The following is a 112,302-nucleotide window of genomic DNA, read 5'->3' as shown; positions in this document are numbered from 1 at the left end:
TTAAGAGTGCTTCCATAAATTTCACTACTACTGATGTAAGGCTCACTGGTCGATGGTTGCTTACCTCTTCCTTTCTTCCACTTTTGTGCAGTGGGACTACATTCGCTGTTTTCCTGTGCTCTGGGATTACTCCAGTAGCTAGTGACTGGTTGATTAATTCTGTTATTGGTTTTACCAGCTCCACTTTAAGCTCTTTTAGTATCCTTGGATGTATCCCATCTGGCCCCATTGATTTATCCACTTTCAGTTTTGACAGTTCTCTGGGGACTTACATTGTCCCTCTCAAGAAGACTTCCACTCTATGGGGTAGGGAGGCCAATCCCGGGATCGGGATCGGCGGGATCCCGGGATTTTGGCCTAAAAAAGGCGGGATTTAAATCCCGGGATTGAGCCTTCCAATCCCGGGAATGCGGGATTAGTGCCCGATAGCCACACTGCTGTCTGCCGGTATTTTACTGATAGGAACAGTGTGCTGTAGCGGCATCATGGCGGTGGCCGGGCTGCGCAGCGTGACCCCTGACATCACGTCACGCTGCACAGCCCGGCTGCCGTCATACCGCTATAGCACACTGTTCTGTACTAGGTTGCCTGGCCACACACCTGCCCGCTGAGCAGCTCATCCTCCCTGGCCGCCCGCTGTGCAGCTCGTCCTACCTGGCCGTCCGCTGTGCAGCTCGTCCTCCCTGGCTGCCCGCTGTGCAGCTCATCCTCCCTGGCCGCCCGCTGTGCAGCTCGTCCTACCTGGCCGCCCGCTGTGCAGCTCGTCCTACCTGGCCGCCCGCTGTGCAGCTCGTCCTACCTGGCCACCCGCTTGCTGGAGATGTTCCTGCTACTGCCTGTCACCACCTCCATGTAAGTGACAGTGCAGTGCAGGCAGGGAGATAGTGGTTTGGGATTATTCTGCCTTTAATTGATTTACGGTGTGGGCAGTTTGGGGGGGATGGGGACAGCTGTGTTTTTTTTTGTATCAGGGAGGCCAATCCCGGGATCCCGGGAATCCCGGGATTGAGCATTTTTCAATCCCGAATCCCGGGATTGAAAAAATGCCCCGGGATTGGCATCCCTACTATGGGGGGAGATTTACTAAGAATACGATATATCATATTCGTATTCTTAATACGAATGAATATGAATGCATACGGCTTTTTCAGCCGTATGCAAATTCCTGTTCCGGAAGGTAATATACAAAGCAGTCAGATACGACTGCTTTGTAAACCTCCGATGGCGTATTCATTTGTATTAGCGGCCATATATATGGCCGCTAATACGAATTCATATGGCCATTCTGCACGGATCAGGCAGATCCGTGCAGGCTGTGCTGTGTAAAAAAAAAAAGTCCAAGCATGCAGAGAATTAAAGGGCACGCTGGCCCTTGTAGTTCAACGGTATTAAAAATAGTCAAATAAACACACACTGACACACACAAGAAAAATAAAACTTTATTTCATCCAAAGCCCACACATACTGATACTTACCTATCTTGAGCCCGTAAGGTAGGTCCCTGGGTCCGGTGTCCTGGGGGTCCGGTGTCCTGGGGTGCTGGTCTGGTGTCCTGGGGTTCTGGTCCGGGGGTCCGGTGTCCGACGCAATCCATAGGGGAACCAGAGGAAGTAAACTTACAACTGTCCGGCGAAGATCACGTCCTCTTCAATTCCTGCAGTAGCCTGCCTAAAATCTAACATCTTTGTTTTTGTGTGCGATGAGTCGGTTTCTGTCTTTATTTTGATCCATACTGCTTGATAGTCACTGTATTATTTATTTATTTACAGTTTCTTATATAGCGCAGCAGATTCCGTTGCGCTTTACAATAGTAGACAGTGATAAAACAAATTGGGTAACAACAGACAGACTTGGAGGTAGGAGAGCCCTGCTGCAAGTTTACAATCTATAGGAATATAGGAGGGAAAGAGGCACCAGTAATAGCATAGCAGTCCCACCAAGTTACAAGTCCAGAAGGGAAGAAAATAATACATAAGTGCCTCAGAGGGTTATGCGTGTAGAACTTAAATATGATAGGCTTGCCTGAAGAGGTGAGTTTTCCGGGAACACTTGAAAGTTTGGAGGCTAGCGGAGTTCTTATTGTGCATGGAAGGGCATTCCATAGGATAGGAGCAGCCTGATGAAAGTCCTGTAATAGTGAATGGGAGCTAGTGTTCCGTGCAGAAGAGATACGCAGATCTTGTGCAAAGCGGAGTATCACTGTATCCTAGGTTTTCACCCACATTTACATCAGATATTCTGTCACCAGAACTTAGACATAGAATTTGATGGCAGGTGAGACATTCTTGGACCTTCTTCATTTTTTCCATACTTACAGTATTCTCAAAACTAATTCTTATTTTATTGTAATTATTATTATTATTATTTTTATTATTATTATTTGGTCTATTCCAGGCATGATTAAACTGTATTATCATCTGCCACAATTCATGGGAGGCTATTCAACTTGTCAGCTACTTTTTTTTTGCTGAAACAACTTTTCCTCAAATTTGCCTCTTAATCCATTTCCTTACAGTTTCCTGTCATGTCCTAGGACTAAGAATGTTTCCGTCATTTACCTTGACTGTTTGATTTGCCCCTTTTTTTGTGTGCCGTGTCTAAGGTATTACCTTCTGGAGATATGGGCAACGGATCTTAACATGGCACTCTGTACGGCTCTGTATCAATGACCTTTACTGTGGTAGATACAGTACATTAAAAAGAGAATCCCATTGGATCCTTCCTTTTCCATCTCAGAAGTTCCCATCATAGTGTCGTAAAATAAAAAATAAATGGCTGTGGTTGTGGAGAAACTATGGGGCTTGAGAAACAGAAGGGCTATGGCTGGAGAGATAGAATGGTGGATTACTTGTGAGATTGAAGGTGGGTTTACTGATAGGACTGGATGATAAGGAACAACCATTGAGGAAGAATAATTTCATTGTCAAGGCATAATAGGCCTGGCTAGGGGTTGAGACGAGAAACAAAGAGGGTCTGTACAGACAGAAGGGGACTGGCTGGGATTGGAGATACGCCATAGGGCTGGAGAGACAGAAGGGTGATGGGAGAAATGTAAGGAGCAGCCAAAACAGAAGGAGAAGGGTAGCGTCATGTAGGCCTCTAACATTAGGCAGCTGCTTAGGGGCAGGATCGGGAGCGGGCATCATCGAGTCTGCCCACCACAAAATCAGGGAATCAGACAAGACATTAAACAGACGTGGAAGACGGAAAAGGACTGGTTGGGAAAAGGGAAGCGACGCAGGGCTTTAGAACCAGAAGGGAATTGGCTAAGGTTAGGGAGAAATCACAAGGCTGGAGAGACAGAAGAAACAGCCAGGTATGAGGAAAGGAGTGGGTGGCAGAGGAAGAAAGAGGGGGTTGGGGGGGGGGGGGGGGGGTAGGGGCTGGAGAGACAGAAGGAGTGCTGGCAGAAGCTGGCTGACAATGGATGAATGGATGGCTGGGGAGACAGAAGGCGCTAATTGTATATTCTCCCTGTACTTGCGTGGGTTTCCTCCGGGTACTCCAGGTTTGTTCCAAAAATATACTGGTAGGCTAATTGGCTCCCAACAAAATTAACCCTAGAGTGTCTGTCTGTGTGTGTGCATATGTGTGGTAGGGGATATAGATTATAAGCTCCACTGGGGCAGGGACTGGTGTGAATGTTCAAATATTCTCTGTAAAGCGATGCGGAATCTGTGTGAGCTATATAAGAAACTGTAAATTAATTCATTACAATCACTTATTTATTTTAGTCCATTCTCGTCCTCAAATTGTCTGTTAAGGTCCTAATTTATGTTTGTGTATTTGTAATAAACAATAAAGACGGATGATCGGTCTCCGGTCGTTGCTGATGATGATCATTAAGTTCTTACCACTCTTCTCCCAATTCACTAACATGGGGATTCTATTGAAGATGGGTTGTTGACCGTAGCACGATAATAGATACAATCTGATTGGTGGTTGCCATTGGCAACAACCCATCTTCAGTGGAACTCCCATCTCAGTAAATGTAGCCCAACGTCACTCACATTGTCATTTGAGGGTTATGCCGTGTGTTCGGGTATTGTGGTGCCGTTTATTGTCCCCAGCTTCTGTTCTTTAGTGTTTTATTAATGGTTTAATAGTTTCAAATGAGAGGATTTTATTAGCTCCTGAAATCATCCCGGAGAGATTGTGCGTTCATTGAAGAACTAAGGTTACACAGAGAGGAGGACCACTTGTTGCATTTCCCTCTCTGGTTCAGATTTGTTGAATCAAAAAGACTCCTCTACCGCACTGTATGTATACAAATGAGGAAAGAACAAACAATGTTGCAAAATCTTATAACAGTGTATGGAATGTCTGTGACTGAGAACGGGAGCTCGATACAAGAAGGTCTCGTTTCTGCTGCTCATAAATCTGCTTGTGTGGATTGTTAACACTTTTACAGCTTTATTCTACTGAGACTCACATCATTGGTAATGCTGGAATAATCGTTTGTTGAAAATCATGCGACCTTTCCCATCGTGTGCAGCCGCCTCCTGCTGCTGAGGAAGCAGGTCCTGTTCCCAACAGCTTCCCTACGTGTGATAATACCTCCAGTACGACTCGAGTTGTCACTCTCACAGACCCAATGTCATATAGTTACCATCTGATGGGCACACACGCATCATTAGACACGTTTACGCTTGCTATGCAATCAGTGCACGCACAGTATAGAGGATGAGTCCTTGTGTAGAATATTTGCAGCAGGTGGAGTCGTCGGCCTGAAAGCGCTCTATTGTCCCTATTGTAGCGGTTTCACAATGAGCAAGTTGTGAGGCTGGACTCCTCCCTCAAAAACCAAAGGTCTTCGTCCAGGTCCGCCCTAAGATTATAAAAAGAAGACTGCACCGCAGTAACGTACGTCGTCATACAAAAGGTTTCCAGTTTCACTTAGAGCGGAGGAGACGAAGCTAGAATGTCCGGCAGAGGCAAAGGTGGTAAGGGGCTCGGGAAAGGAGGCGCCAAGCGCCACAGGAAGGTGCTGAGAGATAACATCCAGGGCATCACCAAGCCTGCCATCCGCCGCCTTGCCCGACGAGGAGGCGTGAAGCGCATCTCCGGACTCATCTACGAGGAGACCCGCGGGGTGCTGAAGGTCTTCCTGGAGAACGTGATCAGGGACGCCGTCACCTACACCGAGCACGCCAAGAGGAAGACCGTGACCGCTATGGACGTGGTCTATGCTCTGAAACGCCAGGGGCGCACTCTCTATGGGTTCGGGGGCTAAACGCTGAGGCGCCTCTGATCCTCTCACCCACATAAAGGTCCTTTTCAGGGCCACCCACCTATTCCTCGTGAGAGCTATATAACATTGAGCTAGCATTACTGCCGCTCGTGGCGGTCCCCTGACTATACGTCGGCGGAAGTAAACGAAGATGAACTTACAAAGAAGTATCATTTCTTTAGGTTACATGTTGCATGCATGTAATTTGTAACAACTCGCACAGGCTGAGAAGATTGTTCTAAATCTGTAACAATGATACGTGCTGCAGCCTAGACTGTAATCCTTTGTTTCTGAGATGCCTCCAAAATATGGTGGACAAGAACTTGTCTTAATCTAATGAATACAAGTTATTATTTTAACAAAATAGACTGCAAGAGACAAATTCTTAAAAATGAACCGGGCTTTCATACAGTTCCGTCTTTGAAGACGCTGAAACCTCGGTGTCCTGGCAGTTGATCTACACTACTTTGTGAAAGTCAATAAAAGAATTAAAAAAAAAGACCCATCACATCACATGGCCTCAGGACTGAGATGAACATGTTCATTCGCATTTGGCCCCAGGGACGTAGATTTGACACTGTGCTCTCCATGATTATAACGTACAGCATGATCATTATGACACTACAATACTAAAGACCCGATCAAAGTGAAAAAAAAAAAAATACATGATATAACTATAGATTGAGTCCCGTTGGACTCCATAAGAGCGCTCTATAAAGAACATTATTATTATAAGGTTCTGCGGCGCCTGTCATTCTAAATTATACATATCTACAGTATCTTTAATAGCTGCAGACTTGGAAGTTAAAAATGCAATGGTAAACGTGATGTAACTATATGAATAGGAGATGTAGGAGCAGAAACATATAAACACCGTATCCCGGATCCTTTTAAATTCTTAACGTGCAGAATGTAAAGCAACGTATATGAAGTGGATGGATGACTACAGTAGCTGTCACAAATCCCAGCAAACACTGGTAAACATGATGCATTTATGCTAATGTGCTTGAATTCTATACACCGGCTTCGTATGCCGATTATTTTATCCCAGGATCTGAAACAATCGGCCATGGCTAGAAAAGGCGGGGTTTTTTTGAATGCTTCAAACGGTTGTATTAAACCAATCGATAGAGGAGGCATGCCCACACTGTCCAATCAGCGTGCAACACTGTGTATAAATAGAATAGCAAGGGGGCGACGTTTCTAATACAGTCGGTACTGTAGCTGCACGCATTTTCTTTTGTGATCATGGCCAGGACCAAGCAGACAGCGCGTAAATCCACCGGCGGGAAAGCTCCCCGCAAGCAGTTGGCCACTAAAGCCGCCAGGAAAAGCGCCCCAGCTACCGGCGGCGTGAAAAAGCCTCACCGCTACCGACCAGGGACCGTCGCCCTCCGCGAGATCCGCCGCTACCAGAAATCCACCGAGCTGCTGATCCGCAAGCTGCCCTTCCAGCGCCTGGTGCGTGAGATTGCCCAGGACTTTAAGACCGACCTGCGCTTCCAGAGCTCTGCCGTCATGGCCCTGCAAGAGGCCAGCGAGGCTTACCTGGTGGGGCTCTTCGAGGACACCAACCTGTGCGCTATCCACGCCAAGAGGGTGACCATCATGCCCAAAGACATCCAGCTGGCCCGCAGGATCCGAGGGGAGAGGGCATAGAGATATTCGGCACTCCTATACACGCAACACCACAAAGGCTCTTTTCAGAGCCACCAAATCTTTCTGAACGAGCTGAAGCGTAAAGCACATTGGTGTTTGAGTGGAATGATGTCAATTCATTTAACGGGGGGACAGACACCCGGGCTCCAAATTGGTACCCACAGCGCATATTCCGCTCCTACCTGGCTTTCACCCTGCTTCTGAACCACCTCCATATGTAATCCCCACCCAATATGTAAAGTCACGCTGGTTTGGCCTATGGAGGATGTTGAAATGTACATATAATGTGTTGTTAAAATGTTGTCCCCATGGGGGAAATTGCAGGACTGAACTTATGTGCGAATTGAGCAGTGGGAACCGTGTCCCCGAGATGCTGACTGTGAAACACAGACCAATAAAGCTGGAAGTCTCGCGTCCAGCGCGAGCCTCCTGTCAGCCCCAGAAAGACCGCAGATAAATAAAGTTATACCGCTCGTGCAGTGAGCGGGGAAAGCAGGGAGCGCGTGCCGCGAGATATATAAGAAGCAGCCGTTGGGGGCCGTGGCGCAGTTCCCTGGAGGCTGTAACGGAGTGAGGAGAGCTACGCAGCGGAGTGCTGAAAGACGTTATACTTACCGGCAGCTCCGGTGACGACGGCAGGGGTCCCTCTTCCCTCAGCGGTGATCCGCGCTGACAGACGGCGGCGGTGATAGTGATCCGAGCGGCCGTGGCAGCAGACGCTGAGACGCGTCACGGAGAAGGAGGACGACGCCATTGCTGGGCGTGATTGGAGGCGGCACCTGAAGGCGGAGAACGGGCATCTGTGAGGCCTACCCAGCGTATGGGGGGAGTGGTGAGTAGAAACTCAGCCCTATCCAACACACTAGCACTGCCCACAGACCAGCCCCCTGGCTAAGTATACAACCCAGCTACTGCTTCCACAGGCTGTATAACGCCATAGGCACTCTGATTAGCAGCTAGAAAGACAGTTATAGCCTGGGTTCTGCACACCCCAGCCAGATCTGAGCAGCACCTGGCTAATAGGTGATAACCTGCATATTGAGACAGTAAAGGCAGGAATACCAGTCAGGAGTAAAGGAAGTATAACATCGCCTGAATATCCACCCGTGTCTAACATAAGGCTAAACCCGGCTTAGTGGGGAGCCAGGGGACGCCTAGAAGAGAGAAATAGTCCGGATCAGATACTATTTACAGTTTAGGGAACGGGCTAAACCCGGCTTAGCTTGGAGCCAGGGGACGCCCAGAAGAAACAGATATAACTAAATATCAGGAGAGTGGTGCCGCAGGAAGATAAAGTATTAATACGGCAGGGAGCCCAGATACTTATAACGTAGGAATCGCTCTCAGCCAGCATTCAGTAAAGCGCAGCTAGACACCCTGACAGTGTATTTTATCACTTACAACGTAACCCCCTACTACCAGGGAGATTTATCAATCATCCACTCCACCCAAGTAAAGTGAACGTGAACTAAGACACTCATTGGTTGCAGCAAAGTAAAACACATTTCCATAGTCAGCGTCAAGTGAGAGAGGGAGGTACCTTAACAGATACAGTGTTGCTAAAGACTGGGAAAAAGTATTAGCAAACGTTGTTACATGAAATGACTCTAGTTCAAACTCAATACTGATTAATTGTATCCTACTCACCATTGACTGTACTGTAGATCCTCAGAAAAGGTTCTTGGAAACTGTGCGAGACTGTGATCACAGGGTAGAATTCTGTAAGGGGAGAAAAGCGCTTTAGTTAGATAATTAGATAATAAGAAGTGAGTTAAAGTATTATTGCGCAATAATAAGGTGGCAATGGAGGTACCATACATATCTGATGTTCACGGTAAATGAAATGCATGATCCAAATTAATTGCATTATCTGCTCATAGGCATACCAGTTATTGCCACCTAACATTTGTGATAATTACATTTATTGGTTTCAGTATATACGGTAAGGTGTTGTGTTAGTTTAACTGAAGAAACCTGGATCGAAGGAGATTCCCAGAGAACAAATGCATGTTCCAGTCTAATAAATCAAACGATCTCTGGTGTGTTGTATTGGTTATTTGCTGTAAAAGCCTGTGTTTCTTGTTTTGAGATATTGTAATAAACTATTTTAAACCTTCTTGTGATACTCTGTGAGAAAAAAACATCACCTGTAAAAGAAAGAAAGAAAACTTACCTCTGGAACCTTCTGAGTCGACATCAAGTAAGAAATTAAACCCGTTTGTACCTGAAGTTTACATTTGGCGTCACACGAACAGGATCCGACCGGGAAAATGGCGGACGAAGAAACAAAGAGAGAAAAGGCAGCAGGAAGCCAAGGACAGCAGGAACCACCGGTGGTAGCTAGCTCCTCATCAGATCCTATACCTGGCCCAGTCGGGGCTGGCCCTCTGGCGGACCCTGCGCTTGGTCAAGGGGGTGCCACGGGTGGAAGTACAGTTACCATGCCATACTACTTTGGAACCCCTTGGTTACCCACCTATTCCGGAGAAAGTCCAAGAAAGGAGACTGCTACATTCACGGATTTTAGGAACAAGATGAGATCCATACTTAAAATTTACACACTGACAACACAACAACATGTAGAGATTGTGATGGGACAACTGAAAGGGGAGGCTTTACGGGAAGTGTTGTCTTGGCCAGAAACCGAGAAAGAAACCGCGGAGCACGTGTTTAAAAGGTTATCTACCACGTTCGAGATCACGCCCTTATCTGAACTTAAGTCCAGGTTCTACGCGAGAAGACAAAAGCCCACGGAGAGCTTACGAGATTTCGCCTTAGGTGTACTAGAGGCCTACCAGGATATTAATGCCGTCAGTAGCACAGAGATCGTAGACGTGGACAACACGCTGATCAGCCGCCTCATTGAAGGAGTTCATTGTGGCAATATCAAATCTCAGTTGAAACTGTTACGACTGCAGAAGGTGGGAGTCTCCTTCTTAGATTTCAAGGAAGAGGCCATCAAGTTGATTGGAACAATACCAAAAGCAGACTTGTCCTTCCCCGAACTCCCTGGCTACCAGGAAAGGGTTGCAGGCGAGGAGAGCGCGCACCTAGAGTCGTCTGGGCGTGCCCGAAGGATGCCCCCAGCTGCTCAGTATGGGCAAGTCCCCGCCCCTGATCTACGAGGACAGCTGGAAGAATTATCCTCTGAGATGGCCCACATGAGAAGGGATATGCAGAGACTGGCCAATAAAGGGTCCTCAGGGAGAACTGAGGGTAATTGGCGCTCCGGGCCCAGACGACCCCGAAATGACTGGCAGGGAAATGGCCAAGGAAGACGAGCTTCTGACCAGTTCGACTCGCAGGGCAGACCGATCTGTCGGAGATGTGGCCGGGCGGGACACGTCGAAAGGGTTTGCAGGGAAGAGGAGATGAAGGCCTCAGGGGTGGTGCACGAGAGCCACAGCCCGTGGGCGGCACCGATCGTGATTGTAAAAAAGAAAGATGGAAATCTGCGTTTTTGTATAGATTATCGTAAACTTAATCAAATAACACACAAAGACGCTTACCCGTTGCCGCGTATCGAAGAGTCGCTTACCGCCTTGAAAGCCGCCACATACTTTTCCACACTCGATCTCACGTCTGGATACTGGCAGATCCAGATGGCTGAGGAGGACAGAGAAAAAACGGCATTCACCACGCCCATGGGACTCTATGAGTTCGATCGCATGCCCTTTGGGTTATGCAATGCCCCCGGAACATTCCAAAGAGCAATGGAACATTGTCTAGGCTACAGAAACTTTGATATGGTATTACTTTATCTGGATGATATCATAATCTTTTCTGAAACATATCATGAACATTTAGCCCACCTAGACGAAGTTTTCAAACGCCTGGCCGAGTACGGATTGAAAGTCAAACCTGCTAAATGCCATCTGTTAAAAGAAAGTGTCAAATATTTGGGGCATGTCGTTAGTGCCGCTGGCGTGGTTCCTGACCCAGAAAAGATTGAAGCTATCAAAAATTGGCCCGTGCCTACCAATGTAAGGGAGGTACGAAGCTTCCTCGGATTTGTGGGGTATTACCGCCGATTCGTACAAAACTTTGCCCAGGTGGTAAACCCCATTCATGAACTGTTACGTGGAATCGACAAAAAACATACCAGTAAACATCTGGCCATTCAGTGGACCGAGCGGCAACAGAAGGCGTTTGAAGCATTAAAGGAGCTCATGACCAACACGCCCGTGTTGGCATATCCAGACTTTAATCAGCCCTTTATCCTGTACACGGATGCAAGCTATTTGGGGTTAGGAGCGGTTTTGTCTCAGCGACAACATGGCCAGGAGCGCATCATTGCCTGTGCCAGCCGAAGCCTAAAAAAAAACAGAAAGAAACGACGCTAATTACAGCGCCTTCAAACTAGAGTTACTGGCATTGGTGTGGGCCGTGACGGAGAAATTTAAGAACTATTTGTTTTCCACCCCATTCGTGGCATATACTGATAATAATCCCGTCGCTCACCTTTCCACCGCACAATTGGGAGCGTTAGAGCAACGGTGGTACTCCAGATTGGCCAACTATAACTTCACCATTAAGTATCGGAGTGGGAAAAGTAACAGCAATGCCGATGCCCTATCCCGGATGCCTAATGAGAAAAGCCTGGAGGAAAATGAGGCGGATGCATGGGAGGATCTAGAGATGCCCGCCTTCTATGCCCTACTCGCCTGCAAACATGAGCCCCGGTCTCGGCCCCAACTGGTCTGCACTAGCAATGAGATCACTCTCGATGATACCGCTGCAGAAGCTAAATGGGAACAGATACAGCGAGACAGCTCCGTGTTCCAGGAGTTACAAAACTTGTTATCCTCTAGGCGAGGTTGGAATAAGGAGGAACGTCAACAAGCTGAGCCTGAGCTGATCCAGTTGTGGAGACAGCGGGATAAAATTCACTTTCGGAGAGGCCTGTTAATCCGATCCACTGTTCATCCTAAGACTCACTTGCCCGTCACACAGATTCTTATCCCTTGCCGGCAACGAGATGTTGTTCTTCGTGCCTACCACGATTGTTCTGGACATTTCAGTACTGACAAGATGGAAGCCATTATTCGCCAGCGGTTCTATTGGGTGGGCATGAAGCGAGACATAGAGGAGTGGTGTCAGCGATGTTCCGCCTGTGCGATAAAGAAGCACCCGTCCAAGACACAAAAGGCCCCTTTGCACTCCATTCTCAGCCATCAGCCCTTGGAGCTCATCTCCATTGACCACGTGAAACTTGAGCCCAGTTCCAGTGGATACCAATATGCGATTACCATCATCGACCACTTCTCGAAATATGCCGTGGCCTTACCCGTTAGGAACCTATCTGCCAGCACCACGGCCGAAATTGTATGGAGAGCGTTTGTGCGACCCTATGGGTACCCCAAAAGGATCCTAACAGATCAGGGACCAGCATTTGAATCCAAACTCTTTCAGGAGCTATGCCGGCTATATGGATGTACAAAACTACGCACTACAGCCTACCACCCGCAGGGAAATGGGACCTGCGAGAGAATGAATCGCTCTCTCATTAACATCTTAAGGACAATACCTGAGCCCGAAAGAAAGAATTGGCCCGTCCTGCTACCCGAAATCACATTTATCTACAACAACACGGAGCACAGCACCACCGGTTTCACTCCGTATTATTTGCTTTTCGGAAGAGAGGGGAGGTTACCCGCAGATCTCGAACTAAATGTCCCTTCTGAGTTTAGTCCAGAGAGACTGCCCCCCAGTGACTGGGTACAAGAACATCGGAAGAGGTTACAGGCCGCATACGACCTCGTGGAGCAGTCGACTAAACGATCTCAACATCGGCAGACCCAAGGTTATAACGAAACTGCTAAAGCCGAACCGCTACACGTGGGAGATTTGGTCTGGAAAAGAGATAATCGGCGTCATAGCAAGTTGGATCCCTTCTGGGAGGAAACCCCGTACCGGGTGATAGACACTTTAAAAAGCGACATCGATGTCTACCAGGTGCTCAAAGAAGGTGCCACTGCGGCTACCAACGTTCATCGAAATCAACTCAAGAAATGTTATCAATCCGAAACTGATGAGAGCAAAGTCCAGCAGACAAATGAAAGCCCGAATTCGACAAAGGAAATGGATGACCAGCGATTCTTTCAGGAAATGCTGCAGATGTTCTGGCCCATCTACGGAAGCCGGGTTGTCAATTCCCCTGATGTTAACCCAAACCCTGTAATTGAAATTGCTCATGTACACCCCAGTAGGGAAATTGTTGATCCCCTGGGTGAGTCCGCTGTCCTGTCCTCCGGACCCGAGGTGGATCAAATAGAGGGCGCGGGGGACCGGACAGCCGGCGAGCCTGTCGGGTTGAGAGGGTCCACCAGGACCACGAGAGGGGTTCCACCCCGTCGATACGATGACTAACTGCATAATCTTATAGGCACCTATTGTGCATTCAGCAATAGTATGCATTGTTAAAATATGTGCTGGAGGACCAGCAAGTTTCAGCGGGGGAGTATGTAATCCCCACCCAATATGTAAAGTCACGCTGGTTTGGCCTATGGAGGATGTTGAAATGTACATATAATGTGTTGTTAAAATGTTGTCCCCATGGGGGAAATTGCAGGACTGAACTTATGTGCGAATTGAGCAGTGGGAACCGTGTCCCCGAGATGCTGACTGTGAAACACAGACCAATAAAGCTGGAAGTCTCGCGTCCAGCGCGAGCCTCCTGTCAGCCCCAGAAAGACCGCAGATAAATAAAGTTATACCGCTCGTGCAGTGAGCGGGGAAAGCAGGGAGCGCGTGCCGCGAGATATATAAGAAGCAGCCGTTGGGGGCCGTGGCGCAGTTCCCTGGAGGCTGTAACGGAGTGAGGAGAGCTACGCAGCGGAGTGCTGAAAGACGTTATACTTACCGGCAGCTCCGGTGACGACGGCAGGGGTCCCTCTTCCCTCAGCGGTGATCCGCGCTGACAGACGGCGGCGGTGATAGTGATCCGAGCGGCCGTGGCAGCAGACGCTGAGACGCGTCACGGAGAAGGAGGACGACGCCATTGCTGGGCGTGATTGGAGGCGGCACCTGAAGGCGGAGAACGGGCATCTGTGAGGCCTACCCAGCGTATGGGGGGAGTGGTGAGTAGAAACTCAGCCCTATCCAACACACTAGCACTGCCCACAGACCAGCCCCCTGGCTAAGTATACAACCCAGCTACTGCTTCCACAGGCTGTATAACGCCATAGGCACTCTGATTAGCAGCTAGAAAGACAGTTATAGCCTGGGTTCTGCACACCCCAGCCAGATCTGAGCAGCACCTGGCTAATAGGTGATAACCTGCATATTGAGACAGTAAAGGCAGGAATACCAGTCAGGAGTAAAGGAAGTATAACATCGCCTGAATATCCACCCGTGTCTAACATAAGGCTAAACCCGGCTTAGTGGGGAGCCAGGGGACGCCTAGAAGAGAGAAATAGTCCGGATCAGATACTATTTACAGCTTAGGGAACGGGCTAAACCCGGCTTAGCTTGGAGCCAGGGGACGCCCAGAAGAAACAGATATAACTAAATATCAGGAGAGTGGTGCCGCAGGAAGATAAAGTATTAATACGGCAGGGAGCCCAGATACTTATAACGTAGGAATCGCTCTCAGCCAGCATTCAGTAAAGCGCAGCTAGACACCCTGACAGTGTATTTTATCACTTACAACGTAACCCCCTACTACCAGGGAGATTTATCAATCATCCACTCCACCCAAGTAAAGTGAACGTGAACTAAGACACTCATTGGTTGCAGCAAAGTAAAACACATTTCCATAGTCAGCGTCAAGTGAGAGAGGGAGGTACCTTAACAGATACAGTGTTGCTAAAGACTGGGAAAAAGTATTAGCAAACGTTGTTACATGAAATGACTCTAGTTCAAACTCAATACTGATTAATTGTATCCTACTCACCATTGACTGTACTGTAGATCCTCAGAAAAGGTTCTTGGAAACTGTGCGAGACTGTGATCACAGGGTAGAATTCTGTAAGGGGAGAAAAGCGCTTTAGTTAGATAATTAGATAATAAGAAGTGAGTTAAAGTATTATTGCGCAATAATAAGGTGGCAATGGAGGTACCATACATATCTGATGTTCACGGTAAATGAAATGCATGATCCAAATTAATTGCATTATCTGCTCATAGGCATACCAGTTATTGCCACCTAACATTTGTGATAATTACATTTATTGGTTTCAGTATATACGGTAAGGTGTTGTGTTAGTTTAACTGAAGAAACCTGGATCGAAGGAGATTCCCAGAGAACAAATGCATGTTCCAGTCTAATAAATCAAACGATCTCTGGTGTGTTGTATTGGTTATTTGCTGTAAAAGCCTGTGTTTCTTGTTTTGAGATATTGTAATAAACTATTTTAAACCTTCTTGTGATACTCTGTGAGAAAAAAACATCACCTGTAAAAGAAAGAAAGAAAACTTACCTCTGGAACCTTCTGAGTCGACATCAAGTAAGAAATTAAACCCGTTTGTACCTGAAGTTTACACATATGCTTTGCTACTCCTAGTCTTCGCTACGAAAGGTTAGACTAGTAGATCACACGTGTGTAAGAGGTGCATTTCGAGAAGTTTAAAATGGCATTTTCTAGGGAAGTAAAAGCACGTGCGGCTTCCCGGTCCTCCTCACACAGGGGGGGGCTCTTAACCAGGCACGAAATGTTACTATACGGGCTGAAGCATAAGCTACAAATAAGTGATTTTTGCTTCCTGGAACCTTGTTCTTAACGCCTCGGTTCCTTCCTTTGTTCCCCGCTCCTGCCAGTATGAAGGGCAGATCTCATCTGATTGTGATAGGCAGATGCACAAGCTCCGTCGATGCAGGGAACGGTCAATCACTACCGGCCTTCACCATAAACATGATTAGAGAAGGGACGAGGTTTCCTTACATGGATCAAGCTCTCCTGCCCTTCGACTGTTTCCAGAGCTAGCCTCTCCTGTCCCAACAGATTCATGGGGCAGGTAAGCCGGGGCATTTACACCCTCCCTTCCTCCCTCCCTCACAAAGGTCCCGGGTACCACTTCAACCTTTCCCGCTAAATCGGGCTAAGGACTGACATTTAGCCAGTTTATAGAGATGAATCAGCACTTCACAGTCGGGGTGGGTGGCTCTGAAAAGAGCCTTTGGGTCAATAACGGGTAAAACATCTGACGGTCACATCACTTGCTCTTGGCTGGCTTGTGGCTCTCGGTCTTCTTGGGCAGCAGCATGGCCTGGATATTGGGCAGTACACCTCCCTGGGCGATGGTCACTCCACCCAGCAACTTGTTGAGCTCTTCGTCGTTGCGCACAGCCAGCTGCAGGTGGCGGGGGATGATGCGGGTCTTCTTGTTGTCGCGGGCAGCGTTACCGGCGAGCTCCAGAATCTCAGCCGTCAGATATTCCAGCACCGCGGCCAGATAGACGGGAGCACCGGCTCCCACACGCTCCGCATAATTTCCCTTTCTCAGCAGACGGTGAACGCGACCAACCGGGAACTGTAGACCGGCACGAGATGAGCGAGTCTTGGCCTTTGCCCGGGTCTTGCCGCCTTGTTTGCCTCTTCCTGACATGCTAAAATGTTCAATGGGCGCGTTTCTTCAAATTGGAAATTGTACTGCGTGCAGACAATGCGCTCTCGATATCGTCCTCCTCTTAAATATACACTCAGGAGGGTCCAGTTCTTGCTGTGTGATTGGTCTGTGCAGGAACCTGATCTGCATTGGTTACTGTGTAACTGGACCAATCTGCAAATGGCGGGCGGGGTTTCGCCGACATCACTCGTAGCCAATAGTGTTACCAGCAGCGAGGACGCCTCGTTTGCATAAGCTGCCTATAAATAGAGCCGATCTGGAGCGGCACAGGACAGATTTTTTCTGCAACGACTCAGAAACGATTATCTGCCAATATGCCTGATCCAGCCAAGTCTGCGCCGGCTCCCAAGAAAGGCTCTAAGAAAGCCGTGACCAAAACCCAGAAGAAAGATGGGAAGAAGCGTAGGAAGACCAGGAAGGAGAGTTATGCCATTTACGTGTACAAGGTGTTGAAGCAGGTGCACCCTGACACCGGCATCTCCTCCAAGGCTATGGGCATCATGAACTCCTTCGTTAATGATATCTTTGAGCGCATTGCTGGGGAAGCTTCCCGCCTGGCTCACTACAACAAGCGCTCCACCATCACCTCCAGGGAGATCCAGACCGCCGTACGCCTGCCGCTGCCTGGAGAGCTGGCCAAGCACGCCGTGTCCGAGGGCACCAAGGCCGTCACCAAGTACACCAGCGCCAAGTAATCTCCCCTTCTTCTCCCACCCACACCAGCACAAAGGCTCTTTTCAGAGCCACCCACCTCCTCTCTAATCGAGCTGTAACTATGATGGTTTTTGCTGTGTCCATGCTCCGACCGATATAACTGACTTGTGACGTACCCTCTAGCTATTGTTAACCCTACTGGGTCACACAAAAAAAGTGCCTTTATCTCTACCACTTGCAAAGCTGCATTCTGTATTTCTCTTTCTAGGGGATCTGAATCCAGTTTCAAATGTAGGACCGGTTCATTACGTTGCAGATGTCACTGGCTGCTTAAATACACAAAAGATACATGCGACCCATAGGGTGGCCAATGTACACCGTTGGCAATGGATCGCTGTCTTTTTTTCTGAATGAAGTGTGCAGTACGTCAACGTAGCTCAGTACCCAGTTACTTCTATGACCTCCGGTTCCGTTTCGATGCATTTAATTAAGGGTGAACACGTAATTCCTGCTCAGGCACACTTGGTTCCTACTGTAACACGCACACACTTGATTGAAAGGCGATTACAGTTCAGAGCGCCGCAAAGCTGAAATACGCACCGAGTCCGGGAGCCAGGGAAACGTTACAGTAATGGCTTTAATTTCCCGCCGATATCTGAGCGACTCTCATTGTGTGGGTCCATTGTCATTACCAATTCCCCCACTTTCAAATTAAAAATATACAATGTATCTATATCTATTCCACGTATAATAAAATGAAGGGAAAAAAATAAAAAAAAACTAACAACGTTGGGTCATTACGTTTCATCAACACAAATATTCACCACAACGTAGTTGAATGATTTAGTTCTCTTATCAAGCTGATTTTTTACACTGGGTATTAACCAAGAAAAAAAAAAGAAAACAATACCAAGAGAGCAGTTACTATAAATCGAAACATAAAACAATATCTTCTTGTAGCGAACAAAAGGAAAACAATCCAAGGGTTGTGCTTATGAACGAATGGCAAGGCGAGCCATGACTCCGCCTTTAAGTCCAAGTCACCCATCAGGTCCGCTTTCCACTTTATAAAAGCCGCTGACAGGAAAGCTTACTCATTCTTACTGATCGTCACAGATTTTTTGAGAATGTCTGGAAGAGGTAAAGGTGGAAAGGGGCTCGGCAAAGGAGGCGCTAAGCGCCACAGGAAGGTTCTCCGTGACAACATCCAGGGCATCACCAAGCCTGCAATCCGTCGTCTAGCTAGACGAGGGGGTGTTAAGCGTATCTCGGGACTCATCTACGAGGAGACTCGCGGTGTGCTGAAGGTGTTCCTGGAGAATGTGATTCGTGATGCCGTCACCTACACCGAGCACGCCAAGAGGAAGACCGTGACCGCTATGGACGTGGTCTATGCTCTGAAGCGCCAGGGCCGCACTCTCTATGGGTTCGGGGGTTAAATTCTCAGGTGCCTCTCATGCGGTCACCCACACACGCACAAAGGCCCTTTTCAGGGCCACCCACCTTTTCTACGAGAGCGCTGTTACATCCTCCATGTTTAATGTGGCTATTTACCGGGTCCTAATATGAATTCATCACCTAGCAGTGAGGTGGGTGGCGGGTGCAGTGGTTCCTTTTTGGTGTCGGTGATCGTGTAATTAGGTAATCCGCAATATATAGAAAAAGGTTACGTTACAAACCACGCTGTTAGCGACCACTGCACAGAGGCATATACGTTTTCCGGAGAATTGTGTTTTAAAGGGTCACGAGGAATGCAGATTGAAGAACGATCCAGTCCGCCTTCTTTGCGATTTACTAAGCTCTATATATACTGTATGTACCCTTGCACTCATACGGTTTGCAGCAGTTAAAATACGAGGCAGCGCTAACGAGTTCTATAGTGGTGAATCACACACCTTCCCTGACAGCTCTGCCACAGATTGAGCTTGCCCTTACAGAGGATGTAGGGCATCAGAACCGGCTGGGAGGGTATGGTGCCACAGGTGAATGCCGCCGGTTTACAGCGATTCATTGAAATGCGCACTAAAACGCTATGCGCTATGAAGCGTTTATTGAAGAGAGCTGATACGTAACGGTCTCATTAATCCCACTTCCCAGCACATATGTAGAATTGTAAAGTGACTGAATTTAAGGGGCAAACTAGAACATTCTGGTGTACCTATTGATTACAAACTGAAGGGCGCTGCCATCAGGCCACGCCCTGCGCTCACAGCTCTGTCGAGAGAGGGTGGGTGGCTCTGAAAAGAGCCTTTTGGGGGAGAACAAGGGAGCGAGGATGCGGCGGTTCAGGCATTACTTCTTTGCCGCGGCTTTCTTGGGCTTTGCTGCCTTCTTGGCTGGGCTTTTTGCGGCTTTAGGCTTCGCCGCCTTCTTGGCCGGACTCTTGGCGGCTTTGGGTTTCGCTGCCTTCTTGGCCGGACTCTTGGCGGCCGCCTTCTTCGGCTTCACCGCTTTAGGCTTCTTCGGGCTTTTGGCAGCTGCAGCTGGCTTCTTCACCTTCTTCGGGCTCTTGGCTGCACTCGGAGCTTTCTTGGGCTTCTTCGGGGATTTGGCCACTTTCTTTGCAGCAGGTTTCTTGGGCTTCAGAGACTTCTGGGCAACCTTATTGCTCTCCGCCTGCTTCTTATTGAGCTTGAAGGAGCCGGAAGCGCCGGTGCCTTTTACCTGAGTGAGAGTTCCTTTGGTCACCAAACTTTTTACACCCAGTTTCACGCGGCTGTTGTTCTTCTCCACATCGTAGCCTCCGGCAGCCAGAGCCTTCTTCAGGGCGGCAAGGGAAACTCCACTGCGCTCTTTGGAGGCGGCCACGGTTTTTACGATCAGCTCGGAGACGCTGGGTCCAGAAGACTTGGCGCTCTTCTTGGCTCCTCCCGCAGCTTTCTTCGGCTGCCTCTTCTTCTTGGATGCGCCCTCTGATGGAGGGACAGCGGCGGGTGCAGTCTCTGCCATGTTAACACAGACAAAAGGCACAACAAATAAAAATGCAGTACTACTAAAGCGCACGAGTCACGACAATCGCGTTCTGGATTCTTATATACACGGCAGGCTGTGCTGTGATTGGCTGCTGGGCGTCCAGTGTCCTGTGCTCTCATTGGCGGGATAAGCAGAAGTGTGAAACCTTTCCCTGTCTGAGTTGCAGGGACAATCAGCTGTTACCTTGTGTTTCCATAGCGCAAAAAAACAGTCATCAATAGCGCATGAGGTGAGCAGCGAGGTGCCTCTTTGCACCACACCCGTACTCCAAGGTCTCCCCTATCCCTGTATGCCCACTGCTAGCCTAGAACCTGCGGACCGGGGCAGGAAAATCGAATTGATACTCACCCACACCAGGCTGGATCTGCCCGGCATGTAACCCGTTTCTCCTTTTCTGTGACATTAATATGTCCCACCCGGGCTTCTTCTCTCCTCGCAGCCCTGGAGATAATGAAGGTGATCTGCGGGACACACGGTGCAGAGCAGTTAGCCTGTTGAAACCATTTAAGCTGATGTGCGAGGTCATGTACACACAGCTGGCTAACACAGGCAGCTTGCATTCCAAGGTAGCCTCTATAAACTCTAGTTTCTATGCCGAGATCAGTATACCTACTAGCACAGTCGATAGCCGAGGACAGCGGGTGCCACATCCACTAAATTGTCTCAAAGAAACCCAAGGAGTTCATCACTCCACTCTGTCTATGCTAGTTATACAGTACGTGTCAGTAAATGGCTATATTCACAAGGTTGTGTTTCTTTCAGACTGCTATGAAACACACCTCCAGCGAAATAGCTTTAGTTTACATTCAGCCAGAGCTCAAATCAGTTCAAAAAAGACTAACGGGTGCAAAAAACAGTCAAGGGCCAATACTAGGAGTCGGTTGGAAGTGGTTGTTATGCTATTGTAGCACACCACAATGACAGGACCACGGGGCCAGCCTTATAGTATACACTGTAATACTGCTCTTGTTAGTTTAGTTTTTGTCTTGGGCTACTTGGCATAGTAGTCCGGTTTGCATTGCAATCCCTGTCCGCACTCATCTCCGCATTAAGAATTGCGCTAGAATTGCTTTGGGGACTCCTGCCAGGAAACACCGTGGGAATCTAGGCCTAACTTAGTTGTGTGGATTACCTGTACTCTATTTGCGCAGATACTTATTTGCAGTTTCTTATATAAAGCCTTCTGGAGATATGGCCTCCAGAACTGAACACAGTACTCTACATGAGGTCGTACCAATGACCTATACAGTGGGATTATTACTTCTTTCTTTCTACCGCTGGTACCTCTCCCTATGCAACCAAGCATCTGACTTGCCTTCTTCATTGCTTTGTTACATTGCCTACCTGCCTTTAAGTCCCCTGAAATAGTGACACCTAGACCCCTCTCTTCCTCAGTAGTTTCCATTATAGTGCCATTTATACTATATTTAATCTTTGGATTTTTGAGACCCAAGTGCATGATTTTGCATTTTTTTATTTGACATTAAACTATAGTTGCCATGCTCTTGACCTGGGGTAGCCAACCCTAGTCCTCGAGAGCTACCAACAGTGCATGTTTTGCAGGTCTCCTCACAGAATCACAAGTGAGCTAATTAGCTCCATCTGTGTATCTTTTAAAATGTGTCAGTGATTAATGAGTGCAGCTGTGCAGCAGCTAGGTTGTCTGGAAAATGTGCACTGTTGGTAGCTCTCGAGGTCTAGGGTTGGCTACCACTGCTCTTGACCATTCCTCTAATCTGCCTAGATCACCAATCATTTGTTTTACCCTTCCTGGTGTGTCTACCCCGTTGCATACCTTTGTGTCATCTGCAAAAAGGCACATTTTACCCTCAATTCCATGTGCAATATCACCAATACAGATAATAAAAAAGCACTGGTCCATGTACAGATCCCTGGGGTACCCCACTTGTAACCTTTCCCTCCTTTGACTGTACTCCTTTTACTACAACTCTCTGTTTTCTGTCCTAAAAGCATGCTCTTATCCATTTAACTATCTTGAAATCCAATCCCAAGCTTTCAAGGTTATTTAACAGTCTGCGATGTGGGACAGTGTCAAAAGCCTTACTAAAGCCTAGATAACCTACATCTACAGCCCCACCTTGATCTATTACTTTAGTCACCCAGTCAAAGAAGTCAATAAGATGTGTTGGACATGATCTTCCCCCAGTAAACCCATGCTGTTTCGGATCCTGTAAATTGCTGCTTTTGAGATATTCTACAACTCTTTATTTTAAGAGTGCTTCCATAAATTTCACTACTACTGATGTAAGGCTCACTGGTCGATGGTTGCTTACCTCTTCCTTTCTTCCACTTTTGTGCAGTGGGACTACATTCGCTGTTTTCCTGTGCTCTGGGATTACTCCAGTAGCTAGTGACTGGTTGATTAATTCTGTTATTGGTTTTACCAGCTCCACTTTAAGCTCTTTTAGTATCCTTGGATGTATCCCATCTGGCCCCATTGATTTATCCACTTTCAGTTTTGACAGTTCTCTGGGGACTTACATTGTCCCTCTCAAGAAGACATCCACTCTATGGGGTAGGGAGGCCAATCCCGGGATCGGGATCGGCGGGATCCCGGGATTTTGGCCTAAAAAAGGCGGGATTTAAATCCCGGGATTGAGCCTTCCAATCCCGGGAATGCGGGATTAGTGCCCGATAGCCACACTGCTGTCTGCCGGTATTTTACTGATAGGAACAGTGTGCTGTAGCGGCATCATGGCGGTGGCCGGGCTGCGCAGCGTGACCCCTGACATCACGTCACGCTGCACAGCCCGGCTGCTGTCATACCGCTATAGCACACTGTTCTGTACTAGGTTGCCTGGCCACACACCTGCCCGCTGAGCAGCTCATCCTCCCTGGCCGCCCGCTGTGCAGCTCGTCCTACCTGGCCGTCCGCTGTGCAGCTCGTCCTACCTGGCCGTCCGCTGTGCAGCTCGTCCTCCCTGGCCGCCCGCTGTGCAGCTCATCCTCCCTGGCCGCCCACTGTGCAGCTCGTCCTACCTGGCTGCCCGCTGTGCAGCTCGTCCTACCTGGCCGCCCGCTGTGCAGCTCGTCCTTCCTGGCCACCCGCTTGCTGGAGATGTTCCTGCTACTGCCTGTCACCACCTCCATGTAAGTGACAGTGCAGTGCAGGCAGGGAGATAGTGGTTTGGGATTATTCTGCCTTTAATTGATTTACGGTGTGGGCAGTTTGGGGGGGATGGGGACAGCTGTGTTTTTTTTTGTATCAGGGAGGCCAATCCCGGGATCCCGGGAATCCTGGGATTGAGCATTTTTCAATCCCGAATCCCGGGATTGAAAAAATGCCCCGGGATTGGCATCCCTACTATGGGGGGAGATTTACTAAGAATATGATATATCATATTCGTATTCTTAATACGAATGAATATGAATGCATACGGCTTTTTCAGCCGTATGCAAATTCCTGTTCCGGAAGGTAATATACAAAGCAGTCAGATACGACTGCTTTGTAAACCTCCGATGGCGTATTCATTTGTATTAGCGGCCATATATATGGCCGCTAATACGAATTCATATGGCCATTCTGCACGGATCAGGCAGATCCGTGCAGGCTGTGCTGTGTAAAAAAAAAAAGTCCAAGCATGCGGAGAATTAAAGGGCACGCTGGCCCTTGTAGTTCAACGGTATTAAAAATAGTCAAATAAACACACACTGACACACACAAGAAAAATAAAACTTTATTTCATCCAAAGCCCACACATACTGATACTTACCTATCTTGAGCCCGTAAGGTAGGTCCCTGGGTCCGGTGTCCTGGGGGTCCGGTGTCCTGGGGTGCTGGTCTGGTGTCCTGGGGTTCTGGTCCGGGGGTCCGGTGTCCGACGCAATCCATAGGGGAACCAGAGGAAGTAAACTTACAACTGTCCGGCGAAGATCACGTCCTCTTCAATTCCTGCAGTAGCCTGCCTAAAATCTAACATCTTTGTTTTTGTGTGCGATGAGTCGGTTTCTGTCTTTATTTTGATCCATACTGCTTGATAGTCACTGTATTATTTATTTATTTACAGTTTCTTATATAGCGCAGCAGATTCCGTTGCGCTTTACAATAGTAGACAGTGATAAAACAAATTGGGTAACAACAGACAGACTTGGAGGTAGGAGAGCCCTGCTGCAAGTTTACAATCTATAGGAATATAGGATGGAAAGAGGCACCAGTAATAGCATAGCAGTCCCACCAAGTTACAAGTCCAGAAGGGAAGAAAATAATACATAAGTGCCTCAGAGGGTTATGCGTGTAGAACTTAAATATGATAGGCTTGCCTTAAGAGGTGAGTTTTCCGGGAACACTTGAAAGTTTGGAGGCTAGCGGAGTTCTTATTGTGCATGGAAGGGCATTCCATAGGATAGGAGCAGCCTGATGAAAGTCCTGTAATAGTGAATGGGAGCTAGTGTTCCGTGCAGAAGAGAGACGCAGATCTTGTGCAAAGCGGAGTATAACTGTATCCTAGGTTTTCACCGACATTTACATCAGATATTCTGTCACCAGAACTTAGACATAGAATTTGATGGCAGGTGAGACATTCTTGGACCTTCTTCATTTTTTCCATACTTACAGTATTCTCAAAACTAATTCTTATTTTATTGTAATTATTATTATTATTATTATTATAATTTGGTCTATTCCAGGCATGATTAAACTGTATTATCATCTGCCACAATTCATGGGAGGCTATTCAACTTGTCAGCTACTTTTTTTTTGCTGAAACAACTTTTCCTCAAATTTGCCTCTTAATCCATTTCCTTACAGTTTCCTGTCATGTCCTAGGACTAAGAATGTTTCCGTCATTTACCTTGACTGTTTGATTTGCCCCTTTTTTTGTGTGCCGTGTCTAAGGTATTACCTTCTGGAGACATGGGCAACGGATCTTAACATGGCACTCTGTACGGCTCTGTATCAATGACCTTTACTGTGGTAGATACAGTACATTAAAAAGAGAATCCCATTGGATCCTTCCTTTTCCATCTCAGAAGTTCCCATCATAGTGTCGTAAAATAAAAAATAAAAAATTAGAATATGGACACCTTCATTGATTTATTACAATGTAGATGCCTCATTCTTTAAAACTAGAGACAAAGGGGAACTGGCTGTGGTTGTGGAGACACTATGGGGCTTGAGAAACAGAAGGGCTATGGCTGGAGAGATAGAATGGTGGATTACTTGTGAGATTGAAGGTGGGTTTACTGATAGGACTGGATGATAAGGAACAACCATTGAGGAAGAATAATTTCATTGTCAAGGCATAATAGGCCTGGCTAGGGGTTGAGACGAGAAACAAAGAGGGTCTGTACAGACAGAAGGGGACTGGCTGGGATTGGAGATACTCCATAGGGCTGGAGAGACAGAAGGGTGATGGGAGAAATGTAAGGAGCAGCCAAAACAGAAGGAGAAGGGTAGCGTCATGTAGGCCTCTAACATTAGGCAGCTGCTTAGGGGCAGGATCGGGAGCGGGCATCATCGAGTCTGCCCACCACAAAATCAGGGAATCAGACAAGACATTAAACAGACGTGGAAGACGGAAAAGGACTGGTTGGGAAAAGGGAAGCGACGCAGGGCTTTAGAACCAGAAGGGAATTGGCTAAGGTTAGGGAGAAATCACAAGGCTGGAGAGACAGAAGAAACAGCCAGGTATGAGGAAAGGAGTGGGTGGCAGAGGAAGAAAGAGGGGGTTGGGGGGGGGGGTAGGGGCTGGAGAGACAGAAGGAGTGCTGGCAGAAGCTGGCTGACAATGGATGAATGGATGGCTGGGGAGACAGAAGGCGCTGATTGTATATTCTCCCTGTACTTGCGTGGGTTTCCTCCGGGTACTCCGGGTTTGTTCCAAAAATATACTGGTAGGCTAATTGGCTCCCAACAAAATTAACCCTAGAGTGTCTGTCTGTGTGTGTGCATATGTGTGGTAGGGGATATAGATTATAAGCTCCACTGGGGCAGGGACTGGTGTGAATGTTCAAATATTCTCTGTAAAGCGATGCGGAATCTGTGTGAGCTATACAAGAAACTGTAAATTAATTCATTACAATCACTTATTTATTTTAGTCCATTCTCGTCCTCAAATTGTCTGTTAAGGTCCTAATTTATGTTGGTGTATTTGTAATAAACAATAAAGACGGATGATCGGTCTCCGGTCGTTGCTGATGATGATCATTAAGTTCTTACCACTCTTCTCCCAATTCACTAACATGGGGATTCTATTGAAGATGGGTTGTTGACCGTAGCACGATAACAGATACAATCTGATTGGTGGTTGCCATTGGCAACAACCCATCTTCAGTGGAACTCCCATCTCAGTAAATGTAGCCCAACGTCACTCACATTGTCATTTGAGGGTTATGCCGTGTGTTCGGGTATTGTGGTGCCGTTTATTGTCCCCAGCTTCTGTTCTTTAGTGTTTTATTAATGGTTTAATAGTTTCAAATGAGAGGATTTTATTAGCTCCTGAAATCATCCCGGAGAGATCGTGCGTTCATTGAAGAACTAAGGTTACACAGAGAGGAGGACCACTTGTTGCATTTCCCTCTTTGGTTCAGATTTGTTGTATCAAAAAGACTCCTCTACCGCACTGTATGTATACAAATGAGGAAAGAACAAACAATGTTGCAAAATCTTATAACAGTGTATGGAATGTCTGTGACTGAGAACGGGAGCTCGATACAAGAAGGTCTCGTTTCTGCTGCTCATAAATCTGCTTGTGTGGATTGTTAACACTTTTACAGCTTTATTCTACTGAGACTCACATTGGTAATGCTGGAATAATCGTTTGTTGAAAATCATGCGACCTTTCCCATCGTGTGCAGCCGCCTCCTGCTGCTGAGGAAGCAGGTCCTGTTCCCAACAGCTTCCCTACGTGTGATAATACCTCCAGTACGACTCGAGTTGTCACTCTCACAGACCCAATGTCATATAGTTACCATCTGATAGGCACACACGCATCATTAGACACGTTTACGCTTGCTATGCAATCAGTGCACGCACAGTATAGAGGATGAGTCCTTGTGTAGAATATTTGCAGCAGGTGGAGTCGTCGGCCTGAAAGCGCTCTATTGTCCCTATTGTAGCGGTTTCACAATGAGCAAGTTGTGAGGCTGGACTCCTCCCTCAAAAACCAAAGGTCTTCGTCCAGGTCCGCCCTAAGATTATAAAAAGAAGACTGCACCGCAGTAACGTACGTCGTCATACAAAAGGTTTCCAGTTTCACTTAGAGCGGAGGAGACGAAGCTAGAATGTCCGGCAGAGGCAAAGGTGGTAAGGGGCTCGGGAAAGGAGGCGCCAAGCGCCACAGGAAGGTGCTGAGAGATAACATCCAGGGCATCACCAAGCCTGCCATCCGCCGCCTTGCCCGACGAGGAGGCGTGAAGCGCATCTCCGGACTCATCTACGAGGAGACCCGCGGGGTGCTGAAGGTCTTCCTGGAGAACGTGATCAGGGACGCCGTCACCTACACCGAGCACGCCAAGAGGAAGACCGTGACCGCTATGGACGTGGTCTATGCTCTGAAACGCCAGGGGCGCACTCTCTATGGGTTCGGGGGCTAAACGCTGAGGCGCCTCTGATCCTCTCACCCACATAAAGGTCCTTTTCAGGGCCACCCACCTATTCCTCGTGAGAGCTATATAACATTGAGCTAGCATTACTGCCGCTCGTGGCGGTCCCCTGACTATACGTCGGCGGAAGTAAACGAAGATGAACTTACAAAGAAGTATCATTTCTTTAGGTTACATGTTGCATGCATGTAATTTGTAACAACTCGCACAGGCTGAGAAGATTGTTCTAAATCTGTAACAATGATACGTGCTGCAGCCTAGACTGTAATCCTTTGTTTCTGAGATGCCTCCAAAATATGGTGGACAAGAACTTGTCTTAATCTAATGAATACAAGTTATTATTTTAACAAAATAGACTGCAAGAGACAAATTCTTAAAAATGAACCGGGCTTTCATACAGTTCCGTCTTTGAAGACGCTGAAACCTCGGTGTCCTGGCAGTTGATCTACACTACTTTGTGAAAGTCAATAAAAGAATTAAAAAAAAGACCCATCACATCACATGGCCTCAGGACTGAGATGAACATGTTCATTCGCATTTGGCCCCAGGGACGTAGATTTGACACTGTGCTCTCCATGATTATAACGTACTGCATGATCATTATGACACTACAATACTAAAGACCCGATCAAAGTGAAAAAAAAAAAAATACATGATATAACTATAGATTGAGTCCCGTTGGACTCTATAAGAGCGCTCTATAAAGAACATTATTATTATTATTATTATAAGGTTCTGCGGCGCCTGTCATTCTAAATTATACATATCTACAGTATCTTTAATAGCTGCAGACTTGGAAGTTAAAAATACAATGGTAAACGTGATGTAACTATATGAATAGGAGATGTAGGAGCAGAAACATATAAACACCGTATCCCGGATCCTTTTAAATTCTTAACGTGCAGAATGTAAAGCAACGTATATGAAGTGGATGGATGACTACAGTAGCTGTCACAAATCCCAGCTAACACTGGTAAACATGATGCATTTATGCTAATGTGCTTGAATTCTATACACCGGCTTCGTATGCCGATTATTTTATCCCAGGATCTGAAACAATCGGCCATGGCTAGAAAAGGCGGGGTTTTTTTGAATGCTTCAAACGGTTGTATTAAACCAATCGATAGAGGAGGCATGCCCACACTGTCCAATCAGCGTGCAACACTGTGTATAAATAGAATAGCAAGGGGGCGACGTTTCTAATACAGTCGGTACTGTAGCTGCACGCATTTTCTTTTGTGATCATGGCCAGGACCAAGCAGACAGCGCGTAAATCCACCGGCGGGAAAGCTCCCCGCAAGCAGTTGGCCACTAAAGCCGCCAGGAAAAGCGCCCCAGCTACCGGCGGCGTGAAAAAGCCTCACCGCTACCGACCAGGGACCGTCGCCCTCCGCGAGATCCGCCGCTACCAGAAATCCACCGAGCTGCTGATCCGCAAGCTGCCCTTCCAGCGCCTGGTGCGTGAGATTGCCCAGGACTTTAAGACCGACCTGCGCTTCCAGAGCTCTGCCGTCATGGCCCTGCAAGAGGCCAGCGAGGCTTACCTGGTGGGGCTCTTCGAGGACACCAACCTGTGCGCTATCCACGCCAAGAGGGTGACCATCATGCCCAAAGACATCCAGCTGGCCCGCAGGATCCGAGGGGAGAGGGCATAGAGATATTCGGCACTCCTATACACGCAACACCACAAAGGCTCTTTTCAGAGCCACCAAATCTTTCTGAACGAGCTGAAGCGTAAAGCACATTGGTGTTTGAGTGGAATGATGTCAATTCCTTTAACGGGGGGACAGACACCCGGGCTCCAAATTGGTACCCACAGCGCATATTCCGCTCCTACCTGGCTTTCACCCTGCTTCTGAACCACCTCCATATGCTTTGCGCAGGGGGACTACTCCTAGTCTTCGCTACGAAAGGTTAGACTAGTAGATCACACGTGTGTAAGAGGTGCATTTCGAGAAGTTTAAAATGGCATTTTCTAGGGAAGTAAAAGCACGTGCGGCTTCCCGGTCCTCCTCACCAGGCACGAAATGTTACTATACGGGCTGAAGCATAAGCTACAAATAAGTGATTTTTGCTTCCTGGAACCTTGTTCTTAACGCCTCGGTTCCTTCCTTTGTTCCCCGCTCCTGCCAGTATGAAGGGCAGATCTCATCTGATTGTGATAGGCAGATGCACAAGCTCCGTCGATGCAGGGAACGGTCAATCACTACCGGCCTTCACCATAAACATGATTAGAGAAGGGACGAGGTTTCCTTACATGGATCAAGCTCTCCTGCCCTTCGACTGTTTCCAGAGCTAGCCTCTCCTGTCCCAACAGATTCATGGGGCAGGTTAGCCGGGGCATTTACACCCTCCCTTCCTCCCTCCCGTACAAAGGTCCCGGGTACCACTTCAACCTTTCCCGCTAAATCGGGCTAAGGACTGACATTTAGCCAGTTTATAGAGATGAATCAGCACTTCACAGTCGGGGTGGGTGGCTCTGAAAAGAGCCTTTGGGTCAATAACGGGTAAAACATCTGACGGTCACATCACTTGCTCTTGGCTGGCTTGTGGCTCTCGGTCTTCTTGGGCAGCAACACGGCCTGGATATTGGGCAGTACACCTCCCTGGGCGATGGTCACTCCACCCAGCAACTTGTTGAGCTCTTCGTCGTTGCGCACAGCCAGCTGCAGGTGGCGGGGGATGATGCGGGTCTTCTTGTTGTCGCGGGCAGCGTTACCGGCGAGCTCCAGAATCTCAGCCGTCAGATATTCCAGCACCGCGGCCAGATAGACGGGAGCACCGGCTCCCACACGCTCCGCATAATTTCCCTTTCTCAGCAGACGGTGAACGCGACCAACCGGGAACTGTAGACCGGCACGAGATGAGCGAGTCTTGGCCTTTGCCCGGGTCTTGCCGCCTTGTTTGCCTCTTCCTGACATGCTAAAATGTTCAATGGGCGCGTTTCTTCAAATTGGAAACTGTACTGCGTGCAGACAATGCGCTCTCGATATCGCCCTCCTCTTAAATATACACTCAGGAGGGTCCAGTTCTTGCTGTGTGATTGGTCTGTGCAGGAACCTGATCTGCATTGGTTACTGTGTAACTGGACCAATCTGCAAATGGCGGGCGGGGTTTCGCCGACATCACTCGTAGCCAATAGTGTTACCAGCAGCGAGGACGCCTCGTTTGCATAAGCTGCCTATAAATAGAGCCGATCTGGAGCGGCACAGGACAGATTTTTTCTGCAACGACTCAGAAACGATTATCTGACAATATGCCTGATCCAGCCAAGTCTGCGCCGGCTCCCAAGAAAGGCTCTAAGAAAGCCGTGACCAAAACCCAGAAGAAAGATGGGAAGAAGCGTAGGAAGACCAGGAAGGAGAGTTATGCCATTTACGTGTACAAGGTGTTGAAGCAGGTGCACCCTGATACCGGCATCTCCTCCAAGGCTATGGGCATCATGAACTCCTTCGTTAATGATATCTTTGAGCGCATTGCTGGGGAAGCTTCCCGCCTGGCTCACTACAACAAGCGCTCCACCATCACCTCCAGGGAGATCCAGACCGCCGTACGCCTGCTGCTGCCTGGAGAGCTGGCCAAGCACGCCGTGTCCGAGGGCACCAAGGCCGTCACCAAGTACACCAGCGCCAAGTAATCTCCCCTTCTTCTCCCTCCCCACACCAGCACAAAGGCTCTTTTCAGAGCCACCCACCTCCTCTCTAATCGAGCTGTAACTATGATGGTTTTTGCTGTGTCCATGCTCCGACCGATATAACTGACTTGTGACGTACCCTCTAGCTATTGTTAACCCTACTGGGTCACACAAAAAAGTGCCTTTATCTCTACCACTTGCAAAGCTGCATTCTGTATTTCTCTTTCTAGGGGATCTGAATCCAGTTTCAAATGTAGGACCGGTTCATTACGTTGCAGATGTCACTGGCTGCTTAAATACACAAAAGATACATGCGACCCATAGGGTGGCCAATGTACACCGTTGGCAATGGATCGCTGTCTTTTTTTCTGAATGAAGTGTGCAGTACGTCAACGTAGCTCAGTACCCAGTTACTTCTATGACCTCCGGTTCCGTTTCGATGCATTTAATTAAGGGTGAACACGTAATTCCTGCTCAGGCACACTTGGTTCCTACTGTAACACGCACACACTTGATTGAAAGGCGATTACAGTTCAGAGCGCCGCAAAGCTGAAATACGCACCGAGTCCGGGAGCCAGGGAAACGTTACAGTAATGGCTTTAATTTCCCGCCGATATCTGAGCGACTCTCATTGTGTGGGTCCATTGTCATTACCAATTCCCCCACTTTCAAATTAAAAATATACAATGTATCTATATCTATTCCACGTATAATAAAATGAAGGGAAAAAAATAAAATAAAACTAACAACGTTGGGTCATTACGTTTCATCAACACAAATATTCACCACAACGTAGTTGAATGATTTAGTTCTCTTATCAAGCTGATTTTTTACACTGGGTATTAACCAAGAAAAAAAAAAGAAAACAATACCAAGAGAGCAGTTACTATAAATCGAAACATAAAACAATATCTTCTTGTAGCGAACAAAAGGAAAACAATCCAAGGGTTGTGCTTATGAACGAATGGCAAGGCGAGCCATGACTCCGCCTTTAAGTCCAAGTCACCCATCAGGTCCGCTTTCCACTTTATAAAAGCCGCTGACAGGAAAGCTTACTCATTCTTACTGATCGTCACAGATTTTTTGAGAATGTCTGGAAGAGGTAAAGGTGGAAAGGGGCTCGGCAAAGGAGGCGCTAAGCGCCACAGGAAGGTTCTCCGTGACAACATCCAGGGCATCACCAAGCCTGCAATCCGTCGTCTAGCTAGACGAGGGGGTGTTAAGCGTATCTCGGGACTCATCTACGAGGAGACTCGCGGTGTGCTGAAGGTGTTCCTGGAGAATGTGATTCGTGATGCCGTCACCTACACCGAGCACGCCAAGAGGAAGACTGTGACCGCTATGGACGTGGTCTATGCTCTGAAGCGCCAGGGCCGCACTCTCTATGGGTTCGGGGGTTAAATTCTCAGGTGCCTCTCATGCGGTCACCCACACACGCACAAAGGCCCTTTTCAGGGCCACCCATCTTTTCTACGAGAGCGCTGTTACATCCTCCATGTTTAATGTGGCTATTTACCGGGTCCTAATATGAATTCATCACCTAGCAGTGAGGTGGGTGGCGGGTGCAGTGGTTCCTTTTTGGTGTCGGTGATCGTGTAATTAGGTAATCCGCAATATATAGAAAAAGGTTACGTTACAAACCACGCTGTTAGCGACCACTGCACAGAGGCATATACGTTTTCCGGAGAATTGTGTTTTAAAGGGTCACGAGGAATGCAGATTGAAGAACGTTCCAGTCCGCCTTCTTTGCGATTTACTAAGCTCTATATATACTGTATGTACCCTTGCACTCATACGGTTTGCAGCAGTTAAAATACGAGGCAGCGCTAACGAGTTCTATAGTGGTGAATCACACACCTTCCCTGACAGCTCTGCCACAGATTGAGCTTGCCCTTACAGAGGATGTAGGGCATCAGAACCGGCTGGGAGGGTATGGTGCCACAGGTGAATGCCGCCGGTTTACAGCGATTCATTGAAATGCGCACTAAAACGCTATGCGCTATGAAGCGTTTATTGAAGAGAGCTGATACGTAACGGTCTCATTAATCCCACTTCCCAGCACATATGTAGAATTGTAAAGTGACTGAATTTAAGGGGCAAACTAGAACATTCTGGTGTACCTATTGATTACAAACTGAAGGGCGCTGCCATCAGGCCACGCCCTGCGCTCACAGCTCTGTCGAGAGAGGGTGGGTGGCTCTGAAAAGAGCCTTTTGGGGGAGAACAAGGGAGCGAGGATGCGGCGGTTCAGGCATTACTTCTTTGCCGCGGCTTTCTTGGGCTTTGCTGCCTTCTTGGCTGGGCTTTTTGCGGCTTTAGGCTTCGCCGCCTTCTTGGCCGGACTCTTGGCGGCTTTGGGTTTCGCTGCCTTCTTGGCCGGACTCTTGGCGGCCGCCTTCTTCGGCTTCACCGCTTTAGGCTTCTTCGGGCTTTTGGCAGCTGCAGCTGGCTTCTTCACCTTCTTCGGGCTCTTGGCTGCACTCGGAGCTTTCTTGGGCTTCTTCGGGGATTTGGCCACTTTCTTTGCAGCAGGTTTCTTGGGCTTCAGAGACTTCTGGGCAACCTTATTGCTCTCCGCCTGCTTCTTATTGAGCTTGAAGGAGCCGGAAGCGCCGGTGCCTTTTACCTGGGTGAGAGTTCCTTTGGTCACCAAACTTTTTACACCCAGTTTCACGCGGCTGTTGTTCTTCTCCACATCGTAGCCTCCGGCAGCCAGAGCCTTCTTCAGGGCGGCAAGGGAAACTCCACTGCGCTCTTTGGAGGCGGCCACGGTTTTTACGATCAGCTCGGAGACGCTGGGTCCAGAAGACTTGGCGCTCTTCTTGGCTCCTCCCGCAGCTTTCTTCGGCTGCCTCTTCTTCTTGGATGCGCCCTCTGATGGAGGGACAGCGGCGGGTGCAGTCTCTGCCATGTTAACACAGACAAAAGGCACAACAAATAAAAATGCAGTACTACTAGCGCACGAGTCACGACAATCGCGTTCTGGATTCTTATATACACGGCAGGCTGTGCTGTGATTGGCTGCTGGGCGTCCAGTGTCCTGTGCTCTCATTGGCGGGATAAGCAGAAGTGTGAAACCTTTCCCTGTCTGAGTTGCAGGGACAATCAGCTGTTACCTTGTGTTTCCATAGCGCAAAAAAACAGTCATCAATAGCGCATGAGGTGAGCAGCGAGGTGCCTCTTTGCACCACACCCGTACTCCAAGGTCTCCCCTATCCCTGTATGCCCACTGCTAGCCTAGAACCTGCGGACCGGGGCAGGAAAATCGAATTGATACTCACCCACACCAGGCTGGATCTGCCCGGCATGTAACCCGTTTCTCCTTTACTGTGACATTAATATGTCCCACCCGGGCTTCTTCTCTCCTCGCAGCCCTGGAGATAATGAAGGTGAGCTGCGGGACACACGGTGCAGAGCAGTTAGCCTGTTGAAACCATTTAAGCTGATGTGCGAGGTCATGTACACACAGCTGGCTAACACAGGCAGCTTGCATTCCAAGGTAGCCTCTATAAACTCTAGTTTCTATTCCGAGATCAGTATACCTACTAGCACAGTCGATAGCCGAGGACAGCGGGTGCCACATCCACTAAATTGTCTCAAAGAAACCCAAGGAGTTCATCACTCCACTCTGTTTATGCTAGTTATACAGTACGTGTCAGTAAATGGCTATATTCACAAGGTTGTGTTTCTTTCAGACTGCTATGAAACACACCTCCAGCGAAATAGCTTTAGTTTACATTCAGCCAGAGCTCAAATCAGTTCAAAAAAGACTAACGGGTGCAAAAAAACAGTCAAGGGCCAATACTAGGAGTCGGTTGGAAGTGGTTGTTATGCTATTGTAGCACACCACAATGACAGGACCACGGGGCCAGCCTTATAGTATACACTGTAATACTGCTCTTGTTAGTTTAGTTTTTGTCTTGGGCTACTTGGCATAGTAGTCCGGTTTGCATTGCAATCCCTGTCCGCACTCATCTCCGCATTAAGAATTGCGCTAGAATTGCTTTGGGGACTCCTGCCAGGAAACACCGTGGGAATCTAGGCCTAACTTAGTTGTGTGGATTACCTGTACTCTATTTGCGCAGATACTTATTTGCAGTTTCTTATATAAAGCCTTCTGGAGATATGGCCTCCAGAACTGAACACAGTACTCTACATGAGGTCGTACCAATGACCTATACAGTGGGATTATTACTTCTTTCTTTCTACCGCTGGTACCTCTCCCTATGCAACCAAGCATCTGACTTGCCTTCTTCATTGCTTTGTTACATTGCCTACCTGCCTTTAAGTCCCCTGAAATAGTGACACCTAGACCCCTCTCTTCCTCAGTAGTTTCCATTATAGTGCCATTTATACTATATTTAATCTTTGGATTTTTGAGACCCAAGTGCATGATTTTGCATTTTTTTATTTGACATTAAACTATAGTTGCCATGCTCTTGACCTGGGGTAGCCAACCCTAGTCCTCGAGAGCTACCAACAGTGCATGTTTTGCAGGTCTCCTCACAGAATCACAAGTGAGCTAATTAGCTCCATCTGTGTATCTTTTAAAATGTGTCAGTGATTAATGAGTGCAGCTGTGCAGCAGCTAGGTTGTCTGGAAAATGTGCACTGTTGGTAGCTCTCGAGGTCTAGGGTTGGCTACCACTGCTCTTGACCATTCCTCTAATCTGCCTAGATCACCAATCATTTGTTTTACCCTTCCTGGTGTGTCTACCCCGTTGCATACCTTTGTGTCATCTGCAAAAAGGCACATTTTACCCTCAATTCCATGTGCAATATCACCAATACAGATAATAAAAAAGCACTGGTCCATGTACAGATCCCTGGGGTACCCCACTTGTAACCTTTCCCTCCTTTGACTGTACTCCTTTTACTACAACTCTCTGTTTTCTGTCCTAAAAGCATGCTCTTATCCATTCAACTATCTTGAAATCCAATCCCAAGCTTTCAAGGTTATTTAACAGTCTGCGATGTGGGACAGTGTCAAAAGCCTTACTAAAGCCTAGATAACCTACATCTACAGCCCCACCTTGATCTATTACTTTAGTCACCCAGTCAAAGAAGTCAATAAGATGTGTTGGACATGATCTTCCCCCAGTAAACCCATGCTGTTTCGGATCCTGTAAATTGCTGCTTTTGAGATATTCTACAACTCTTTATTTTAAGAGTGCTTCCATAAATTTCACTACTACTGATGTAAGGCTCACTGGTCGATGGTTGCTTACCTCTTCCTTTCTTCCACTTTTGTGCAGTGGGACTACATTCGCTGTTTTCCTGTGCTCTGGGATTACTCCAGTAGCTAGTGACTGGTTGATTAATTCTGTTATTGGTTTTACCAGCTCCACTTTAAGCTCTTTTAGTATCCTTGGATGTATCCCATCTGGCCCCATTGATTTATCCACTTTCAGTTTTGACAGTTCTCTGGGGACTTACATTGTCCCTCTCAAGAAGACATCCACTCTATGGGGTAGGGAGGCCAATCCCGGGATCGGCGGGATCCCGGGATTTTGGCCTAAAAAAGGCGGGATTTAAATCCCGGGATTGAGCCTTCCAATCCCGGGAATGCGGGATTAGTGCCCGATAGCCACACTGCTGTCTGCCGGTATTTTACTGATAGGAACAGTGTGCTGTAGCGGCATCATGGCGGTGGCCGGGCTGCGCAGCGTGACCCCTGACATCACGTCACGCTGCACAGCCCGGCTGCTGTCATACCGCTATAGCACACTGTTCTGTACTAGGTTGCCTGGCCACACACCTGCCCGCTGAGCAGCTCATCCTCCCTGGCCGCCCGCTGTGCAGCTCGTCCTACCTGGCCGTCCGCTGTGCAGCTCGTCCTACCTGGCCGTCCGCTGTGCAGCTCGTCCTCCCTGGCTGCCCGCTGTGCAGCTCATCCTCCCTGGCCGCCCACTGTGCAGCTCGTCCTACCTGGCCGCCCGCTGTGCAGCTCGTCCTACCTGGCCGCCCGCTGTGCAGCTCGTCCTTCCTGGCCACCCGCTTGCTGGAGATGTTCCTGCTACTGCCTGTCACCACCTCCATGTAAGTGACAGTGCAGTGCAGGCAGGGAGATAGTGGTTTGGGATTATTCTGCCTTTAATTGATTTACGGTGTGGGCAGTTTGGGGGGGATGGGGACAGCTGTGTTTTTTTTTGTATCAGGGAGGCCAATCCCGGGATCCCGGGAATCCTGGGATTGAGCATTTTTCAATCCCGAATCCCGGGATTGAAAAAATGCCCCGGGATTGGCATCCCTACTATGGGGGGAGATTTACTAAGAATACGATATATCATATTCGTATTCTTAATACGAATGAATATGAATGCATACGGCTTTTTCAGCCGTATGCAAATTCCTGTTCCGGAAGGTAATATACAAAGCAGTCAGATACGACTGCTTTGTAAACCTCCGATGGCGTATTCATTTGTATTAGCGGCCATATATATGGCCGCTAATACGAATTCATATGGCCATTCTGCACGGATCAGGCAGATCCGTGCAGGCTGTGCTGTGTAAAAAAAAAAAGTCCAAGCATGCGGAGAATTAAAGGGCACGCTGGCCCTTGTAGTTCAACGGTATTAAAAATAGTCAAATAAACACACACTGACAAACACAAGAAAAATAAAACTTTATTTCATCCAAAGCCCACACATACTGATACTTACCTATCTTGAGCCCGTAAGGTAGGTCCCTGGGTCCGGTGTCCTGGGGGTCCGGTGTCCTGGGGTGCTGGTCTGGTGTCCTGGGGTTCTGGTCCGGGGGTCCGGTGTCCGACGCAATCCATAGGGGAACCAGAGGAAGTAAACTTACAACTGTCCGGCGAAGATCACGTCCTCTTCAATTCCTGCAGTAGCCTGCCTAAAATCTAACATCTTTGTTTTTGTGTGTGATGAGTCGGTTTCTGTCTTTATTTTGATCCATACTGCTTGATAGTCACTGTATTATTTATTTATTTACAGTTTCTTATATAGCGCAGCAGATTCCGTTGCGCTTTACAATAGTAGACAGTGATAAAACAAATTGGGTAACAACAGACAGACTTGGAGGTAGGAGAGCCCTGCTGCAAGTTTACAATCTATAGGAATATAGGAGGGAAAGAGGCACCAGTAATAGCATAGCAGTCCCACCAAGTTACAAGTCCAGAAGGGAAGAAAATAATACATAAGTGCCTCAGAGGGTTATGCGTGTAGAACTTAAATATGATAGGCTTGCCTGAAGAGGTGAGTTTTCCGGGAACACTTGAAAGTTTGGAGGCTAGCGGAGTTCTTATTGTGCATGGAAGGGCATTCCATAGGATAGGAGCAGCCTGATGAAAGTCCTGTAATAGTGAATGGGAGCTAGTGTTCCGTGCAGAAGAGAGACGCAGATCTTGTGCAAAGCGGAGTATAACTGTATCCTAGGTTTTCACCCACATTTACATCAGATATTCTGTCACCAGAACTTAGACATAGAATTTGATAGCAGGTGAGACATTCTTGGACCTTCTTCATTTTTTCCATACTTACAGTATTCTCAAAACTAATTCTTATTTTATTGTAATTATTATTATTATTATTATAATTTGGTCTATTCCAGGCATGATTAAACTGTATTATCATCTGCCACAATTCATGGGAGGCTATTCAACTTGTCAGCTACTTTTTTTTTGCTGAAACAACTTTTCCTCAAATTTGCCTCTTAATCCATTTCCTTACAGTTTCCTGTCATGTCCTAGGACTAAGAATGTTTCCGTCATTTACCTTGACTGTTTGATTTGCCCCTTTTTTTGTGTGCCGTGTCTAAGGTATTACCTTCTGGAGACATGGGCAACGGATCTTAACATGGCACTCTGTACGGCTCTGTATCAATGACCTTTACTGTGGTAGATACAGTACATTAAAAAGAGAATCCCATTGGATCCTTCCTTTTCCATCTCAGAAGTTCCCATCATAGTGTCGTAAAATAAAAAATAAAAAATTAGAATATGGACACCTTCATTGGAGATACTCCATAGGGCTGGAGAGACAGAAGGGTGATGGGAGAAATGTAAGGAGCAGCCAAAACAGAAGGAGAAGGGTAGCGTCATGTAGGCCTCTAACATTAGGCAGCTGCTTAGGGGCAGGATCGGGAGCGGGCATCATCGAGTCTGCCCACCACAAAATCAGGGAATCAGACAAGACATTAAACAGACGTGGAAGACGGAAAAGGACTGGTTGGGAAAAGGGAAGCGACGCAGGGCTTTAGAACCAGAAGGGAATTGGCTAAGGTTAGGGAGAAATCACAAGGCTGGAGAGACAGAAGAAACAGCCAGGTATGAGGAAAGGAGTGGGTGGCAGAGGAAGAAAGAGGGGGTTGGGGGGGGGGGGGGGGGGGGGTAGGGGCTGGAGAGACAGAAGGAGTGCTGGCAGAAGCTGGCTGACAATGGATGAATGGATGGCTGGGGAGACAGAAGGCGCTGATTGTATATTCTCCCTGTACTTGCGTGGGTTTCCTCCGGGTACTCCGGGTTTGTTCCAAAAATATACTGGTAGGCTAATTGGCTCCAAACAAAATTAACCCTAGAGTGTCTGTCTGTGTGTGTGCATATGTGTGGTAGGGGATATAGATTATAAGCTCCACTGGGGCAGGGACTGGTGTGAATGTTCAAATATTCTCTGTAAAGCGATGCGGAATCTGTGTGAGCTATATAAGAAACTGTAAATTAATTCATTACAATCACTTATTTATTTTAGTCCATTCTCGTCCTCAAATTGTCTGTTAAGGTCCTAATTTATGTTTGTGTATTTGTAATAAACAATAAAGACGGATGATCGGTCTCCGGTCGTTGCTGATGATGATCATTAAGTTCTTACCACTCTTCTCCCAATTCACTAACATGGGGATTCTATTGAAGATGGGTTGTTGACCGTAGCACGATAACAGATACAATCTGATTGGTGGTTGCCATTGGCAACAACCCATCTTCAGTGGAACTCCCATCTCAGTAAATGTAGCCCAACGTCACTCACATTGTCATTTGAGGGTTATGCCGTGTGTTCGGGTATTGTGGTGCCGTTTATTGTCCCCAGCTTCTGTTCTTTAGTGTTTTATTAATGGTTTAATAGTTTCAAATGAGAGGATTTTATTAGCTCCTGAAATCATCCCGGAGAGATCGTGCGTTCATTGAAGAACTAAGGTTACACAGAGAGGAGGACCACTTGTTGCATTTCCCTCTTTGGTTCAGATTTGTTGTATCAAAAAGACTCCTCTACCGCACTGTATGTATACAAATGAGGAAAGAACAAACAATGTTGCAAAATCTTATAACAGTGTATGGAATGTCTGTGACTGAGAACGGGAGCTCGATACAAGAAGGTCTCGTTTCTGCTGCTCATAAATCTGCTTGTGTGGATTGTTAACACTTTTACAGCTTTATTCTACTGAGACTCACATTGGTAATGCTGGAATAATCGTTTGTTGAAAATCATGCGACCTTTCCCATCGTGTGCAGCCGCCTCCTGCTGCTGAGGAAGCAGGTCCTGTTCCCAACAGCTTCCCTACGTGTGATAATACCTCCAGTACGACTCGAGTTGTCACTCTCACAGACCCAATGTCATATAGTTACCATCTGATAGGCACACACGCATCATTAGACACGTTTACGCTTGCTATGCAATCAGTGCACGCACAGTATAGAGGATGAGTCCTTGTGTAGAATATTTGCAGCAGGTGGAGTCGTCGGCCTGAAAGCGCTCTATTGTCCCTATTGTAGCGGTTTCACAATGAGCAAGTTGTGAGGCTGGACTCCTCCCTCAAAAACCAAAGGTCTTCGTCCAGGTCCGCCCTAAGATTATAAAAAGAAGACTGCACCGCAGTAACGTACGTCGTCATACAAAAGGTTTCCAGTTTCACTTAGAGCGGAGGAGACGAAGCTAGAATGTCCGGCAGAGGCAAAGGTGGTAAGGGGCTCGGGAAAGGAGGCGCCAAGCGCCACAGGAAGGTGCTGAGAGATAACATCCAGGGCATCACCAAGCCTGCCATCCGCCGCCTTGCCCGACGAGGAGGCGTGAAGCGCATCTCCGGACTCATCTACGAGGAGACCCGCGGGGTGCTGAAGGTCTTCCTGGAGAACGTGATCAGGGACGCCGTCACCTACACCGAGCACGCCAAGAGGAAGACCGTGACCGCTATGGACGTGGTCTATGCTCTGAAACGCCAGGGGCGCACTCTCTATGGGTTCGGGGGCTAAACGCTGAGGCGCCTCTGATCCTCTCACCCACATAAAGGTCCTTTTCAGGGCCACCCACCTATTCCTCGTGAGAGCTATATAACATTGAGCTAGCATTACTGCCGCTCGTGGCGGTCCCCTGACTATACGTCGGCGGAAGTAAACGAAGATGAACTTACAAAGAAGTATCATTTCTTTAGGTTACATGTTGCATGCATGTAATTTGTAACAACTCGCACAGGCTGAGAAGATTGTTCTAAATCTGTAACAATGATACGTGCTGCAGCCTAGACTGTAATCCTTTGTTTCTGAGATGCCTCCAAAATATGGTGGACAAGAACTTGTCTTAATCTAATGAATACAAGTTATTATTTTAACAAAATAGACTGCAAGAGACAAATTCTTAAAAATGAACCGGGCTTTCATACAGTTCCGTCTTTGAAGACGCTGAAACCTCGGTGTCCTGGCAGTTGATCTACACTACTTTGTGAAAGTCAATAAAAGAATTAAAAAAAAGACCCATCACATCACATGGCCTCAGGACTGAGATGAACATGTTCATTCGCATTTGGCCCCAGGGACGTAGATTTGACACTGTGCTCTCCATGATTATAACGTACTGCATGATCATTATGACACTACAATACTAAAGACCCGATCAAAGTGAAAAAAAAAAAAAAATACATGATATAACTATAGATTGAGTCCCGTTGGACTCTATAAGAGCGCTCTATAAAGAACATTATTATTATTATTATTATAAGGTTCTGCGGCGCCTGTCATTCTAAATTATACATATCTACAGTATCTTTAATAGCTGCAGACTTGGAAGTTAAAAATACAATGGTAAACGTGATGTAACTATATGAATAGGAGATGTAGGAGCAGAAACATATAAACACCGTATCCCGGATCCTTTTAAATTCTTAACGTGCAGAATGTAAAGCAACGTATATGAAGTGGATGGATGACTACAGTAGCTGTCACAAATCCCAGCTAACACTGGTAAACATGATGCATTTATGCTAATGTGCTTGAATTCTATACACCGGCTTCGTATGCCGATTATTTTATCCCAGGATCTGAAACAATCGGCCATGGCTAGAAAAGGCGGGGTTTTTTTGAATGCTTCAAACGGTTGTATTAAACCAATCGATAGAGGAGGCATGCCCACACTGTCCAATCAGCGTGCAACACTGTGTATAAATAGAATAGCAAGGGGGCGACGTTTCTAATACAGTCGGTACTGTAGCTGCACGCATTTTCTTTTGTGATCATGGCCAGGACCAAGCAGACAGCGCGTAAATCCACCGGCGGGAAAGCTCCCCGCAAGCAGTTGGCCACTAAAGCCGCCAGGAAAAGCGCCCCAGCTACCGGCGGCGTGAAAAAGCCTCACCGCTACCGACCAGGGACCGTCGCCCTCCGCGAGATCCGCCGCTACCAGAAATCCACCGAGCTGCTGATCCGCAAGCTGCCCTTCCAGCGCCTGGTGCGTGAGATTGCCCAGGACTTTAAGACCGACCTGCGCTTCCAGAGCTCTGCCGTCATGGCCCTGCAAGAGGCCAGCGAGGCTTACCTGGTGGGGCTCTTCGAGGACACCAACCTGTGCGCTATCCACGCCAAGAGGGTGACCATCATGCCCAAAGACATCCAGCTGGCCCGCAGGATCCGAGGGGAGAGGGCATAGAGATATTCGGCACTCCTATACACGCAACACCACAAAGGCTCTTTTCAGAGCCACCAAATCTTTCTGAACGAGCTGAAGCGTAAAGCACATTGGTGTTTGAGTGGAATGATGTCAATTCCTTTAACGGGGGGACAGACACCCGGGCTCCAAATTGGTACCCACAGCGCATATTCCGCTCCTACCTGGCTTTCACCCTGCTTCTGAACCACCTCCATATGCTTTGCGCAGGGGGACTACTCCTAGTCTTCGCTACGAAAGGTTAGACTAGTAGATCACACGTGTGTAAGAGGTGCATTTCGAGAAGTTTAAAATGGCATTTTCTAGGGAAGTAAAAGCACGTGCGGCTTCCCGGTCCTCCTCACCAGGCACGAAATGTTACTATACGGGCTGAAGCATAAGCTACAAATAAGTGATTTTTGCTTCCTGGAACCTTGTTCTTAACGCCTCGGTTCCTTCCTTTGTTCCCCGCTCCTGCCAGTATGAAGGGCAGATCTCATCTGATTGTGATAGGCAGATGCACAAGCTCCGTCGATGCAGGGAACGGTCAATCACTACCGGCCTTCACCATAAACATGATTAGAGAAGGGACGAGGTTTCCTTACATGGATCAAGCTCTCCTGCCCTTCGACTGTTTCCAGAGCTAGCCTCTCCTGTCCCAACAGATTCATGGGGCAGGTTAGCCGGGGCATTTACACCCTCCCTTCCTCCCTCCCGTACAAAGGTCCCGGGTACCACTTCAACCTTTCCCGCTAAATCGGGCTAAGGACTGACATTTAGCCAGTTTATAGAGATGAATCAGCACTTCACAGTCGGGGTGGGTGGCTCTGAAAAGAGCCTTTGGGTCAATAACGGGTAAAACATCTGACGGTCACATCACTTGCTCTTGGCTGGCTTGTGGCTCTCGGTCTTCTTGGGCAGCAACACGGCCTGGATATTGGGCAGTACACCTCCCTGGGCGATGGTCACTCCACCCAGCAACTTGTTGAGCTCTTCGTCGTTGCGCACAGCCAGCTGCAGGTGGCGGGGGATGATGCGGGTCTTCTTGTTGTCGCGGGCAGCGTTACCGGCGAGCTCCAGAATCTCAGCCGTCAGATATTCCAGCACCGCGGCCAGATAGACGGGAGCACCGGCTCCCACACGCTCCGCATAATTTCCCTTTCTCAGCAGACGGTGAACGCGACCAACCGGGAACTGTAGACCGGCACGAGATGAGCGAGTCTTGGCCTTTGCCCGGGTCTTGCCGCCTTGTTTGCCTCTTCCTGACATGCTTAAATGTTCAATGGGCGCGTTTCTTCAAATTCGAAACTGTACTGCGTGCAGACAATGCGCTCTCGATATCGCCCTCCTCTTAAATATACACTCAGGAGGGTCCAGTTCTTGCTGTGTGATTGGTCTGTGCAGGAACCTGATCTGCATTGGTTACTGTGTAACTGGACCAATCTGCAAATGGCGGGCGGGGTTTCGCCGACATCACTCGTAGCCAATAGTGTTACCAGCAGCGAGGACGCCTCGTTTGCATAAGCTGCCTATAAATAGAGCCGATCTGGAGCGGCACAGGACAGATTTTTTCTGCAACGACTCAGAAACGATTATCTGACAATATGCCTGATCCAGCCAAGTCTGCGCCGGCTCCCAAGAAAGGCTCTAAGAAAGCCGTGACCAAAACCCAGAAGAAAGATGGGAAGAAGCGTAGGAAGACCAGGAAGGAGAGTTATGCCATTTACGTGTACAAGGTGTTGAAGCAGGTGCACCCTGATACCGGCATCTCCTCCAAGGCTATGGGCATCATGAACTCCTTCGTTAATGATATCTTTGAGCGCATTGCTGGGGAAGCTTCCCGCCTGGCTCACTACAACAAGCGCTCCACCATCACCTCCAGGGAGATCCAGACCGCCGTACGCCTGCTGCTGCCTGGAGAGCTGGCCAAGCACGCCGTGTCCGAGGGCACCAAGGCCGTCACCAAGTACACCAGCGCCAAGTAATCTCCCCTTCTTCTCCCTCCCCACACCAGCACAAAGGCTCTTTTCAGAGCCACCCACCTCCTCTCTAATCGAGCTGTAACTATGATGGTTTTTGCTGTGTCCATGCTCCGACCGATATAACTGACTTGTGACGTACCCTCTAGCTATTGTTAACCCTACTGGGTCACACAAAAAAGTGCCTTTATCTCTACCACTTGCAAAGCTGCATTCTGTATTTCTCTTTCTAGGGGATCTGAATCCAGTTTCAAATGTAGGACCGGTTCATTACGTTGCAGATGTCACTGGCTGCTTAAATACACAAAAGATACATGCGACCCATAGGGTGGCCAATGTACACCGTTGGCAATGGATCGCTGTCTTTTTTTCTGAATGAAGTGTGCAGTACGTCAACGTAGCTCAGTACCCAGTTACTTCTATGACCTCCGGTTCCGTTTCGATGCATTTAATTAAGGGTGAACACGTAATTCCTGCTCAGGCACACTTGGTTCCTACTGTAACACGCACACACTTGATTGAAAGGCGATTACAGTTCAGAGCGCCGCAAAGCTGAAATACGCACCGAGTCCGGGAGCCAGGGAAACGTTACAGTAATGGCTTTAATTTCCCGCCGATATCTGAGCGACTCTCATTGTGTGGGTCCATTGTCATTACCAATTCCCCCACTTTCAAATTAAAAATATACAATGTATCTATATCTATTCCACGTATAATAAAATGAAGGGAAAAAAATAAAATAAAACTAACAACGTTGGGTCATTACGTTTCATCAACACAAATATTCACCACAACGTAGTTGAATGATTTAGTTCTCTTATCAAGCTGATTTTTTACACTGGGTATTAACCAAGAAAAAAAAAAGAAAACAATACCAAGAGAGCAGTTACTATAAATCGAAACATAAAACAATATCTTCTTGTAGCGAACAAAAGGAAAACAATCCAAGGGTTGTGCTTATGAACGAATGGCAAGGCGAGCCATGACTCCGCCTTTAAGTCCAAGTCACCCATCAGGTCCGCTTTCCACTTTATAAAAGCCGCTGACAGGAAAGCTTACTCATTCTTACTGATCGTCACAGATTTTTTGAGAATGTCTGGAAGAGGTAAAGGTGGAAAGGGGCTCGGCAAAGGAGGCGCTAAGCGCCACAGGAAGGTTCTCCGTGACAACATCCAGGGCATCACCAAGCCTGCAATCCGTCGTCTAGCTAGACGAGGGGGTGTTAAGCGTATCTCGGGACTCATCTACGAGGAGACTCGCGGTGTGCTGAAGGTGTTCCTGGAGAATGTGATTCGTGATGCCGTCACCTACACCGAGCACGCCAAGAGGAAGACTGTGACCGCTATGGACGTGGTCTATGCTCTGAAGCGCCAGGGCCGCACTCTCTATGGGTTCGGGGGTTAAATTCTCAGGTGCCTCTCATGCGGTCACCCACACACGCACAAAGGCCCTTTTCAGGGCCACCCATCTTTTCTACGAGAGCGCTGTTACATCCTCCATGTTTAATGTGGCTATTTACCGGGTCCTAATATGAATTCATCACCTAGCAGTGAGGTGGGTGGCGGGTGCAGTGGTTCCTTTTTGGTGTCGGTGATCGTGTAATTAGGTAATCCGCAATATATAGAAAAAGGTTACGTTACAAACCACGCTGTTAGCGACCACTGCACAGAGGCATATACGTTTTCCGGAGAATTGTGTTTTAAAGGGTCACGAGGAATGCAGATTGAAGAACGTTCCAGTCCGCCTTCTTTGCGATTTACTAAGCTCTATATATACTGTATGTACCCTTGCACTCATACGGTTTGCAGCAGTTAAAATACGAGGCAGCGCTAACGAGTTCTATAGTGGTGAATCACACACCTTCCCTGACAGCTCTGCCACAGATTGAGCTTGCCCTTACAGAGGATGTAGGGCATCAGAACCGGCTGGGAGGGTATGGTGCCACAGGTGAATGCCGCCGGTTTACAGCGATTCATTGAAATGCGCACTAAAACGCTATGCGCTATGAAGCGTTTATTGAAGAGAGCTGATACGTAACGGTCTCATTAATCCCACTTCCCAGCACATATGTAGAATTGTAAAGTGACTGAATTTAAGGGGCAAACTAGAACATTCTGGTGTACCTATTGATTACAAACTGAAGGGCGCTGCCATCAGGCCACGCCCTGCGCTCACAGCTCTGTCGAGAGAGGGTGGGTGGCTCTGAAAAGAGCCTTTTGGGGGAGAACAAGGGAGCGAGGATGCGGCGGTTCAGGCATTACTTCTTTGCCGCGGCTTTCTTGGGCTTTGCTGCCTTCTTGGCTGGGCTTTTTGCGGCTTTAGGCTTCGCCGCCTTCTTGGCCGGACTCTTGGCGGCTTTGGGTTTCGCTGCCTTCTTGGCCGGACTCTTGGCGGCCGCCTTCTTCGGCTTCACCGCTTTAGGCTTCTTCGGGCTTTTGGCAGCTGCAGCTGGCTTCTTCACCTTCTTCGGGCTCTTGGCTGCACTCGGAGCTTTCTTGGGCTTCTTCGGGGATTTGTCCACTTTCTTTGCAGCAGGTTTCTTGGGCTTCAGAGACTTCTGGGCAACCTTATTGCTCTCCGCCTGCTTCTTATTGAGCTTGAAGGAGCCGGAAGCGCCGGTGCCTTTTACCTGAGTGAGAGTTCCTTTGGTCACCAAACTTTTTACACCCAGTTTCACGCGGCTGTTGTTCTTCTCCACATCGTAGCCTCCGGCAGCCAGAGCCTTCTTCAGGGCGGCAAGGGAAACTCCACTGCGCTCTTTGGAGGCGGCCACGGTTTTTACGATCAGCTCGGAGACGCTGGGTCCAGAAGACTTGGCGCTCTTCTTGGCTCCTCCCGCAGCTTTCTTCGGCTGCCTCTTCTTCTTGGATGCGCCCTCTGATGGAGGGACAGCGGCGGGTGCAGTCTCTGCCATGTTAACACAGACAAAAGGCACAACAAATAAAAATGCAGTACTACTAGCGCACGAGTCACGACAATCGCGTTCTGGATTCTTATATACACGGCAGGCTGTGCTGTGATTGGCTGCTGGGCGTCCAGTGTCCTGTGCTCTCATTGGCGGGATAAGCAGAAGTGTGAAACCTTTCCCTGTCTGAGTTGCAGGGACAATCAGCTGTTACCTTGTGTTTCCATAGCGCAAAAAAACAGTCATCAATAGCGCATGAGGTGAGCAGCGAGGTGCCTCTTTGCACCACACCCGTACTCCAAGGTCTCCCCTATCCCTGTATGCCCACTGCTAGCCTAGAACCTGCGGACCGGGGCAGGAAAATCGAATTGATACTCACCCACACCAGGCTGGATCTGCCCGGCATGTAACCCGTTTCTCCTTTACTGTGACATTAATATGTCCCACCCGGGCTTCTTCTCTCCTCGCAGCCCTGGAGATAATGAAGGTGAGCTGCGGGACACACGGTGCAGAGCAGTTAGCCTGTTGAAACCATTTAAGCTGATGTGCGAGGTCATGTACACACAGCTGGCTAACACAGGCAGCTTGCATTCCAAGGTAGCCTCTATAAACTCTAGTTTCTATTCCGAGATCAGTATACCTACTAGCACAGTCGATAGCCGAGGACAGCGGGTGCCACATCCACTAAATTGTCTCAAAGAAACCCAAGGAGTTCATCACTCCACTCTGTTTATGCTAGTTATACAGTACGTGTCAGTAAATGGCTATATTCACAAGGTTGTGTTTCTTTCAGACTGCTATGAAACACACCTCCAGCGAAATAGCTTTAGTTTACATTCAGCCAGAGCTCAAATCAGTTCAAAAAAGACTAACGGGTGCAAAAAAACAGTCAAGGGCCAATACTAGGAGTCGGTTGGAAGTGGTTGTTATGCTATTGTAGCACACCACAATGACAGGACCACGGGGCCAGCCTTATAGTATACACTGTAATACTGCTCTTGTTAGTTTAGTTTTTGTCTTGGGCTACTTGGCATAGTAGTCCGGTTTGCATTGCAATCCCTGTCCGCACTCATCTCCGCATTAAGAATTGCGCTAGAATTGCTTTGGGGACTCCTGCCAGGAAACACCGTGGGAATCTAGGCCTAACTTAGTTGTGTGGATTACCTGTACTCTATTTGCGCAGATACTTATTTGCAGTTTCTTATATAAAGCCTTCTGGAGATATGGCCTCCAGAACTGAACACAGTACTCTACATGAGGTCGTACCAATGACCTATACAGTGGGATTATTACTTCTTTCTTTCTACCGCTGGTACCTCTCCCTATGCAACCAAGCATCTGACTTGCCTTCTTCATTGCTTTGTTACATTGCCTACCTGCCTTTAAGTCCCCTGAAATAGTGACACCTAGACCCCTCTCTTCCTCAGTAGTTTCCATTATAGTGCCATTTATACTATATTTAATCTTTGGATTTTTGAGACCCAAGTGCATGATTTTGCATTTTTTTATTTGACATTAAACTATAGTTGCCATGCTCTTGACCTGGGGTAGCCAACCCTAGTCCTCGAGAGCTACCAACAGTGCATGTTTTGCAGGTCTCCTCACAGAATCACAAGTGAGCTAATTAGCTCCATCTGTGTATCTTTTAAAATGTGTCAGTGATTAATGAGTGCAGCTGTGCAGCAGCTAGGTTGTCTGGAAAATGTGCACTGTTGGTAGCTCTCGAGGTCTAGGGTTGGCTACCACTGCTCTTGACCATTCCTCTAATCTGCCTAGATCACCAATCATTTGTTTTACCCTTCCTGGTGTGTCTACCCCGTTGCATACCTTTGTGTCATCTGCAAAAAGGCACATTTTACCCTCAATTCCATGTGCAATATCACCAATACAGATAATAAAAAAGCACTGGTCCATGTACAGATCCCTGGGGTACCCCACTTGTAACCTTTCCCTCCTTTGACTGTACTCCTTTTACTACAACTCTCTGTTTTCTGTCCTAAAAGCATGCTCTTATCCATTCAACTATCTTGAAATCCAATCCCAAGCTTTCAAGGTTATTTAACAGTCTGCGATGTGGGACAGTGTCAAAAGCCTTACTAAAGCCTAGATAACCTACATCTACAGCCCCACCTTGATCTATTACTTTAGTCACCCAGTCAAAGAAGTCAATAAGATGTGTTGGACATGATCTTCCCCCAGTAAACCCATGCTGTTTCGGATCCTGTAAATTGCTGCTTTTGAGATATTCTACAACTCTTTATTTTAAGAGTGCTTCCATAAATTTCACTACTACTGATGTAAGGCTCACTGGTCGATGGTTGCTTACCTCTTCCTTTCTTCCACTTTTGTGCAGTGGGACTACATTCGCTGTTTTCCTGTGCTCTGGGATTACTCCAGTAGCTAGTGACTGGTTGATTAATTCTGTTATTGGTTTTACCAGCTCCACTTTAAGCTCTTTTAGTATCCTTGGATGTATCCCATCTGGCCCCATTGATTTATCCACTTTCAGTTTTGACAGTTCTCTGGGGACTTACATTGTCCCTCTCAAGAAGACATCCACTCTATGGGGTAGGGAGGCCAATCCCGGGATCGGCGGGATCCCGGGATTTTGGCCTAAAAAAGGCGGGATTTAAATCCCGGGATTGAGCCTTCCAATCCCGGGAATGCGGGATTAGTGCCCGATAGCCACACTGCTGTCTGCCGGTATTTTACTGATAGGAACAGTGTGCTGTAGCGGCATCATGGCGGTGGCCGGGCTGCGCAGCGTGACCCCTGACATCACGTCACGCTGCACAGCCCGGCTGCTGTCATACCGCTATAGCACACTGTTCTGTACTAGGTTGCCTGGCCACACACCTGCCCGCTGAGCAGCTCATCCTCCCTGGCCGCCCGCTGTGCAGCTCGTCCTACCTGGCCGTCCGCTGTGCAGCTCGTCCTACCTGGCCGTCCGCTGTGCAGCTCGTCCTCCCTGGCTGCCCGCTGTGCAGCTCATCCTCCCTGGCCGCCCACTGTGCAGCTCGTCCTACCTGGCCGCCCGCTGTGCAGCTCGTCCTACCTGGCCGCCCGCTGTGCAGCTCGTCCTTCCTGGCCACCCGCTTGCTGGAGATGTTCCTGCTACTGCCTGTCACCACCTCCATGTAAGTGACAGTGCAGTGCAGGCAGGGAGATAGTGGTTTGGGATTATTCTGCCTTTAATTGATTTACGGTGTGGGCAGTTTGGGGGGGATGGGGACAGCTGTGTTTTTTTTTGTATCAGGGAGGCCAATCCCGGGATCCCGGGAATCCTGGGATTGAGCATTTTTCAATCCCGAATCCCGGGATTGAAAAAATGCCCCGGGATTGGCATCCCTACTATGGGGGGAGATTTACTAAGAATACGATATATCATATTCGTATTCTTAATACGAATGAATATGAATGCATACGGCTTTTTCAGCCGTATGCAAATTCCTGTTCCGGAAGGTAATATACAAAGCAGTCAGATACGACTGCTTTGTAAACCTCCGATGGCGTATTCATTTGTATTAGCGGCCATATATATGGCCGCTAATACGAATTCATATGGCCATTCTGCACGGATCAGGCAGATCCGTGCAGGCTGTGCTGTGTAAAAAAAAAAAGTCCAAGCATGCGGAGAATTAAAGGGCACGCTGGCCCTTGTAGTTCAACGGTATTAAAAATAGTCAAATAAACACACACTGACAAACACAAGAAAAATAAAACTTTATTTCATCCAAAGCCCACACATACTGATACTTACCTATCTTGAGCCCGTAAGGTAGGTCCCTGGGTCCGGTGTCCTGGGGGTCCGGTGTCCTGGGGTGCTGGTCTGGTGTCCTGGGGTTCTGGTCCGGGGGTCCGGTGTCCGACGCAATCCATAGGGGAACCAGAGGAAGTAAACTTACAACTGTCCGGCGAAGATCACGTCCTCTTCAATTCCTGCAGTAGCCTGCCTAAAATCTAACATCTTTGTTTTTGTGTGTGATGAGTCGGTTTCTGTCTTTATTTTGATCCATACTGCTTGATAGTCACTGTATTATTTATTTATTTACAGTTTCTTATATAGCGCAGCAGATTCCGTTGCGCTTTACAATAGTAGACAGTGATAAAACAAATTGGGTAACAACAGACAGACTTGGAGGTAGGAGAGCCCTGCTGCAAGTTTACAATCTATAGGAATATAGGAGGGAAAGAGGCACCAGTAATAGCATAGCAGTCCCACCAAGTTACAAGTCCAGAAGGGAAGAAAATAATACATAAGTGCCTCAGAGGGTTATGCGTGTAGAACTTAAATATGATAGGCTTGCCTGAAGAGGTGAGTTTTCCGGGAACACTTGAAAGTTTGGAGGCTAGCGGAGTTCTTATTGTGCATGGAAGGGCATTCCATAGGATAGGAGCAGCCTGATGAAAGTCCTGTAATAGTGAATGGGAGCTAGTGTTCCGTGCAGAAGAGAGACGCAGATCTTGTGCAAAGCGGAGTATAACTGTATCCTAGGTTTTCACCCACATTTACATCAGATATTCTGTCACCAGAACTTAGACATAGAATTTGATGGCAGGTGAGACATTCTTGGACCTTCTTCATTTTTTCCATACTTACAGTATTCTCAAAACTAATTCTTATTTTATTGTAATTATTATTATTATTATTATTATTATAATTTGGTCTATTCCAGGCATGATTAAACTGTATTATCATCTGCCACAATTCATGGGAGGCTATTCAACTTGTCAGCTACTTTTTTTTTGCTGAAACAACTTTTCCTCAAATTTGCCTCTTAATCCATTTCCTTACAGTTTCCTGTCATGTCCTAGGACTAAGAATGTTTCCGTCATTTACCTTGACTGTTTGATTTGCCCCTTTTTTTGTGTGCCGTGTCTAAGGTATTACCTTCTGGAGACATGGGCAACGGATCTTAACATGGCACTCTGTACGGCTCTGTATCAATGACCTTTACTGTGGTAGATACAGTACATTAAAAAGAGAATCCCATTGGATCCTTCCTTTTCCATCTCAGAAGTTCCCATCATAGTGTCGTAAAATAAAAAATAAAAAATTAGAATATGGACACCTTCATTGGAGATACTCCATAGGGCTGGAGAGACAGAAGGGTGATGGGAGAAATGTAAGGAGCAGCCAAAACAGAAGGAGAAGGGTAGCGTCATGTAGGCCTCTAACATTAGGCAGCTGCTTAGGGGCAGGATCGGGAGCGGGCATCATCGAGTCTGCCCACCACAAAATCAGGGAATCAGACAAGACATTAAACAGACGTGGAAGACGGAAAAGGACTGGTTGGGAAAAGGGAAGCGACGCAGGGCTTTAGAACCAGAAGGGAATTGGCTAAGGTTAGGGAGAAATCACAAGGCTGGAGAGACAGAAGAAACAGCCAGGTATGAGGAAAGGAGTGGGTGGCAGAGGAAGAAAGAGGGGGTTGGGGGGGGGGGGGGGTAGGGGCTGGAGAGACAGAAGGAGTGCTGGCAGAAGCTGGCTGACAATGGATGAATGGATGGCTGGGGAGACAGAAGGCGCTGATTGTATATTCTCCCTGTACTTGCGTGGGTTTCCTCCGGGTACTCCGGGTTTGTTCCAAAAATATACTGGTAGGCTAATTGGCTCCAAACAAAATTAACCCTAGAGTGTCTGTCTGTGTGTGTGCATATGTGTGGTAGGGGATATAGATTATAAGCTCCACTGGGGCAGGGACTGGTGTGAATGTTCAAATATTCTCTGTAAAGCGATGCGGAATCTGTGTGAGCTATATAAGAAACTGTAAATTAATTCATTACAATCACTTATTTATTTTAGTCCATTCTCGTCCTCAAATTGTCTGTTAAGGTCCTAATTTATGTTTGTGTATTTGTAATAAACAATAAAGACGGATGATCGGTCTCCGGTCGTTGCTGATGATGATCATTAAGTTCTTACCACTCTTCTCCCAATTCACTAACATGGGGATTCTATTGAAGATGGGTTGTTGACCGTAGCACGATAACAGATACAATCTGATTGGTGGTTGCCATTGGCAACAACCCATCTTCAGTGGAACTCCCATCTCAGTAAATGTAGCCCAACGTCACTCACATTGTCATTTGAGGGTTATGCCGTGTGTTCGGGTATTGTGGTGCCGTTTATTGTCCCCAGCTTCTGTTCTTTAGTGTTTTATTAATGGTTTAATAGTTTCAAATGAGAGGATTTTATTAGCTCCTGAAATCATCCCGGAGAGATCGTGCGTTCATTGAAGAACTAAGGTTACACAGAGAGGAGGACCACTTGTTGCATTTCCCTCTTTGGTTCAGATTTGTTGTATCAAAAAGACTCCTCTACCGCACTGTATGTATACAAATGAGGAAAGAACAAACAATGTTGCAAAATCTTATAACAGTGTATGGAATGTCTGTGACTGAGAACGGGAGCTCGATACAAGAAGGTCTCGTTTCTGCTGCTCATAAATCTGCTTGTGTGGATTGTTAACACTTTTACAGCTTTATTCTACTGAGACTCACATTGGTAATGCTGGAATAATCGTTTGTTGAAAATCATGCGACCTTTCCCATCGTGTGCAGCCGCCTCCTGCTGCTGAGGAAGCAGGTCCTGTTCCCAACAGCTTCCCTACGTGTGATAATACCTCCAGTACGACTCGAGTTGTCACTCTCACAGACCCAATGTCATATAGTTACCATCTGATAGGCACACACGCATCATTAGACACGTTTACGCTTGCTATGCAATCAGTGCACGCACAGTATAGAGGATGAGTCCTTGTGTAGAATATTTGCAGCAGGTGGAGTCGTCGGCCTGAAAGCGCTCTATTGTCCCTATTGTAGCGGTTTCACAATGAGCAAGTTGTGAGGCTGGACTCCTCCCTCAAAAACCAAAGGTCTTCGTCCAGGTCCGCCCTAAGATTATAAAAAGAAGACTGCACCGCAGTAACGTACGTCGTCATACAAAAGGTTTCCAGTTTCACTTAGAGCGGAGGAGACGAAGCTAGAATGTCCGGCAGAGGCAAAGGTGGTAAGGGGCTCGGGAAAGGAGGCGCCAAGCGCCACAGGAAGGTGCTGAGAGATAACATCCAGGGCATCACCAAGCCTGCCATCCGCCGCCTTGCCCGACGAGGAGGCGTGAAGCGCATCTCCGGACTCATCTACGAGGAGACCCGCGGGGTGCTGAAGGTCTTCCTGGAGAACGTGATCAGGGACGCCGTCACCTACACCGAGCACGCCAAGAGGAAGACCGTGACCGCTATGGACGTGGTCTATGCTCTGAAACGCCAGGGGCGCACTCTCTATGGGTTCGGGGGCTAAACGCTGAGGCGCCTCTGATCCTCTCACCCACATAAAGGTCCTTTTCAGGGCCACCCACCTATTCCTCGTGAGAGCTATATAACATTGAGCTAGCATTACTGCCGCTCGTGGCGGTCCCCTGACTATACGTCGGCGGAAGTAAACGAAGATGAACTTACAAAGAAGTATCATTTCTTTAGGTTACATGTTGCATGCATGTAATTTGTAACAACTCGCACAGGCTGAGAAGATTGTTCTAAATCTGTAACAATGATACGTGCTGCAGCCTAGACTGTAATCCTTTGTTTCTGAGATGCCTCCAAAATATGGTGGACAAGAACTTGTCTTAATCTAATGAATACAAGTTATTATTTTAACAAAATAGACTGCAAGAGACAAATTCTTAAAAATGAACCGGGCTTTCATACAGTTCCGTCTTTGAAGACGCTGAAACCTCGGTGTCCTGGCAGTTGATCTACACTACTTTGTGAAAGTCAATAAAAGAATTAAAAAAAAGACCCATCACATCACATGGCCTCAGGACTGAGATGAACATGTTCATTCGCATTTGGCCCCAGGGACGTAGATTTGACACTGTGCTCTCCATGATTATAACGTACTGCATGATCATTATGACACTACAATACTAAAGACCCGATCAAAGTGAAAAAAAAAAAAAAAATACATGATATAACTATAGATTGAGTCCCGTTGGACTCTATAAGAGCGCTCTATAAAGAACATTATTATTATTATTATTATTATTATTATAAGGTTCTGCGGCGCCTGTCATTCTAAATTATACATATCTACAGTATCTTTAATAGCTGCAGACTTGGAAGTTAAAAATACAATGGTAAACGTGATGTAACTATATGAATAGGAGATGTAGGAGCAGAAACATATAAACACCGAATCCCGGATCCTTTTAAATTCTTAACGTGCAGAATGTAAAGCAACGTATATGAAGTGGATGGATGACTACAGTAGCTGTCACAAATCCCAGCTAACACTGGTAAACATGATGCATTTATGCTAATGTGCTTGAATTCTATACACCGGCTTCGTATGCCGATTATTTTATCCCAGGATCTGAAACAATCGGCCATGGCTAGAAAAGGCGGGGTTTTTTTGAATGCTCCAAACGGTTGTATTAAACCAATCGATAGAGGAGGCATGCCCACACTGTCCAATCAGCGTGCAACACTGTGTATAAATAGAATAGCAAGGGGGCGACGTTTCTAATACAGTCGGTACTGTAGCTGCACGCATTTTCTTTTGTGATCATGGCCAGGACCAAGCAGACAGCGCGTAAATCCACCGGCGGGAAAGCTCCCCGCAAGCAGTTGGCCACTAAAGCCGCCAGGAAAAGCGCCCCAGCTACCGGCGGCGTGAAAAAGCCTCACCGCTACCGACCAGGGACCGTCGCCCTCCGCGAGATCCGCCGCTACCAGAAATCCACCGAGCTGCTGATCCGCAAGCTGCCCTTCCAGCGCCTGGTGCGTGAGATTGCCCAGGACTTTAAGACCGACCTGCGCTTCCAGAGCTCTGCCGTCATGGCCCTGCAAGAGGCCAGCGAGGCTTACCTGGTGGGGCTCTTCGAGGACACCAACCTGTGCGCTATCCACGCCAAGAGGGTGACCATCATGCCCAAAGACATCCAGCTGGCCCGCAGGATCCGAGGGGAGAGGGCATAGAGATATTCGGCACTCCTATACACGCAACACCACAAAGGCTCTTTTCAGAGCCACCAAATCTTTCTGAACGAGCTGAAGCGTAAAGCACATTGGTGTTTGAGTGGAATGATGTCAATTCCTTTAACGGGGGGACAGACACCCGGGCTCCAAATTGGTACCCACAGCGCATGTTCCGCTCCTACCTGGCTTTCACCCTGCTTCTGAACCACCTCCATATGCTTTGCGCAGGGGGACTACTCCTAGTCTTCGCTACGAAAGGTTAGACTAGTAGATCACACGTGTGTAAGAGGTGCATTTCGAGAAGTTTAAAATGGCATTTTCTAGGGAAGTAAAAGCACGTGCGGCTTCCCGGTCCTCCTCACCAGGCACGAAATGTTACTATACGGGCTGAAGCATAAGCTACAAATAAGTGATTTTTGCTTCCTGGAACCTTGTTCTTAACGCCTCGGTTCCTTCCTTTGTTCCCCGCTCCTGCCAGTATGAAGGGCAGATCTCATCTGATTGTGATAGGCAGATGCACAAGCTCCGTCGATGCAGGGAACGGTCAATCACTACCGGCCTTCACCATAAACATGATTAGAGAAGGGACGAGGTTTCCTTACATGGATCAAGCTCTCCTGCCCTTCGACTGTTTCCAGAGCTAGCCTCTCCTGTCCCAACAGATTCATGGGGCAGGTTAGCCGGGGCATTTACACCCTCCCTTCCTCCCTCCCGTACAAAGGTCCCGGGTACCACTTCAACCTTTCCCGCTAAATCGGGCTAAGGACTGACATTTAGCCAGTTTATAGAGATGAATCAGCACTTCACAGTCGGGGTGGGTGGCTCTGAAAAGAGCCTTTGGGTCAATAACGGGTAAAACATCTGACGGTCACATCACTTGCTCTTGGCTGGCTTGTGGCTCTCGGTCTTCTTGGGCAGCAACACGGCCTGGATATTGGGCAGTACACCTCCCTGGGCGATGGTCACTCCACCCAGCAACTTGTTGAGCTCTTCGTCGTTGCGCACAGCCAGCTGCAGGTGGCGGGGGATGATGCGGGTCTTCTTGTTGTCGCGGGCAGCGTTACCGGCGAGCTCCAGAATCTCAGCCGTCAGATATTCCAGCACCGCGGCCAGATAGACGGGAGCACCGGCTCCCACACGCTCCGCATAATTTCCCTTTCTCAGCAGACGGTGAACGCGACCAACCGGGAACTGTAGACCGGCACGAGATGAGCGAGTCTTGGCCTTTGCCCGGGTCTTGCCGCCTTGTTTGCCTCTTCCTGACATGCTAAAATGTTCAATGGGCGCGTTTCTTCAAATTCGAAACTGTACTGCGTGCAGACAATGCGCTCTCGATATCGCCCTCCTCTTAAATATACACTCAGGAGGGTCCAGTTCTTGCTGTGTGATTGGTCTGTGCAGGAACCTGATCTGCATTGGTTACTGTGTAACTGGACCAATCTGCAAATGGCGGGCGGGGTTTCGCCGACATCACTCGTAGCCAATAGTGTTACCAGCAGCGAGGACGCCTCGTTTGCATAAGCTGCCTATAAATAGAGCCGATCTGGAGCGGCACAGGACAGATTTTTTCTGCAACGACTCAGAAACGATTATCTGACAATATGCCTGATCCAGCCAAGTCTGCGCCGGCTCCCAAGAAAGGCTCTAAGAAAGCCGTGACCAAAACCCAGAAGAAAGATGGGAAGAAGCGTAGGAAGACCAGGAAGGAGAGTTATGCCATTTACGTGTACAAGGTGTTGAAGCAGGTGCACCCTGATACCGGCATCTCCTCCAAGGCTATGGGCATCATGAACTCCTTCGTTAATGATATCTTTGAGCGCATTGCTGGGGAAGCTTCCCGCCTGGCTCACTACAACAAGCGCTCCACCATCACCTCCAGGGAGATCCAGACCGCCGTACGCCTGCTGCTGCCTGGAGAGCTGGCCAAGCACGCCGTGTCCGAGGGCACCAAGGCCGTCACCAAGTACACCAGCGCCAAGTAATCTCCCCTTCTTCTCCCACCCACACCAGCACAAAGGCTCTTTTCAGAGCCACCCACCTCCTCTCTAATCGAGCTGTAACTATGATGGTTTTTGCTGTGTCCATGCTCCGACCGATATAACTGACTTGTGACGTACCCTCTAGCTATTGTTAACCCTACTGGGTCACACAAAAAAGTGCCTTTATCTCTACCACTTGCAAAGCTGCATTCTGTATTTCTCTTTCTAGGGGATCTGAATCCAGTTTCAAATGTAGGACCGGTTCATTACGTTGCAGATGTCACTGGCTGCTTAAATACACAAAAGATACATGCGACCCATAGGGTGGCCAATGTACACCGTTGGCAATGGATCGCTGTCTTTTTTTCTGAATGAAGTGTGCAGTACGTCAACGTAGCTCAGTACCCAGTTACTTCTATGACCTCCGGTTCCGTTTCGATGCATTTAATTAAGGGTGAACACGTAATTCCTGCTCAGGCACACTTGGTTCCTACTGTAACACGCACACACTTGATTGAAAGGCGATTACAGTTCAGAGCGCCGCAAAGCTGAAATACGCACCGAGTCCGGGAGCCAGGGAAACGTTACAGTAATGGCTTTAATTTCCCGCCGATATCTGAGCGACTCTCATTGTGTGGGTCCATTGTCATTACCAATTCCCCCACTTTCAAATTAAAAATATACAATGTATCTATATCTATTCCACGTATAATAAAATGAAGGGAAAAAAATAAAATAAAACTAACAACGTTGGGTCATTACGTTTCATCAACACAAATATTCACCACAACGTAGTTGAATGATTTAGTTCTCTTATCAAGCTGATTTTTTACACTGGGTATTAACCAAGAAAAAAAAAAGAAAACAATACCAAGAGAGCAGTTACTATAAATCGAAACATAAAACAATATCTTCTTGTAGCGAACAAAAGGAAAACAATCCAAGGGTTGTGCTTATGAACGAATGGCAAGGCGAGCCATGACTCCGCCTTTAAGTCCAAGTCACCCATCAGGTCCGCTTTCCACTTTATAAAAGCCGCTGACAGGAAAGCTTACTCATTCTTACTGATCGTCACAGATTTTTTGAGAATGTCTGGAAGAGGTAAAGGTGGAAAGGGGCTCGGCAAAGGAGGCGCTAAGCGCCACAGGAAGGTTCTCCGTGACAACATCCAGGGCATCACCAAGCCTGCAATCCGTCGTCTAGCTAGACGAGGGGGTGTTAAGCGTATCTCGGGACTCATCTACGAGGAGACTCGCGGTGTGCTGAAGGTGTTCCTGGAGAATGTGATTCGTGATGCCGTCACCTACACCGAGCACGCCAAGAGGAAGACTGTGACCGCTATGGACGTGGTCTATGCTCTGAAGCGCCAGGGCCGCACTCTCTATGGGTTCGGGGGTTAAATTCTCAGGTGCCTCTCATGCGGTCACCCACACACGCACAAAGGCCCTTTTCAGGGCCACCCATCTTTTCTACGAGAGCGCTGTTACATCCTCCATGTTTAATGTGGCTATTTACCGGGTCCTAATATGAATTCATCACCTAGCAGTGAGGTGGGTGGCGGGTGCAGTGGTTCCTTTTTGGTGTCGGTGATCGTGTAATTAGGTAATCCGCAATATATAGAAAAAAGGTTACGTTACAAACCACGCTGTTAGCGACCACTGCACAGAGGCATATACGTTTTCCGGAGAATTGTGTTTTAAAGGGTCACGAGGAATGCAGATTGAAGAACGTTCCAGTCCGCCTTCTTTGCGATTTACTAAGCTCTATATATACTGTATGTACCCTTGCACTCATACGGTTTGCAGCAGTTAAAATACGAGGCAGCGCTAACGAGTTCTATAGTGGTGAATCACACACCTTCCCTGACAGCTCTGCCACAGATTGAGCTTGCCCTTACAGAGGATGTAGGGCATCAGAACCGGCTGGGAGGGTATGGTGCCACAGGTGAATGCCGCCGGTTTACAGCGATTCATTGAAATGCGCACTAAAACGCTATGCGCTATGAAGCGTTTATTGAAGAGAGCTGATACGTAACGGTCTCATTAATCCCACTTCCCAGCACATATGTAGAATTGTAAAGTGACTGAATTTAAGGGGCAAACTAGAACATTCTGGTGTACCTATTGATTACAAACTGAAGGGCGCTGCCATCAGGCCACGCCCTGCGCTCACAGCTCTGTCGAGAGAGGGTGGGTGGCTCTGAAAAGAGCCTTTTGGGGGAGAACAAGGGAGCGAGGATGCGGCGGTTCAGGCATTACTTCTTTGCCGCGGCTTTCTTGGGCTTTGCTGCCTTCTTGGCTGGGCTTTTTGCGGCTTTAGGCTTCGCCGCCTTCTTGGCCGGACTCTTGGCGGCTTTGGGTTTCGCTGCCTTCTTGGCCGGACTCTTGGCGGCCGCCTTCTTCGGCTTCACCGCTTTAGGCTTCTTCGGGCTTTTGGCAGCTGCAGCTGGCTTCTTCACCTTCTTCGGGCTCTTGGCTGCACTCGGAGCTTTCTTGGGCTTCTTCGGGGATTTGGCCACTTTCTTTGCAGCAGGTTTCTTGGGCTTCAGAGACTTCTGGGCAACCTTATTGCTCTCCGCCTGCTTCTTATTGAGCTTGAAGGAGCCGGAAGCGCCGGTGCCTTTTACCTGAGTGAGAGTTCCTTTGGTCACCAAACTTTTTACACCCAGTTTCACGCGGCTGTTGTTCTTCTCCACATCGTAGCCTCCGGCAGCCAGAGCCTTCTTCAGGGCGGCAAGGGAAACTCCACTGCGCTCTTTGGAGGCGGCCACGGTTTTTACGATCAGCTCGGAGACGCTGGGTCCAGAAGACTTGGCGCTCTTCTTGGCTCCTCCCGCAGCTTTCTTCGGCTGCCTCTTCTTCTTGGATGCGCCCTCTGATGGAGGGACAGCGGCGGGTGCAGTCTCTGCCATGTTAACACAGACAAAAGGCACAACAAATAAAAATGCAGTACTACTAGCGCACGAGTCACGACAATCGCGTTCTGGATTCTTATATACACGGCAGGCTGTTCTGTGATTGGCTGCTGGGCGTCCAGTGTCCTGTGCTCTCATTGGCGGGATAAGCAGAAGTGTGAAACCTTTCCCTGTCTGAGTTGCAGGGACAATCAGCTGTTACCTTGTGTTTCCATAGCGCAAAAAAACAGTCATCAATAGCGCATGAGGTGAGCAGCGAGGTGCCTCTTTGCACCACACCCGTACTCCAAGGTCTCCCCTATCCCTGTATGCCCACTGCTAGCCTAGAACCTGCGGACCGGGGCAGGGAAATCGAATTGATACTCACCCACACCAGGCTGGATCTGCCCGGCATGTAACCCGTTTCTCCTTTACTGTGACATTAATATGTCCCACCCGGGCTTCTTCTCTCCTCGCAGCCCTGGAGATAATGAAGGTGAGCTGCGGGACACACGGTGCAGAGCAGTTAGCCTGTTGAAACCATTTAAGCTGATGTGCGAGGTCATGTACACACAGCTGGCTAACACAGGCAGCTTGCATTCCAAGGTAGCCTCTATAAACTCTAGTTTCTATTCCGAGATCAGTATACCTACTAGCACAGTCGATAGCCGAGGACAGCGGGTGCCACATCCACTAAATTGTCTCAAAGAAACCCAAGGAGTTCATCACTCCACTCTGTTTATGCTAGTTATACAGTACGTGTCAGTAAATGGCTATATTCACAAGGTTGTGTTTCTTTCAGACTGCTATGAAACACACCTCCAGCGAAATAGCTTTAGTTTACATTCAGCCAGAGCTCAAATCAGTTCAAAAAAGACTAACGGGTGCAAAAAAAAACAGTCAAGGGCCAATACTAGGAGTCGGTTGGAAGTGGTTGTTATGCTATTGTAGCACACCACAATGACAGGACCACGGGGCCAGCCTTATAGTATACACTGTAATACTGCTCTTGTTAGTTTAGTTTTTGTCTTGGGCTACTTGGCATAGTAGTCCGGTTTGCATTGCAATCCCTGTCCGCACTCATCTCCGCATTAAGAATTGCGCTAGAATTGCTTTGGGGACTCCTGCCAGGAAACACCGTGGGAATCTAGGCCTAACTTAGTTGTGTGGATTACCTGTACTCTATTTGCGCAGATACTTATTTGCAGTTTCTTATATAAAGCCTTCTGGAGATATGGCCTCCAGAACTGAACACAGTACTCTACATGAGGTCGTACCAATGACCTATACAGTGGGATTATTACTTCTTTCTTTCTACCGCTGGTACCTCTCCCTATGCAACCAAGCATCTGACTTGCCTTCTTCATTGCTTTGTTACATTGCCTACCTGCCTTTAAGTCCCCTGAAATAGTGACACCTAGACCCCTCTCTTCCTCAGTAGTTTCCATTATAGTGCCATTTATACTATATTTAATCTTTGGATTTTTGAGACCCAAGTGCATGATTTTGCATTTTTTTATTTGACATTAAACTATAGTTGCCATGCTCTTGACCTGGGGTAGCCAACCCTAGTCCTCGAGAGCTACCAACAGTGCATGTTTTGCAGGTCTCCTCACAGAATCACAAGTGAGCTAATTAGCTCCATCTGTGTATCTTTTAAAATGTGTCAGTGATTAATGAGTGCAGCTGTGCAGCAGCTAGGTTGTCTGGAAAATGTGCACTGTTGGTAGCTCTCGAGGTCTAGGGTTGGCTACCACTGCTCTTGACCATTCCTCTAATCTGCCTAGATCACCAATCATTTGTTTTACCCTTCCTGGTGTGTCTACCCCGTTGCATACCTTTGTGTCATCTGCAAAAAGGCACATTTTACCCTCAATTCCATGTGCAATATCACCAATACAGATAATAAAAAAGCACTGGTCCATGTACAGATCCCTGGGGTACCCCACTTGTAACCTTTCCCTCCTTTGACTGTACTCCTTTTACTACAACTCTCTGTTTTCTGTCCTAAAAGCATGCTCTTATCCATTCAACTATCTTGAAATCCAATCCCAAGCTTTCAAGGTTATTTAACAGTCTGCGATGTGGGACAGTGTCAAAAGCCTTACTAAAGCCTAGATAACCTACATCTACAGCCCCACCTTGATCTATTACTTTAGTCACCCAGTCAAAGAAGTCAATAAGATGTGTTGGACATGATCTTCCCCCAGTAAACCCATGCTGTTTCGGATCCTGTAAATTGCTGCTTTTGAGATATTCTACAACTCTTTATTTTAAGAGTGCTTCCATAAATTTCACTACTACTGATGTAAGGCTCACTGGTCGATGGTTGCTTACCTCTTCCTTTCTTCCACTTTTGTGCAGTGGGACTACATTCGCTGTTTTCCTGTGCTCTGGGATTACTCCAGTAGCTAGTGACTGGTTGATTAATTCTGTTATTGGTTTTACCAGCTCCACTTTAAGCTCTTTTAGTATCCTTGGATGTATCCCATCTGGCCCCATTGATTTATCCACTTTCAGTTTTGACAGTTCTCTGGGGACTTACATTGTCCCTCTCAAGAAGACATCCACTCTATGGGGTAGGGAGGCCAATCCCGGGATCGGCGGGATCCCGGGATTTTGGCCTAAAAAAGGCGGGATTTAAATCCCGGGATTGAGCCTTCCAATCCCGGGAATGCGGGATTAGTGCCCGATAGCCACACTGCTGTCTGCCGGTATTTTACTGATAGGAACAGTGTGCTGTAGCGGCATCATGGCGGTGGCCGGGCTGCGCAGCGTGACCCCTGACATCACGTCACGCTGCACAGCCCGGCTGCTGTCATACCGCTATAGCACACTGTTCTGTACTAGGTTGCCTGGCCACACACCTGCCCGCTGAGCAGCTCATCCTCCCTGGCCGCCCGCTGTGCAGCTCGTCCTACCTGGCCGTCCGCTGTGCAGCTCGTCCTACCTGGCCGTCCGCTGTGCAGCTCGTCCTCCCTGGCTGCCCGCTGTGCAGCTCATCCTCCCTGGCCGCCCACTGTGCAGCTCGTCCTACCTGGCCGCCCGCTGTGCAGCTCGTCCTACCTGGCCGCCCGCTGTGCAGCTCGTCCTTCCTGGCCACCCGCTTGCTGGAGATGTTCCTGCTACTGCCTGTCACCACCTCCATGTAAGTGACAGTGCAGTGCAGGCAGGGAGATAGTGGTTTGGGATTATTCTGCCTTTAATTGATTTACGGTGTGGGCAGTTTGGGGGGGATGGGGACAGCTGTGTTTTTTTTTGTATCAGGGAGGCCAATCCCGGGATCCCGGGAATCCTGGGATTGAGCATTTTTCAATCCCGAATCCCGGGATTGAAAAAATGCCCCGGGATTGGCATCCCTACTATGGGGGGAGATTTACTAAGAATACGATATATCATATTCGTATTCTTAATACGAATGAATATGAATGCATACGGCTTTTTCAGCCGTATGCAAATTCCTGTTCCGGAAGGTAATATACAAAGCAGTCAGATACGACTGCTTTGTAAACCTCCGATGGCGTATTCATTTGTATTAGCGGCCATATATATGGCCGCTAATACGAATTCATATGGCCATTCTGCACGGATCAGGCAGATCCGTGCAGGCTGTGCTGTGTAAAAAAAAAAAGTCCAAGCATGCGGAGAATTAAAGGGCACGCTGGCCCTTGTAGTTCAACGGTATTAAAAATAGTCAAATAAACACACACTGACAAACACAAGAAAAATAAAACTTTATTTCATCCAAAGCCCACACATACTGATACTTACCTATCTTGAGCCCGTAAGGTAGGTCCCTGGGTCCGGTGTCCTGGGGGTCCGGTGTCCTGGGGTGCTGGTCTGGTGTCCTGGGGTTCTGGTCCGGGGGTCCGGTGTCCGACGCAATCCATAGGGGAACCAGAGGAAGTAAACTTACAACTGTCCGGCGAAGATCACGTCCTCTTCAATTCCTGCAGTAGCCTGCCTAAAATCTAACATCTTTGTTTTTGTGTGCGATGAGTCGGTTTCTGTCTTTATTTTGATCCATACTGCTTGATAGTCACTGTATTATTTATTTATTTACAGTTTCTTATATAGCGCAGCAGATTCCGTTGCGCTTTACAATAGTAGACAGTGATAAAACAAATTGGGTAACAACAGACAGACTTGGAGGTAGGAGAGCCCTGCTGCAAGTTTACAATCTATAGGAATATAGGAGGGAAAGAGGCACCAGTAATAGCATAGCAGTCCCACCAAGTTACAAGTCCAGAAGGGAAGAAAATAATACATAAGTGCCTCAGAGGGTTATGCGTGTAGAACTTAAATATGATAGGCTTGCCTGAAGAGGTGAGTTTTCCGGGAACACTTGAAAGTTTGGAGGCTAGCGGAGTTCTTATTGTGCATGGAAGGGCATTCCATAGGATAGGAGCAGCCTGATGAAAGTCCTGTAATAGTGAATGGGAGCTAGTGTTCCGTGCAGAAGAGAGACGCAGATCTTGTGCAAAGCGGAGTATAACTGTATCCTAGGTTTTCACCCACATTTACATCAGATATTCTGTCACCAGAACTTAGACATAGAATTTGATGGCAGGTGAGACATTCTTGGACCTTCTTCATTTTTTCCATACTTACAGTATTCTCAAAACTAATTCTTATTTTATTGTAATTATTATTATTATTATTATTATTATAATTTGGTCTATTCCAGGCATGATTAAACTGTATTATCATCTGCCACAATTCATGGGAGGCTATTCAACTTGTCAGCTACTTTTTTTTTGCTGAAACAACTTTTCCTCAAATTTGCCTCTTAATCCATTTCCTTACAGTTTCCTGTCATGTCCTAGGACTAAGAATGTTTCCGTCATTTACCTTGACTGTTTGATTTGCCCCTTTTTTTGTGTGCCGTGTCTAAGGTATTACCTTCTGGAGACATGGGCAACGGATCTTAACATGGCACTCTGTACGGCTCTGTATCAATGACCTTTACTGTGGTAGATACAGTACATTAAAAAGAGAATCCCATTGGATCCTTCCTTTTCCATCTCAGAAGTTCCCATCATAGTGTCGTAAAATAAAAAATAAAAAATTAGAATATGGACACCTTCATTGGAGATACTCCATAGGGCTGGAGAGACAGAAGGGTGATGGGAGAAATGTAAGGAGCAGCCAAAACAGAAGGAGAAGGGTAGCGTCATGTAGGCCTCTAACATTAGGCAGCTGCTTAGGGGCAGGATCGGGAGCGGGCATCATCGAGTCTGCCCACCACAAAATCAGGGAATCAGACAAGACATTAAACAGACGTGGAAGACGGAAAAGGACTGGTTGGGAAAAGGGAAGCGACGCAGGGCTTTAGAACCAGAAGGGAATTGGCTAAGGTTAGGGAGAAATCACAAGGCTGGAGAGACAGAAGAAACAGCCAGGTATGAGGAAAGGAGTGGGTGGCAGAGGAAGAAAGAGGGGGTTGGGGGGGGGGGGGGGTAGGGGCTGGAGAGACAGAAGGAGTGCTGGCAGAAGCTGGCTGACAATGGATGAATGGATGGCTGGGGAGACAGAAGGCGCTGATTGTATATTCTCCCTGTACTTGCGTGGGTTTCCTCCGGGTACTCCGGGTTTGTTCCAAAAATATACTGGTAGGCTAATTGGCTCCAAACAAAATTAACCCTAGAGTGTCTGTCTGTGTGTGTGCATATGTGTGGTAGGGGATATAGATTATAAGCTCCACTGGGGCAGGGACTGGTGTGAATGTTCAAATATTCTCTGTAAAGCGATGCGGAATCTGTGTGAGCTATATAAGAAACTGTAAATTAATTCATTACAATCACTTATTTATTTTAGTCCATTCTCGTCCTCAAATTGTCTGTTAAGGTCCTAATTTATGTTTGTGTATTTGTAATAAACAATAAAGACGGATGATCGGTCTCCGGTCGTTGCTGATGATGATCATTAAGTTCTTACCACTCTTCTCCCAATTCACTAACATGGGGATTCTATTGAAGATGGGTTGTTGACCGTAGCACGATAACAGATACAATCTGATTGGTGGTTGCCATTGGCAACAACCCATCTTCAGTGGAACTCCCATCTCAGTAAATGTAGCCCAACGTCACTCACATTGTCATTTGAGGGTTATGCCGTGTGTTCGGGTATTGTGGTGCCGTTTATTGTCCCCAGCTTCTGTTCTTTAGTGTTTTATTAATGGTTTAATAGTTTCAAATGAGAGGATTTTATTAGCTCCTGAAATCATCCCGGAGAGATCGTGCGTTCATTGAAGAACTAAGGTTACACAGAGAGGAGGACCACTTGTTGCATTTCCCTCTTTGGTTCAGATTTGTTGTATCAAAAAGACTCCTCTACCGCACTGTATGTATACAAATGAGGAAAGAACAAACAATGTTGCAAAATCTTATAACAGTGTATGGAATGTCTGTGACTGAGAACGGGAGCTCGATACAAGAAGGTCTCGTTTCTGCTGCTCATAAATCTGCTTGTGTGGATTGTTAACACTTTTACAGCTTTATTCTACTGAGACTCACATTGGTAATGCTGGAATAATCGTTTGTTGAAAATCATGCGACCTTTCCCATCGTGTGCAGCCGCCTCCTGCTGCTGAGGAAGCAGGTCCTGTTCCCAACAGCTTCCCTACGTGTGATAATACCTCCAGTACGACTCGAGTTGTCACTCTCACAGACCCAATGTCATATAGTTACCATCTGATAGGCACACACGCATCATTAGACACGTTTACGCTTGCTATGCAATCAGTGCACGCACAGTATAGAGGATGAGTCCTTGTGTAGAATATTTGCAGCAGGTGGAGTCGTCGGCCTGAAAGCGCTCTATTGTCCCTATTGTAGCGGTTTCACAATGAGCAAGTTGTGAGGCTGGACTCCTCCCTCAAAAACCAAAGGTCTTCGTCCAGGTCCGCCCTAAGATTATAAAAAGAAGACTGCACCGCAGTAACGTACGTCGTCATACAAAAGGTTTCCAGTTTCACTTAGAGCGGAGGAGACGAAGCTAGAATGTCCGGCAGAGGCAAAGGTGGTAAGGGGCTCGGGAAAGGAGGCGCCAAGCGCCACAGGAAGGTGCTGAGAGATAACATCCAGGGCATCACCAAGCCTGCCATCCGCCGCCTTGCCCGACGAGGAGGCGTGAAGCGCATCTCCGGACTCATCTACGAGGAGACCCGCGGGGTGCTGAAGGTCTTCCTGGAGAACGTGATCAGGGACGCCGTCACCTACACCGAGCACGCCAAGAGGAAGACCGTGACCGCTATGGACGTGGTCTATGCTCTGAAACGCCAGGGGCGCACTCTCTATGGGTTCGGGGGCTAAACGCTGAGGCGCCTCTGATCCTCTCACCCACATAAAGGTCCTTTTCAGGGCCACCCACCTATTCCTCGTGAGAGCTATATAACATTGAGCTAGCATTACTGCCGCTCGTGGCGGTCCCCTGACTATACGTCGGCGGAAGTAAACGAAGATGAACTTACAAAGAAGTATCATTTCTTTAGGTTACATGTTGCATGCATGTAATTTGTAACAACTCGCACAGGCTGAGAAGATTGTTCTAAATCTGTAACAATGATACGTGCTGCAGCCTAGACTGTAATCCTTTGTTTCTGAGATGCCTCCAAAATATGGTGGACAAGAACTTGTCTTAATCTAATGAATACAAGTTATTATTTTAACAAAATAGACTGCAAGAGACAAATTCTTAAAAATGAACCGGGCTTTCATACAGTTCCGTCTTTGAAGACGCTGAAACCTCGGTGTCCTGGCAGTTGATCTACACTACTTTGTGAAAGTCAATAAAAGAATTAAAAAAAAGACCCATCACATCACATGGCCTCAGGACTGAGATGAACATGTTCATTCGCATTTGGCCCCAGGGACGTAGATTTGACACTGTGCTCTCCATGATTATAACGTACTGCATGATCATTATGACACTACAATACTAAAGACCCGATCAAAGTGAAAAAAAAAAAAAAATACATGATATAACTATAGATTGAGTCCCGTTGGACTCTATAAGAGCGCTCTATAAAGAACATTATTATTATTATTATTATAAGGTTCTGCGGCGCCTGTCATTCTAAATTATACATATCTACAGTATCTTTAATAGCTGCAGACTTGGAAGTTAAAAATACAATGGTAAACGTGATGTAACTATATGAATAGGAGATGTAGGAGCAGAAACATATAAACACCGTATCCCGGATCCTTTTAAATTCTTAACGTGCAGAATGTAAAGCAACGTATATGAAGTGGATGGATGACTACAGTAGCTGTCACAAATCCCAGCTAACACTGGTAAACATGATGCATTTATGCTAATGTGCTTGAATTCTATACACCGGCTTCGTATGCCGATTATTTTATCCCAGGATCTGAAACAATCGGCCATGGCTAGAAAAGGCGGGGTTTTTTTGAATGCTCCAAACAGTTGTATTAAACCAATCGATAGAGGAGGCATGCCCACACTGTCCAATCAGCGTGCAACACTGTGTATAAATAGAATAGCAAGGGGGCGACGTTTCTAATACAGTCGGTACTGTAGCTGCACGCATTTTCTTTTGTGATCATGGCCAGGACCAAGCAGACAGCGCGTAAATCCACCGGCGGGAAAGCTCCCCGCAAGCAGTTGGCCACTAAAGCCGCCAGGAAAAGCGCCCCAGCTACCGGCGGCGTGAAAAAGCCTCACCGCTACCGACCAGGGACCGTCGCCCTCCGCGAGATCCGCCGCTACCAGAAATCCACCGAGCTGCTGATCCGCAAGCTGCCCTTCCAGCGCCTGGTGCGTGAGATTGCCCAGGACTTTAAGACCGACCTGCGCTTCCAGAGCTCTGCCGTCATGGCCCTGCAAGAGGCCAGCGAGGCTTACCTGGTGGGGCTCTTCGAGGACACCAACCTGTGCGCTATCCACGCCAAGAGGGTGACCATCATGCCCAAAGACATCCAGCTGGCCCGCAGGATCCGAGGGGAGAGGGCATAGAGATATTCGGCACTCCTATACACGCAACACCACAAAGGCTCTTTTCAGAGCCACCAAATCTTTCTGAACGAGCTGAAGCGTAAAGCACATTGGTGTTTGAGTGGAATGATGTCAATTCCTTTAACGGGGGGACAGACACCCGGGCTCCAAATTGGTACCCACAGCGCATGTTCCGCTCCTACCTGGCTTTCACCCTGCTTCTGAACCACCTCCATATGCTTTGCGCAGGGGGACTACTCCTAGTCTTCGCTACGAAAGGTTAGACTAGTAGATCACACGTGTGTAAGAGGTGCATTTCGAGAAGTTTAAAATGGCATTTTCTAGGGAAGTAAAAGCACGTGCGGCTTCCCGGTCCTCCTCACCAGGCACGAAATGTTACTATACGGGCTGAAGCATAAGCTACAAATAAGTGATTTTTGCTTCCTGGAACCTTGTTCTTAACGCCTCGGTTCCTTCCTTTGTTCCCCGCTCCTGCCAGTATGAAGGGCAGATCTCATCTGATTGTGATAGGCAGATGCACAAGCTCCGTCGATGCAGGGAACGGTCAATCACTACCGGCCTTCACCATAAACATGATTAGAGAAGGGACGAGGTTTCCTTACATGGATCAAGCTCTCCTGCCCTTCGACTGTTTCCAGAGCTAGCCTCTCCTGTCCCAACAGATTCATGGGGCAGGTTAGCCGGGGCATTTACACCCTCCCTTCCTCCCTCCCGTACAAAGGTCCCGGGTACCACTTCAACCTTTCCCGCTAAATCGGGCTAAGGACTGACATTTAGCCAGTTTATAGAGATGAATCAGCACTTCACAGTCGGGGTGGGTGGCTCTGAAAAGAGCCTTTGGGTCAATAACGGGTAAAACATCTGACGGTCACATCACTTGCTCTTGGCTGGCTTGTGGCTCTCGGTCTTCTTGGGCAGCAACACGGCCTGGATATTGGGCAGTACACCTCCCTGGGCGATGGTCACTCCACCCAGCAACTTGTTGAGCTCTTCGTCGTTGCGCACAGCCAGCTGCAGGTGGCGGGGGATGATGCGGGTCTTCTTGTTGTCGCGGGCAGCGTTACCGGCGAGCTCCAGAATCTCAGCCGTCAGATATTCCAGCACCGCGGCCAGATAGACGGGAGCACCGGCTCCCACACGCTCCGCATAATTTCCCTTTCTCAGCAGACGGTGAACGCGACCAACCGGGAACTGTAGACCGGCACGAGATGAGCGAGTCTTGGCCTTTGCCCGGGTCTTGCCGCCTTGTTTGCCTCTTCCTGACATGCTAAAATGTTCAATGGGCGCGTTTCTTCAAATTCGAAACTGTACTGCGTGCAGACAATGCGCTCTCGATATCGCCCTCCTCTTAAATATACACTCAGGAGGGTCCAGTTCTTGCTGTGTGATTGGTCTGTGCAGGAACCTGATCTGCATTGGTTACTGTGTAACTGGACCAATCTGCAAATGGCGGGCGGGGTTTCGCCGACATCACTCGTAGCCAATAGTGTTACCAGCAGCGAGGACGCCTCGTTTGCATTAGCTGCCTATAAATAGAGCCGATCTGGCGCGGCACAGGACAGATTTTTTCTGCAACGACTCAGAAACGATTATCTGCCAATATGCCTGATCCAGCCAAGTCTGCGCCGGCTCCCAAGAAAGGCTCTAAGAAAGCCGTGACCAAAACCCAGAAGAAAGATGGGAAGAAGCGTAGGAAGACCAGGAAGGAGAGTTATGCCATTTACGTGTACAAGGTGTTGAAGCAGGTGCACCCTGATACCGGCATCTCCTCCAAGGCTATGGGCATCATGAACTCCTTCGTTAATGATATCTTTGAGCGCATTGCTGGGGAAGCTTCCCGCCTGGCTCACTACAACAAGCGCTCCACCATCACCTCCAGGGAGATCCAGACCGCCGTACGCCTGCTGCTGCCTGGAGAGCTGGCCAAGCACGCCGTGTCCGAGGGCACCAAGGCCGTCACCAAGTACACCAGCGCCAAGTAATCTCCCCTTCTCCTCCCACCCACACCAGCACAAAGGCTCTTTTCAGAGCCACCCACCTCCTCTCTAATCGAGCTGTAACTATGATGGTTTTTGCTGTGTCCATGCTCCGACCGATATAACTGACTTGTGACGTACCCTCTAGCTATTGTTAACCCTACTGGGTCACACAAAAAAGTGCCTTTATCTCTACCACTTGCAAAGCTGCATTCTGTATTTCTCTTTCTAGGGGATCTGAATCCAGTTTCAAATGTAGGACCGGTTCATTACGTTGCAGATGTCACTGGCTGCTTAAATACACAAAAGATACATGCGACCCATAGGGTGGCAATGTACACCGTTGGCAATGGATCGCTGTCTTTTTTTCTGAATGAAGTGTGCAGTACGTCAACGTAGCTCAGTACCCAGTTACTTCTATGACCTCCGGTTCCGTTTCGATGCATTTAATTAAGGGTGAACACGTAATTCCTGCTGAGGCACACTTGGTTCCTACTGTAACACGCACACACTTGATAGAAAGGCGATTACAGTTCAGAGCGCCGCAAAGCTGAAATACGCACCGAGTCCGGGAGCCAGGGAAACGTTACAGTAATGGCTTTAATTTCCCGCCGATATCTGAGCGACTCTCATTGTGTGGGTCCATTGTCATTACCAATTCCCCCACTTTCAAATTAAAAATATACAATGTATCTATATCTATTCCACGTATAATAAAATGAAGGGAAAAAAATAAAATAAAACTAACAACGTTGGGTCATTACGTTTCATCAACACAAATATTCACCACAACGTAGTTGAATGATTTAGTTCTCTTATCAAGCTGATTTTTTACACTGGGTATTAACCAAGAAAAAAAAAAGAAAACAATACCAAGAGAGCAGTTACTATAAATCGAAACATAAAACAATATCTTCTTGTAGCGAACAAAAGGAAAACAATCCAAGGGTTGTGCTTATGAACGAATGGCAAGGCGAGCCATGACTCCGCCTTTAAGTCCAAGTCACCCATCAGGTCCGCTTTCCACTTTATAAAAGCCGCTGACAGGAAAGCTTACTCATTCTTACTGATCGTCACAGATTTTTTGAGAATGTCTGGAAGAGGTAAAGGTGGAAAGGGGCTCGGCAAAGGAGGCGCTAAGCGCCACAGGAAGGTTCTCCGTGACAACATCCAGGGCATCACCAAGCCTGCAATCCGTCGTCTAGCTAGACGAGGGGGTGTTAAGCGTATCTCGGGACTCATCTACGAGGAGACTCGCGGTGTGCTGAAGGTGTTCCTGGAGAATGTGATTCGTGATGCCGTCACCTACACCGAGCACGCCAAGAGGAAGACTGTGACCGCTATGGACGTGGTCTATGCTCTGAAGCGCCAGGGCCGCACTCTCTATGGGTTCGGGGGTTAAATTCTCAGGTGCCTCTCATGCGGTCACCCACACACGCACAAAGGCCCTTTTCAGGGCCACCCATCTTTTCTACGAGAGCGCTGTTACATCCTCCATGTTTAATGTGGCTATTTACCGGGTCCTAATATGAATTCATCACCTAGCAGTGAGGTGGGTGGCGGGTGCAGTGGTTCCTTTTTGGTGTCGGTGATCGTGTAATTAGGTAATCCGCAATATATAGAAAAAGGTTACGTTACAAACCACGCTGTTAGCGACCACTGCACAGAGGCATATACGTTTTCCGGAGAATTGTGTTTTAAAGGGTCACGAGGAATGCAGATTGAAGAACGTTCCAGTCCGCCTTCTTTGCGATTTACTAAGCTCTATATATACTGTATGTACCCTTGCACTCATACGGTTTGCAGCAGTTAAAATACGAGGCAGCGCTAACGAGTTCTATAGTGGTGAATCACACACCTTCCCTGACAGCTCTGCCACAGATTGAGCTTGCCCTTACAGAGGATGTAGGGCATCAGAACCGGCTGGGAGGGTATGGTGCCACAGGTGAATGCCGCCGGTTTACAGCGATTCATTGAAATGCGCACTAAAACGCTATGCGCTATGAAGCGTTTATTGAAGAGAGCTGATACGTAACGGTCTCATTAATCCCACTTCCCAGCACATATGTAGAATTGTAAAGTGACTGAATTTAAGGGGCAAACTAGAACATTCTGGTGTACCTATTGATTACAAACTGAAGGGCGCTGCCATCAGGCCACGCCCTGCGCTCACAGCTCTGTCGAGAGAGGGTGGGTGGCTCTGAAAAGAGCCTTTTGGGGGAGAACAAGGGAGCGAGGATGCGGCGGTTCAGGCATTACTTCTTTGCCGCGGCTTTCTTGGGCTTTGCTGCCTTCTTGGCTGGGCTTTTTGCGGCTTTAGGCTTCGCCGCCTTCTTGGCCGGACTCTTGGCGGCTTTGGGTTTCGCTGCCTTCTTGGCCGGACTCTTGGCGGCCGCCTTCTTCGGCTTCACCGCTTTAGGCTTCTTCGGGCTTTTGGCAGCTGCAGCTGGCTTCTTCACCTTCTTCGGGCTCTTGGCTGCACTCGGAGCTTTCTTGGGCTTCTTCGGGGATTTGTCCACTTTCTTTGCAGCAGGTTTCTTGGGCTTCAGAGACTTCTGGGCAACCTTATTGCTCTCCGCCTGCTTCTTATTGAGCTTGAAGGAGCCGGAAGCGCCGGTGCCTTTTACCTGAGTGAGAGTTCCTTTGGTCACCAAACTTTTTACACCCAGTTTCACGCGGCTGTTGTTCTTCTCCACATCGTAGCCTCCGGCAGCCAGAGCCTTCTTCAGGGCGGCAAGGGAAACTCCACTGCGCTCTTTGGAGGCGGCCACGGTTTTTACGATCAGCTCGGAGACGCTGGGTCCAGAAGACTTGGCGCTCTTCTTGGCTCCTCCCGCAGCTTTCTTCGGCTGCCTCTTCTTCTTGGATGCGCCCTCTGATGGAGGGACAGCGGCGGGTGCAGTCTCTGCCATGTTAACACAGACAAAAGGCACAACAAATAAAAATGCAGTACTACTAGCGCACGAGTCACGACAATCGCGTTCTGGATTCTTATATACACGGCAGGCTGTGCTGTGATTGGCTGCTGGGCGTCCAGTGTCCTGTGCTCTCATTGGCGGGATAAGCAGAAGTGTGAAACCTTTCCCTGTCTGAGTTGCAGGGACAATCAGCTGTTACCTTGTGTTTCCATAGCGCAAAAAAACAGTCATCAATAGCGCATGAGGTGAGCAGCGAGGTGCCTCTTTGCACCACACCCGTACTCCAAGGTCTCCCCTATCCCTGTATGCCCACTGCTAGCCTAGAACCTGCGGACCGGGGCAGGAAAATCGAATTGATACTCACCCACACCAGGCTGGATCTGCCCGGCATGTAACCCGTTTCTCCTTTACTGTGACATTAATATGTCCCACCCGGGCTTCTTCTCTCCTCGCAGCCCTGGAGATAATGAAGGTGAGCTGCGGGACACACGGTGCAGAGCAGTTAGCCTGTTGAAACCATTTAAGCTGATGTGCGAGGTCATGTACACACAGCTGGCTAACACAGGCAGCTTGCATTCCAAGGTAGCCTCTATAAACTCTAGTTTCTATTCCGAGATCAGTATACCTACTAGCACAGTCGATAGCCGAGGACAGCGGGTGCCACATCCACTAAATTGTCTCAAAGAAACCCAAGGAGTTCATCACTCCACTCTGTTTATGCTAGTTATACAGTACGTGTCAGTAAATGGCTATATTCACAAGGTTGTGTTTCTTTCAGACTGCTATGAAACACACCTCCAGCGAAATAGCTTTAGTTTACATTCAGCCAGAGCTCAAATCAGTTCAAAAAAGACTAACGGGTGCAAAAAAACAGTCAAGGGCCAATACTAGGAGTCGGTTGGAAGTGGTTGTTATGCTATTGTAGCACACCACAATGACAGGACCACGGGGCCAGCCTTATAGTATACACTGTAATACTGCTCTTGTTAGTTTAGTTTTTGTCTTGGGCTACTTGGCATAGTAGTCCGGTTTGCATTGCAATCCCTGTCCGCACTCATCTCCGCATTAAGAATTGCGCTAGAATTGCTTTGGGGACTCCTGCCAGGAAACACCGTGGGAATCTAGGCCTAACTTAGTTGTGTGGATTACCTGTACTCTATTTGCGCAGATACTTATTTGCAGTTTCTTATATAAAGCCTTCTGGAGATATGGCCTCCAGAACTGAACACAGTACTCTACATGAGGTCGTACCAATGACCTATACAGTGGGATTATTACTTCTTTCTTTCTACCGCTGGTACCTCTCCCTATGCAACCAAGCATCTGACTTGCCTTCTTCATTGCTTTGTTACATTGCCTACCTGCCTTTAAGTCCCCTGAAATAGTGACACCTAGACCCCTCTCTTCCTCAGTAGTTTCCATTATAGTGCCATTTATACTATATTTAATCTTTGGATTTTTGAGACCCAAGTGCATGATTTTGCATTTTTTTATTTGACATTAAACTATAGTTGCCATGCTCTTGACCTGGGGTAGCCAACCCTAGTCCTCGAGAGCTACCAACAGTGCATGTTTTGCAGGTCTCCTCACAGAATCACAAGTGAGCTAATTAGCTCCATCTGTGTATCTTTTAAAATGTGTCAGTGATTAATGAGTGCAGCTGTGCAGCAGCTAGGTTGTCTGGAAAATGTGCACTGTTGGTAGCTCTCGAGGTCTAGGGTTGGCTACCACTGCTCTTGACCATTCCTCTAATCTGCCTAGATCACCAATCATTTGTTTTACCCTTCCTGGTGTGTCTACCCCGTTGCATACCTTTGTGTCATCTGCAAAAAGGCACATTTTACCCTCAATTCCATGTGCAATATCACCAATACAGATAATAAAAAAGCACTGGTCCATGTACAGATCCCTGGGGTACCCCACTTGTAACCTTTCCCTCCTTTGACTGTACTCCTTTTACTACAACTCTCTGTTTTCTGTCCTAAAAGCATGCTCCTATCCATTTAACTATCTTGAAATCCAATCCCAAGCTTTCAAGGTTATTTAACAGTCTGCGATGTGGGACAGTGTCAAAAGCCTTACTAAAGCCTAGATAACCTACATCTACAGCCCCACCTTGATCTATTACTTTAGTCACCCAGTCAAAGAAGTCAATAAGATGTGTTGGACATGATCTTCCCCCAGTAAACCCATGCTGTTTCGGATCCTGTAAATTGCTGCTTTTGAGATATTCTACAACTCTTTATTTTAAGAGTGCTTCCATAAATTTCACTACTACTGATGTAAGGCTCACTGGTCGATGGTTGCTTACCTCTTCCTTTCTTCCACTTTTGTGCAGTGGGACTACATTCGCTGTTTTCCTGTGCTCTGGGATTACTCCAGTAGCTAGTGACTGGTTGATTAATTCTGTTATTGGTTTTACCAGCTCCACTTTAAGCTCTTTTAGTATCCTTGGATGTATCCCATCTGGCCCCATTGATTTATCCACTTTCAGTTTTGACAGTTCTCTGGGGACTTACATTGTCCCTCTCAAGAAGACATCCACTCTATGGGGTAGGGAGGCCAATCCCGGGATCGGGATCGGCGGGATCCCGGGATTTTGGCCTAAAAAAAGGCGGGATTTAAATCCCGGGATTGAGCCTTCCAATCCCGGGAATGCGGGATTAGTGCCCGATAGCCACACTGCTGTCTGCCGGTATTTTACTGATAGGAACAGTGTGCTGTAGCGGCATCATGGCGGTGGCCGGGCTGCGCAGCGTGACCCCTGACATCACGTCACGCTGCACAGCCCGGCTGCTGTCATACCGCTATAGCACACTGTTCTGTACTAGGTTGCCTGGCCACACACCTGCCCGCTGAGCAGCTCATCCTCCCTGGCCGCCCGCTGTGCAGCTCGTCCTACCTGGCCGTCCGCTGTGCAGCTCGTCCTACCTGGCCGTCCGCTGTGCAGCTCGTCCTCCCTGGCTGCCCGCTGTGCAGCTCATCCTCCCTGGCCGCCCACTGTGCAGCTCGTCCTACCTGGCCGCCCGCTGTGCAGCTCGTCCTACCTGGCCGCCCGCTGTGCAGCTCGTCCTTCCTGGCCACCCGCTTGCTGGAGATGTTCCTGCTACTGCCTGTCACCACCTCCATGTAAGTGACAGTGCAGTGCAGGCAGGGAGATAGTGGTTTGGGATTATTCTGCCTTTAATTGATTTACGGTGTGGGCAGTTTGGGGGGGATGGGGACAGCTGTGTTTTTTTTTGTATCAGGGAGGCCAATCCCGGGATCCCGGGAATCCTGGGATTGAGCATTTTTCAATCCCGAATCCCGGGATTGAAAAAATGCCCCGGGATTGGCATCCCTACTATGGGGGGAGATTTACTAAGAATACGATATATCATATTCGTATTCTTAATACGAATGAATATGAATGCATACGGCTTTTTCAGCCGTATGCAAATTCCTGTTCCGGAAGGTAATATACAAAGCAGTCAGATACGACTGCTTTGTAAACCTCCGATGGCGTATTCATTTGTATTAGCGGCCATATATATATGGCCGCTAATACGAATTCATATGGCCATTCTGCACGGATCAGGCAGATCCGTGCAGGCTGTGCTGTGTAAAAAAAAAAAGTCCAAGCATGCGGAGAATTAAAGGGCACGCTGGCCCTTGTAGTTCAACGGTATTAAAAATAGTCAAATAAACACACACTGACACACACAAGAAAAATAAAACTTTATTTCATCCAAAGCCCACACATACTGATACTTACCTATCTTGAGCCCGTAAGGTAGGTCCCTGGGTCCGGTGTCCTGGGGGTCCGGTGTCCTGGGGTGCTGGTCTGGTGTCCTGGGGTTCTGGTCCGGGGGTCCGGTGTCCGACGCAATCCATAGGGGAACCAGAGGAAGTAAACTTACAACTGTCCGGCGAAGATCACGTCCTCTTCAATTCCTGCAGTAGCCTGCCTAAAATCTAACATCTTTGTTTTTGTGTGCGATGAGTCGGTTTCTGTCTTTATTTTGATCCATACTGCTTGATAGTCACTGTATTATTTATTTATTTACAGTTTCTTATATAGCGCAGCAGATTCCGTTGCGCTTTACAATAGTAGACAGTGATAAAACAAATTGGGTAACAACAGACAGACTTGGAGGTAGGAGAGCCCTGCTGCAAGTTTACAATCTATAGGAATATAGGAGGGAAAGAGGCACCAGTAATAGCATAGCAGTCCCACCAAGTTACAAGTCCAGAAGGGAAGAAAATAATACATAAGTGCCTCAGAGGGTTATGCGTGTAGAACTTAAATATGATAGGCTTGCCTGAAGAGGTGAGTTTTCCGGGAACACTTGAAAGTTTGGAGGCTAGCGGAGTTCTTATTGTGCATGGAAGGGCATTCCATAGGATAGGAGCAGCCTGATGAAAGTCCTGTAATAGTGAATGGGAGCTAGTGTTCCGTGCAGAAGAGAGACGCAGATCTTGTGCAAAGCGGAGTATAACTGTATCCTAGGTTTTCACCCACATTTACATCAGATATTCTGTCACCAGAACTTAGACATAGAATTTGATGGCAGGTGAGACATTCTTGGACCTTCTTCATTTTTTCCATACTTACAGTATTCTCAAAACTAATTCTTATTTTATTGTAATTATTATTATTATTATTATTATTATTATTATTATTATTATTATTATTATTATTATTATTATTATTATAATTTGGTCTATTCCAGGCATGATTAAACTGTATTATCATCTGCCACAATTCATGGGAGGCTATTCAACTTGTCAGCTACTTTTTTTTTGCTGAAACAACTTTTCCTCAAATTTGCCTCTTAATCCATTTCCTTACAGTTTCCTGTCATGTCCTAGGACTAAGAATGTTTCCGTCATTTACCTTGACTGTTTGATTTGCCCCTTTTTTTGTGTGCCGTGTCTAAGGTATTACCTTCTGGAGACATGGGCAACGGATCTTAACATGGCACTCTGTACGGCTCTGTATCAATGACCTTTACTGTGGTAGATACAGTACATTAAAAAGAGAATCCCATTGGATCCTTCCTTTTCCATCTCAGAAGTTCCCATCATAGTGTCGTAAAATAAAAAATAAAAAATTAGAATATGGACACCTTCATTGATTTATTACAATGTAGATGCCTCATTCTTTAAAACTAGAGACAAAGGGGAACTGGCTGTGGTTGTGGAGACACTATGGGGCTTGAGAAACAGAAGGGCTATGGCTGGAGAGATAGAATGGTGGATTACTTGTGAGATTGAAGGTGGGTTTACTGATAGGACTGGATGATAAGGAACAACCATTGAGGAAGAATAATTTCATTGTCAAGGCATAATAGGCCTGGCTAGGGGTTGAGACGAGAAACAAAGAGGGTCTGTACAGACAGAAGGGGACTGGCTGGGATTGGAGATACTCCATAGGGCTGGAGAGACAGAAGGGTGATGGGAGAAATGTAAGGAGCAGCCAAAACAGAAGGAGAAGGGTAGCGTCATGTAGGCCTCTAACATTAGGCAGCTGCTTAGGGGCAGGATCGGGAGCGGGCATCATCGAGTCTGCCCACCACAAAATCAGGGAATCAGACAAGACATTAAACAGACGTGGAAGACGGAAAAGGACTGGTTGGGAAAAGGGAAGCGACGCAGGGCTTTAGAACCAGAAGGGAATTGGCTAAGGTTAGGGAGAAATCACAAGGCTGGAGAGACAGAAGAAACAGCCAGGTATGAGGAAAGGAGTGGGTGGCAGAGGAAGAAAGAGGGGGTTGGGGGGGGGGGGGGTAGGGGCTGGAGAGACAGAAGGAGTGCTGGCAGAAGCTGGCTGACAATGGATGAATGGATGGCTGGGGAGACAGAAGGCGCTGATTGTATATTCTCCCTGTACTTGCGTGGGTTTCCTCCGGGTACTCCGGGTTTGTTCCAAAAATATACTGGTAGGCTAATTGGCTCCCAACAAAATTAACCCTAGAGTGTCTGTCTGTGTGTGTGCATATGTGTGGTAGGGGATATAGATTATAAGCTCCACTGGGGCAGGGACTGGTGTGAATGTTCAAATATTCTCTGTAAAGCGATGCAGAATCTGTGTGAGCTATATAAGAAACTGTAAATTAATTCATTACAATCACTTATTTATTTTAGTCCATTCTCGTCCTCAAATTGTCTGTTAAGGTCCTAATTTATGTTTGTGTATTTGTAATAAACAATAAAGACGGATGATCGGTCTCCGGTCGTTGCTGATGATGATCATTAAGTTCTTACCACTCTTCTCCCAATTCACTAACATGGGGATTCTATTGAAGATGGGTTGTTGACCGTAGCACGATAACAGATACAATCTGATTGGTGGTTGCCATTGGCAACAACCCATCTTCAGTGGAACTCCCATCTCAGTAAATGTAGCCCAACGTCACTCACATTGTCATTTGAGGGTTATGCCGTGTGTTCGGGTATTGTGGTGCCGTTTATTGTCCCCAGCTTCTGTTCTTTAGTGTTTTATTAATGGTTTAATAGTTTCAAATGAGAGGATTTTATTAGCTCCTGAAATCATCCCGGAGAGATCGTGCGTTCATTGAAGAACTAAGGTTACACAGAGAGGAGGACCACTTGTTGCATTTCCCTCTTTGGTTCAGATTTGTTGTATCAAAAAGACTCCTCTACCGCACTGTATGTATACAAATGAGGAAAGAACAAACAATGTTGCAAAATCTTATAACAGTGTATGGAATGTCTGTGACTGAGAACGGGAGCTCGATACAAGAAGGTCTCGTTTCTGCTGCTCATAAATCTGCTTGTGTGGATTGTTAACACTTTTACAGCTTTATTCTACTGAGACTCACATTGGTAATGCTGGAATAATCGTTTGTTGAAAATCATGCGACCTTTCCCATCGTGTGCAGCCGCCTCCTGCTGCTGAGGAAGCAGGTCCTGTTCCCAACAGCTTCCCTACGTGTGATAATACCTCCAGTACGACTCGAGTTGTCACTCTCACAGACCCAATGTCATATAGTTACCATCTGATAGGCACACACGCATCATTAGACACGTTTACGCTTGCTATGCAATCAGTGCACGCACAGTATAGAGGATGAGTCCTTGTGTAGAATATTTGCAGCAGGTGGAGTCGTCGGCCTGAAAGCGCTCTATTGTCCCTATTGTAGCGGTTTCACAATGAGCAAGTTGTGAGGCTGGACTCCTCCCTCAAAAACCAAAGGTCTTCGTCCAGGTCCGCCCTAAGATTATAAAAAGAAGACTGCACCGCAGTAACGTACGTCGTCATACAAAAGGTTTCCAGTTTCACTTAGAGCGGAGGAGACGAAGCTAGAATGTCCGGCAGAGGCAAAGGTGGTAAGGGGCTCGGGAAAGGAGGCGCCAAGCGCCACAGGAAGGTGCTGAGAGATAACATCCAGGGCATCACCAAGCCTGCCATCCGCCGCCTTGCCCGACGAGGAGGCGTGAAGCGCATCTCCGGACTCATCTACGAGGAGACCCGCGGGGTGCTGAAGGTCTTCCTGGAGAACGTGATCAGGGACGCCGTCACCTACACCGAGCACGCCAAGAGGAAGACCGTGACCGCTATGGACGTGGTCTATGCTCTGAAACGCCAGGGGCGCACTCTCTATGGGTTCGGGGGCTAAACGCTGAGGCGCCTCTGATCCTCTCACCCACATAAAGGTCCTTTTCAGGGCCACCCACCTATTCCTCGTGAGAGCTATATAACATTGAGCTAGCATTACTGCCGCTCGTGGCGGTCCCCTGACTATACGTCGGCGGAAGTAAACGAAGATTAACTTACAAAGAAGTATCATTTCTTTAGGTTACATGTTGCATGCATGTAATTTGTAACAACTCGCACAGGCTGAGAAGATTGTTCTAAATCTGTAACAATGATACGTGCTGCAGCCTAGACTGTAATCCTTTGTTTCTGAGATGCCTCCAAAATATGGTGGACAAGAACTTGTCTTAATCTAATGAATACAAGTTATTATTTTAACAAAATAGACTGCAAGAGACAAATTCTTAAAAATGAACCGGGCTTTCATACAGTTCCGTCTTTGAAGACGCTGAAACCTCGGTGTCCTGGCAGTTGATCTACACTACTTTGTGAAAGTCAATAAAAGAATTAAAAAAAAGACCCATCACATCACATGGCCTCAGGACTGAGATGAACATGTTCATTCGCATTTGGCCCCAGGGACGTAGATTTGACACTGTGCTCTCCATGATTATAACGTACTGCATGATCATTATGACACTACAATACTAAAGACCCGATCAAAGTGAAAAAAAAAAAAAAAATACATGATATAACTATAGATTGAGTCCCGTTGGACTCTATAAGAGCGCTCTATAAAGAACATTATTATTATTATTATTATTATTATAAGGTTCTGCGGCGCCTGTCATTCTAAATTATACATATCTACAGTATCTTTAATAGCTGCAGACTTGGAAGTTAAAAATACAATGGTAAACGTGATGTAACTATATGAATAGGAGATGTAGGAGCAGAAACATATAAACACCGTATCCCGGATCCTTTTAAATTCTTAACGTGCAGAATGTAAAGCAACGTATATGAAGTGGATGGATGACTACAGTAGCTGTCACAAATCCCAGCTAACACTGGTAAACATGATGCATTTATGCTAATGTGCTTGAATTCTATACACCGGCTTCGTATGCCGATTATTTTATCCCAGGATCTGAAACAATCGGCCATGGCTAGAAAAGGCGGGGTTTTTTTGAATGCTTCAAACGGTTGTATTAAACCAATCGATAGAGGAGGCATGCCCACACTGTCCAATCAGCGTGCAACACTGTGTATAAATAGAATAGCAAGGGGGCGACGTTTCTAATACAGTCGGTACTGTAGCTGCACGCATTTTCTTTTGTGATCATGGCCAGGACCAAGCAGACAGCGCGTAAATCCACCGGCGGGAAAGCTCCCCGCAAGCAGTTGGCCACTAAAGCCGCCAGGAAAAGCGCCCCAGCTACCGGCGGCGTGAAAAAGCCTCACCGCTACCGACCAGGGACCGTCGCCCTCCGCGAGATCCGCCGCTACCAGAAATCCACCGAGCTGCTGATCCGCAAGCTGCCCTTCCAGCGCCTGGTGCGTGAGATTGCCCAGGACTTTAAGACCGACCTGCGCTTCCAGAGCTCTGCCGTCATGGCCCTGCAAGAGGCCAGCGAGGCTTACCTGGTGGGGCTCTTCGAGGACACCAACCTGTGCGCTATCCACGCCAAGAGGGTGACCATCATGCCCAAAGACATCCAGCTGGCCCGCAGGATCCGAGGGGAGAGGGCATAGAGATATTCGGCACTCCTATACACGCAACACCACAAAGGCTCTTTTCAGAGCCACCAAATCTTTCTGAACGAGCTGAAGCGTAAAGCACATTGGTGTTTGAGTGGAATGATGTCAATTCCTTTAACGGGGGGACAGACACCCGGGCTCCAAATTGGTACCCACAGCGCATATTCCGCTCCTACCTGGCTTTCACCCTGCTTCTGAACCACCTCCATATGCTTTGCGCAGGGGGACTACTCCTAGTCTTCGCTACGAAAGGTTAGACTAGTAGATCACACGTGTGTAAGAGGTGCATTTCGAGAAGTTTAAAATGGCATTTTCTAGGGAAGTAAAAGCACGTGCGGCTTCCCGGTCCTCCTGATAAAGCAGATATTTATCTGATAAGCTTAGATATGATAAATAACCCAAACCAAATTTGTTTACTTTATTACCTTTAAATATAACGGCAACGCTGAAATGATTGCACACCCACACAACCTTATTATAAAATGTATGGCAATGCTTTACTTAAAGAATAGCTTCATTACAGGTATTTGTAAATGCAGACTAACACAAGAAACATAAAATTGATTAGCTAATACTTAAACAGTAATTCTAAACCAAATCAAAATGGACACCTTTCAAGGACAGTGATCAGCCATGATTAAACCTCCTTCATAGTTACCTCCAGCCCCCTGTGCTTCTTAGTTCTTTCTCAACTGCCTTGTCCCTCCTTCTATCACTCTGATATTTAAACCTTTATCACATTAATTAATTAATTACTCATAAGCATTGAGTCTTATTGGAAAGCTCTGCTTTCAATCATGATGTCATAATTAACCCAACACCCAACTTCAGTGGCCTTGTGGGTCTACGCATGTGTGGCCTTGTTCCAATCTTATTCAGGTTGTGGAGACTAGATTCCTGTCCTTGCTACATTATACTGTCAACATCACATTCTTAAGCTTCTAAAACCAAAAACAATATTCTATAAGAAATCACTTTTACAGCTCTGTTCTGAATGATCAGCCATTTTAATAATATTATTATGCAAGTCATGCCTAACAAAATGGCTGCTGCTTCTAACATACAGTATTATAACTGTTTAGCGCAAAGGGAAGGCCTCATACGCAGTGAATAGTACAGTGTGCAACAAGCTAAAGTCATCTGCAGCATTAATAGCGGCAGTCAGGAAAACAGAATATAATAAAAGCATAGATTTATTGATTAGTTGATTTTCTGTATTATCAGTCCATCCTCAACTTTTTTCATATCTCCGAAAAAAAGTTCATATCTCTCGTACTGTGCATCATTTGTTTCTCTCTTAATACATCGGAAAACCTTCTTGAAGCATTTCACTAGTATACAGAAAAATCAATAATATTATCTTGGCAAAAACATCAAACTTCTTAAAGCATATATAACATTGACTTATGCGAACCAGTTATTGGGGTTCAACCAAATAAACCAACTGTAGGGAATCACATCACTCACACCTGTTCAATAAACTAATTTTTAACCCAAATAATTTCATTCAACTTTCCTTTTAATGTCACCATCAGTTTAGTACCATATTTTAATTATATTCACAAATTCAAATACAATTTTATAAACTTGGGATAATGTAAATAAGTGTGTTTCTTTAATATACCATGTGTTACTTTCAAATCTTCATGTTGAATCACCACTGTATTAATTAGTAAAAGTCAAATTTTATTACAATAGATCTTGTTTGTAACCATTTAGAAACCTTAAGTTTGTAAATATAATATAATCCTTGTGGTAATGTCCATGGCTTATGAGACGGTATGTTTGAGAAAACATCATAAGAAACAATTCAATGAGTACCCCTTTTTTTTCTAGATGTTATACTAGCACACCCAACTCTGTCACATAACTACATGTTTTGTTGTACTCCAAAATATCTCCTGTTATTACACTCTTTACCAATTTTAAACCTAGGGAGAGTCAGTAACCTTATAAGATTCACTTGTGTAAATCCTACATAGAAAATGAAGTGTTGTTTGATTTGACTGCAAATATAAGTAGCCATTAACCCAACATTACCGGAGTGATAACGTAGATGACAATATAACCAACAATCAGTTTACCTTATTGTTCTTTCTATCAGCTCATGATGAGCGTCTTAAAGAAGAAATGTCAGTTTGCATATAGATATTATGTTTGCACCATTGTTACCATCCTTACTTAGAATGCCTCTTCTTTACTGATACCTTACTAGATGTATTCTATCAATGGTTCCTGTGTGGGCGTTCTCAGTTACTTTTATGTTATTACTCATATATTTATTTTAAACCTTCTAATTAGTTTAAAATATTGGCCATCAGTATTTTATTACCATCCTCTGATGCATACCGAAACCTGGGAGCATCAGTAGTATGATGTATATGTGTGTCTGTTATGATTATTACTTGTGGGATTAAAATTAAAAGCAGAAGTAGAATACACCACCATGACTCTAGTAATACCTCTTTGATAACTATACACACTGTCCTTGCCAGCAACCAATCCCTGGTAACCCTCATTCACTATAAAAATATGAAAACTTAAAAAAACAAAAATGACTTCTTCAGTTAGTTAGTGTATGGGAAACTTGGTCACTCATGGGGATCATTGTTTTACACCTTGTCCACAACCCGCAGGGACACCACTAAGGGTATCCCCCGATTCCGTGGACCTCTTCTTGCCCACAACCCGCAGGGACACCACTAAGGATGCCCCCCGATTCCGTGGACCTTGTCTTGGTCTGTGTGGGGGCCCTGGACAGGCCCATCATCCAATAAGTTTATTAAGTTAGAATCACAGTCACAATATTTATCTGCATCAGTTTCTATTTCTTTCAACTGATATCACCACCAGGTCGGAAACCTTCTTGCAGTGAGACGCATTAATTCAATCGGTTTGTTTCACAGGGACGGGTCTTGCCTTTGATCTACGAGACATTTAATTGTAAGAATTTTCTCACCATTGCATAGTCTCCAGGCTGGACCTTATAACAACATCCCTTCATAAGCTTGTTTGCTTTTCTGGTAAAGTATTTAGATGATGTGAGAATTAGAGTGACAAGTCTGCTGCTGGATGTTGACTAGGGATTGATGGTCTCCCAAAAAAATGTATATATCAATTAAAATAATGATCTTATAAGGGGACAGGTTCAGTGGCTGCTGAGGAGTAGTGTGAATGTCATACAAAACCGAAGACAAAACTTCAAGTCAACTCATGGTAATTTCCACACCCACCCTAAATTATGTGTTCTCAATATGCATTTGTTAACATGTTCAATTTTGACTAAAACCTTTTAGTGAATGGTGAGTGCAACCAACCTTCAATAACCATACATTGATTTATTCCTTAGAATACCTTTCCTGTCAAATACCTCTATAAAAATTTTTTTAATACCATATACCTAATGGGATAACATATCTGAACACAAATTTCTCAATAAATTTATTTGCTGTAAAGGATGCTGTACATGGGACAGCTGGGATGTTCTTTATAATCAAGATAACATCAGATACCATTTAAATATAATGACAATTTTAAATGCATATAAATTTCCCAAAAAATATTTTAAACCTTAGGAATGGACCAGTGGTAGGAGAAATGTTTGATGGTTCTATAGGAATAATTTTCCTGAGTTCATTCTTCTGCAGATGCGTTTGGGCCTCTGCATAAGATGAAATCAACATACATGCCCTCTCTCTCCTTACATGGGTCATCCCATGGGTAGCTTCCGCATATGCCAGGAGGAGGGGTTTGGGGAGCTACTCCAAATAAATCCAATACTACCGCATATCCCGTATATGGCCATCCTGAGTCCTTGTTGGTGACAACTACAATCTTTGTAGATGGTAGTGGCGTGTCAGAGATATCAGGTCTAATTGGAGAAATTTTTTGCTTTAAATATTCCTCACAATCATGTTCTAAATCCTGCATCTCATCCATCCTCTGGGACTCCAGGGTCCCACCAGGTAGCAGAGTAGCAGGATTTAGCGTACCACACCTGACAATAGTCAGGTCATGTGGCGCTGGGAGCAAAAGTTCCCAACGAGAGAACCATGCACTGGAAATGTGTCTTGTCCGTGAAGAGTTCATTAGAAAAGATGTAGCATTAGAGACACATAGTGTGCGGTGTTCTGTAATTTCTATACAAAGGCTGCAGCAGCCGCCACAGTCCTGAAACATGTTGGTAAAGCAGATGCCACTCGGTCAAGTGTGCAACTGTAGCACCTGATGGGTCTATGTGAACCCCCATGTATATGTGTTCAAACTCCCAAGGCCGCTGCTTGTTGTTCATTACAGTAAAGACAGGTATATGATAAATCTAATATATCCAGTGCTGTGGTTTCTGTCAGTTTGTGTATCAGAGCCTCAAATGAAGCAATTATGTCAGTATTTTGTACTTTGTCAGCTCTGTGTCAGTTAGATTTAGTAGTAGTAATAGAAAAGGTGTCAGTAAGAGAGTCCTGTAAAGAATTTAAACACATCATTAGATCATAAACATATTGAATCAGCATTGTGGTAGCAATCATGCAACTCATTGTGGGACATAGTGGGGCTGTCCATAAAACTTTGGCTTAATTAAGTCCACGTATATTGGACTGTGCTGTAAATAAATGTATTAAGTCCTGACTATTTGCTATATGATTGTAAGAACTATGCAGATCATAAATCAATGATTAGATGACGGTAATACTTCCATAACTGTAAAGTGAATTGATTTACACTAAAAAAATAATCAGAATAATCGCATTGGGCAGATAACCTGCAATAACAGAGTGTTGCAAATACTATGGGTATTAAATAATATGCCTTGTTGTAAAATCTGGAAAAAAACAATTTCTTGTGGTCCATAAATGTTTAGAAACTTGTGACATGATTAGTAATGAAAAACTCATCAAAATACTCTAACCCCGTGAGGGTCCTCATATCGGCTAGTGCCTTCTGACAGCAGTCTCTCATGGATTCCTGTTTATAATACACAATTTCTTCCAAACCACTCTGAGAAAAAAATAATCATTAAATCATTACAAATATTTGAGAGAATATCATGATTAGTTGTACAGCAAATGCGATTACTAATAGCAGTACCTAGTAGTGCTGCACCTAATTGTGACCTCCATTCCTTATTTGTGGGCTCATATGCATGACCAATGGATCTAGTAAAGTGGCAACATGCAATCAGATAAATCAGTAAGCATAAAAATGCAACTCAATATGCATCTTATAATAATCACTATAAAATCTGTATTTTTCAATAAGGGCTTTGATAAGGATTCTGCAGCATTACCTGCAGACTCAATATTTTTTCTAAATAATTTCTAGTGGCTCAGTAATAATAATAATAATAATAATAATAATAGTAATAATAATAATATTATTTTTTTTTAAACACTTGCTTTTTCTGTGCAAAATGAAATGCATCAATTTGTAAATTAATCTTTTCTCTGGAATGGTCACACCTCTATTGGCTGGGATTTAATTAATAAAACAAGCAAAAGCAATAGCATTATTAAGCTCAGACATCATATTAGCATTTGTCATTTGGAAAAAAAAATGGCAGTTTTTAAACAGATGTTGACAAAACAACATTATCACATGAGGGAAGCAATGGGGAGGGGGCTGGAGGTCATCCTTGGGTATGGCTGATCACTGTCCCATACAAACATTGCAATAACTTTAATCTATTCATTGTGCTTTTTCAAAAGGGTAAACAATATCTTCATTTATAAGATCTGTAACACATAATTGTTTATATGTCCTTGTTATGGAAAACAGTTCTGTAACACTCCTTGGATATTTCACATCATTTAGGAATAAAACTTTACTCTCTTATCAATCTCATTAACCATTTCCTGCCTTTAATCTCCTACAGAGTTATTTCTGATGTTACTCTCACCTCATCACTGAAAAAAAACTTCTTCCCTTCTGCTTTTTCAAAAATAAACAAAATTTTTTTTTCAAAATTATTCTTTTTTTTCCCATTTTTTTCTTTTTCTCCCTAAGGCTCTAAAAGACATATCACCTCTCCTCACTTCTCACTGAACAGAATTAACCCCTCAGTGGGACAGTACAATCTTTCCAAACATATGTGGGTTAGTGGGATATACTATCTCAATTCTTGAAGCGTTCACCACCTGTCACCAGACCATTGCGCGTCCACTCTCATCAAATAATCATTACCTCACAGGTGCATCATCATCGCCAATTCCAACTAACTATGACCAGCATAGTATTTTCTATTCCTTCTCACTTGCTCACACTAGTCACATACTCAGAGTACTTTCTGTGATCCCATACAAATGCTTAAAACGGTGTTACCTCTTTCAAAGACAAAAATGTAAATAAAATAAATGAAAAATGTCCCCAAAAAAACCTAACCATGCGTTATGTGTCATTCATTGTTACCACACCTACGCCTTCCACATCCTGTCATCCCTTGTTACCAGTCTTGTGGGTCTCTACTGTCATTCTTTGTTACCAGTAGTCACGTGTCCCACCCCCACCCTTTCTTCTCTTATTATTTTTCCCCATATATTCTACCTTGTACGTAGGTGGCAGATACCCCCTGTGAATCTCGCTACCGGTCAGCACTCATCACAGGAAAAAAAATCAACTCATCAAATCAGAAAAAAAATTATATGCAATATGTCATTCTTTGTTACCATATCTGCACATTGTCTAAGTGATCATTACACGATTAGATCACTATCTCCCCTGGTTATCTAGCTAACTGTGGCCACAGTATTAACCCCTTAAGATACTCTATCAATTTAGTACCCTCCCTCTTTCAAAACAAACAAAATTAAATTAACACAAATCAAAAACAAAACAAAAATTGGCTTAAAGAAAACCCCACAGCCTTGAGTCAGTTATCACTGATTACCTTCCATTCATAAGAATAAAAATAAACCCAGGATTTATCTGCGCATTACTCAAGGTATATCTGATGAATATATGTATCCAGATCAAGCAAATAGGCAACAGAAATTGCCAACAGAAAACATGGTCTAATATATCAATATGAACCTTTAAGAATAGATGTTATATTGGACTTATATCTCATTGATATATATCACTTTTCTTATCCAAAATGTATTACTCATTAAATGAAAAAAAAACATTGAATTCACATGATCATTTCCTGTTTCTTCACCTAACATGGACAACTCCTTATCTCGCATTACATCAACTGAATCCATCACTTTAGAGTTTCCAACTCACAGCTGCTTTGTTTAATAAACCAAAAAAAATTAAATCAAAAACCCATAGCAGAAAAACATCAGTCCTACATTACGGACTTCATCTCCGCAAGACAAGAGATGAAAAAAACTTTACAATGAGATAAACTCGATCTTTCTTTGTTATAAACAATATTCCAATTAACTTTATTTATTCTGGTGGTAAAAATGAACTGTTACTTGGCTTACAATATTAGCGTCTAGTCCTTTAAACTCTGTATTTTAACTGACCTCTGTCTATGGATATAAAGAAACTATCTCAAATTGTTATTGTAATCCGACTGCTTGCTAGCTCTAACAATGCAACGTATACTTAATTATTTATTAACATTTTCTTATATAAACCATCTACAGTAGACAATCCGGAGGTTTCCAAACAATACAGATTATGGATAAATCATGCATTCCATTTCTTCCACATGTTGCTGGCCAGTCAACCAGAAAGAAATGTAAATACACAATCTCCTATCTCTAATCACCAAATTATAAGCACGGGAAAACCTACAACAAATATATGCAACTTCTTTAAAATTTATAGATTGGACAAACAAAGAAACTCTAATTATCAAAACAACCGCTACAGATTAGTTACTTCAGCAATATCCTCAGCAGACAATATACACCAAACAATCCAACCGCGGTCAAAAAATAAAAACAAACAAAAAAAATACTGTCATTTAAAGAATATTATTTTTCTTTTTTTAAAAAGTAGAAAATTTATTGCCAGCATAACCTTTATACCAATATGCTTGCTATAGTCTGCATGCTTTGCAAATAAACTAAAGAAATACCCTTCCTGACCCAAGCAATGTTGTTTACAACTTCTTGCCAAGTTTCTCGCTGCTCTCCTTATCTATTCTCTGACACAGAGAAGAAATGGGCGATGCGGGGGGGTTTAGCAAGCTGACAGTCTGCAAAATGCAGCGTTGTCTTTCCATGCCTTACATTACGATCTATTTGTTTTATAATTAAATAGCGAAGTCGCTTCAAGTAATTGTGGATTACCATACCTTAACAGATGTTTGAGAAGATTAGGGTACACAAATGCACCGACTTTAAAAAAAATTCTACACTTTTTTTTTCTAATAGCTAATTTTTTTTTCAAACTTTGATCTTCTTAATAACTGATAAAATATGGACACCAACCATCATTGAATCTCGCTGGGGCCTCCAACTGATAAAGCAGATATTTATCTGATAAGCTTAGATATGATAAATAACCCAAACCAAATTTGTTTACTTTATTACCTTTAAATATAACGGCAACGCTGAAATGATTGCACACCCACACAACCTTATTATAAAATGTATGGCAATGCTTTACTTAAAGAATAGCTTCATTACAGGTATTTGTAAATGCAGACTAACACAAGAAACATAAAATTGATTAGCTAATACTTAAACAGTAATTCTAAACCAAATCAAAATGGACACCTTTCAAGGACAGTGATCAGCCATGATTAAACCTCCTTCATAGTTACCTCCAGCCCCCTGTGCTTCCTTGTTCTTTCTCAACTGCCTTGTCCCTCCTTCTATCACTCTGATATTTAAACCTTTATCACATTAATTAATTAATTACTCATAAGCATTGAGTCTTATTGGAAAGCTCTGCTTTCAATCATGATGTCATAATTAACCCAACACCCAACTTCAGTGGCCTTGTGGGTCTACGCATGTGTGGCCTTGTTCCAATCTTATTCAGGTTGTGGAGACTAGATTCCTGTCCTTGCTACATTATACTGTCAACATCACATTCTTAAGCTTCTAAAACCAAAAACAATATTCTATAAGAAATCACTTTTACAGCTCTGTTCTGAATGATCAGCCATTTTAATAATATTATTATGCAAGTCATGCCTAACAAAATGGCTGCTGCTTCTAACATACAGTATTATAACTGTTTAGCGCAAAGGGAAGGCCTCATACGCAGTGAATAGTACAGTGTGCAACAAGCTAAAGTCATCTGCAGCATTAATAGCGGCAGTCAGGAAAACAGAATATAATAAAAGCATAGATTTATTGATTAGTTGATTTTCTGTATTATCACTCCTCACCAGGCACGAAATGTTACTATACGGGCTGAAGCATAAGCTACAAATAAGTGATTTTTGCTTCCTGGAACCTTGTTCTTAACGCCTCGGTTCCTTCCTTTGTTCCCCGCTCCTGCCAGTATGAAGGGCAGATCTCATCTGATTGTGATAGGCAGATGCACAAGCTCCGTCGATGCAGGGAACGGTCAATCACTACCGGCCTTCACCATAAACATGATTAGAGAAGGGACGAGGTTTCCTTACATGGATCAAGCTCTCCTGCCCTTCGACTGTTTCCAGAGCTAGCCTCTCCTGTCCCAACAGATTCATGGGGCAGGTTAGCCGGGGCATTTACACCCTCCCTTCCTCCCTCCCGTACAAAGGTCCCGGGTACCACTTCAACCTTTCCCGCTAAATCGGGCTAAGGACTGACATTTAGCCAGTTTATAGAGATGAATCAGCACTTCACAGTCGGGGTGGGTGGCTCTGAAAAGAGCCTTTGGGTCAATAACGGGTAAAACATCTGACGGTCACATCACTTGCTCTTGGCTGGCTTGTGGCTCTCGGTCTTCTTGGGCAGCAACACGGCCTGGATATTGGGCAGTACACCTCCCTGGGCGATGGTCACTCCACCCAGCAACTTGTTGAGCTCTTCGTCGTTGCGCACAGCCAGCTGCAGGTGGCGGGGGATGATGCGGGTCTTCTTGTTGTCGCGGGCAGCGTTACCGGCGAGCTCCAGAATCTCAGCCGTCAGATATTCCAGAACCGCGGCCAGATAGACGGGAGCACCGGCTCCCACACGCTCCGCATAATTTCCCTTTCTCAGCAGACGGTGAACGCGACCAACCGGGAACTGTAGACCGGCACGAGATGAGCGAGTCTTGGCCTTTGCCCGGGTCTTGCCGCCTTGTTTGCCTCTTCCTGACATGCTAAAATGTTCAATGGGCGCGTTTCTTCAAATTCGAAACTGTACTGCGTGCAGACAATGCGCTCTCGATATCGCCCTCCTCTTAAATATACACTCAGGAGGGTCCAGTTCTTGCTGTGTGATTGGTCTGTGCAGGAACCTGATCTGCATTGGTTACTGTGTAACTGGACCAATCTGCAAATGGCGGGCGGGGTTTCGCCGACATCACTCGTAGCCAATAGTGTTACCAGCAGCGAGGACGCCTCGTTTGCATTAGCTGCCTATAAATAGAGCCGATCTGGAGCGGCACAGGACAGATTTTTTCTGCAACGACTCAGAAACGATTATCTGCCAATATGCCTGATCCAGCCAAGTCTGCGCCGGCTCCCAAGAAAGGCTCTAAGAAAGCCGTGACCAAAACCCAGAAGAAAGATGGGAAGAAGCGTAGGAAGACCAGGAAGGAGAGTTATGCCATTTACGTGTACAAGGTGTTGAAGCAGGTGCACCCTGATACCGGCATCTCCTCCAAGGCTATGGGCATCATGAACTCCTTCGTTAATGATATCTTTGAGCGCATTGCTGGGGAAGCTTCCCGCCTGGCTCACTACAACAAGCGCTCCACCATCACCTCCAGGGAGATCCAGACCGCCGTACGCCTGCTGCTGCCTGGAGAGCTGGCCAAGCACGCCGTGTCCGAGGGCACCAAGGCCGTCACCAAGTACACCAGCGCCAAGTAATCTCCCCTTCTTCTCCCACCCACACCAGCACAAAGGCTCTTTTCAGAGCCACCCACCTCCTCTCTAATCGAGCTGTAACTATGATGGTTTTTGCTGTGTCCATGCTCCGACCGATATAACTGACTTGTGACGTACCCTCTAGCTATTGTTAACCCTACTGGGTCACACAAAAAAGTGCCTTTATCTCTACCACTTGCAAAGCTGCATTCTGTATTTCTCTTTCTAGGGGATCTGAATCCAGTTTCAAATGTAGGACCGGTTCATTACGTTGCAGATGTCACTGGCTGCTTAAATACACAAAAGATACATGCGACCCATACGGTGGCAATGTACACCGTTGGCAATGGATCGCTGTCTTTTTTTCTGAATGAAGTGTGCAGTACGTCAACGTAGCTCAGTACCCAGTTACTTCTATGACCTCCGGTTCCGTTTCGATGCATTTAATTAAGGGTGAACACGTAATTCCTGCTCAGGCACACTTGGTTCCTACTGTAACACGCACACACTTGATTGAAAGGCGATTACAGTTCAGAGCGCCGCAAAGCTGAAATACGCACCGAGTCCGTGAGCCAGGGAAACGTTACAGTAATGGCTTTAATTTCCCGCCGATATCTGAGCGACTCTCATTGTGTGGGTCCATTGTCATTACCAATTCCCCCACTTTCAAATTAAAAATATACAATGTATCTATATCTATTCCACGTATAATAAAATGAAGGGAAAAAAATAAAATAAAACTAACAACGTTGGGTCATTACGTTTCATCAACACAAATATTCACCACAACGTAGTTGAATGATTTAGTTCTCTTATCAAGCTGATTTTTTACACTGGGTATTAACCAAGAAAAAAAAAAGAAAACAATACCAAGAGAGCAGTTACTATAAATCGAAACATAAAACAATATCTTCTTGTAGCGAACAAAAGGAAAACAATCCAAGGGTTGTGCTTATGAACGAATGGCAAGGCGAGCCATGACTCCGCCTTTAAGTCCAAGTCACCCATCAGGTCCGCTTTCCACTTTATAAAAGCCGCTGACAGGAAAGCTTACTCATTCTTACTGATCGTCACAGATTTTTTGAGAATGTCTGGAAGAGGTAAAGGTGGAAAGGGGCTCGGCAAAGGAGGCGCTAAGCGCCACAGGAAGGTTCTCCGTGACAACATCCAGGGCATCACCAAGCCTGCAATCCGTCGTCTAGCTAGACGAGGGGGTGTTAAGCGTATCTCGGGACTCATCTACGAGGAGACTCGCGGTGTGCTGAAGGTGTTCCTGGAGAATGTGATTCGTGATGCCGTCACCTACACCGAGCACGCCAAGAGGAAGACTGTGACCGCTATGGACGTGGTCTATGCTCTGAAGCGCCAGGGCCGCACTCTCTATGGGTTCGGGGGTTAAATTCTCAGGTGCCTCTCATGCGGTCACCCACACACGCACAAAGGCCCTTTTCAGGGCCACCCATCTTTTCTACGAGAGCGCTGTTACATCCTCCATGTTTAATGTGGCTATTTACCGGGTCCTAATATGAATTCATCACCTAGCAGTGAGGTGGGTGGCGGGTGCAGTGGTTCCTTTTTGGTGTCGGTGATCGTGTAATTAGGTAATCCGCAATATATAGAAAAAGGTTACGTTACAAACCACGCTGTTAGCGACCACTGCACAGAGGCATATACGTTTTCCGGAGAATTGTGTTTTAAAGGGTCACGAGGAATGCAGATTGAAGAACGTTCCAGTCCGCCTTCTTTGCGATTTACTAAGCTCTATATATACTGTATGTACCCTTGCACTCATACGGTTTGCAGCAGTTAAAATACGAGGCAGCGCTAACGAGTTCTATAGTGGTGAATCACACACCTTCCCTGACAGCTCTGCCACAGATTGAGCTTGCCCTTACAGAGGATGTAGGGCATCAGAACCGGCTGGGAGGGTATGGTGCCACAGGTGAATGCCGCCGGTTTACAGCGATTCATTGAAATGCGCACTAAAACGCTATGCGCTATGAAGCGTTTATTGAAGAGAGCTGATACGTAACGGTCTCATTAATCCCACTTCCCAGCACATATGTAGAATTGTAAAGTGACTGAATTTAAGGGGCAAACTAGAACATTCTGGTGTACCTATTGATTACAAACTGAAGGGCGCTGCCATCAGGCCACGCCCTGCGCTCACAGCTCTGTCGAGAGAGGGTGGGTGGCTCTGAAAAGAGCCTTTTGGGGGAGAACAAGGGAGCGAGGATGCGGCGGTTCAGGCATTACTTCTTTGCCGCGGCTTTCTTGGGCTTTGCTGCCTTCTTGGCTGGGCTTTTTGCGGCTTTAGGCTTCGCCGCCTTCTTGGCCGGACTCTTGGCGGCTTTGGGTTTCGCTGCCTTCTTGGCCGGACTCTTGGCGGCCGCCTTCTTCGGCTTCACCGCTTTAGGCTTCTTCGGGCTTTTGGCAGCTGCAGCTGGCTTCTTCACCTTCTTCGGGCTCTTGGCTGCACTCGGAGCTTTCTTGGGCTTCTTCGGGGATTTGGCCACTTTCTTTGCAGCAGGTTTCTTGGGCTTCAGAGACTTCTGGGCAACCTTATTGCTCTCCGCCTGCTTCTTATTGAGCTTGAAGGAGCCGGAAGCGCCGGTGCCTTTTACCTGAGTGAGAGTTCCTTTGGTCACCAAACTTTTTACACCCAGTTTCACGCGGCTGTTGTTCTTCTCCACATCGTAGCCTCCGGCAGCCAGAGCCTTCTTCAGGGCGGCAAGGGAAACTCCACTGCGCTCTTTGGAGGCGGCCACGGTTTTTACGATCAGCTCGGAGACGCTGGGTCCAGAAGACTTGGCGCTCTTCTTGGCTCCTCCCGCAGCTTTCTTCGGCTGCCTCTTCTTCTTGGATGCGCCCTCTGATGGAGGGACAGCGGCGGGTGCAGTCTCTGCCATGTTAACACAGACAAAAGGCACAACAAATAAAAATGCAGTACTACTAGCGCACGAGTCACGACAATCGCGTTCTGGATTCTTATATACACGGCAGGCTGTGAAATACAGTATGGACCTCGTATTGCGCTGACAGTAGTCTGCTGCTGCTCCGATAAGACTCCCCTGTTAGTGGGAGTCAGACAGAAGATTTGAAAAAAGGGGGGGGTTTTATCGGAGAGCGCTGAATGAAGTACCACTTAGTTATTTCAATGCAATAAACAACACTGATACAATTTTTTTGGTAGTGACAGTTGATATTTGTCCCTTTCCCGAATGAGACGTGTCAGTCTGTTCAAGGTATAAAAGTTCTTTATTGAAATCCGAAACCCTGTAGGTTGTGCTGTGATTGGCTGCTGGGCGTCCAGTGTCCTGTGCTCTCATTGGCGGGATAAGCAGAAGTGTGAAACCTTTCCCTGTCTGAGTTGCAGGGACAATCAGCTGTTACCTTGTGTTTCCATAGCGCAAAAAAACAGTCATCAATAGCGCATGAGGTGAGCAGCGAGGTGCCTCTTTGCACCACACCCGTACTCCAAGGTCTCCCCTATCCCTGTATGCCCACTGCTAGCCTAGAACCTGCGGACCGGGGCAGGAAAATCGAATTGATACTCACCCACACCAGGCTGGATCTGCCCGGCATGTAACCCGTTTCTCCTTTACTGTGACATTAATATGTCCCACCCGGGCTTCTTCTCTCCTCGCAGCCCTGGAGATAATGAAGGTGAGCTGCGGGACACACGGTGCAGAGCAGTTAGCCTGTTGAAACCATTTAAGCTGATGTGCGAGGTCATGTACACACAGCTGGCTAACACAGGCAGCTTGCATTCCAAGGTAGCCTCTATAAACTCTAGTTTCTATTCCGAGATCAGTATACCTACTAGCACAGTCGATAGCCGAGGACAGCGGGTGCCACATCCACTAAATTGTCTCAAAGAAACCCAAGGAGTTCATCACTCCACTCTGTTTATGCTAGTTATACAGTACGTGTCAGTAAATGGCTATATTCACAAGGTTGTGTTTCTTTCAGACTGCTATGAAACACACCTCCAGCGAAATAGCTTTAGTTTACATTCAGCCAGAGCTCAAATCAGTTCAAAAAAGACTAACGGGTGCAAAAAAACAGTCAAGGGCCAATACTAGGAGTCGGTTGGAAGTGGTTGTTATGCTATTGTAGCACACCACAATGACAGGACCACGGGGCCAGCCTTATAGTATACACTGTAATACTGCTCTTGTTAGTTTAGTTTTTGTCTTGGGCTACTTGGCATAGTAGTCCGGTTTGCATTGCAATCCCTGTCCGCACTCATCTCCGCATTAAGAATTGCGCTAGAATTGCTTTGGGGACTCCTGCCAGGAAACACCGTGGGAATCTAGGCCTAACTTAGTTGTGTGGATTACCTGTACTCTATTTGCGCAGATACTTATTTGCAGTTTCTTATATAAAGCCTTCTGGAGATATGGCCTCCAGAACTGAACACAGTACTCTACATGAGGTCGTACCAATGACCTATACAGTGGGATTATTACTTCTTTCTTTCTACCGCTGGTACCTCTCCCTATGCAACCAAGCATCTGACTTGCCTTCTTCATTGCTTTGTTACATTGCCTACCTGCCTTTAAGTCCCCTGAAATAGTGACACCTAGACCCCTCTCTTCCTCAGTAGTTTCCATTATAGTGCCATTTATACTATATTTAATCTTTGGATTTTTGAGACCCAAGTGCATGATTTTGCATTTTTTTATTTGACATTAAACTATAGTTGCCATGCTCTTGACCTGGGGTAGCCAACCCTAGTCCTCGAGAGCTACCAACAGTGCATGTTTTGCAGGTCTCCTCACAGAATCACAAGTGAGCTAATTAGCTCCATCTGTGTATCTTTTAAAATGTGTCAGTGATTAATGAGTGCAGCTGTGCAGCAGCTAGGTTGTCTGGAAAATGTGCACTGTTGGTAGCTCTCGAGGTCTAGGGTTGGCTACCACTGCTCTTGACCATTCCTCTAATCTGCCTAGATCACCAATCATTTGTTTTACCCTTCCTGGTGTGTCTACCCCGTTGCATACCTTTGTGTCATCTGCAAAAAGGCACATTTTACCCTCAATTCCATGTGCAATATCACCAATACAGATAATAAAAAAGCACTGGTCCATGTACAGATCCCTGGGGTACCCCACTTGTAACCTTTCCCTCCTTTGACTGTACTCCTTTTACTACAACTCTCTGTTTTCTGTCCTAAAAGCATGCTCTTATCCATTTAACTATCTTGAAATCCAATCCCAAGCTTTCAAGGTTATTTAACAGTCTGCGATGTGGGACAGTGTCAAAAGCCTTACTAAAGCCTAGATAACCTACATCTACAGCCCCACCTTGATCTATTACTTTAGTCACCCAGTCAAAGAAGTCAATAAGATGTGTTGGACATGATCTTCCCCCAGTAAACCCATGCTGTTTCGGATCCTGTAAATTGCTGCTTTTGAGATATTCTACAACTCTTTATTTTAAGAGTGCTTCCATAAATTTCACTACTACTGATGTAAGGCTCACTGGTCGATGGTTGCTTACCTCTTCCTTTCTTCCACTTTTGTGCAGTGGGACTACATTCGCTGTTTTCCTGTGCTCTGGGATTACTCCAGTAGCTAGTGACTGGTTGATTAATTCTGTTATTGGTTTTACCAGCTCCACTTTAAGCTCTTTTAGTATCCTTGGATGTATCCCATCTGGCCCCATTGATTTATCCACTTTCAGTTTTGACAGTTCTCTGGGGACTTACATTGTCCCTCTCAAGAAGACATCCACTCTATGGGGTAGGGAGGCCAATCCTGGGATCGGGATCGGCGGAATCCCGGGATTTTGGCCTAAAAAAGGCGGGATTTAAATCCCGGGATTGAGCCTTCCAATCCCGGGAATGCGGGATTAGTGCCCGATAGCCACACTGCTGTCTGCCGGTATTTTACTGATAGGAACAGTGTGCTGTAGCGGCATCATGGCGGTGGCCGGGCTGCGCAGCGTGACCCCTGACATCACGTCACGCTGCACAGCCCGGCTGCTGTCATACCGCTATAGCACACTGTTCTGTACTAGGTTGCCTGGCCACACACCTGCCCGCTGAGCAGCTCATCCTCCCTGGCCGCCCGCTGTGCAGCTCGTCCTACCTGGCCGTCCGCTGTGCAGCTCGTCCTACCTGGCCGTCCGCTGTGCAGCTCGTCCTCCCTGGCTGCCCGCTGTGCAGCTCATCCTCCCTGGCCGCCCACTGTGCAGCTCGTCCTACCTGGCCGCCCGCTGTGCAGCTCGTCCTACCTGGCCGCCGGCTGTGCAGCTCGTCCTTCCTGGCCACCCGCTTGCTGGAGATGTTCCTGCTACTGCCTGTCACCACCTCCATGTAAGTGACAGTGCAGTGCAGGCAGGGAGATAGTGGTTTGGGATTATTCTGCCTTTAATTGATTTACGGTGTGGGCAGTTTGGGGGGGATGGGGACAGCTGTGTTTTTTTTTGTATCAGGGAGGCCAATCCCGGGATCCCGGGAATCCTGGGATTGAGCATTTTTCAATCCCGAATCCCGGGATTGAAAAAATGCCCCGGGATTGGCATCCCTACTATGGGGGGAGATTTACTAAGAATACGATATATCATATTCGTATTCTTAATACGAATGAATATGAATGCATACGGCTTTTTCAGCCGTATGCAAATTCCTGTTCCGGAAGGTAATATACAAAGCAGTCAGATACGACTGCTTTGTAAACCTCCGATGGCGTATTCATTTGTATTAGCGGCCATATATATATGGCCGCTAATACGAATTCATATGGCCATTCTGCACGGATCAGGCAGATCCGTGCAGGCTGTGCTGTGTAAAAAAAAAAAGTCCAAGCATGCGGAGAATTAAAGGGCACGCTGGCCCTTGTAGTTCAACGGTATTAAAAATAGTCAAATAAACACACACTGACACACACAAGAAAAATAAAACTTTATTTCATCCAAAGCCCACACATACTGATACTTACCTATCTTGAGCCCGTAAGGTAGGTCCCTGGGTCCGGTGTCCTGGGGGTCCGGTGTCCTGGGGTGCTGGTCTGGTGTCCTGGGGTTCTGGTCCGGGGGTCCGGTGTCCGACGCAATCCATAGGGGAACCAGAGGAAGTAAACTTACAACTGTCCGGCGAAGATCACGTCCTCTTCAATTCCTGCAGTAGCCTGCCTAAAATCTAACATCTTTGTTTTTGTGTGCGATGAGTCGGTTTCTGTCTTTATTTTGATCCATACTGCTTGATAGTCACTGTATTATTTATTTATTTACAGTTTCTTATATAGCGCAGCAGATTCCGTTGCGCTTTACAATAGTAGACAGTGATAAAACAAATTGGGTAACAACAGACAGACTTGGAGGTAGGAGAGCCCTGCTGCAAGTTTACAATCTATAGGAATATAGGAGGGAAAGAGGCACCAGTAATAGCATAGCAGTCCCACCAAGTTACAAGTCCAGAAGGGAAGAAAATAATACATAAGTGCCTCAGAGGGTTATGCGTGTAGAACTTAAATATGATAGGCTTGCCTGAAGAGGTGAGTTTTCCGGGAACACTTGAAAGTTTGGAGGCTAGCGGAGTTCTTATTGTGCATGGAAGGGCATTCCATAGGATAGGAGCAGCCTGATGAAAGTCCTGTAATAGTGAATGGGAGCTAGTGTTCCGTGCAGAAGAGAGACGCAGATCTTGTGCAAAGCGGAGTATAACTGTATCCTAGGTTTTCACCCACATTTACATCAGATATTCTGTCACCAGAACTTAGACATAGAATTTGATGGCAGGTGAGACATTCTTGGACCTTCTTCATTTTTTCCATACTTACAGTATTCTCAAAACTAATTCTTATTTTATTGTAATTATTATTATTATTATTATAATTTGGTCTATTCCAGGCATGATTAAACTGTATTACCATCTGCCACAATTCATGGGAGGCTATTCAACTTGTCAGCTACTTTTTTTTTGCTGAAACAACTTTTCCTCAAATTTGCCTCTTAATCCATTTCCTTACAGTTTCCTGTCATGTCCTAGGACTAAGAATGTTTCCGTCATTTACCTTGACTGTTTGATTTGCCCCTTTTTTTGTGTGCCGTGTCTAAGGTATTACCTTCTGGAGACATGGGCAACGGATCTTAACATGGCACTCTGTACGGCTCTGTATCAATGACCTTTACTGTGGTAGATACAGTACATTAAAAAGAGAATCCCATTGGATCCTTCCTTTTCCATCTCAGAAGTTCCCATCATAGTGTCGTAAAATAAAAAATAAAAAATTAGAATATGGACACCTTCATTGATTTATTACAATGTAGATGCCTCATTCTTTAAAACTAGAGACAAAGGGGAACTGGCTGTGGTTGTGGAGACACTATGGGGCTTGAGAAACAGAAGGGCTATGGCTGGAGAGATAGAATGGTGGATTACTTGTGAGATTGAAGGTGGGTTTACTGATAGGACTGGATGATAAGGAACAACCATTGAGGAAGAATAATTTCATTGTCAAGGCATAATAGGCCTGGCTAGGGGTTGAGACGAGAAACAAAGAGGGTCTGTACAGACAGAAGGGGACTGGCTGGGATTGGAGATACTCCATAGGGCTGGAGAGACAGAAGGGTGATGGGAGAAATGTAAGGAGCAGCCAAAACAGAAGGAGAAGGGTAGCATCATGTAGGCCTCTAACATTAGGCAGCTGCTTAGGGGCAGGATCGGGAGCGGGCATCATCGAGTCTGCCCACCACAAAATCAGGGAATCAGACAAGACATTAAACAGACGTGGAAGACGGAAAAGGACTGGTTGGGAAAAGGGAAGCGACGCAGGGCTTTAGAACCAGAAGGGAATTGGCTAAGGTTAGGGAGAAATCACAAGGCTGGAGAGACAGAAGAAACAGCCAGGTATGAGGAAAGGAGTGGGTGGCAGAGGAAGAAAGAGGGGGTTGGGGGGGGGGGGGGGTTAGGGGCTGGAGAGACAGAAGGAGTGCTGGCAGAAGCTGGCTGACAATGGATGAATGGATGGCTGGGGAGACAGAAGGCGCTGATTGTATATTCTCCCTGTACTTGCGTGGGTTTCCTCCGGGTACTCCGGGTTTGTTCCAAAAATATACTGGTAGGCTAATTGGCTCCCAACAAAATTAACCCTAGAGTGTCTGTCTGTGTGTGTGCATATGTGTGGTAGGGGATATAGATTATAAGCTCCACTGGGGCAGGGACTGGTGTGAATGTTCAAATATTCTCTGTAAAGCGATGCGGAATCTGTGTGAGCTATATAAGAAACTGTAAATTAATTCATTACAATCACTTATTTATTTTAGTCCATTCTCGTCCTCAAATTGTCTGTTAAGGTCCTAATTTATGTTTGTGTATTTGTAATAAACAATAAAGACGGATGATCGGTCTCCGGTCGTTGCTGATGATGATCATTAAGTTCTTACCACTCTTCTCCCAATTCACTAACATGGGGATTCTATTGAAGATGGGTTGTTGACCGTAGCACGATAACAGATACAATCTGATTGGTGGTTGCCATTGGCAACAACCCATCTTCAGTGGAACTCCCATCTCAGTAAATGTAGCCCAACGTCACTCACATTGTCATTTGAGGGTTATGCCGTGTGTTCGGGTATTGTGGTGCCGTTTATTGTCCCCAGCTTCTGTTCTTTAGTGTTTTATTAATGGTTTAATAGTTTCAAATGAGAGGATTTTATTAGCTCCTGAAATCATCCCGGAGAGATCGTGCGTTCATTGAAGAACTAAGGTTACACAGAGAGGAGGACCACTTGTTGCATTTCCCTCTTTGGTTCAGATTTGTTGTATCAAAAAGACTCCTCTACCGCACTGTATGTATACAAATGAGGAAAGAACAAACAATGTTGCAAAATCTTATAACAGTGTATGGAATGTCTGTGACTGAGAACGGGAGCTCGATACAAGAAGGTCTCGTTTCTGCTGCTCATAAATCTGCTTGTGTGGATTGTTAACACTTTTACAGCTTTATTCTACTGAGACTCACATTGGTAATGCTGGAATAATCGTTTGTTGAAAATCATGCGACCTTTCCCATCGTGTGCAGCCGCCTCCTGCTGCTGAGGAAGCAGGTCCTGTTCCCAACAGCTTCCCTACGTGTGATAATACCTCCAGTACGACTCGAGTTGTCACTCTCACAGACCCAATGTCATATAGTTACCATCTGATAGGCACACACGCATCATTAGACACGTTTACGCTTGCTATGCAATCAGAGTCCTTGTGTAGAATATTTGCAGCAGGTGGAGTCGTCGGCCTGAAAGCGCTCTATTGTCCCTATTGTAGCGGTTTCACAATGAGCAAGTTGTGAGGCTGGACTCCTCCCTCAAAAACCAAAGGTCTTCGTCCAGGTCCGCCCTAAGATTATAAAAAGAAGACTGCATCGCAGTAACGTACGTCGTCATACAAAAGGTTTCCAGTTTCACTTAGAGCGGAGGAGACGAAGCTAGAATGTCCGGCAGAGGCAAAGGTGGTAAGGGGCTCGGGAAAGGAGGCGCCAAGCGCCACAGGAAGGTGCTGAGAGATAACATCCAGGGCATCACCAAGCCTGCCATCCGCCGCCTTGCCCGACGAGGAGGCGTGAAGCGCATCTCCGGACTCATCTACGAGGAGACCCGCGGGGTGCTGAAGGTCTTCCTGGAGAACGTGATCAGGGACGCCGTCACCTACACCGAGCACGCCAAGAGGAAGACCGTGACCGCTATGGACGTGGTCTATGCTCTGAAACGCCAGGGGCGCACTCTCTATGGGTTCGGGGGCTAAACGCTGAGGCGCCTCTGATCCTCTCACCCACATAAAGGTCCTTTTCAGGGCCACCCACCTATTCCTCGTGAGAGCTATATAACATTGAGCTAGCATTACTGCCGCTCGTGGCGGTCCCCTGACTATACGTCGGCGGAAGTAAACGAAGATGAACTTACAAAGAAGTATCATTTCTTTAGGTTACATGTTGCATGCATGTAATTTGTAACAACTCGCACAGGCTGAGAAGATTGTTCTAAATCTGTAACAATGATACGTGCTGCAGCCTAGACTGTAATCCTTTGTTTCTGAGATGCCTCCAAAATATGGTGGACAAGAACTTGTCTTAATCTAATGAATACAAGTTATTATTTTAACAAAATAGACTGCAAGAGACAAATTCTTAAAAATGAACCGGGCTTTCATACAGTTCCGTCTTTGAAGACGCTGAAACCTCGGTGTCCTGGCAGTTGATCTACACTACTTTGTGAAAGTCAATAAAAGAATTAAAAAAAAGACCCATCACATCACATGGCCTCAGGACTGAGATGAACATGTTCATTCGCATTTGGCCCCAGGGACGTAGATTTGACACTGTGCTCTCCATGATTATAACGTACTGCATGATCATTATGACACTACAATACTAAAGACCCGATCAAAGTGAAAAAAAAAAAAAAAAAAATACATGATATAACTATAGATTGAGTCCCGTTGGACTCTATAAGAGCGCTCTATAAAGAACATTATTATTATTATTATAAGGTTCTGCGGCGCCTGTCATTCTAAATTATACATATCTACAGTATCTTTAATAGCTGCAGACTTGGAAGTTAAAAATACAATGGTAAACGTGATGTAACTATATGAATAGGAGATGTAGGAGCAGAAACATATAAACACCGTATCCCGGATCCTTTTAAATTCTTAACGTGCAGAATGTAAAGCAACGTATATGAAGTGGATGGATGACTACAGTAGCTGTCACAAATCCCAGCTAACACTGGTAAACATGATGCATTTATGCTAATGTGCTTGAATTCTATACACCGGCTTCGTATGCCGATTATTTTATCCCAGGATCTGAAACAATCGGCCATGGCTAGAAAAGGCGGGGTTTTTTTGAATGCTTCAAACGGTTGTATTAAACCAATCGATAGAGGAGGCATGCCCACACTGTCCAATCAGCGTGCAACACTGTGTATAAATAGAATAGCAAGGGGGCGACGTTTCTAATACAGTCGGTACTGTAGCTGCACGCATTTTCTTTTGTGATCATGGCCAGGACCAAGCAGACAGCGCGTAAATCCACCGGCGGGAAAGCTCCCCGCAAGCAGTTGGCCACTAAAGCCGCCAGGAAAAGCGCCCCAGCTACCGGCGGCGTGAAAAAGCCTCACCGCTACCGACCAGGGACCGTCGCCCTCCGCGAGATCCGCCGCTACCAGAAATCCACCGAGCTGCTGATCCGCAAGCTGCCCTTCCAGCGCCTGGTGCGTGAGATTGCCCAGGACTTTAAGACCGACCTGCGCTTCCAGAGCTCTGCCGTCATGGCCCTGCAAGAGGCCAGCGAGGCTTACCTGGTGGGGCTCTTCGAGGACACCAACCTGTGCGCTATCCACGCCAAGAGGGTGACCATCATGCCCAAAGACATCCAGCTGGCCCGCAGGATCCGAGGGGAGAGGGCATAGAGATATTCGGCACTCCTATACACGCAACACCACAAAGGCTCTTTTCAGAGCCACCAAATCTTTCTGAACGAGCTGAAGCGTAAAGCACATTGGTGTTTGAGTGGAATGATGTCAATTCCTTTAACGGGGGGACAGACACCCGGGCTCCAAATTGGTACCCACAGCGCATATTCCGCTCCTACCTGGCTTTCACCCTGCTTCTGAACCACCTCCATATGCTTTGCGCAGGGGGACTACTCCTAGTCTTCGCTACGAAAGGTTAGACTAGTAGATCACACGTGTGTAAGAGGTGCATTTCGAGAAGTTTAAAATGGCATTTTCTAGGGAAGTAAAAGCACGTGCGGCTTCCCGGTCCTCCTCACCAGGCACGAAATGTTACTATACGGGCTGAAGCATAAGCTACAAATAAGTGATTTTTGCTTCCTGGAACCTTGTTCTTAACGCCTCGGTTCCTTCCTTTGTTCCCCGCTCCTGCCAGTATGAAGGGCAGATCTCATCTGATTGTGATAGGCAGATGCACAAGCTCCGTCGATGCAGGGAACGGTCAATCACTACCGGCCTTCACCATAAACATGATTAGAGAAGGGACGAGGTTTCCTTACATGGATCAAGCTCTCCTGCCCTTCGACTGTTTCCAGAGCTAGCCTCTCCTGTCCCAACAGATTCATGGGGCAGGTTAGCCGGGGCATTTACACCCTCCCTTCCTCCCTCCCTCCCGTACAAAGGTCCCGGGTACCACTTCAACCTTTCCCGCTAAATCGGGCTAAGGACTGACATTTAGCCAGTTTATAGAGATGAATCAGCACTTCACAGTCGGGGTGGGTGGCTCTGAAAAGAGCCTTTGGGTCAATAACGGGTAAAACATCTGACGGTCACATCACTTGCTCTTGGCTGGCTTGTGGCTCTCGGTCTTCTTGGGCAGCAACACGGCCTGGATATTGGGCAGTACACCTCCCTGGGCGATGGTCACTCCACCCAGCAACTTGTTGAGCTCTTCGTCGTTGCGCACAGCCAGCTGCAGGTGGCGGGGGATGATGCGGGTCTTCTTGTTGTCGCGGGCAGCGTTACCGGCGAGCTCCAGAATCTCAGCCGTCAGATATTCCAGCACCGCGGCCAGATAGACGGGAGCACCGGCTCCCACACGCTCCGCATAATTTCCCTTTCTCAGCAGACGGTGAACGCGACCAACCGGGAACTGTAGACCGGCACGAGATGAGCGAGTCTTGGCCTTTGCCCGGGTCTTGCCGCCTTGTTTGCCTCTTCCTGACATGCTAAAATGTTCAATGGGCGCGTTTCTTCAAATTCGAAACTGTACTGCGTGCAGACAATGCGCTCTCGATATCGCCCTCCTCTTAAATATACACTCAGGAGGGTCCAGTTCTTGCTGTGTGATTGGTCTGTGCAGGAACCTGATCTGCATTGGTTACTGTGTAACTGGACCAATCTGCAAATGGCGGGCGGGGTTTCGCCGACATCACTCGTAGCCAATAGTGTTACCAGCAGCGAGGACGCCTCGTTTGCATAAGCTGCCTATAAATAGAGCCGATCTGGAGCGGCACAGGACAGATTTTTTCTGCAACGACTCAGAAACGATTATCTGCCAATATGCCTGATCCAGCCAAGTCTGCGCCGGCTCCCAAGAAAGGCTCTAAGAAAGCCGTGACCAAAACCCAGAAGAAAGATGGGAAGAAGCGTAGGAAGACCAGGAAGGAGAGTTATGCCATTTACGTGTACAAGGTGTTGAAGCAGGTGCACCCTGATACCGGCATCTCCTCCAAGGCTATGGGCATCATGAACTCCTTCGTTAATGATATCTTTGAGCGCATTGCTGGGGAAGCTTCCCGCCTGGCTCACTACAACAAGCGCTCCACCATCACCTCCAGGGAGATCCAGACCGCCGTACGCCTGCTGCTGCCTGGAGAGCTGGCCAAGCACGCCGTGTCCGAGGGCACCAAGGCCGTCACCAAGTACACCAGCGCCAAGTAATCTCCCCTTCTTCTCCCTCCCCACACCAGCACAAAGGCTCTTTTCAGAGCCACCCACCTCCTCTCTAATCGAGCTGTAACTATGATGGTTTTTGCTGTGTCCATGCTCCGACCGATATAACTGACTTGTGACGTACCCTCTAGCTATTGTTAACCCTACTGGGTCACACAAAAAAGTGCCTTTATCTCTACCACTTGCAAAGCTGCATTCTGTATTTCTCTTTCTAGGGGATCTGAATCCAGTTTCAAATGTAGGACCGGTTCATTACGTTGCAGATGTCACTGGCTGCTTAAATACACAAAAGATACATGCGACCCATAGGGTGGCCAATGTACACCGTTGGCAATGGATCGCTGTCTTTTTTTCTGAATGAAGTGTGCAGTACGTCAACGTAGCTCAGTACCCAGTTACTTCTATGACCTCCGGTTCCGTTTCGATGCATTTAATTAAGGGTGAACACGTAATTCCTGCTCAGGCACACTTGGTTCCTACTGTAACACGCACACACTTGATTGAAAGGCGATTACAGTTCAGAGCGCCGCAAAGCTGAAATACGCACCGAGTCCGGGAGCCAGGGAAACGTTACAGTAATGGCTTTAATTTCCCGCCGATATCTGAGCGACTCTCATTGTGTGGGTCCATTGTCATTACCAATTCCCCCACTTTCAAATTAAAAATATACAATGTATCTATATCTATTCCACGTATAATAAAATGAAGGGAAAAAAATAAAATAAAACTAACAACGTTGGGTCATTACGTTTCATCAACACAAATATTCACCACAACGTAGTTGAATGATTTAGTTCTCTTATCAAGCTGATTTTTTACACTGGGTATTAACCAAGAAAAAAAAAAGAAAACAATACCAAGAGAGCAGTTACTATAAATCGAAACATAAAACAATATCTTCTTGTAGCGAACAAAAGGAAAACAATCCAAGGGTTGTGCTTATGAACGAATGGCAAGGCGAGCCATGACTCCGCCTTTAAGTCCAAGTCACCCATCAGGTCCGCTTTCCACTTTATAAAAGCCGCTGACAGGAAAGCTTACTCATTCTTACTGATCGTCACAGATTTTTTGAGAATGTCTGGAAGAGGTGAAGGTGGAAAGGGGCTCGGCAAAGGAGGCGCTAAGCGCCACAGGAAGGTTCTCCGTGACAACATCCAGGGCATCACCAAGCCTGCAATCCGTCGTCTAGCTAGACGAGGGGGTGTTAAGCGTATCTCGGGACTCATCTACGAGGAGACTCGCGGTGTGCTGAAGGTGTTCCTGGAGAATGTGATTCGTGATGCCGTCACCTACACCGAGCACGCCAAGAGGAAGACTGTGACCGCTATGGACGTGGTCTATGCTCTGAAGCGCCAGGGCCGCACTCTCTATGGGTTCGGGGGTTAAATTCTCAGGTGCCTCTCATGCGGTCACCCACACACGCACAAAGGCCCTTTTCAGGGCCACCCATCTTTTCTACGAGAGCGCTGTTACATCCTCCATGTTTAATGTGGCTATTTACCGGGTCCTAATATGAATTCATCACCTAGCAGTGAGGTGGGTGGCGGGTGCAGTGGTTCCTTTTTGGTGTCGGTGATCGTGTAATTAGGTAATCCGCAATATATAGAAAAAGGTTACGTTACAAACCACGCTGTTAGCGACCACTGCACAGAGGCATATACGTTTTCCGGAGAATTGTGTTTTAAAGGGTCACGAGGAATGCAGATTGAAGAACGTTCCAGTCCGCCTTCTTTGCGATTTACTAAGCTCTATATATACTGTATGTACCCTTGCACTCATACGGTTTGCAGCAGTTAAAATACGAGGCAGCGCTAACGAGTTCTATAGTGGTGAATCACACACCTTCCCTGACAGCTCTGCCACAGATTGAGCTTGCCCTTACAGAGGATGTAGGGCATCAGAACCGGCTGGGAGGGTATGGTGCCACAG

The 112,302-nt window shown here is 46.7% G+C and overlaps 14 protein-coding genes across 14 annotated transcripts; 6 read left to right on the top strand and 8 right to left on the bottom strand.

Annotated features, from left to right (window-relative positions):
- Nucleotides 1–16,042: 16,042 nt before the first annotated feature.
- Nucleotides 16,043–16,435, bottom strand: LOC146073176 (histone H2A type 1-like). Its single transcript, XM_083180361.1, has one exon. It carries the CDS (start codon nucleotides 16,433–16,435, stop codon nucleotides 16,043–16,045), a length of 393 nt encoding a protein of 130 aa, XP_083036487.1.
- Nucleotides 16,436–19,402: 2,967 nt separating this feature from the next.
- Nucleotides 19,403–20,059, bottom strand: LOC146072704 (histone H1.01-like). Its single transcript, XM_083179899.1, has one exon. The coding sequence runs from the start codon at nucleotides 20,057–20,059 to the stop codon at nucleotides 19,403–19,405; it is 657 nt and encodes a 218-aa protein (XP_083036025.1).
- Nucleotides 20,060–27,325: 7,266 nt separating this feature from the next.
- LOC146073175 (uncharacterized) lies at nucleotides 27,326–32,681 on the top strand. The gene is made up of 6 exons (XM_083180360.1): nucleotides 27,326–27,624; nucleotides 27,686–27,704; nucleotides 28,867–29,211; nucleotides 30,220–30,471; nucleotides 30,885–31,100; nucleotides 32,277–32,681. The coding sequence occupies exons 1-6, from the start codon at nucleotides 27,326–27,328 to the stop codon at nucleotides 32,679–32,681; spliced, it is 1,536 nt and encodes a 511-aa protein (XP_083036486.1).
- Nucleotides 32,682–33,534: 853 nt separating this feature from the next.
- Nucleotides 33,535–34,191, bottom strand: LOC146073174 (histone H1.01-like). The gene has a single exon (XM_083180358.1). It carries the CDS (start codon nucleotides 34,189–34,191, stop codon nucleotides 33,535–33,537), a length of 657 nt encoding a protein of 218 aa, XP_083036484.1.
- A 6,981-nt stretch (nucleotides 34,192–41,172) lies between these two features.
- LOC146073173 (uncharacterized) lies at nucleotides 41,173–46,530 on the top strand. The gene is made up of 6 exons (XM_083180357.1): nucleotides 41,173–41,471; nucleotides 41,533–41,551; nucleotides 42,716–43,060; nucleotides 44,069–44,320; nucleotides 44,734–44,949; nucleotides 46,126–46,530. The coding sequence occupies exons 1-6, from the start codon at nucleotides 41,173–41,175 to the stop codon at nucleotides 46,528–46,530; spliced, it is 1,536 nt and encodes a 511-aa protein (XP_083036483.1).
- Nucleotides 46,531–47,383: 853 nt separating this feature from the next.
- Nucleotides 47,384–48,040, bottom strand: LOC146073172 (histone H1.01-like). The gene has a single exon (XM_083180356.1). It carries the CDS (start codon nucleotides 48,038–48,040, stop codon nucleotides 47,384–47,386), a length of 657 nt encoding a protein of 218 aa, XP_083036482.1.
- Nucleotides 48,041–55,021: 6,981 nt separating this feature from the next.
- On the top strand, nucleotides 55,022–60,388 carry LOC146073171 (uncharacterized). Its single transcript, XM_083180355.1, has 6 exons — nucleotides 55,022–55,320; nucleotides 55,382–55,400; nucleotides 56,575–56,919; nucleotides 57,928–58,179; nucleotides 58,593–58,808; nucleotides 59,984–60,388. Exons 1-6 carry the CDS (start codon nucleotides 55,022–55,024, stop codon nucleotides 60,386–60,388), a joined length of 1,536 nt encoding a protein of 511 aa, XP_083036481.1.
- Nucleotides 60,389–61,242: 854 nt separating this feature from the next.
- On the bottom strand, nucleotides 61,243–61,899 carry LOC146073170 (histone H1.01-like). Its single transcript, XM_083180354.1, has one exon. The coding sequence runs from the start codon at nucleotides 61,897–61,899 to the stop codon at nucleotides 61,243–61,245; it is 657 nt and encodes a 218-aa protein (XP_083036480.1).
- A 6,983-nt stretch (nucleotides 61,900–68,882) lies between these two features.
- Nucleotides 68,883–74,238, top strand: LOC146073169 (uncharacterized). The gene is made up of 6 exons (XM_083180353.1): nucleotides 68,883–69,181; nucleotides 69,243–69,261; nucleotides 70,426–70,770; nucleotides 71,779–72,030; nucleotides 72,444–72,659; nucleotides 73,834–74,238. The coding sequence occupies exons 1-6, from the start codon at nucleotides 68,883–68,885 to the stop codon at nucleotides 74,236–74,238; spliced, it is 1,536 nt and encodes a 511-aa protein (XP_083036479.1).
- Nucleotides 74,239–75,091: 853 nt separating this feature from the next.
- Nucleotides 75,092–75,748, bottom strand: LOC146073168 (histone H1.01-like). The gene has a single exon (XM_083180352.1). It carries the CDS (start codon nucleotides 75,746–75,748, stop codon nucleotides 75,092–75,094), a length of 657 nt encoding a protein of 218 aa, XP_083036478.1.
- Nucleotides 75,749–83,064: 7,316 nt separating this feature from the next.
- Nucleotides 83,065–97,360, top strand: LOC146073167 (uncharacterized). The gene is made up of 5 exons (XM_083180350.1): nucleotides 83,065–83,363; nucleotides 83,425–83,443; nucleotides 84,615–84,971; nucleotides 88,898–88,908; nucleotides 97,048–97,360. The coding sequence occupies exons 1-5, from the start codon at nucleotides 83,065–83,067 to the stop codon at nucleotides 97,358–97,360; spliced, it is 999 nt and encodes a 332-aa protein (XP_083036476.1).
- An 853-nt stretch (nucleotides 97,361–98,213) lies between these two features.
- LOC146072703 (histone H1.01-like) lies at nucleotides 98,214–98,870 on the bottom strand. Its single transcript, XM_083179898.1, has one exon. It carries the CDS (start codon nucleotides 98,868–98,870, stop codon nucleotides 98,214–98,216), a length of 657 nt encoding a protein of 218 aa, XP_083036024.1.
- A 9,094-nt stretch (nucleotides 98,871–107,964) lies between these two features.
- On the top strand, nucleotides 107,965–108,375 carry LOC146073166 (histone H3). The gene has a single exon (XM_083180349.1). It carries the CDS (start codon nucleotides 107,965–107,967, stop codon nucleotides 108,373–108,375), a length of 411 nt encoding a protein of 136 aa, XP_083036475.1.
- Nucleotides 108,376–109,252: 877 nt separating this feature from the next.
- On the bottom strand, nucleotides 109,253–109,645 carry LOC146073165 (histone H2A type 1). The gene has a single exon (XM_083180348.1). It carries the CDS (start codon nucleotides 109,643–109,645, stop codon nucleotides 109,253–109,255), a length of 393 nt encoding a protein of 130 aa, XP_083036474.1.
- Nucleotides 109,646–112,302: the final 2,657 nt, after the last annotated feature.

Source organism: Crinia signifera, chromosome 4, assembly GCF_055691185.1.
Source record: "Crinia signifera chromosome 4, ASM5569118v1, whole genome shotgun sequence".
NCBI classification, from domain to species: Eukaryota; Metazoa; Chordata; class Amphibia; order Anura; family Myobatrachidae; genus Crinia; species Crinia signifera.
Note: the sequence above shows the minus strand (reverse complement) of the source record. Positions and strands in the feature narration are given on the sequence as shown.

What these genes read in the sequence shown, in the direction of transcription:
- LOC146073173 (XM_083180357.1), top strand. Translation starts at nt 41,173, where the DNA reads ATGTCCGGCAGAGGCAAAGGTGGTAAGGGGCTCGGGAAAGGAGGCGCC. An exon ending in TGGTGGGGCTCTTCGAGGAC is followed by an intron (nt 43,061 to 44,068) that starts ACCAACCTGTGC and finishes CTTCTTGGGCAG; the next exon opens with CAACACGGCCTGGATATTGG. An exon ending in TTTCCCTTTCTCAGCAGACG is followed by an intron (nt 44,321 to 44,733) that starts GTGAACGCGACC and finishes GCAACGACTCAG; the next exon opens with AAACGATTATCTGACAATAT.
- LOC146073165 (XM_083180348.1), bottom strand. Translation starts at nt 109,645, where the DNA reads ATGTCAGGAAGAGGCAAACAAGGCGGCAAGACCCGGGCAAAGGCCAAG.
- LOC146073169 (XM_083180353.1), top strand. Translation starts at nt 68,883, where the DNA reads ATGTCCGGCAGAGGCAAAGGTGGTAAGGGGCTCGGGAAAGGAGGCGCC. An exon ending in TGGTGGGGCTCTTCGAGGAC is followed by an intron (nt 70,771 to 71,778) that starts ACCAACCTGTGC and finishes CTTCTTGGGCAG; the next exon opens with CAACACGGCCTGGATATTGG. An exon ending in TGGGCATCATGAACTCCTTC is followed by an intron (nt 72,660 to 73,833) that starts GTTAATGATATC and finishes TCCGCCTTTAAG; the next exon opens with TCCAAGTCACCCATCAGGTC.
- LOC146073172 (XM_083180356.1), bottom strand. Translation starts at nt 48,040, where the DNA reads ATGGCAGAGACTGCACCCGCCGCTGTCCCTCCATCAGAGGGCGCATCC.
- LOC146073175 (XM_083180360.1), top strand. Translation starts at nt 27,326, where the DNA reads ATGTCCGGCAGAGGCAAAGGTGGTAAGGGGCTCGGGAAAGGAGGCGCC. An exon ending in TGGTGGGGCTCTTCGAGGAC is followed by an intron (nt 29,212 to 30,219) that starts ACCAACCTGTGC and finishes CTTCTTGGGCAG; the next exon opens with CAACACGGCCTGGATATTGG. An exon ending in TTTCCCTTTCTCAGCAGACG is followed by an intron (nt 30,472 to 30,884) that starts GTGAACGCGACC and finishes GCAACGACTCAG; the next exon opens with AAACGATTATCTGACAATAT.
- LOC146073171 (XM_083180355.1), top strand. Translation starts at nt 55,022, where the DNA reads ATGTCCGGCAGAGGCAAAGGTGGTAAGGGGCTCGGGAAAGGAGGCGCC. An exon ending in TGGTGGGGCTCTTCGAGGAC is followed by an intron (nt 56,920 to 57,927) that starts ACCAACCTGTGC and finishes CTTCTTGGGCAG; the next exon opens with CAACACGGCCTGGATATTGG. An exon ending in TGGGCATCATGAACTCCTTC is followed by an intron (nt 58,809 to 59,983) that starts GTTAATGATATC and finishes TCCGCCTTTAAG; the next exon opens with TCCAAGTCACCCATCAGGTC.
- LOC146073167 (XM_083180350.1), top strand. Translation starts at nt 83,065, where the DNA reads ATGTCCGGCAGAGGCAAAGGTGGTAAGGGGCTCGGGAAAGGAGGCGCC.
- LOC146073174 (XM_083180358.1), bottom strand. Translation starts at nt 34,191, where the DNA reads ATGGCAGAGACTGCACCCGCCGCTGTCCCTCCATCAGAGGGCGCATCC.
- LOC146073168 (XM_083180352.1), bottom strand. Translation starts at nt 75,748, where the DNA reads ATGGCAGAGACTGCACCCGCCGCTGTCCCTCCATCAGAGGGCGCATCC.
- LOC146072704 (XM_083179899.1), bottom strand. Translation starts at nt 20,059, where the DNA reads ATGGCAGAGACTGCACCCGCCGCTGTCCCTCCATCAGAGGGCGCATCC.
- LOC146073166 (XM_083180349.1), top strand. Translation starts at nt 107,965, where the DNA reads ATGGCCAGGACCAAGCAGACAGCGCGTAAATCCACCGGCGGGAAAGCT.
- LOC146073170 (XM_083180354.1), bottom strand. Translation starts at nt 61,899, where the DNA reads ATGGCAGAGACTGCACCCGCCGCTGTCCCTCCATCAGAGGGCGCATCC.
- LOC146073176 (XM_083180361.1), bottom strand. Translation starts at nt 16,435, where the DNA reads ATGTCAGGAAGAGGCAAACAAGGCGGCAAGACCCGGGCAAAGGCCAAG.
- LOC146072703 (XM_083179898.1), bottom strand. Translation starts at nt 98,870, where the DNA reads ATGGCAGAGACTGCACCCGCCGCTGTCCCTCCATCAGAGGGCGCATCC.